General features: G+C 50.9%; 2 protein-coding genes and 1 non-coding gene across 9 annotated transcripts in view; 1 reads left to right on the top strand and 2 right to left on the bottom strand.

Annotated features, from left to right (window-relative positions):
- Window positions 1-48,348: 48,348 nt before the first annotated feature.
- On the bottom strand, window positions 48,349-101,080 carry ST8SIA5 (ST8 alpha-N-acetyl-neuraminide alpha-2,8-sialyltransferase 5). Of its 2 annotated transcripts, XM_028524617.2 has the most exons (8): window positions 100,950-101,080; window positions 90,776-90,883; window positions 77,988-78,080; window positions 68,223-68,309; window positions 64,683-64,827; window positions 61,607-61,719; window positions 60,732-60,824; window positions 48,349-59,609 (listed from the first exon to the last, which is right to left on the bottom strand). In XM_028524617.2, the coding sequence occupies exons 1-8, from the start codon at window positions 101,078-101,080 to the stop codon at window positions 59,141-59,143; spliced, it is 1,239 nt and encodes a 412-aa protein (XP_028380418.1). In that variant the 3' UTR covers window positions 48,349-59,140. The 2 variants fall into 2 exon arrangements, with proteins under 2 accessions (XP_028380418.1, XP_028380419.1); XM_028524618.2 differs by lacking the exon at window positions 90,776-90,883 and having other exon boundaries at window positions 59,141-59,609.
- Window positions 101,081-129,218: 28,138 nt separating this feature from the next.
- Window positions 129,219-129,409, top strand: LOC114507204. Its single transcript, XR_003685467.1, has one exon. It is a non-coding gene; the product is annotated as a U2 spliceosomal RNA (small nuclear RNA).
- Window positions 129,410-130,219: 810 nt separating this feature from the next.
- The window catches only part of PIAS2 (protein inhibitor of activated STAT 2), a 76,831-nt gene continuing 63,929 nt past the window's right edge, over window positions 130,220-143,121 (bottom strand). For 3 of the 6 annotated variants that reach the window (XM_036010244.1, XM_036010245.1, XM_036010246.1), the window contains exons 13-14: window positions 140,159-140,196; window positions 130,220-137,310 (exon numbers count right to left, since the gene is read on the bottom strand). In XM_036010244.1, the coding sequence (XP_035866137.1) occupies window positions 137,128-137,310; window positions 140,159-140,196 (221 nt within the window). In that variant the 3' untranslated portion in view covers window positions 130,220-137,127. Of the gene's footprint in view, window positions 137,311-140,158; window positions 140,197-141,996 lie in introns of those variants that run through there. The other 3 variants (XM_028523768.2, XM_036010247.1, XM_036010248.1) reach the window with 3 other exon arrangements.

The following is a 143,121-nucleotide window of genomic DNA, read 5'->3' as shown; positions in this document are numbered from 1 at the left end:
TGGCAGCCATTGTGGGGTCACAAGGCAACAAGTTGGAGGATGAAAGCCACAGGGCTGAGAATGGCAATGCAGCTAGAGAGCAGGTGTCTCAGAAAGACAGCAGCTGTACCAGCCCTGAGCTGACCACACCTGGTTTCATGTGAGATGACAGAAATAAGCCCCGAATTGTTTAACACTGTACTTTAATTTTCTGATACTTGCTACCAAATACATTCCTAACTGATACGAGGAGGTAAATCAAGTTAAAAATAACAAAACCTCAACTATCAAACAGCTTCATTCTCTATAGAACAAACTGCTACAAGTCTGAGGGTTTTCTGTTTCAAGCAATAAGATCTTTTTCAAAACATTTTTTAAAAAATATATTCTATATTAACCTTTTCCTATCATTCTGTGATGAGCTGAAATATATTGATAGTCTCACGACTATGGGAAATATATGCAAAGGGCTCGTAGTCCGTTTTCCAAATGACTTCAAACTCCCATCAATTTTTAATATTCTTTTGCCTTTTAACGTCTTCCATGACTCCTCATTACAATTCTCCATAGTCCCACCTATTATGGTGCTTCTTTCTGCCTCTAATTTTCTGCTATAGGTTTACACCTGCAGGTAGCGAGCCTTCCGGGCACAACTGTAAGTAAGCACTAGACTGTGAGTGAGAGTCAGAGGAGCCTTTCCTTCAAAATGAGGGCAGAGCAATGTAGAGCCAGGGGCATGAGCTTTCCTTACAAACTTTGGACCAGTTACGTTTTAGCTTCTCAGAAACCTTTGCCCCATCTTCTTGCTGTGTGACTTTGTCCTGGGTAGGTGAAGTTATGAAGGACCTGAGATTCAGAAGTTTGAGGTGTATGGCAATAGCCCCAAATAAGCTACAAGGAAACCTATGATTAGGGTCAAATGAATGCTCTAAGCAGGCAGGGTTATAAACATTGGTGGGAGGGAGAGGTCCTGGTGGGCCACAGTCGGGGAAAGAGGCGTGGCAGAGCCATGAAGGATGGTCAGGCTTCGGACGAGAGAACTGGGTGTTTTAGAAAAGTGGTAACATGGGCAAAGTCTGGGAGGTATGAGGCGAGCAGGAGGGTTGGTCAACGGGCACAGGCAGAAGAGTGGAGGCAGATAGACTATGGGAGGGAAGTTAGGGCTGAAACGCAACCCTATGAGGAGCCGGATGTCCTCCCTCGCAGGGCGCAGGGGCTGCAGACAGGCAGCTGGACCCACCTTGGACAGCAGCCAGCCCGGAGACTTCCCCTTATTGTTGTGGCCAACAGTGATCTTTATCAGCTGCCCCAGATCGGGGGCGTCCAGTGTGAACCTGTCTTCTGCTCCCTTTTCAAAGTTGTTCTTCCCGCTCTCCAGCCTGCGCTCCCCTGTGGGCACAGATACGCATGCACATTACACAGGAGACCAGGGGAGGAGAGAGAACCAGCTCTATGCCTTCATGGTCTGTCTGCTGAAGGGTGGTCTCCAAAGTCAGTGGGGGGAGGAGGTTTTGTAGTGGGGGATGGGTGGTATGTGGGCATTTTCTGTACTCCCATTCAATGTTGCCATGAATCTAAAACTGCTCTAAAAATAAAGTTAAAAAAATTTTTTTTTTAAATATTTTATTTATTTATTTTTTAGAGAGGGAAGGGAGGGAGATAGAGAGAGAGAAACATCAATGTACGGTTGCTGGGGGTTATGGCCTGCAACCCAAGAATGTACCCTGGCTGGGAATCGAACCTGGGACACTTTGGTTCCCAGCCCGCGCTCAATCCACTGAGCTACGCCAGCCAGGGCTAAAGTTAAAATTTTAAAAAAGTTAACAAGGGGGTCCTTAAAGCCATCCAGCTTCGAGGCTTGCCTTGTGCATGGCTTGTGCCCAGGGTCTATCACTGCATTTCTGATTTCTGCCTTAGTCTGGAGTCCCCATGCCGGGAAACCAGTCCGCATCCCACCCCTAGACCTGAGGCCCTGCCTTGCATGTACCTGAATTGGGAGCCTGCCATGGTAGTTGGTACATAGGTGCTGTGGCTGGGACCCAGCCAGCAGACTGACTTCCTTAGGTCTGACTCCTTTTCTGGAAAACAGCCATGAGAGCTATAATCACAGATTTTCTTTGTTTATTTGTTTGTCTGTTTGTTTGTTTAACATGGATACTGAACCCACATTCCGGGGCTGTGCCCAACAGGGAGCTGAACTGGTAACCCTCCACTTTGCGGCACGACATCTAACCAACTGAGCCACACTGGTCAGGGCTGTTCAACATGGATTTTTTCTCATTTATCCCTTGCTACAATCCAAGAAGGAGGTATTACTAACTCTTTCTTGTAGATGAAGAAACCAAGACTTACAGAAGTCACATGGGTCAGTCAGGATTCATTCTAACTTGTTCTTTCTATTTGGCAATTTTCCATGATTATGTTCCAAGTTGAAGGTCAGGTGAACCCTCCCAGCCCCATCTAAGCACTCACTCTTTGCTTTTGCCATCACGTTTTTCCTCCTTTCTAAAATTTAATTCTTTACATTTTTCTATATTTTCAGTTGCAACAATTCAAACAGATAGAAAATAATGTGACATCCATGTACCTGCCACTCAGGTTAAAGAGTTAATGCAGATGTTAGCACTCTAATGTCCTTTTTTGGGGGAGGTTCCTTTTTTAAAAATTTTATTTATTTATTTTTAGAGAGGGAAGGAAGGGAGAAAGAGAGAGAGAGAAACATCAATGTGCAGTTGCTGGGAGTCATGGCCTGCAACCCAGGCATGTACCCTGATTGGGAATCGAACCTGAGACACTTTGGTTCTCAGCCCGCGCTCAATCCACTGAGCTATGCCAGCCAGGGCTTTAATGTCCTTTTTAAAAGACATAAATCATGCCAGAGAGGTGGACAGTCTCACCGTTCATCCCCATCCCCAACTCCCTCCCTCAAATAAACACTATCTTCACTTGCTATGTATTGTTCCCATAAATTGTTGCTTGCACAAGTGCATATTCATAAAGAAGATATTCTATTTTTTCATGGTTTAGAATTTTACATAAATACACTATAGTGCACAGCTCTGTCTCAAGTTGCTCATCTGTGCAGTGCGGGTGATGATAGCACGGCCCACAGGGTCACTAAGTGGATTGACCTACTTAATACAGACAAGGCGCTTCTAGTAAGTGCTCTGTTACTAACTGGGGTTGTTGCTAGTGCTCCTGCTTTCATCCTCAAATACCCTTGTGCGACTCACTTTCGTTCTGTTCATATTGTACTTTTGAGACCTCGCTGATGCTGTAAACTTTGGTTCATCAGTCCAACTGCTAGTGCTTGGGTGAAGCCAACACTCTTATGTAGGCATGCTTATACTGATGGACGCTGAAGTCATTTCTAGTGTTTTGCTGTTGTAGCAGCATTGAAATGGACTCTTTTGTCCCTGCCTTCAGCTGCACATTTGTAAAAACGGCTCTGAGTAGACACCTGCGAAAAAAGTTTCTGGGTGCTGGGTGTACTCATCTTCAGTGGATTAGGAACTGCAAAACTGTCCTTCAAGATGCTTGTACTACCCCCGTTCCCACCAGCGGTCCATGAGGGTTCCCGTTGTCCATGGCCATTAACACATAGGTTTTCCAATTTTGTTTTAGTGTGTGTACAGTGGTATATCATTGTAGTCTTCATTTGCATTCCCTTGATTATTCTGAGACTGAACATGTGTATGTTTCATCTATATGTACCATATATATTTGATTTATATATATAATTTAGACCTTGTTCTTCTGTAACTTCTTGTTCATGTGCTTTCTTATCTTTCTGTTGTCTTTCCTTCGTCTACTATGCCTTTTATCATGGAAACATTTTTCTTGTTTTAGTGGACTCTAGCAATAGTTTTCTTTGTTGTTCGTGTTTTTAGTGACTAGTTCAAGAAACTGCATCCTGAATTGAGATTTTAAAAAAGACACTCTCAAAGTTTCTTCTAAAAATTTCATGGAGTTGTTCACATTTAAGTCTCTAGCCCACCTGGAAGTTATTTTTGTGTATGGTGAAGGGTAAAAAGTTGTAATTATGTCTTTTCTCACGTGGTGAATTGACTGTTCACACCCCAGCCCCTGGCTACTCCATCCTGGCCCCTCCGGCTGAGATGCTGCCTCTGTGTGTGTTTCCAGGCTCTCCATTCTGCTCCACTAGTTTGTTTAACCTCTGTCCCAGCAATTTGCAGCCGGTGTGCTGCAAGAATTTTTAAAACATGCTATACCTGAGTATTTAGTGAGGGACACTAGCCTTTTGCCCCTTAGATTGTGAAATTTAAAAAACGACAACAGTCAACACAACAATAGCTGTCTGGTGTGAATGAATCAAAACTATACCTATTTTTGTCAGATCAGCAAAAAATACATAATTTTTGATGTGCCACAGAATTTCAGTAATTAGTTCATCTGTGCCATGAGATGAAGAAGGTTGAAAATCGCTGTTCTATCCATATCACCCTGCTCCAGTTTTTAGAGATCTGCATTGTCTTAATATCTGCCAGGGTAACTATCCCCGTATTGTTAACGTGGTGGATACACTTTTCAACATTCAAAATTGTCTTGGCGAAACATAGCCCTTTATGAACATGAATTTTATTTTCAGCTTAAGCTATAGGATATTGATTGCCCTTGGGAAGAGTGACTAAAATTGCGTTTCGTGTAGAGAATAAGCTGAGCAAATTTGACTTCTTAATGAATTTGAGTCTTTTCTCATGCACACACATAATAGATTATTCCATTTGTGTAAGTATTTTTGTATATCCTTAAATAAAATTTTATGTTTTTTCCAGAAAACTCTTTTGTTAGGGTTATTCTTAGGTACCTTATAATTGCTATTGTAGATTACATATTTTTAAATGTTTCCTTGTTGTTTTTTATTAATTTTTGTACATTAATCTTATATCCAGCATCTTTATTAAACTTTCCCCCTCATTGGTTCTAGTGATCTATAAATTCTCCTGGATTTTGTAAATGATGATTATTTTTTGTAAAAACTAAAGCTTGTTTCTAAATGGAATGAGAAGTTGGGGTTTCTTCTAATTTTATTAACATAATCAAAGAATGTTGTCTCTATGATGTTGGTTTGAGTTTAAGACTTACTTTGTGGATTAGTATGTAATCAGCATGTGCTTGAAAAAGATGTGTGTTTTCTGCCAGTTGGATGCAGGAATCTACAAACTTCTGATAAATCAAGTTATTAACTGTACAGTTAAAATCTTCTGTATCCATACTGAATTTTTATCCATTTGACTTATTGATTATTGTGTTGTATTAAATTCTTCCACTATCATTATTTACTTACCAAGTTTCTCCAACAACATTGTTAATTTTTGTTTCACTATATTTTTGAAATACGTTAAATTTATACAAGTTCAGAATCATTGTATCCTCCAGGTTTATTGTTCTTTCTGACACTGCCTAATATACTTTTATGTTTCACAAAGTGTTTTTCCTTAAAGATTAATCTGATACCTATTAATATAGCCACACACCCTTCTTTCCTGCTGTTGATATGCTCCTGAAATAGCTTACTCCATCTTATTTATCTTCAGCCCTCCCGTAGCATATATTCAAGCTGGGTTTTATTTATTTTCATTTAATATGAGAACATATATCCTTTAACCGGTAAGTTTAGTTGATTTCTATTATTGTGGTTATTTATACATTTATCTCAATTTTTGCTTTTAGTCATGCTTTTTCTTTATTTCTCTTTTCTCATTTCCTTCCTCCTATTGGATGGGTTGAGTTTTTATTCCTTTTACTCCTTCTATTGGTTTAGAAATTATCCATTTCTATGTTGTGGTGGTTAATTTATAATTGTAATATGTGTTCTTGACATTAAAGTCTAAAGCTAATATCTCTGCTCTCCTAGGGATGGGAGAATGGGCTGGGACCAAGAACCTTATTATGCTTTAACTCTCATTATCTACTTTCCTTCTCAAAGAGTATTGCTTTTTAGTGTTTGGGGTCTGCATTTTCTTGTGTCCTAATGACAGTCATTACTGATATTGCTTTGTATAGTAAATACTTGCTTAGATTTGTCACATAATTATCAATTCTTGGCTCACTTTTGTTTCTTGCATCCCAATCTTTCTTTTGGGTACAAATTTTCTTTTTCTTAAAATATTTTCTTTAGTGGTTAAGTACAGGTCTATGAGTGGTAAAGCTTATTTCTCTTTGTTTGCGTGGAAATTCATTAATTATGCCCTCACTCTGGAATTATAACCTAACTGGGTACAGAATTCTAGGTTGATGTATATTCTTGCTCGGAACATTGAAGATATTATTCATGAATTTATGACCTCTATAGATTGATGATAGGAATTTGCTGTAAGTCTAATTCTTATATAATCTGCCAAGCCTGGTTATTTTTAAGATCTTTTCCTATGCCTTTAATTTCACCACAATGCATCTAAGTGTGGATGCTTTTATTTATTTTGTTTAATGACTCATATTCTTACTTTAATCTGAAGTAATTCATATCTTTACTTTAATCTTAAAATTCATATCTTTGCACAATTTTGAAAAAGTTTCAACCATTCTCTCTTCAAACATGTCCTCTCACTACTGCCTGCGTCCTGGGTCTGGAACTCTGCACCACGTCTGTCGTAACTTCCTCTCCTCCAGGTCTCATGAACCCTCATTTGTGCTTTCCAATGCTTTGTCTCTCTGCTACAGCTGAGCATTCTGCTCATGTGTGTCTTAGAGTTTACAAATTCTCTATTCAGTGGTTCCCAAGTGTGTTCATTAAGCCATTCATTAAGTATTTATATTCAGTAACTATATATTTATTTTCTGTATTTCTTCGCTATATTTTTCTTGGTGCCTACTATTTTCTTCAATTGTATCTAGCATGGAACCAATTTTCTGTATTTGGGGGAGAGGAGGTCCTTAAATCACACTTACAGTGTGAAATCAAACCTCAAGCTCACATGAGGCATAAGCCTAAGGTATCAATTTCTCAGCAACTGTTTTTTAACCTAGAGCTCATGCACAGGTAAGTTCACTGCACTAATGAGCACATTTTTTCCTGGCCTGTTTTTTTTTTTTTTACTGAAGATACTCCTGTGAACTTTCAAGACTCCTAGCTTTCTGTGTGGTTCTAGTTTTTCATATTTTGCCTCACAAAGGGCCAATATCTCATTTTCTGACCTCAAGTGGATATAAACCCATCCTATAGCTTGTTGAACGTGAAAGCTCCCTCCTTCCAAGAGCCACTGCATCAACTCATAGCTAATAATTTAGTTTTGAGTTCCTTCTTCATTTCTGGCATCTGGAGACTTCTCTTTTTTTCCTTATATGCTCAGCAATGCATTTTGAATTTTTTTTATATACTGTGTCCAGATTTTACACATCTCAGCAGCTTTACTGACCCTTATATTCTTCCATTAAATTGGCAGAAGCAGCAGAGAACCACCCGTCTCCGTCCCGCTGGCCTGAATTTCCTTCCAACACCTGGACCTCTCTACCTGTGTCCTCAGCTCCTGCTCCATCTATGACACCAAGTCCGATTTGATGCCTTGCCCCATTCTGGCCTGCCCCAAACCGCTGCGTTGAATCAAACCATGCAACATCCCATATGTAATTCAAGATGGACATGGAGTTTAGGGAGACAAAGAGTATAACTGAGAGTGAGTTCCTTGGTGATGTGGAGCTTGGACCTGTTCTAGGATGCAGGACAATTTTAAATCATGCCCAAACCCAAGCACACCTTCTTCTGAAAACACATCACACACACAAATTTTACGAGATGCGCACCTTGTTGTGCAGAGAAGCTCATGACAAAGCACATGGCAAGAAGAAAGATACTGAACGGAGGAACTGGGAGAAGATGGGGTTGCTTTCCTCTGTGAGGAAGGCAGGAAACAGCCCACCTAAGAAGCAATTCTGGGCAAGGTGTGTGAAGGAAGGACTTCAAACCCGTTACCTGTGTCTCCATATTCTCCGAAGATATTGAGGAAGACATCAGCATCGGTTCCTGCACCAAGGACATCACCAGTGCACACCTTAACTTCGTACTTGTTACCTGAGAACGAGGACAGAGAAAGCCTCAGCTCACCAGGATCCTGAGAAGAACAGAGGCCCCAAAGGAGCTACCACACCATACACCCTCCCCTCCAGTCATGCATGAATCCTCACGATCACGGTCAATAACTGAGCAGGAAACAAATTGCCTGACATTGGTTCCAAATGGTCATTGTTAATATACGAGGATATCAAATCAACACATTGTACACTTTAAAGTTATACAATGTGCTATGCCAATGACGTCTCAATAAAGCTGAGAGAAAGTCCAATGGTCATTGTGAACCCGATTGCATTGCATAAATCGGAGGTGGGGGGGGCTTCTGTTTCTGTCTACTAACTTGTTGCCTAGGGACGCATGAATCAGCCCAAGTCCACCGAGCCACCCCGGCATATCTCCCTTGGGCATTAAAATGCCTCAAACTGGGCCCCTGGCATCTACTCTGTCTTCTATGATCAGAACTCTATACTTCACCACAGGGTAAACATTCATTGGGGAAAATGGATTCTGTGAATGGAAATTGTCAAGGCCATAACCAATGCAAAGACTAGAGACACCAATAGTAGCCAGCAGATGCACACTTAGGGGTTACCTCATTTAAAGACTGATATCTGCTTCTTATATCTTCACTCCATTCATTGAACCCCCAAATACCTCAGCCTTGGCCTTGGCCTCAAGCAGGGATGGAGGTCAATGCAAATTTGACCACATGCTGAGCCCTGCCCAGATCTCCCCAGCTGGCCTCTGCCTTGGGTGGTTGGTGGGGGGCAAAGAGCAGGGGTTGCTTTCTGGTGTGAGAAGCAACACTCCTCTAGCTTTTCTTTGAGTGCCAAGAATTCCAAGGCCTGAGGCAACTTTCCCTTCCCCTTTCTCTTCCTGCAATGGCTTTCTACCTTTAACAGAGCAGAAACTATTGTTCAGATATCTTCAGCCCAGTATATGAAGTTGATGAAAATAAGAGCTATTTTAATTGAGGCCCAGAGTCCTGGTCCCACCACTCACCTCCCTAGAGCCTTCCTGACCTCCCAGTGCCCAGGGTCTTTCTCCTCCGCACTCCTCGGCTCTGACACATCATCTGTGTCAATGATTTCCAAGTCCACCATCTACCACCTTCTGCTATTTGCTGTTCCCCTCACATAAGGCTTCTAAGTCTCTCAGCAATACCTCAGGGGACCCACAGAGGACACACACACACCACCCACACTGCCCTGAAGGCTGGGTTCTGACCCGCTGAGAACCCTGAGCCAGGAGGCAGCAATGTCCTCTCTTTCTCTTCTCAGGCCTCACTCAGCAAGACCCATCATGGGGGAGGGAAGACCCTCCAATGCTTGCCCCCACCTGGAGGTTCCAGAAGGTTAGTCCCTCTCAGATTCCCAGCCCCTCTTGAGTCACCACAAAGACCCCTCTGAAATAGGAGACAAAACCAGGGCCTTGAGGAGAGGCCAGACCCAGGCAACCCTGAGGTCAGTGGCTTGAAACTTGGGCCACGTTCTGACTACCTGGGGAGCGTGTTAAAAAAGCAGATTTCCAGGCCCCTTCCTAGAGATCATGGGACATGGGGCTGTAAGGGACTAAGAAGACCCTGACTACAACCAGATGATTCTGCTCTCCATCGTTTTTGAAGTTGCAGAGCCCTCCCACTGGGTCATGGGAGAGAGATCAACACTTCCCTGCCCTTGCTGGCAGGGCCTCTGAGAACCATTCATTTTGGTTCACATCCTTGCTCAGGTCCAGTCCAGGGCTCACTCCACACAGAGGCCAGCCCCCCTGCAGGGTGGCACGATGCCCAGGGCTCCGTGGCCAGTGATGCCTCAGTGGGGTGGGGACCAAGGGAGTCTCTGAAGGCCACTGCTGAACATCAGTCAGGGGGGCAACAGGACTCCAGAGGGCACTGGGCACAGGGAAGCAGGAGGAAGGATGAGGGGCTAGAAGCATTTGTGGGAAGAGTAGCAGACATTCGGAATCATTCCAAAAGGCAGAATTCGAATCAGCAGGTTGAATTATAAAGAAGGCTGTTTTAGCTCACTAAAAGCTCATTTCTAGTGGCCAAGGCTACCCAACAAGGAATGGGATGCCCTTGGGGCAGTGAATTTCCCATCCCTAGAGACACGCCAGCAGTCACTATGTGCCAGGACGCTGTGGAGAAAACACCAGAGGCAAGACTAGGGGTTCTTTTCAATCTGCAGTTCCATGCCATTTGACCTGGAAAGGCATCCCTGCAGACCCTGGAGGGAAGGTAGGACATGAAGGAGGCCTCTCAGAAGAAGATGGGGGAGGTACCCAAGGCCCGTGCAGGCAAGGCCGAGGGCTTTGGGAACACACGGCATCCCTGTGCTGGGAAAGTGCAGAGAAGCAGAGCATCGGGGCTGAAGGAAGGCAATGTGGAGTCAGCCAAGGGTCAGGGGTCAAGAGGCCAGACGGAGCTGGAGTGAAAGGAGATTCTAGGCCTTTCTGGCTGAGGCCATGCCAGGGAGTAGGTGAACACAGTGCAGGAGGAAGTCAAGTCTGGCACAACGGCAGATGGCCTTCTAACCTCTGAGAACTTTCTATGGCAAAATATGGCCCTGGGTCCCCATGTAGCGGGCTGGGTAAGAGCAGGATCCCCGAGTGTCAGATGACCTTCAATCACACTGCGGGAGGGGCACACCTCACAACTGCTTTTTAAAAAGTCCAGTAGAGTGACAATGAGGCTGATTAAACTACTGCTCTCCTTCTTCCTTTCTTTTTTTTTTAAACACTTCGTCTTCAAGCAGAACCACAGTCTATCTAACTTGCCATTTTCCAAACAAGGACAAGGGCCCCTTGCCAACCCTCAATTGCAATTAAATGCACATATCAATGAAAGAGCAAGCTGAATAAAAGCACGGCTTCCTTCTCTCCCAGCTGGCCAACTGTCAGCCCAGTGCCTCAAACCTCCCTCCCCAGGAGTCACGTGAAAGCCCCGAGATTTCCCTCAACCAGGATTTCAGGGAGCGCAAACCTGTGATTTGGGTTGCATGTGGATTTTGATAGGCTGAATCTACCCCTTAGGTCTGGTGATCACAGGGGAGAAAGTCAAACGCCCACCGATGACACATGGCTGCCCTCCTGGTCACGGGAACTTGGCAATGACAGAGGGAGAGGTGAAGGGCCGGTAAAAATCCCTGCCCGGCCCCGAGGCCAGAAGGGATAAAGATGATGAGAAAAAAAAAAAATGGTCGAAAGAGGATGACCAGGGCTGACCCACCTTTGAGGGCAAATACTACTAAACACTCACACCGGCCTTGCAGCTCACAGGGCACTAGCCTGTCCTTGAAGTCCTCTGACTCACACCATGGCCGCCGGACACAGGCAGGGAAGGGGCTGTTGTACTCTCATTTACAGGTGAGGGAACCAAGGCCCAGACTGCTAACGGGTACAAGAGGGGCTCAGGGCCCGGTCTCTTGTCCCCAAATCCAGGGATCTTTCCAGAATACCACATGGCCTTGCATGCTCCATGCCAGGGGTCAGCACACTGTTTTTGTAAGGTGACAGATAGTAAATATTTTAGGCTGCACAGGGCACTTGGTCTCTGTCTCAACTACTCAACTCTACCAAATGTATCACCAAAGCAGCCAAACACCATCTATATATAAACACATGGGCATCACTGTGTTGCAATAAAACTTTATGAACACAGACATTTAAATTACATATAACTTTCCTATGTCATGAATTATTATTCCTGTTTTGATTTTTTTCAACCTTTTAAAAATGGAATAACGTTTTTTAGCTCCAAGTGCACAGCGAGACAGGTGGCAGGCGGTGTTTGGCCCACAGGCCATCGTTGGCCACCCCCTGCCCTATGCTCTCTCGTGCTCTCCGCCACTGTTTTGTGTATGCTTCTGGGCTGAGGACTCTGGGCAATCAGCACTCAGCGGCCTGGTGCAGGGGTGCTCAACTGCTGGTTGCAGGAAGATCACAGCACTTCCTAACCACTAGCCAAGCAGTTCAAGGCTCCAGAGACTGGGGAACGATCACCCTTTCTCTGAGCAGAGGTGGGGAGAAGGAGCATGTCCCGTGCCTAGTGTGGACGGGCAGGGCCAGCCTTCCCCACCTCCCTGATGCTGTGCACTTGAGCTGGGCCTGAAGTTCCTGAGTCCAGGGAAGGCAGGGACAGATGGCAGCACCAGTTCCTCAGCTTCCAGCATTATGCCTTCAACTCACTGCCTCACTGGGAGCAGGCGAGGAGCAGAGACAGGAAGAAGGGGGAAGTCAAGCTGGAGGAGGAGCGAGGCAGGAGTTCAGCACCCTGCCTGAGCAGGCATGGAGGGACACGGCCGCGTAAAGGATCCCAGGAATTGTTGCACAGGCCAAGGCTGGCCTACAGTTTGCCCATCTGGCACATGATCTGTTATGAAACTCTCCCCAGAACTGAATTTTCTCTGGCCTTTCCGCAGGATTAACATCAGCCCACACAACGTCCCTGAGCACACTAGAAAAAAGGATCCTTTCTTCAAGACACTTCACTTCCATCTGTGGAATAATTGTCATAATAGATGTAAAAACCTACAGCCTCTGTGATACGCAAGCTGTCTCCTTACACAGACGTGCTTGTGCGGTGCACAACTTGTACAGCGGAACCCAGCAACTCAAGCTTCCGGGCAGCGGCCTTCTCCTACTCAAGGTCAGTGTGAGCTCTGAGAGGCCAGGCTAACTCGAGCATTGATCTGAAAGGTATACAATAAAGGATACAGACCGGGAATTAAGTTAATCACACGGTGACTTCCAACAACAGAAGTGGGCTGAAGTCCTGTGCGGGCGGAGTGAGTTGCAGCTCAAGATGCATTGCCTGTCTCAGGGCCCAAGCGCAGGGTAGTCTGTGTCCTTCTTGCCCTGCCCAGGAGAGATACAAGCCCAGCTTTGCCCCCTTTTTTTTCCTCTCTGCCAGCCCCATGGCAGGGGCACAGGCTGCTCCCGCCAAACAGGAAATCTGTCCCCTGCAGGCCAGACGGAAGCTGCCTGCGTGGGCTTCCAGAAAAGGCAGGCAACGGGAGGCCTCAGCTGCCTTCTGCGTCTGGTGCGCCAGCCACCCCCGCAGCCTCCCCACACTGTCTGGAACAGTCAGCTCACGGCAGCGACAAGACATGTCTCCACAGAGCCAAGCTGGGGGCGGGGGGAAGGCGCAGCCATGAGGGGGCTGCAACCCCCAAATCCTGGCACCGCATGCACGGCTGAGCCAGGCTGAGCAGCTCCCCTCGCCCGTGACAACACAAGTCAAGCGAACACTCTGTCACCAAGCCCCCATCTCGCTTGCTGAGGAAGGGACCACCCCACACCCACCATCACTTGAGCCTCAGAGAAAGAAGCTCACGTGGTCCAGGCTTTTTTAGGAAGCAGAGAATCATGAATGAACTGGTGGCAAACCGACTTACGGAGTTTCTTTCCCTTGCCTTTCACCCAATCTCAGCTCCTGTGTAATTAGATGGTGGCTCTATTTGTTTTGGCAGGTGGGGGGAGAGGGGGTTGGAAGGAGGCTGACTGGACTGGATCTTACACTGCGCCCACACCTGCAGTGGCTCACACCCTGACGCCCACCACTTCCGCTCACGGGGAGCCAGATGCAGAGAAGTGAGATGTCATGGGCGCTACGTGGGAAGAGAGAAATTCAGTGGGGCTGCCCTGGGGGGGTGGGAGATGAGAGGAAATGTTCTCCCCCAGCCAGGGGCTGACTACCCAAGCCTGCCCAGGTATGGGCAGGTGGTGGTCAGAGGAACCCAAGGATGAACAGCAATGCTATACGCCAGGAACTGGGTCACGGCCACTGACCGATGACCCCCAAATATTTCCTCTTTCTTCCCTCTGGCTGCCCTTTCACACATATCCACTTATCAGAAGAATAAGAGCCTCTGATGGTTACTGAGGACCTACTGTGGGTCAGTCACACCTATTAGCTCATTTAATCCTCAGTATAACAGACCCTATTGCTACTGATGTCACCACCCACTGATGAGGCAGTGGAAGCAGGAGGTTGGGAGAGTTTACCAAGTCCCCACAGTTCGAAAGTGTGAAGCCCGGATCTGGACTCAAGGACCTAGACAAGAAGGTTCTCTCTTAGCTGTCATTTCGCTCACTCTGCCATGGTCTGGGTCTAGCTTAAACCTCACCTCCCAAGCCTGCAGGGCTCTACTCCAGAACTCCTGGGGCCTGTGTCACTTACTTGACACTTAACGTGTGCTCCAACAGGCCATGGGTGAACCTCGGCTGAGCCTGGTCACACAATGACATTAAAGCGTCACTTAGTCATTAAATAGTTGCCCATGGAAGGTAATCAAGAAAAACCGCTCTACCCCTTAATGACCCCCCAATAAATATACAGCTGGTATATTTTCCTAAGGACAAGTTCACGGTAAGCCCAATGCTCTCAGGTGCTGATGCATAGTATGGCATGGAGCAGCTTTCACTCCTTTCCCTCTGCCATGCTCAACCTCCTCCTCCAATTCGTTGCCAAGTCCAAGAGCTATTTCCGCAGGCCCCTCGGTCACTCTCCTCGGCTCCCACACCTGCTGCTCTGCAGAAGAGCCTTCCCCTCCCCCTGCACCCCAGCCTCCTTGACTCCATTTCTTCCCTTTCCAGCCCAGACCCCAGTCCACGGCTGGAGTTTATCCTGCCATAGCGCTGCGAAGCCAACGCTTCTCGTGAGTGCATGGGAGAACCAGAGTGCCATGCGGCCTCCCTGGAAGCAGGCCAGGGATATTTGTCAAAGGTCTTCACATCCTGCAAACCCCCTGAACCAACAATTCAATTGACTGGGAAATAATTGTGTTTATAGATTACCGATAAAAATGTCTATCACAGTACTGTCAACAAAAAAATAAGAGCAACCTAAAACTATCCAAAACGGGGAATTGCTGGGGCGAATCATGATTATCCACCCATTTATGGACTACCATGCAGTCATTTAAAATAATGGTCTAAAAGATTATTCAATGATAAAATACAGCATTAAGTGAAAAAACCTGGTCACAAAATCGATTATAATATACCATTTAAGTTAATATGTAGTGTTTAATACATTCATGCACAAAAAAAGAACAAGAAGGAAATTCACCAAAATGTTATCAAGAGTGTCTCCAAGGTTAGCTTACACTGCGCTTAAGTACAAGGCTCTGGGTTTACTCTTGGCTCCATCATTCATATGCAAATTACTTAACCTCTCTGTGTTTGTCTCTTTTATTTATACAATGCAAATAATAATAACACCTCCCTCCTGGAGGTGTTGTGAAGATTAGATAGATGCTGGATAGACAGATAGGTAGATAGATAGATGGTAGATAGATGATAGATAGATGATTGATAGATAGATAGAAAGAAATGGTACCCAATAAAAATTAGCTGTTATCTTTGGGTGATGATATTACAGAAGTTTTTATTATTCTTTGTCTTGCTTATTTGTACTTTAGAATTCTTTTTACAACAGCTGTATTTTTCCCTTATAATTGAAAACTAAAGATTGAAGTCACCCAGAGTCAGTGCTTGAATAAATCAAGCGCTCTGCAGTCCAGAAGGAGCTGTTGAGCACTGTGGCTGGTCTGTAAACCAGACACACCTAGAAAAAACCCATGCACACAGTAGACAGACACTCTTACACCCTCAGGCTGGCTTTGGCACCAGGAACCTCTGAGCGGGTCAAAGTGGCTGTAAGGCTGGAGGGAATGTTGAGGTTGGGTGGAAGAAGAAAACAACAGACACAGTGGCTGTCAGGTGCACATCCAGCCCCAGACAGGTGGGAACCCCATCGCGACTCTCAATGGGCTCACTCTGACCCGTGCTTAAAACTCGGGGGAAGGGTTAAGTAAGAGACCACAGGTGGCTAGAGTGGATACCAACAGCCGGATCAAGACCGACGCGATGTCTATATCATAAATTCAGACTTTCATGCGTGCAAAAGCAGCACTGGGAAAGTGCTGTTTCCACAACCAGAAGAAGACAAAGGTTATTATAAACACCAACTTAAAAATCGAAATAACCAAGTATAGGCCAAATATACTATTTCATGCATTCCCCAAAGGTCCTGGCTGCTGGGTTAAAGGACAGAGTGACTGGCAGTGGTCCCAGGGGGATGGGGTTGGGGGGCAGGAAACCCGAGGCCACAGCGAAGCCGTGAGTCGGAGGACCTATTTCCAGCTGTGTGAATCAGATACCGTGCCATCGGAGCCCAGCAGGTCTGCAAGTGCCCTCATTCTATTTGAAAGCCTAGCAAACTCCTTCTCAATTCTGAAGTCTTAGCTTGGATATCACCTCCTTTACGAAGCCCTCCTGAGTCACCTTCCTCCGTGCTCCCATTGAATTCCATTAGTCATCCTCACTTAGAACATTCTATCCCTTTGCACTGTGATTACCTATTGGCCTGATTCTCTCCTTTATAATCTAGGTCCCTGCATATTTACCCTGGGCACAGACAGGGTCTGGTACATAGAAGACTCCCAACAAATACCCACGGGATCACTGAATGACACTGGAGGAGCATGAGCTGGTATCGTGAGTCCAGGTGACCAAGAGCGGGTCACTTAATTCCTCTGAACTTCCATTTTCTCCTCCACAAAATGGAGGTGGAGTAGAGAAGGTCCCTTTTGGTCCTGAAATTCCCTGATGCTCTTCATTGGGGCCTCATTCAAAGCAGTTCTCTTCTTCCCACTCTTTCCGGAGATGATTTTCTGCAGTGCTACGTGGGAACAGATGGGGTGGGCGGGAAGCTGCTGTGAAGTTCAGAGGAGGAGAGCGCTGCAGGGCTGGCCCAGCTTTTCCCACCCTGAAGTCCTCACCCAGAGCTGCGAGTCTGTGGGCCCAGGACCACCTCGTAGGCTTCTAAGAAACAACAACTCCTAGCAACACCTGTAGCAGCTACAGCGAGACCCTGGATAACATTGAGCTGGTGGGTTAAGGGGAAATATCAGGGAGAGGGAAGAAGATGCTTCCTGCAGACTTCAACTGCAGTCAAGGTCATGAGCCTATTTCCAGTTGTCTAGACGAGCCTGCCAGATTCTAGAGGCAGATCCTGGCACTCAGTGGCTCCAAAGTCCTTTCTGATGCTGAGAGGCCAGATTCCTGAGTCTGTGCATCTCAGCAACAGACCAAGCCTGAGTGCAGGGGAAGAAGACGGGGAAACATCACAATATCAATAACTGCAACAACCGCCACGATTCTTGCGTCATCTACTGAGCATTTACTACGTGCCTGGCACTGCAGTGAGTCCTTGATGTTTACTGCCCCCATTAATCAGTTCAACCACTAGATGAATGAGAATTAATGTTGTTCCCTATTTTACAGATGAGGAAATAGAGGCAAAGCGCTTAAAGCATCAGCTCATGCTTGCCTGACTGGTAGAGTGATCAGGTTTTGATCACAGAAAATAAGGTCCAGAGACCGAGCTCATAGGGAGGAGTTGGGCACTACACAGAAGAATAGAAAGTAAGGGATTGGGGGGGGGTAGAAATTAAATGGGAAAGGTGTATCCACAGCATAAGGGACAGCAAGCACCAAAAGCCAATCTCCTTTTGCCCTGTGGAGGAGGGCTATCCCAAAGGGTCATGAAGGTCAACATTCAACTAATCCTAAAAAGACCCAAGAGGCTAGCTAGTGTGCCCGCGCCACAGAGACAGACACTGGAGCTGGGAGAGGAACTGAGACCTGAGAACTCGGGGTATATACACTCCTAGGTGCTTTGTGACACCAAGAGCCATATTTTTAAGTCAATGGTTTAGTTATTCTCTGGCATGATCCAGTAGAATCTGGGAACAAGTCAGGCCCGTTGGTTTATTTGGCAGAGCCCTCATGATGGGAGTTTTTTGCATCAATCACCCAAGATGCTTTCAATTTGCATTTGCTTTTGTGCCACGCAGTCCTCTGGCAGGTCCGCAATCCACTGCAGGTAGCGCCATTTGCACATGCCCCTCATACACATTAATCACAATCCCCTTTTTTGTCCTGTCCTTTCTTCAAACGCACTCTGGGCACCATGCCCAACATGGTCTTGCTAAGACCGGCCACACATCTGGAGCTGTGTGATAATCCTTGTGTAGCACCGCATGGGCGGCAAAGAAAGTGCCACCCAGTCACCTGATGAAATAACCGGGAGCGGAAACAGTGACTGTGTGGGACAAACACAGTCCCCCTTCCACCTCTTCTCACAAGACTCCCGGCAGCTTGTGGCCCCAGCGCTAGCTTTCTCATTTGGTACAGTTCTTTTTTCTCCGGCAACCAGCCCATCGGTCTCTTTGGAGCATAACATAAAACGGCTGCAGCCGTATTTATTATTAATCCTCCAAAGGAGATAAATGCTTCCTAGGAGAATGCTTATCCCTAAGGAGGCCTGAGGAGCAGGTCCCAGCTGAGAGCAGGGGAGGAAACAGGACCCACAGCGAACTGGGCCCTTCCGAGAGCAAGGGCCCTCTCCGCCGTTGGCAGAGTCTGGGTCTGAATCATCGATGAGCTGTTGTGCCTGGGAAGTGACAGCCCTGGGGTGTGAACAGCCCCCAGGCCAGCTGGAATTCAGCTCTTGGCTTCGGAGGCCTGTCTCTTTGCCAAGTTGGCAGAGCTTTCCCAGAGCAATGCGGTGTGGGCTCAGTACTAATTTAAGCCACGTGACCATCTCAGTGCTTTTCAAGGTGGGAGGGTTTGTGGGTTGGTGCTGGGATGGGACAATTACTTGGCCAGAAGGCAGGAAATGACATCATACCGGCAGTGAGAAGGGCAGGCAGGGTCTTCCCTAAACAGATCTAACTCATACCTCCCTACCAGGTGACTGCCCCTGGCCCAAGCTCCTTCAAGATCCAATACTGGGTCATTTCAAATCTACCAGAGAGATCACACCATCATCTTATCCTGGCTTGTCTGACTCATATATCACCCCTACCTTCTCCCTCCCATCCCCTCATCCTTCAAAGTGGCACCCCCCCACCCTAGCCTCAAGAGTGTGCTCTGAGCCTCCCTGGGGCCAGAGAGGAGTGAGTCGACCCGTGCTCTCAGCCTGTGCAACCTACAGAGTGCTCATCAGTTGCACCTGGGCGCCTTGCCCTGTGAATGTCACACCAAAAGTGACAGCATCAAGGTCGGGGGGAGTGAAATCAGCGGAGCCAGGGAGGAGAGATGAGGAGACGCTTAGCTAGCAGAATACCAGAGAAAGCCAGTGTGATGAGGGGCTTCAGAGCACAGCCCTGCAACCTTCTGGCAAGATGAGGAGCAATCCGGAGAGGACGGATAACTCGCCTAAGACACACAGCAATCGAGGGGCAGTGCTGGAGCAGCTCCCCTCCCCCCAGTAGAGCCTGCTCCATCCAGCTCTGCGCTGGTCCTCATGAGTGGGTGCATCTACACGTGACCCCCACCACACCCACATGACCTGTTTCTTATGAATTTTCACCCAAGTCCCTAAGTCTCAGTGACCACATTGGCAGGTACCAGTGGAAGTGCCACTCTCAGAGGAACCCGCACTTGGCTGGGGAGACCAGACAGACACGTATGAAGTAGTTAGCACCCAAAAAGGCAAACAGCAGTCCCTAAGATCTGGAGTTTCTCAGCTGCGCCCCACCCCATCAGCCACGGTGGCTCATTCTGGTGGTGATTCAACCAGAGCAAGTCTGAATCTCAGGGAGCAGGATGAAAGGTTCCTCCTCTCTGCCCAGGAGATTCCTTGCCCATCCCTGACTACAGTTAGGGCCATGGGGACCACACGGAGAGTCACTCTGCTACAGTGAATGGTGTAGACTTCAGTTTCTCTGGAGTTTGCTGGGACAGCAGAAGCCGAGGTCCAGGGCCAGGTGATGCTTTCCGGAGAGGCTGGGGCCTTCAACCGGATGGGTTCTTGTGGCTGGAGAGAACGGACGGGAAGGATAAAAGAGAGCAGATGAGGGGAACAGGCGCTGGCCCTGACGTTCCCTCAGGCCCTGGCGTATGTATTAATGGAGGTTTTCTCTCTAAGTGACTTGAGACAGAAGTCTGGAGCAAAGGGAACCCACCCAGGCAGTGGCCAGGCAAGCCCTGGGGGCTCCAGGGACAGAGCCCTGCCGGGTCCCTGCTAGGCTTTATGGGACGAGGCCTGAACCCCCAGAAACTGCCACCAGCCATCTGGCGTCTGCTGCACAGTCTGGGAGCAGGTGGCAGAGGGTGTCTTATCCTGTCCCTCATTCCTCAGCCCCGTTTCCCATGGGTCCCTTGAAACCTCCTCGTGGGAGAACAGCACTCAGAGCTGCCACCTGCCAGACACTAGAGCCCACACAATCTGAGCAAACAGGTGCAGAAAAGGGAGCTGCTAGCCCGAGACGAGGCAACAGGAGGGAGAGAGGTGGTCTCTGTGTGCTCCCCTCAATCTTCATAGCTGGTGCAAAGTGGGGATACTAATAGGCCTTACCTCCTGGGGGTGCTCTGGATTTTACAAAAGGTACCAATTACGAAGTGCGTGCACACCAAGACACAGGCTACAGGAGTATTTTGTTCAAAAGTCATGTAGCTAGTAGATGGCATTGTTGGGATTTGAACCTGGGGCTCTGTGACTTCAGAGATGGAGCTCTGAACCATGATGACCTCTACCTTCTTTATGGGGGCCTAGTATTGTGGAGATCTGTGTCCTCCACTGGGCTGCGGGCACCTTTCAGATAAGAAACATCCTTATCCCAGACCCAGCATCTAGGAGCACCTCGGGGGGAGGGCATCACGAATGGCAGCTGTTCGTGCTGATGGGTCAATTCGGGGCCTGGAGACAGTGCTTAGAGTCTGGGCAGGGGCTGCCATTCATGTGCAGATGTCAGTGTAGCTGCTCTGCTCCGCTGGGTTCGGGGTTGTCGAGAGGTGGGCCGTTCCAGATGGGATGGAAGAAATCCTCCAGGAAGGAAGTCAGGCACTCGTGGTAATGGGGGAAATGCCAAGAGGCAGATGGCAAGAGAGAAAATCCACTACACTTCTGGTGCAGTTTGGTAGCCAAGACTGTGCTCCCAGGGATAACAGATGAGGTTACACTGAAAAAGCGGCTACCAACCTTCCCCAGGCCCCAGAAGGTGCCAGGACCCCTGATACCCACTCTAAGAGGGAGACAGGCGTAGAGACAGCTGCTAACTCCTGTTAATGGGCATGTATGTCTGAGATTCTTAATCATGAAGTGTGGCGTTTGCCTGGACCAGCCCCCTGAGATGTGGGGAGGGAGCCAGCCAGTCAGGACTGGGGCACCCACTCCTGCACACTCGAGTGGGGATGAGTCAGGGGGAACCAGGAGGTTCTGCCAGCAGCCTGAAGTCCTTGGCAGCAACTGAGGACCGGGGCTGCAAGCTGCATTTTCACCTTTGCTTCCAGGTGAATAAGAGCCCTTTGACTGCAAAGTCAATATGGCGTACTATCACCGTTAAAAATAGTTCATGAGTGTTTAGGATGCACCAAAAGAAGCATGACATCAGGAAGCCCTGAATAACCAAAGCAGTCTTTAAAAAGAACAAAGTTGAAAGTCTCACACATCCTGATTTCAAACCTTCCTGCAAAGCTACTATAATCAAACACTGTGGCACTGGCGTCAGGGCAGACATGTAGACCAAGGGAGCAAAATACAGAGCCCAGGAATAAACCCTCATATACACGGTCAAACGACTTTCTACAAGAGTGCTGAGGCCATTCAATGAGTGAAAGACAGTCTTTTCAACAAACGATTCCGGGAAAACTGGATATCTACATGCAAAAGAATTAGATTGAAACTTATTTTACATCATATAAAAATTATCTCAAAATGGACCCATGATCTAGACATAAAAGCTAAAACTAAAACACTGGAGAAGAACTCTTATCATGGGACAAAAGCTTTGTGACCCTGGACTTGGCCATGATTTCTTGGATATGATAAGGCAGTAAAAGAAGAATTAGATGAACTAGATTTCATAAAAAATAAAAACTTTTCTGCATCAACACAAACCATCAACAGAGTGAAACGGCAGCCCATGGGATAGTAGAAAATATTTGTAAATCATATATGTGATAAAGGGTTAATATCCATAAATATATTCTGGATACATGCCTACAACTTGTCAACAATGATAACGAATGATTAAAAGGGACTTGGATGCCCGGCCAGGTAGCTCACTTGGTTAGAGCATTGCCCTGATACACCACGGTGGCAGGTTCCATCCCTGGGCAGGGCACATACAAGAATCAACCAATGAATGCATAACCAAGTGAAACCACAAATCTCTTTCTCTTGCTCTCGCTCTCTCTCATCAATACATTTTTAAGTAAATTTTAAAAAGGACTTGGATGGACAATCTCCGAACACAAATGACCAATGAGCACATGAAGAGATGCTCAGCATCACTACTCATTGTGGAAACGCACATCAAAACCACAAGGAGATGCCACTTCGCACCCATTAGGAGGGCTGTCATTTTAACAAAATAGAAAATCACAAGTATTGATGAGTAAGGAGAGAAATTGGAACCTTTGCGCATTGCCAGTGGGAATACGAAATGATGCAGCTGCTACAGAAAACAGTGCGGCAGCTCCTCAGAAAGTGAAACACAGAATTACCGCATGACCCAGTAGTTCCACGTTTGGGTATACACTCAAAAAAACCTGAAAGCAGGAACCCAAACAGATATTTTACACCAATTTTAATAGCAGCATTATTCCCAATAGCTAAAAGGTGGAAACAACCCAAACGTCCTTTGACGGATGAGTGAATTAATAAAATATGGCATGTGTATATATATGCCACATTTTATTACATATATATGTAAAACACTAGAACATTATTTAGCCTTACAAAAAAATGAAGTTCTGAAACACACTGTAATGGGGATTTCCCTTGAAAACAGGAGGCAGAGTGAAATAAGCCAGTCAGGACAGGGTATACACTGTGTGATCCCACCGGCACGTGATCCCACCAGCACGTGCTTCCTGAGCAGCCACGCGCACAGAGATCTGACGTGGGGTAAAGGTTAGCAGGAGCCGAGAGGAAGAGGGATGCCACGTTGCTGTTTAATAGGTAAGAGCTCCATTTGGGGAAGATGAAAAAGTTCCAGAGACGGATGGTGGTGATGGCTGCCCAACAGTGTGAATTTACTTAGTGTCACTGAATTGTACACTGAAAAATGTTAAGATGGTCGCCCCAGCTGGTGTGGCTCCGTGGACTGAGTGCCAGCCTGCGAAGCCGAAGGTCACTGGTTTGATTCCCAGTCAGGGCATGTGCCTGGGTTGTGGGTCAGGTCCCCACTTGGGGACACGTGAGAGGCAACCAAGTACCTCTCATACACTAATGCTTCGCTCCTTCTCTTTACTCTCTCTAAAAGAAGTAAATAATTAAACTCTTTTAAAAAATGTTAAGACTCTGACCTACACAGTCCTTAGGTGTAACCCCTCAGGCCCTGACCTCTAGGTGCCGAACTGTTTGCCCTTGGTCTGGCCCTGCCCACAGGGCCGGTAAAAAGCACAGTCCACCAAGGGTTAGGAGACTTGCGTTCTAGTCCTAGCTCTACTGGCGACTGGCTGTTTGACGTTGGCTGAGTGCCCACCTCCCTGGACCGCAGTTGACTTACCTGTGTAATAAACACCCGCCTGCCCTTCCTCACCCCCTCAATAGGGGAGGGTTATCTGTGTACTGATAAACCTGATATTTATAGCAAGTGATAATAGTCTTTTATGATAGTTATATCAACATTCTTAAACTTACAAGTTAATATAAATCGCAAAAACTGAGTTAAGAGTAAGTTAATAATAAGGGAAGTGATACTTAAATAACATAAAAATCTTGAAGGTGGAACGTGAGTGGTTGGGGTTTGGGAACCCCCCATGGACTTAAGGGACACACCAGCCTGGCTCCCTGGGGCCCTGAGATGGATCCCCAAGGCCAGGCAGTCAGCCCAAAGAAAGCCCAAAGGCCACGTGTCTGAGTTGATCCTGGTGCCAGAGGCGGTGACCCTACCAGCCAGGTGAGAACAGCTAAGAAATAGAACTTGGTTCCGGGACTCTCCATCCCCACAACAGGGAGCTCATGAACTTCTCGCTCCTTTATTTGGAAACTCTGCTCATGCCTAGCTTCTTCCCCGGGAGCTCCGTGAAGGGGCCCTGACCAGGCCCTTAGCCCCAAGACACTAGGAATATGTTGGGTGCCTCTCCCGAAAACTGCGTTTAAAGAGAAGCCCGGAGCGGGAAAAGTCATCTCCACGGCCAGGGTGAGGCGCAGCGGCGTGAGCGAGGCGATGCCTTGTCCAGGGAGCGGTCCTGGTGCCCCAGAGCTCACCTCCTACACCAAGTAGGGCACGTTCCCCACACGGCCGAGTCTTTAAGCAGGACATGCGAGATCCCCTGTGGATAAACCATCTAGAAACCTGATCGAGGTCTAGTCCCCCCCCCCCCACTGCTATCTGCTGACCCGTCAAAGGGTCACTGGGTCAGCCTTGAACACCTATCTACCTTCCCTGCAGAGCAGGTAGGAAAGAAAGTTCCAGCTGACTTCAGCCGGAACTTCGGGGGATGACCCTTGGGGGTTGGGGGGAGGGAACAAGGCCACCTAAGGATCCACCTTCCTTTAGGGGGCCAGGAAGGTGGTGGGCTGAACGATGGAATGTCCCTTTTCCCCTCCTCTCTCTGGCCCATAGCCCGTACTTTGAAATAGTTTTACCTATCAAACTGCATGAATAAAAACATAATTATCTTCCCCATTTTGATCCTCCAAGATCTCTGATAGCAATCAAAAACTAAGTTCATATAATTCCAGCTGAAAAGCAAAGAAATTTAACCTTTTGTTCACTAATGCGGTCATTTGAATTCTTCAAGATCCCATTTTCCATTCCTGTTTCCAGAGTCCAGCCCGGAAACACCAAAAACTCAGGGCCCACCAGCCTGCGAAGGGGCGGGAGTCCTGGTCAACCAGCAGGGGTCTCTGTCTTCCCTTCAAAGGCAAGAAAACACAACCCTGAATGACGACGCTTGTGGAGAACGAAGAACCACTGAGTTACATCCATTCCTTCTCAGTGGCCGTTTTTCAGAAGTCCTCCTCCCGACAGCCCGTTCGTTCCAACTACGTGCACAAACGCAGAGAGAAGACTGGAAACGAGCGCACAAGAATGTCACCAGTGATGTCTTTCCAGGTGACGGAATTATAGGCATTCTTTTTTTATGTTTGTGTGTCTCTATTTTCTAATTTTCTGCAGCGATCAAATCTGGCTTTTATAATAAGAGAAAGGATCAATAACCTATCTTTTTTTTTTTAAAGAACCACATTTGCAAGTTATTATGATGGGGATCAAGGGGAACAAAGCAAGCGTTCAAGGTCGGCTGGGAGGTGGGAGGTCAGAGGCGGACAGAGGCGCTGAGGGCCGAAGCCCATTGGGACACACGGTACGTCTGCTTCTGCCCAGGTGGGTTATAGCAGAGGGTGGCCTTGGAGACCCAGGGTGCATGCTGGATGGCAGGATCCAAGGAGAGTGTCAGCCCTCCGCTGTGACCACAGGGAAGTCACTTCTCCTGGCTGTCAAGGGCCTTCCCCTCCGCTGGCCCGTGGCTCCCTGGGATGGCGTTACAATGATGGCACCCACTTGCGGTATTCTCTTTTTGGACAAGCATATTCAGTAACAGGGTGAGGGGAGGTCAGAGCTTTAAGGGACAAAGATGAGATAAAATAGGACATGGCATACAGTGTGTGTTTTCACAGGCTTTGTTCCCCCATCTCCTATTGAGCTAATGAGACTAAATTTAAGACCTTTGGCCAGACATGCACTTGAAACAAGCCGTTTCCCTCATAAAATCCAGGAGTCGGGGGCAGCAGGACAGAGCCCTGGAAGCGGCGATCCCCACCCACCACACCCTGGCTGTGACTCAGCTCCCTTGGGCGCCAGGAGGAAGGTAACAGAATAGGAAGGAGGGGACGCTGGTGTTGAACGCAGAGCAACAAGAGTTACTGAAAACACAGGATGGGTTCAGGGCTGCTCCCATCCCTTTGCCGTGCCTCTAGGTCCTTCCATTTCCCATGTGAGCTTGCCCGTGGGAAGGCCACAGGGAAGAGATAGGGCTTCGCGTGGGCCCTGGTCAACAGGAAGACCCTGCAGGGCGGCGAGGGGAGCTGGGACTGCCCAGCCCAACAGCGAGGGACGGCGGGCAAACCAGCCCGGCACTGACCTCGGGGTATGTCCATGGGGTTGAAGCTAGCCAGCAGGTCACGGCACCACTGGCGGTCGCCTTCCACCTTGCTCAGCCAGCTGTTGCAGTTGAAGAAGTAACGGAGGTGCGGCCGCTTCGTGTCGGTCACAATCACGCGGTCTAGGTACCAGCTGGCGTGCTTGCCGGTGTTGTCATGCTCTATCCTGGGGCAGAAGCAGACCCCACGCTGTCATCAGCAGAACGAAGATGACTCCCCTCCCCGGCTGCAACACGCGCATGTTCAGTCCAAAGAAAGGCTCAGTCCTTTTGTTGTTGCTACTCTGCCTCTTGAACCCCAGTTCTACCAAATGCCTTACAAGGTGGATGTGCTTATTAATCAATGTTCCACTGTTACATCGCATGCAAGGAAGTGTTGCCTTCCGCAGAAAATCCAGGATTGCCAAGGCTTCCCGCAGGACCATCTTCAGCTTCCCCTCTCTCCCTGACTCTCAGACGGCCCCCAGATGCCCTCCTTAGTCCCTCCACCCCGAGGATCCCCGACAGCCATCCAGACTGGTGGAGTCCCACAGAAATATCACATAGTCACGTGTGCTCGCCACCTATGTAATGTTGTGTGTTCTAGTAGTCACACTGGAAAAGAAACCAGTGAAATTAATTTTAATAATATATTCTAATCCACATACCGTTTCAACATGTAATCATGTAAAGCTTTATGAGTGAGATGTTTTACATTCCTTTCCTTATACTACGTTTGAAAAGATTTGGTGGCTTTTTTATACACAGCATCTGTGGCCTCGCCACCTTTCAGGTGCTCGGCAGCCACCGGGGCCCGAGACTGCTGTATAGAACAGCACACACCCAGACTCTTGTAACAGGCCCCCCAGTAACTTCCCCCTCATCCTTGCCAGCCCCCCTTTCCTCTCTGAGGTCAGTTTCTGCCCCAGAACTTGACTCCAGGATGACCTTCCTTTGCACCAAGCGTCTCATCCCTGCCCAGCACAGTGAAACCGTATCCTTACAGGTCTCAGTGGGACCAGCACAGCTTGAGCCAGCACCACCCCAACAGTGAATGGCACGCGTGACCTGCTCAGGATGCGTGCCTCTGCCCGGCACAGAGGAGGACCTCAGCGTAGTGGTCTCCTGCCCCACACACGACACCCTCTCCCTGACCCACCCCTGTAAGGGCCCCGTTCCCCACACAACTAGTGCCAGTGGCCTCACGTGCCCCTTACTTCCCCAGTAGAGGGGTGCACGGTCCTACATTTTCCAGTGGGAGGAACGAAAGTCAGGGCTGAACTGAGGCAGCATCTGACTCCTCTTCAGGCCCCAGTCTGGGTGCAACAGACCACAGATGATCTTGACATCCAGACAAATGGGCGTGAACTTGAATGGGGGTGGGTACACGGAGCAGGAGGGTAAAAATGGGCACTGAAGGCTCTTCCTCTGCAACCAGGCTGAGGGGGTTATCCTTCCCGTCGCATTCACAAGACAAGTTGGGGGGGAGGGGTGCTCTCTGCCAGCAGGCACCCTGCTGTGTCTTGAATCTTCCTGCTAACACTCTACCTTCCGGGCATCTCTGCACATGCTGAGTGCTCACAGCGCACCAGTTACTGTTCTAAGGGCCACTCACGGGGTCCTCAGCATTTCTACGGACGAGGAAACTGAGGCTTGGAGAGGAAACCTGTCCAACTCCCAGAGCTAGGAAATGGCGGGGCAGCAATCTGAGCCACGGCCACCTAGACTCGGCCTGCTCCCAACCCCTGGGCTGGGGTCTCCTGGAGCATATTTCCCGAGTTTGTGGAAAACCACCTCAAATTGTCTGAACTCAGAGAACTGAATCTCTAATGGGGAAATTTGGAAAACTGTGACTCACGCAGTGGAAGGAAAAGATTTGGGCCTTTGGTCACCCCTCAGATGACACGAGGAGAGAAATCAACACCCAGAAAGTGACAATAACAAAGTCAGTTCCTAATCGACCTGCCTCCGCCTGGTCCCCGCCGGGACGGGCGGGGGTCAATCCTCACCTGATTTTGTAGAGGAGGCCCACGTTGTTGGTCCTCACCCGGAACACGTCGGTGTTGGCTTTCCCGAAGGCGGACTTGCTCCTGCAAAGAACATGCGCACACACAGCTCGGCCAGCGCCGGGCTCACAGGCCGGCAGGAAAGCCGAGGGCTGCCAGCCCCTTTCTCCCTCCGCCGTCCCACTCCTGGGAAGCGCTGTGAGCCAGCAGTCCCGTTCAGGGATGCCTTTCTGATGTGATTTCGAGAGGCAGGGGGCGAGGGCGGTTGGCATTCACCCTTCGCCTTCACACCCAGGATCTTGCGATCCCTGTAGTGCGCTGCGAAGGCAAGCATAGGGGGCGCTATTAGCCCCACGTTACAAACAAGTGAGCTGCTCGCTGATTGCGGAGTTGGGACCGGAGCCTGGCTCTCCAAAGTCACGAACTGACGCCCTCTGGTCGCTCTGGGTGGGGACGGTGGAGGAGGAAGGCAGCGCGATGAAAGCCAAGGTGCTCTCCGGGCTGCAGGCCTGTCCCTCCAGGCCTTGCTCTTGCTGGGGAGAGTTGCAATGGCAGCCCCAAGTGGATGCAGACCTTGGGTGGGGGTCCACGGCCCTGCCATTCCAGCAAGAAAGGAAATACTCAACCCAAATCAGCAACCAGGGAAGTGGGGCGGCGAGGAGGTGCGTATCCAGCACCCTGCAGATGGTGCGAATGGACGCTTGTGCACCTGAGACGGTCCACAGTGAGGTGCCCAGGCCTGTGCAGACGCGGGAGCATCCGAGAGTCGATCAGCTTAGACACGGGAGTCCTCCAGGAGCGAGAGCCTGACTCTCACACGGACATCGGCTCCAGCTTCCATGTGGGCCAGGACCCCTGCCATCCCAGCCCAGCCTGCTTGCAGCTCTGCCTGCCCCCCCACCCCCGCTCCCGCTGTGAGGCCTCCTCGGGGCTGAGAGCTGCAGACCCCGCCCCGTGCTCCCAGCAGGGCTGCACCAGCGCATCCCGTTGGGAAAGAGAAGCGCAGAGATGTGTGCCTGCTTGTTGGTCATCCCTGTGTTTCCAAAGAAAGAGGGAGGTTGAGGGTCTTTTCCCCAGGGGAATAAAGCTCAGACTCTCTCAGCAACAGAAGGCTTTTTAGGTTCTACAGACTCAGAAGCCATGACTCAGAAAACAGACCCACTTTGGCAAACAGTCTGCCCTGGGGAGAAGCTCCTCACGGTGGCGGTGGGCGCTTCACGAGGCCTGGGCCAAGGGCCCACCTAAGGCAGTGCAGCCCCGTGAAATCGGGTGAAAATGTACCCTGCGGCGACTTTGTCAAAGGGAGAGAGGCCCTGGAGGTGCGGTCAGTTTTGCGTGAGGGCAAGGGCCCACTCCCAAGCTAGCTGAATGCACCTGTCAGAATCTCACCTCCAAGGGCAATAATAACACACCACACTTGGTTTCGGAGCCAAGCGGTTGTTAAATGACTCGGAAAACATGTGAACATCAATCCTGTGCGTCAGAGGCTCAGAGTTATGTGACTAGGAAACAAAGAAACGAATAGGAGGTATTTTCCGTTTCAATATAGGAGACAAGAAGATTGACTTTTAGAATAAATAGACAAGAATCTTTGGCCGCAAATCAATACCCTAAGAAACAGGCACCCCGGGAAGCTAAATGATGGAATATTATGCAGCCATTAAAATCCTGTTATTAAGAAAAAGATTTCACGAAAGAAACAAGTTTATGATATAGGCTTAAAAGAAAAGGCAGGTTAAAAATAGAACATACAAGCAGAACAACCAACAAAAACTGGGCAATTTCTACAAAAACATCACATCTGCGCAGTAAGACTGTTACAAAGTGTCGGCTATTTACTCTGGCCTATGTGGGAGCTGTCTTGTTTGTGTGATTATGAACAAAGCACAGCCCCGGCCTCAGTGGCCCCCTCCTCCCGGCCCGCAGCCGCCCCTGGCAAAGTCTTTGGACTAAGCCTGAGGGTCGCTGGCTGTGTCCTCTCAGGGTGCGTGGAATTTGGGGAACAGCCAGTGCCGATGATTAGGGGAAGAGGAGGCTGACGTGGAAGGGGAAAGATAAGGTGTGGGTTTGGAAGGAAAGCAGCCAGCTCTCTAGGCACCCCTGACCGCTGCCCTCAGGGAGGGCCCTGGGCACTGACCGGGGAGTAGGCATTCACAGACCCCACTGTGTCTGGGAGACGGGCGGCCACAGGGCTTTTGAGTCACTCAGAAAACAGACTCCAGGGAGCAAGCCGGAAGAAGGGAGGCCAGGAGAAAAAGGTGCAGGGTTGGCCACAGGGGCACTCCGCACTGTCCCAGGACCACACCACAGCCATCGGGGGGGTCACAGGGGACAAAGCAGTCGTCCACCGTGTTTACAGCCCGGCCACCAGTGCAGCCTGGGCAGACAGAGGAAGGCCTTCCGCATCGCCGGGGGCTCGTCTTTCGAGGGGGGAGAAGGACGGACTCAGGGGCGACTCTCCTCTCTCCAGGGGAGGGGCCAGAACAATTCCAAACGAGGCCCAACCTCAGCGCACTGGGGGTCAGGTTCCAAAACCCCCACTTCTGGTCCCCACTTCTGGTGAGTCAGAACACAGGCGCCCATGGGTTTCAGGGAAACGACTGGGGGTGCAGAGGAAAGAGCAAAGGACAGAGGCTCCCTGGTCACAAGAAACCTTCGAAATAAGACTTTTTCACACCTCCTGCTGGGAGGCAGCTGCTTCTCCGTGGCTCCTGGTCGATCTGCAAAGGAAGGCTAGTGCAGAAGAACACAGCCCCCCCCCCCCCCCCCCCCCCCCGCCCAGGGTGCTCCCCCCCGAGGAGAGCCTTCAGCACACACAGGGCATTTCAGCCACCGACCGGGCAGAGCCGGCGGGCTAAAGTGCCAGGCACTCTCCAACACTCAGACAGCGAGCTCTCCGCAGGAGAGCCGTGTCCCAGAAGATACATGAGACCTCATCCTTTTGCCGCATTCTGAACATGTGACCCAGTGCTGGGGTGGTCCTGGACGATGGGAAAGGGAACCCCCAAGCTGTGGCTGTTAGCATTAACTGGTGTGGGGGCTGGGGTGCAGGTCAGTAATTTATTGGGGAATCAAAATGAACATCACACCCTTTGCCACCAACAGCCACCGAAGTCCTTCTTGCAATAGGAATTATTTTGTGTTGGTAAGAAAAAAAATCCTGATAAGCCATATGGGAGTGGAAGGTGATAAATCCTGGAGCCTAGAAGAAAAGACACAAGAGCGACAGGAACTGAAGGGAGAGAGAGAAAGGATCGTGGGAGAAGCTGGAGAGAAAGACAGGGTGAGGGGTGCCGGAGGCTGCAGAGAAAGGGGTCAGGGAGAAACTCCAGGACGGATGGTGGCTTAATTGTAAGACTACAGGTCCTGCCTAACATTCCACTTTAAGTTGATATGAACCCTCTTGGATGCCCCGAGCTATCAGTGAAACCTGATCATCCCCAAACTGCCTTGCAGCCTGGGTGTGTAAGCTCTGCTCCAGCTGACGCAGGGCTTTGTTCTGAGATGGCACCGTAAAGTAAGGAGGGAAGAGCAGTGGACAGTGAGATTAGGGATTTTGGGACCACTGGGAATTCTGAGCAGTCCCCAGGGACTGGAAGGGGTGACACTGGGCTGAGCTGCCTGCATCTACATCTCACAGAGCACGGTGACCTCCCCAGCCAGCCAGGGTTACACGGGCCACCTGGGATCCCCGGGAAAGCAGCGCTCCCCTCCCAGACCCGAGGTCTCCATCTAGAACGGAAGGGGTCTTGGTGAGGACTGGGCCTGTGCAATCCTCTCTGTAGACATTTTCCCAGGCCTTGCAGCAGCCAGGCTCTGGTCTCCTCCTTCCCCATTTGCCTGCCCACCATGGTCAGGTTAGTCTTTGTCGGACACACAGTAAGTTGAGCCTCTACTGATCGGCTTTCACACAAGACCTTCTACAGCCCGGTCCTCCCCTGCCTTTCTGACCTTCCTCTTCTCTGCCCCTCCTGTAGGTCCGCTCCCCACCCCCGTGGGCCTGTGGTGGTCCCGAAGCCTCCATGCTTTTGAAAGCTGTTCCCCTTCTAAAGTACCCTCTTTCAGTTCCTCTCTTACCCAGTCCCTTACCCTATGCAAGGCCCAAACTACGTGGCCTCCCCTATACAGCCCTGCCCTAGCCACACTGATCCCGCATCATCCACTCAGCTCCATTGCAAAGAACGGGGAGAGCTGCTGAGGGCACAGAGTGGACCTGTCCTCAGCCTCCGCTCCACATGGCATCTCTCCACGCATCACCTTTCACCTCTCCAGGGCATCAGCCAGTCCTGCAAACCATGCCTGCATCCCTGAAACCAGCCCTCCCCATGGGCTCCTGCAGAGCTCTCAGGACCAGCCAGGTTGGAGTCCTGGCCAGACCTGCGCTCTTGCTTCCCTGCCGGGGGCATGCCACAGATAGGAGAGAGACGCCCGTCAGCCGACCTATGGGATACCAGGGGAGGGTGCTGAGTCCTATACATGGGGCTAGCCTGGACAGACTGGCTGCCTCCATGCGGTTTAGCAGACCAAGACCTCCTGGCCCTGCCGGCACATTCAGGCTTTAGACCTCTTTACCAGGATGCAGCCTCCCCACTGAGAAGACAGGCTGGAATGCAGGCTCCCGGTGACAAAGCCTCAGGCCAGGTTATACAAGGTGACCCTGAGTCCCCTCCTGAGAGGATGTTTTGACAAATGACAAAGGGGAGAGGGAAGAGTCTGAGGATACTGGATGCACGAAAGAGGGGCAGACAGTGAAGAACCACCACAAGAAAAGAGAATGGCTCTTTTGTGTAAAAGGGACAGGCTTGGCCAACTCCCCCGGGGTCTGGCAGCTTCTCCCCGGAGGAGTGCAGGCTGGGAGGTCACGTGGCAAAGAGGATGGACAGTTCATGTATTCCCTTTACCGTGCCCACACCACTGCAGGGGCAGGCTCCACACGCGAGTCACTCTGCAGCGCAAGCGGCGCGAGCAGGCAGGTACCCTGATCTGTGGGAAGGGACAAAAGAGGACGTTACGCCGGCCTCGACGCTGCGGCCCTGGCACCACCGCACACATTCAGGGTAAGAGTGGGACGCGGGGCTGGGTCAGTCTGCTGAGCACAGAAGGCAGGGATGTCCGGGCCTGTGGACCCCACTCCTCCACGGCTTCCCCTGCCACCCAGGGAGGTGCTAAGCCATAAACCCCAGTTCACAGCCTGGAGCCTCCCACACACCTACCAGGGCCACAAGGCCACGTGATCAAGGAAAAGGTCTACACTGAGAACCTGGAGTCTGAGGACCAGCTTTCCCACCAAAAAGCTCCATGACTTAGAGCTGCTCCCTGCTCCTCTCCAGGCCTCAGTTTCCCCACGAATGGTTGAATTAGACTTAGTGGTTCTCAGATTTGTCTCGGCTGTGGAGCTCTTGACACAAATAGAATCTGACTCAGAAGCGCGGTGGGTTAAATAACCATGAGTGGAGCTGCTCGGGAGGAAGGAAGGATGCGGCGGGCCCAGGCCCAGATGATCGGCCCCCCGTGCCATCCAGCACAGATTGAGCACCAGCTGCCGAGACCATCCGTGAGGCCCCTAGACATCTCTGGAATTCACTGCTTCTGCGAAGTGTTACATTGCATATCTGTGTGTGCACGTGTGTCGTGGGGGGAAGAACTGAAGGGAGAGAAAGCAGCCCCTGCTCTCTGTGGGTTACAATGAAATGGGGGGCACAGGCATGCACACGTGTGCACATCTACACAAACACACATACACAAGGAATGCATAGGCAGGCGCGAGTGGCGGGCGGGTTTACTATCACGTTGGTCCGTGCATGAGATGGAGTGCAGAGCATTTAAGCCCACGGCTCCCTTGCATGCAGAATTTTGTCTCCTCTTCCCAAAAGTCCTGTGAGTTTTATAAAAGTGGGCTGATCACTTCCAGGTGATATACAAGGAAGCCAAGGCCTTGGATACAAGAGATTTGGCCAAAGTTACAAGGCAACTAAGTGGTAAAGCTGGACCTAGACCCAGCCTTCTTGAGTCCAAGTATTCATTCGCCCACATCAAGGGACTGTGAGTATGAATTCTTGGGAATTCTAAGATCCAAAGTAGGCATTTCTGTACACAAAAAAAAATCAGGAGAGGAGCTAGGGAAGGTTGACAGGAAATCACAGGGAGACACCTGGCTGACACGTGGTCTGTCATTAGCAGAGGCCTGTACCCCTCAACAGGTGTGTGGACACACATGGCCTCCCTGCTGGGTCCCAGAACCAGGCCCCCAGGCCGAGCCGGTACTCACTTGCTGGTGAGATGGAGCTTGGGAGTGAGCCCATTCTCTCCGAACATGGTGATGAAGACATTGGCATCCGTTCCTGCGCCACGCACATCCCCCGTGGCTACAACCACCTCGTACACTGGAGGAGCAAAGGAGAGACAGGTGGCAGGCTCAGGGAAAAAACACACACACAAAAACACCCCTGAATCCTACATGGACACAGAGAAACCAAAGATCCTGCCAGCCCCACATGGGATGCCCAGCCACAAAGGACTCTATAAACTCCTGCTACGACCTGCCATCTTCTGAGCCAGCGTCAGACCCACACCAAGTCCGGTGGTAAGACCAAAGCCTCCCGCATAGTGCTGCCCACTCATTTCACAAGCAAGGCGGGGGGACAAGCCCAGGTCCCTCGTCACACAGTGTCGACGCCAGAGTCCAGCCCAAGCCCTCTGGAGGCCCAGTCTGTGATCTGTCCAGCACAGCACCCGGATGCCCTTCCAGACATGACCTTCAGAGCCTACACCTCAGTCTCCTCTACACCTCTTCCTCTTTGTCCTCTGCATAATGCAGTTGCCTTGCCAGCCCTCACCTCCCATGACGTCCTGGGCACAGTCATTAATCTCAGGGTACTCCATCCTGGGGCCAGGTGGTATGGAGCTCTGCCAAGGGGGTCTCTCTCTGGCAGGGGCACTGCTTTCCCCTCGCATTGTCCTCTCGAAGCTTATTCTGTTTGCTGTGGGCGCCTTTTCTTTGAATGCCCTGAGTTCTAACGGAGGTCCCCATCAAGGCACCGTGAGGGGGAGGGAGGAAGTAGGATGTTTGTGTGACTCTCCGTCTTGTGATAACCAAAGCCTTAATCTTCGCAGTCTACACCACAGGGGTACCTGGCCTGCAAACAACTCCTGGAGCCTTCCCTGGGGCAGCTCTGGGGCCTGCAGTGCGGCCCAAACGGCTCCCATACACTCAAGGGCATTTCCAAAGCAAGCGTCCACAAACGGTGTCCAGCATAGTAGAAATTCTAGACCCACGTTACACTAGAGAAGATGGCGATGCTTGGTTTGGAGAAGAGGAGAGTCTGGGGTGCAGAAGAAGGATGAAGAAACGATAGTCGATTTAAGGGTACACAGCTTCTTCTTAAACAGGACACTAACCATTAAAAAAAAACCCAATAAACTGGCTTCCTCTAAAATTAAGACCATCCCATGAATATGAGAAGACAAGTCACAGAGTGGAGGGTACTTGGCATACATCCAACAGGGACTCATACTTGGAAGATATAAAGAAATCACACGCATCTATAAGGAAAAAAGAACTACACAGTTTTTTAATGGGCAACAATTTGTTTAAAAAATAAACATACCATGTGATCCAGAAGTGCCACTTTCAGGGCTTTCCCCAAGAGAAATGAAAACATGTCCACACAAAGCCCTGCACAGAAATGTTCGCGGCAGCTTTACCTGGAAGCCCTAAACTGGAAACGGCCTACATGCCATCAGCAGGCGAACGAGTAAACTAACTGTGGCCCCGGCCGCACCACACAGTCTACTCAGCAGTGGAAAAGGGCGGACCACGGCACACGCATAGGGACGAGTCTCAAGGGGGTTATGTGAGCAAGAGGAGGCAGACGCATAACAATGCACACTCTGATGCCCTTTACATGAAACTAGAAAAGACAAATTGGCTCTATTTAGCAGAAAAAGCAGAATATGGCTTCCTGGGGTTGGGAGTAGGAGAACTGACTGAGAAGAGGCCCAGGGAAGTCTGGGGGGGGCAATTTAAATGCTCTCTAAGTAGACGGTGCTGACGGCTGCACAGGTGTAGACGTGTGCCAACACTCTGCAAACAGCACACTTAGAATAGATGCATTTCCTGTTGGGCATATTGGACCCCGTGTTTCCCATGAAGACCTGACTCAAGAACGTCCTTCCTGCTCTTCGTTAACTGTGTGAGGAAAAGACACAGAAGCACTATCGCTGTTCTCCAAGGGCAGGCGGTTTTACGTCATATTATGTTACAAAAATGCTTAACAAATTGTCATTTACTTGAAAAAACACAGTCAGGGCACATGCCTGGGTTGCAGGCCACAGCCCCCAGCAACCGCACATTGATGTTTCTCTCTCTCTTTCTCCCTCCCTTCCCTCTCTAAAAATAAATAAATAAAATCTTTAAAAAAAACAAACAGATGCATTTCCCCTGGCCAGGTTGCTCAGTTGGTTAGAGCGTCATCCCATATGTCCAAGTTTGCAGGATTGATTCCTGGTCAGGGAGCGTACAAGAAGCAATCAATGAATGCACAAATAAGTGAAACAACAAATCGATGTTTATTTCTCTCTCTTTCTAATTTCAAAAAATAAAAAAATTTAAATAAATAGTCCTAACTGGTGTGGCTTAGTGGATCGAGTGCTGGCCTGCAAACCAAAGGGTCACCGGTTCAATTCCCAGTCAGGGCACAAGCCTGGGTTGCAAGCCAGGTCCCCAGTAGGGGACACGCAAGAGGCAACCAAACATTGATGTTTCTCTCCCTCTCTTTTTCTCTCTTTCCCCCCTCTCTAAAAAATAAATAAATAAAATCTCTTTTAAAAAATTAAGTAACATAGATGCATTTCATTGTTAAGTAAATTTATTCCAATAAAGTTGGGAAATGGACAAAAGACTTAAACAAGTATGTCATAAAAGAGGAAATGGCCAATGAACATATGGAAAGGTGCTGGGCATCATTATTCACTAGGGAAATGCAAATTAGAATTACAATGAGATGTTGCAATACGCCCACCAGAATGGCTAAAATTAAAAAGGTTGACAATACCAAGTACTGACAAGGACATGAAGCCGTGGTCACTCATACATTGCTGGAGAGAATGTCAATTGTCAAAGCCCTGCTAGCTAAGCACAACGCCCACCCTATGACCCAGTAATTCTTCTTCCAACTATAAATCCAAGAGAAAGGAGAGCACATGTCCGTCAAAGATGCGTACGAGATCTGCAGCAGCTTTGTTCCTAGTAGCTAAACACTGGAGTTAACCCGAGAGTCCATCAAACAACGCAGTGGTTGAATCCAAGGTGATGTGTTCACAAAATGCGATGGTACACGACAAAAAAAGAACAAACTATATAACGTGTCACAACACGGATAAACCTCTCAGATATAATGTGGAATGAAAGAGAGGCTAGAACGAAAAAGTGTACTGCCTGATTCCATTTGCATGAAGTTCAAGGACAGCAAAAACTAATCCGCGGTGACAGACTCAGGAAGGCTGTCGCCGCTGGGAAGGAGAGAGAAGGCGTTTTCCGGAGGTCGGACACGTTCTGTGTCCTGTTCTGAACGGTGGTCACACTGTAAAAATTCATCACGGTGCACCCCGATGAGTTTTGTGCTACGTATGTATTGTTTCTTAATTTTTTAATTTAATTTAAAAATTAAAAATGTGGGTAGCAGAAGAACTATCTTGTGGAAGACAAACAGATGGTGGAAAACACAAGCTTCTGTTGGACCCAGAGGGACGCCCCCAACCCAGAATGTCCCCCCATCCACACAAAGAGCTGTCAGCAGCAACAGAGAGTGAGCGGCTCTTGCACAGAGCCTGGTACTCGGGGGACGTGAACAGGTAATCACCTGGATGAATGAGTGAACAAGTGAATGAGTGAACGAAACAATCCATGAAAAGAATGTGAACTACGGAACTGAAGGGACCCATATTTAAATCCCAGTTCTGCTGTTACTGGCTATGTGGTTCCAACCAAATTTCTCACTGCGTTCAATGTCCTCCTCTCTGAAATGGGGATCACTTCCTCCTTGAAGGACTGTGGTAAGGGTTAAATCAAATAAAACAAAGTCTGCAACGGTCATATTCATTGACTTGGCATGTCTATCTCTGGGAGCTTCTCTTGCAGACACTGCTCCACGGCTGGATGAACGATGTGCCTGCCACGGGTAGGAGACCCACCATCGTCACCACCACCACCACTGCCATTGCTGCCATCGTCAACATCAACACCCTCCTCGCCATCACTGCATCTTCTCCATTAACAGCCTTTCCGAGGAGGCTGCCTGGGGAAAGTGTGTCCCAACATATGCTGGGCGACCCCCGTCTGGGGTGCAGGACAGGAGAGAGCCCTGGGGCTGGAAGCTTGTGCAGGACGGCCTCTGAGGTCCCTTTGGAGCTCAGATTCTGGCAGGGATCATTCTCTTCCCCTCACGGGCTCTGTCTCAGTCAGGAGGTGGACGGATGCACCTTCTCTGGTTCACCTGGCAAGAAGGTGCATTCCAAAGCAGCTCCCATGCACCCCAGGAGATTAAAAGGACAGGGCCCTGGGGTCCAGAGCAACTGCTTCTCAACATGGGCTCCAGCTTCTCCTTGCTGAGGCCCCCATCTCCATCGGCCATGGTGGGCAGAAGCCTCCGACCCCCACTGGGCACATGATGAGGGGTCAGGCCTCCCCCAAAAAATACCCCACCACAGCCTGGTCGGATCAGGCTCTGGCTGAAACAGGCCACACCGTGGAGAACAGGCTGGAACACGGCTCTTGGGGTGTGCAGGACCCGGAGAGTATGGGCCCTGTGGTTCTAGAGTATTCTGTGCCACCAAGGCTGTGATGAGGGGCAGTTGCCGTGCCTCTTGTACAGTGGGGGCCCAGCACAATGCCTGCGTCGCCCACTCCAAGGCTCCTAGCATGGGCGCAATGGGGTAATGCGAGAGAAAGGGGCAGTTTGGACCTCCAACTCCCCCATAGAAGCACAGGCCAAGCTCCCAGGCTCCACGCTGCCCTGCCCCGCCCCCCCCTCAGCCCCGACCCCCGCACCTTTGGCCTTGTAGTACTCGTGCTCCAGCTCATCCTCGTCACCCTCCGAGTCATAGTTCAGCAGCTCCTCCTCGTACAGGCCGATGAAGTCGATGTCTTTCTTCCTCCGCTTTTTCTTCTGGGGCATCATTTTGCCGGCTCCCCTTCCCTGGCACTCGCTGGCTCACTGAGACCACCTTCTCACACCTCCTGGGACCCTCAGCTCTCTGCCCCTGAGCTCCCACACCCACGTCTGGCTGGACCAGAGCCCACACTTGGTCGCCTGTGCCCACGGAGCCCTTTGCTTCTCTGGCCTCTGAGCTGAACCTCCGTGCTGTTCTCTGCCCCTCCTCTCCCTGGCCCGGCTCTCTGCCACCCTGCTGCTGGCCACCTCCCCCTGCCCCTGCCCTGGTGTTGCTCCTTGGGCCTCATCACTTATTTATGGAGACCAAGGGCAGGCTATCCTCCTTCCCCCCAGCCCCTCCCACCGGCCGCCTCTCCCCCTTCACGGAGAATCAGGTGACATCAAGCCCTTGGCATCAGTTTCCCACCTGGCCTCCCAGCCAGGGGCCCCCTGGAACCGCCCCCCCAGCCCCCCCCCACCACCAAGGGCAGGTGGTGGCCTCCTCCCGTGGAGAGTCCCCCAGCCTCACAGGCTTTGAGGCTTGTGAACAGCGTCCCAGGCCTGGGACTGGCCTGAGGAGGGCAGGACCCTAGAGCAGCCAAGCTGCCAGGGCTCAGAGGCATCCGTTTCTCTCCATTATTCACGACCGCGATCGTCTTACAGAGCAGGCGGGGTTCTCACCTGTTTCTTCTTGTTCTTTCTCGCTGCTTCCCTCTCAAGACTGTGGCCTCGGGAAGTGGCCATTCAGCCAGCGGACAGCCGCTTCAGAGACGCCGCTCTGACCAGGGTCAGGGTCACCCGCAAAGCCCACACTGGGCTGTGAGGTGTGGTGCCACCAGATCAGAGCCCAGGACACTGGGGAAGCCCCCCCGCACCCAGGCGACCCCACAAGGCCCCGACGGGCGGGCCGGTTTAACCAGCGTCTGTTTTAACACGAGCTCGCCGTCTGTGGCAGTGCCTTCTGCACCCTCCCGGGAGCAGGTGGATGCCCCCAGCGCCCACTGGGGATGCCAACCCTGCTAGGCCCCCTGATCTTCTCCTCCTGCAGCCCCATTTGGGGGATTCGGGGTCAGAACAGGACAACCGGAGCCCAGCACCCCCCCCCCACCCCCGCCCCACTCTCAGTCAGCAAGGAGAATTTCCCTCAGGGTCACTAGGCTCCTCTTCCTCGCTTCTTTTACTTTATTTAAAGATTTTATTAGGGCACTTAATTGGGATTTTATTCAGATTCCTTACAACCCAAGTTGTAAGATTTCCAAGTAAAGCCTGAAATACTAGAAATTGTCAATCCACTTGCAACTCTCGTCCCCGTCCTGGCTGTGTCAGGTGGTGGCGAGCACTGGGCCAGACCGCCACCCATCGGCTGTGTGGCCTGGGCAAGGCCTGTCTCCCACCCATGAAGGGGGATACTGATGACCCACTAAAGCACAGTGAGCACTTGAAAAAAGTGTTCAGGACGTGGAAGCCCCTAGGCACAGTAAGGAAGTAAGGAAGTGCCTAGAGCACCCGAGCCAGCAAGACAGTCTAACGGAACAAAAAGACCAGGGTGGACAGCACCCAAGTAAGCGGTCAGGACAGGACAGCCCCAGGAACTAGAAAGCCGCAGGAACAAGTTCCAGGACCGAGAGAGCTGCGGGACAGAAACACCCAATAGGAGAAGGAAGAAGTAACCAAGTACAAGGCTCCTTCCCCACAGTGCGTGGGGGTTTTCTGTAAACACCCTGCACAGAACCACCTGGATGGGAACTGGTCTGAGCTGGGAACTGGCCTCAGCTCGACCGCTTCCCCTCCCTTGCCCCCGGGGGACCCCGCTTTCAGTAAACGCCTCGCTTTGCTGTTAGCTCGCTGTCTCCTCGATGGGGGTTCCTCAGTGCTCCTATCTCACACATATGAACGATTGCTCCGTAGGGTGAACACCAGACCAGCCTGTGTGGCTGAAAGGGCATTCTTGTGATCGCGGAATGGAAGGTTTCCATGCAACCCAGGAAGAAGGATGGGGCAGTGCACGCTGCCTGGGGACAGTGGCTGTGGGGTGACAGTGTGGAGGCTGCATGGCGTCCCTTGTCGGCCTGCAGCAGGGGAACTCCAGCGGTCCTTTGTGTTTGGACTTGACAGCCCTCCGCTGGCAGCTGGGAATTCCTCAGGTGCTGAACGGCAGGTGCAGGGGGACAGTAAAGCAGCCTTGACAGGTCACCCAGCCAGGGGCCACCGTGAGTGATGAGGCAGCTCCAGGCTCTGCTGCAAAACCCAAACCAGAGAGAAGGGCTCTGTCCCCAAACCGCTGGGGACAGAGGGGAGGGGGCAGGAGAGCTTCTGCTAGCTGGCCTGGGGCCCTCAGCTGCAGGCAGAGGCAGAAAGGAGGAGGGAGCTGGTCTGCCACAACCACAGGGATTTCCACATTTCTCCCTTGTCACTCCTTGTGCCACCACCTCTCTGCTGGGAGCCGAGGCCACCCACTGCACCCTTAGCCCCAAGCTCCAGCACCTAGGACTCCTGGCCACACCTTCCCTTCCCTGTCCTGGGTCTCCTCTCCTCACGGAGGCTCTCTGTCAAGGTCAGTGCTTCCTAAAATGGGGTTCTAAGACCACCTGAATTATACTCTGTGAGAGAACGCATCAAAAGGCCGATTTCTGTTGTCCTTCCCCTTCTAGGCCTGCTGAAGGTGAAACTTGGAATCCACGTTTTCAACAGCCCTTCTCCCCCAGTGGGGGGTGTTATATGGACTAAACTGGGAAACCACAGTAGCCCATACCCTGGCATGTGAACTTGCTCATTTGATCGACCCACCTGGACTACGGGGAGAGGACTAGCCAGCTGCCACCCCAGGGCTGCACACTGCAGTCCCCGGGAGAGTTTCTAAATGCTGATATGTGGGAGCGCCCAAGAAGGCCGCAGCCGAGGAAGGCGCTGAACAAGCCCCCTCCCATGAGCGGAAGCAGATATACGTGTATACAGGTAGCAAATAGTCCTTCCGGACAACCAAGGCTGAACGAACAGCGCTGACGACAAACAAGAGCAGGAGACCAGAGAAGAGAAAGAAGGCTGGGGAGCCGGGAGCTGCAGGAACCCTCCAGGGTGCGAGCACAGCACCCTAGGAGTCCACTTCTAGGTTCCTCCATTTCCCTCCACATTGACCCGGCTGGTGGGACCTCCATTCAGGCGCTTGGCCTACCTGCAGGATCATCCCTGAGCTGCCCCAGCGACAGTGCCCTGAGCCTTTTGCCTCCCAGCAAAGAGAGCAAGCAGGAACAACAGGGCGCCCCACAGCCACCTGCCTCTCTGCTGAGGCTGCTGCTGCCCGCTGGGCGGGCCAGTGCCCCAGGCCCGTGTGCGCATGCTCAGCTCCAAGCGGCTTCCCAAACCTACCCAGCGCGGCGCGCACACGGAGGTCCCTTCTTCACACGGCTCTAATGGGGAGCGCATACTCTATGCTTATAAAAATCTACCCGTATTAATCTCAGTAAATATTAAACCCAGTTTATTACTCTGATCTGATTTTTCTCTCAAAGCTAGAGTTTACATGTTAACTCTGCGTATACTTGACTAGAATCAACAGGCTCAGTTCTTGTGCAAACCTAAGGAACGGTCTGACCTGGGATTGTAAATTAGTGCAGCCACTGTTCAAAATAGTGTGGAGAGTCCTCAAAAAGTTAAGAATAGAGCTGCCATATGATCCAGCAATTCCACATCTGGGTATTTATCCAAAGGAAACACAAACACAGTTCAAAAAGATATATGCACCCCTATGTTCATTGCAGCATTACCAGTAATAGATAAAATATGGAAGCAACCCAGACGTCCATCAATAAATGAATGGATAAAGAAGATGTGGTACATCTATGCAGTGGAATATTATTCAGCAATGAAGAAGAATGCATTCTTGCCATCTGTGATGATATAGATGGACCCAGACAATATAATGCTAAGTAAAATAAGCCAGAAAGAAAGACAAATACTGTATGATTTCACTTACATGTGAATCTAAAAAGAACCAAATAAATGAATAAACAAACCAAACAAACCGAACTGACACATAGATACAGAGAACAAGCTGATGGTTGCCAAAGGGGAGGTGGTAGGAAATGGGAATTAAAAATTTTTTCACTTCAAAACATAAAAAGTGTATATAAAATGTATTGAAATTAGCTAGGTTAAAAGTTTACATGATGTAAAAAAGTAGAAGAAATAAATGTTCAGACTAATGAGAAACTATCCCCCCCCCAAAAAAAAATGCTGATGCCCGGTCTGACCCCTGGGTCCCTTATTCACTGGGTCTGGGGTCCAGCGAGTTGCAAAGCTCCCAGCGGATGCGACACACCTGAGCAGCAGTCAGCACTCACATCCTGGGGCAGCCTTGGTTTTTGGATTCACCCAGGTTCCCACGGGGGGGAGGGGGGCAGGCATCTCTTACCTCAGACATCCTCACCCAGAAAAGAGCAACTTCACCTCCTCCCCCCAGTCCGCTGTGGCACAACCTTCAAGTCTGCTCAAAGACGGAATGAGAAGCAGGAGTGAGGTTTAATTGTGGGTGACGCACGCCCCCTGCTGGCAGCCTGTGGTTTGACCTCTGTTGTTAAAGATTTATGTTCTTCAGGAGACTTTAATTACTGGGGAATACTAAGGAAAAGTAACCATTTTGCATGAGGATCCATTCAGAGAAAAAAATAAAATGAAGTGTTCAGTTTTCAAAAGGGTCCATTCAGAGAAAAAAACAATAAAATGTTTGTTGGAATGTTTTTTTCAAAAAATGGAAATCAAAATATTTTCAGCCACCCCGATGGCACGAGAACATGATGACTGAGAGGACACGGTGACTGTCTGAAACGATGCCAAGTGTGACGAGCACCTGGGGCGGCTGGACCTCTCATGCTGGGGCGGGGTAACATGGTCCTGCCACTTTGGAAGAGAGTTGGGCACTTTCTCATAAGCAACCTGGGCACCCCCCACACAACCCAGAAACTCCACTCCTGGGTACTGACCCAGGAGAAAGGAAAGCGTACGCCCACACAAAATGTGCGCGAGGACGCTCAGCGGAGCTTTGTGCATAGCAGGCAAACACCAGAAATGACTCAACTGCCCCTCGCCGGGCCAACGGCACTCAGCCAGGAAAGGAACGAAGTCGTGGTAACGTGCCACGACACACAGGAATGACGCAGACACCATTCCCTTGTCACCCATCTCCTGAAGGACAAACTACCGATTCCTTAGCCCCACTCCCAAGGCCCCCCGAACCTGGTGCTGTCTACTGCTCCGGCCCCTGGGTCTCAGGCCCCTGCACCCCAACCCCACCGCACCTGACCACACTCACCCAACGCTTGCATTTCCTGCTGACCCTCACATTCAGGTCCGTGCCCCCTTCTCTGACCGGCAAACTCCAATGAGTCATCCAAGGTCTGGTCACTGGTCTCCGGCCACACCTGTGACACCCACTTGCCATTTGCTGTGGCACACAGCTCGCTGTTTCATAATCCCTCCTGCACCTGGGACAGCCAACAGGCAGGACTTGTGACTGATGAAAAGCGCCTTTATGTTTGCTTGTCTGGACAAGCCCCTGCCCCCCGCCCCCAACACTGGCGGAAATCTCTCACAGACCCTTGATGTTTCCGATCACTCTAAGGTCCCTCTAATTGACAAACACTGTCTCACGTCGGTAGCTAGGACCGCCCGGTCTGCCGTGGTGGCCCACGTTCGGTCTTGGTGAAACTCTCCCAGCCAGGCTGACTGGCTGCTTTAGGCAGAGGGACTGTCACCTCTGTCTTGCTTACCTCCCCCGACTCTTAGGAACTGAGGTCTGGCCCAGCCCCCCTGCAAGGTTGGGTCGCATGGAAGTGTAAGACCCAATCTTCTACGGGAACCTTTGTAGGGTTGCCCCCAGGCTTCCCTGTGTCCCCTCGCCCTGGACAGGGCCATGGCCCTCCTTTGGATGGACAGTCCCTAATCCCACCTCACCTTCTGCCCCAGCAGTACACCCCACAGACCCCCACCGCCAAGGTTCCCTCACCCTGGCAGGCTACCCTCACCAAAGGAAACCCCTTTTTAAATGACCTCTGGCTGGCACATCCTACCGCCAGGACTCAGCTGGCTTTGTACAGGGGGCCGGTTGGGCTTCCCCAGGCAAGATTGGGGCGCCAGTGCTCGTGCCCCAGCTGCCGCTCACTGGGGGGTCCCATGGAAGCCCCTCCCACTAAGCCAGTGTCCAGACCACCCACCCCCACCCCTCCACCTTGAGGCTGGGGCTCACAGGTCTCTCCACTGGAAATCCTTTTAAAAACATCAACTATTCTATGAAGTCTCTGCCACTTTATCTTTGATCTGCACGAAGGGCGCAAGAACGATTTGACCGGTTTTTAGCTAATGTGTCTGGAAACTTTGCCCACAGTCCACCGCCTTCGGGAAGCAGCATCCACGGCAGCTTTGTGCCTGGACTGAAGCTCCCAGTGTGGCATGCTGTGGCCTCTCCCACTGAGCCACCCCCTCCTCGGGGCTGGCATCTCAGCCTCTGCGTCTCTGCTGAGAAGGCGCCCTCTGGCGCCTCCCTCACTCCCTGGCAGCCACTCTGTGTCTGCCCCTTGGCCCACCTGCTCTATTTATCTCTGGGGGGCTCTCCACTCTGTCCCCTCCGCTCCTTCCCCAGCAAGCCCGCTGCACCTGTCCAGCCCTGCAGACTTTTTCCCATCCTGTTCTTCCTCTGGGGTCCCAAGCTCACTCCCCACCCAGCGCCCTCTGGCGGGACTGGTTTCCTTACAACTCCACCCCTGCCCGGCACCCGGTTAACTCTTCCTGACCCTGCAGCTGTCATCTGCACTGTCCCCTCCCCAGGGGATGCTCTTCAGGCTCAGCCCCAGGTCAGCCACACTGGTACGCTCCTTTGTAGCACAGCCTCTGAGTGAACACTGAGCCGTGAACATTTCTGGTTTCCTCCGTTGCTCTGGCCAGACCCTGTCCCGTCAACGTGGAGAAGGCGTGTGCCATGCACATCCTGGTATTCCCAAATCCCCGAGCAGCCTGGCCTGAAGTAGGGGCTCAAGCAATCCTTGCAGAGAGGAGGACATATATGCCATGGAAAATATTACACAGCGATAAAAAAGAATAAAATCTTGGCATTTGCAACAACATGATGGACCTAGAGGGTATTATGCTGAGTGAAATAAGTCAAAGAATAATAAATGCCATGTAGTTTCACTTCAGTGTGGGACCTAAAAACAAAACAAACCAACAAAACAAAACAAATTCATAGAAACACCAAAGGAATGGTTACCCCAAGGGGGGGCAGGGGGAGGGCAACTTGGTCAATAATATTGGGATAAATTTACGTGATGACAGGAGATGACTAGAGTTAGTGAGGTGATCACATCGTGAGTTGTAACAGTGTCAAATCACTACATTATACACCTGAAACTAACATAACTAATATGTTGTATAGTCACTATAGTTAAATTAAAAATCAATGAAAATAAAAAAGAAACACTTATTGAATAAAGTGACAACTGGTGTGTCTCTGATAAGTGTTTGTTCAATAAACAGACTGTTCCCCTGCTCATTGATTCATTATTCAAAACCACGGCTTGAAGTCCTACTTCCCTGACCCTCGGCTCTTTTTCTCGCCACGGCGGACTAGAACACAGAGCCCGGGTCTCAGGGCAGACCTCAGAACAGCTCCTTGAGGTCCACAGTGGCTGGCTCAGTTGTTTGGCATTCTAGCATCGGAACAAGGAAATGTGTGAACACCTTGCAGCTGGCACTGCCGTTCCTGCAGGCAGAGGGGGAGCTGCGATCCAGGCTCAGCAGGGGCCCGAGTGCACGAACGCCTGACGCTCCGAAGAGGAAAGACAGGAATGTGTTCTCCTCTGAAAGGGAGCCAGGGAGATAGAACTGGAGGCCAAGAAGGGAGAGGAGGCAGCGACAGAGAGATGCCCGAGGCTGGGGCCCATGGAGTGTCCATGCTGGGAGGTTGGCCAGTGGACGGTCAGCCCAAGGACGCTGACCCGGGGACTGCTAGCACTGCATTTGGGGTTGCCTGTTTGGAAGTGGTTTCCATCTCTTTCCCATCTCCTCTCACGTTCCCCGGCCTGCACTCCGTGACCATTCACATCAGAAAGGGCTGTGCTGCCCTGGCTGGTGTGGTGCAGTGGATGGGGTGCTAGCCTGCAAACCAAAGGGTCGCCAGTTCGATTCCCACTCAGGGCACATGCCTGGGTTGCAGGCCAGGTCCCCAGTAGGGGGTGCACGAGAGGAAACCGATTGATGAATCTCTCCTTCTCATTCTCCCTCCCTTCCCCTCTCTAAAAATAAATAAATAAAATATTTAAAAAGAAAAAAGAAAGGGCTGGGCTAAATATCTGGTTGCTCAACAGAAATGTGCTCAGAGGCAGGAGTCTGAGGCAGCGAGGCCGTGAAGCCGTCCCTGGGAATCTGCAGAGCTCGCAGGGCAGGGTTCAGACTCCCCGAGGTGCAGGAGGAAGGGCTCCCAGCCCTCTTATCTGCAGCTCACGGGATGGGCGGGCCCCAGCCGGAGGCTGTGTACGAGTGAATTCAAAACCAGACGTCTTTAAAAATGCAATCCTATTTTAAACAGGAGACTGGCATTGAGGGAACTTTTTAAAAAATAAATAAGAGGATAGTTAGTGCTCAGACGCCTTCCACGTGACTTGACCTTGACAGAGCTCCTTTGCTTGGAGAGAGTCAGGACTGCGCAGTGGGGCGGGGTGGGGTGGGGTGGGGTGGGGTGGGGTGGGGGCTGTTTCCAGGTGGGAGCACCTCTCCGGCCCCTTCTGCTCTGCAGCCCCCCAGCCCTCAGGGACCAGGGACTCTCTCTCCTCCCACAGCAGCCCGTGTCCTCTGTCCTGCTCCCCATGGACTGATAGTCCAGTGGTCCCCCCAGCTTGGCCAAGTCCTTGTCTCTGAGCCCCGCTGTGAGCCCACGAGCACCCCTGCCGAGACCACCGCTCCTGCCCAAAGTAGCCGTGCGCTGTTCGGAAGGCCTGGCTGCCTCCCGCACTGGGCCGGGCCGCCTGGTGGGGCCTGTCCAGACCCGTCCCCGAACACGTCCGCGCACACGGCCAGGCCGAAGAGTGTTTGCTACATGAATCATTTGACTGGTTTTATTGGGTGTAAACTGGGGGCCTTTCAAACACAGCGACAGACACAAAGTACCCTGATTGTGTGCTGAGCATAAGTCGCAGACATCACTGCAGAACCACTCACACGCAGGCTGGGGATACGCGGCGGGCCAGAGTCGGTAGGAACCCCTGTTGCTGGAACGACATTTGTGTGGAAACCAGACAACGGCTGCAGCCCCTCCCCGACTCCTCGGAAGGGCACAGAGCATCGTCCCCAGGGCCGGGGGAAGGAGCAAATCTGCAGGGCAAGAGGGGCTCCCGAAGCCAAGCTGCAGCTCCGGGCGCAGAGGGAGTGTCTTCACATCCAGCCCACGGCGGCATCTGTCTTTCCCCTCCACTCCAGCGGGAAAGGCTCCCGGGAGCGCAGCGCAGTGCAGTTCGGGGAGGGAGGGGGCTGAGAGCACATGAAGATGTGAAGGTCACGGCCACGTGGCCACGTTGTCTTCACACACAGGAGGCTCCTTGGAGCTGAGCTGGTTCCACCAAGCGCCGCTGGCTGCCTTCACATGAGCTCCTGGGCAGGGCACGGACATCAACCTGGCAGAGCCATGACGGATCGGGGCAGTGGGCACGTGGCTGCAGGGCAGAGTGGCCGCTGTTCCTCTGCTGACCCCATCGCCGTCCCAGCTTCATTTGGGGGATGAGGTGGCAGGGCTTTGACTCCAGATGTGCCACTGAACAACCATTGTGTGCTCGTTGAGTTAAAGTGTTAGCTTTGAAATAAACACACACACATATTTCACAGTTCAAACAACACAGCTTTGACGAAGAGTTAGGGCTTGCTGCAGGGGTGTAGTGAGGTCCAGAAAGGGAGCCTGTAACCTGGCCGCATTCCTAAAATGTGTGTGCAGGGTGTGGGAGTCCAGGGAGGAACCACTGCACGCTCCCCCGCCCCTGACAACCTTAAGTGGAGGAGCTTGCTTAGAAGCCGGTCGTGGCAGGGCCAAGGGTCCTGCTCCAGAGGGTCCAGGACAGCTAGCTCCTGGGTGGGCTCCCAGGAGCTGCCACTGCGGGCCCCACCAGCCTCCTCCCACACGGCCACAGCACCAGGGAGCTGGTGTAGGAAGCCTGATGCCAGCTCCTTCCACATTCCCGCACTGCCCAGGCCTGAGGCCTTTGGTGACTCTCACCAGGTATAACTGCCACCCCACCAGGAAAGGCCACCCCATGTTGCTGGCTCCGAGTGCCCAGGGCTTAGGTCCTAGAAAGAAGTGAGTAAGTACCAAACAAGGCCCTCCACACAGATGCCGGGCAATGCGTGAGGCCTGGGCCAGGCTCCGGGCCAGCCTGACAGCCCACAGGGAGGAAAGCAGAGGGGTCTCGGGAGCTGCAGCAGGACATGGCCACTGGCCCCGCCCTCGGAAGCTTGAACACCCAACACCACAGCTCCAACCAACCCCGAGTGACCTGGGGCACCCCACAGTCATGTTTCTGGGCCAAGGTCAAGCAGGAACACCACCATCTGCCCCACCTTCCTCTCAGGAGTACAGGGAGGCCCAGTGAGAACGGGATGGTAAAGGTGTTTAGAAAGCAGGAGTGTTCATTTGTGGGGGGAAAAATGTTCTATTCTTCAAATTCACAAACACACCCAGGCCTGAGAGACTGCAAAGCTGGCGCCCACCCAGCTGAGATCCTGATCCCCCTCCGACGGGCAACGAGGACCCCGCAGGTGCACAAAGAGGCTGCCTGGGCCACAGCCATGACCGTGGACCGTGGACCACACTGCAAGTTCCCCTTCAGATGGGAAGCTGGAAGAGGCGTGTTTCCCCCTCCTCCTCTGCTTTTGTCTTGGGGGAGGAGCAGCAGGAGAGCATCACCTGGGGAAAACGATGTCACGGGGAAACAGGGGAGTCCCAAAGAGTCCGCCCATGCCATGTCTCCTGGACCATCAGATGACGAACTGGTTCAGCTGCCTGAACTTCGGGATAACAGAGGGCCAAGCTTCTAAGCACTGAGATCGCTATGAATGTCTTCTGAGTGTTTTGGGGATGGAAATAATAATATTACTTGGGGATGGAAATAAGTGGACAGGACACCTGTCTTCCTTCTTACCCGCAGGGTGCTGAATGGCGTTTGAGGGTTTTTGTACCTCGGCTTGGCGTGGGCACCTCAGGGTGAGCTCACCTGAAATGCTTTGCTGCCCTGGGGGTCATTATGACATACCTGCCCCCCACTAAACTATTTGCTTCTGCACTAAATAGCCTCGAATCCCTTGGTATTTTCCGAGACACATAGTTTTGGCCTTTTCAATGCCGTCACTCTCAGGCCATTAGCTGACGCTTCTGCTCTGTCTGGCACCCGGTACCCTTCTCTCAGTTTGCTTGATGACAGAAGACCAAAACCAAGTCTGCTGGAACTGAGGTTAGAATGAAAGCAAAGGCCGTGCGGGATTTGCTGTTAGCAACACGTTCGGTCTTTGACGCTGAGGTTTACAGCCAGGATTGCTGGGTCGCAAGATTGACTTTCCTTCACTGGGTCCCTGGCTCCCTGGGGCTGGAGCAAACACACTGCCTACGTGGACCCGGGAAGGGAGGGGCGCACCCACTGCCTCCTCTAACTAGTCACAGTGTCCAGGGGTCTCATCAACTTCGAGGCTGAATGAGGAATTCTGAGCTGCCCCAGGCATAGAGTGAGGGTTCTCGCTGGGACCACACTGCTCGGGCAACTTCAGCGGGGAGGGGGAGGGGCTGCCTCCAGTTGGAGGGAGAAGAGATTGAGGCAGAGACTCGGAACCTTTTCCAAAGGAAGGAGGTGAGGGAGGGAAGAGCGTGACGCCCAGTTCTGTGGGACCCAGGTCTCCTCTTCAGCACCTGCTGAGTTTGTTTGCCATGGGTGGTTGGCAGAGTGCAGGGCCCAGCTTTGGCGCCCAATGGGCCAGGGCCCCCAGTTGATTCTAATGGGCACACGAGGCTGAGAACCCCAATTCTAGGGGGACTAGAACTTCCATCCCAAAGCTGAACGAGTCACTTAGCGGAACGAAATGACTTATTTGGTTGACAAGGGAGCCCTCTCCCTCCCCCACTGATTTCCGGCTTCCTGCCAAGAGCCAGGTCACAGTGGCATATATTTCTTTTTCTTTTCTTCTTTCTTCTTTTTCTCTTTTATTTAGTGTTAAATGAAGATACCGCGCAGGGGAAATGCCTAAAGACTTAGAAGAGATGGGCAAGGCTGCTGCCTCTTGGGTCACTGGCTGGCCCGACGCTGAGCCCACACTACACAGAGAGACCCGGTCTGCGCTGACCCTCAGCCAAGTGCTGAGGTGCCGGAAGCCGGGGACCAGCTGAGAACCCAGGACAACCGCTCCAGGCAAAGGCAAAATCAGAATTCTATTACAGAGACACCGAAAACAGCTCATGTCCTTTGAGAACAGCTCCTATCGACGTGATTCTGTGTGAGACAGGCCAGCCAGAAAAACACAGAGCTGTGTGATTCCACTTCCGTGGGGCACAGGGAGGGGTCAGAGTCACAGAGACAGAGAGCAAAACGGTGGTTGTTGGGGGCTGGGGGAGGGGTAATGGGGACTTGTCTTTTAATAGGCATAGAGTTTAGTTTTGCAAGATGAAAAGCATTCTGGAGGTTGAATGCACATCAGCCTGAACACTTAGAAATGGTTAAGATGGTGCATTTATGTTATATGTGTTTTACCACAATTAAAAATGAAAAAAAAGCAAAAATCTCTGATAGTGTCAAGGCCCGAACAGATTTCGTGAATGTTACAGGTTCCGGGGCAGTTAACCTCTGTTGCTAGTTTAACAGCGGGCCGTGCACTCTGCTTGTATTTACAGAAAACGCCGGTGGGACTGTGAGCCAGGTTCTCGTCTGTGCTCTTTTCTCACTTGAGACTCCGGTCTGAACGTGTGCTCTCCGGAACCGCCTGGGGTGTCACGCAACCTGATTCTCTGACACCACCCCCACCTCCACAGGCTCTGAGTCCAGATGGGAGCGTTTAACAAGCACCCAGGGGATTCCGCACAGGTGACCTACATGCAGGCCACCCTTTGAAGGACACACTGCTTTAGCAGGATGCCTGGTAGGGTGTGATCCACCTCCACACACTGGCCTGGCACGGCCAGACCTCCGGAGAACAGCAGAGGCACACGCGAGCCACAGGCACACCCTCAGCTGGGCCTCACCTGACCTTGAACTGCAAGCAGCCCCTTTGAGCAGGGGTGCCCTGGCTGTGGGGAGAGGCTGGGTGTGCGCTGAACTCAGAGCGGCACCATCCCCTCCCCCCGGGGGAAGGGCCCCAGGCCCCTGGGCTCCCACTGGGCCCCTGCAACCATCTGCAAAGCTCAGCTCATCTGTCTCTGAGTGAATAACACATTTTCCACTTGTTTTGGTGACACTGTTGAAAATCCCTCATTACCAGCTTGCACCTCATACAAGATCCTGACAAATCTGTATGGTTTTGAGGGAAGAAAAAGAAAAAAAATGTCTTTCCCTTCTTTAGTTTAATCTAGAGAAATAGGGTTGGTTAGCAGGCAAGAGGCAGATGAGCAAGATTGCAACGGGGAGAGACAAAGAGGGTAGCAGATGGAGCCAGCAAGCCACCACAACACAGACAGCCCGGCCTTCTGGGTCCCAAGCTCCCCAAGGACAGGTGGGGGCGTCCTCACAGCTCGGCGCTTCCCACAGAGACGGTGCTGGGCAAAAAATAAATAAATAAACAGGGGACTCTTTTAAGCCAACAATTCTGCAGGATGTCACTCAGTTTATCATGAGGGTCTCCTGAACTAGGTAGGTAACCGGAGCCCCTCGTTGCTATGAACGCCTGGTTCTGTGCCAGTGCTGGGGGTGCGAAGATGAGTTGGTCTAGGGGGCTTCCATTAGGGAAAAATGGGCCCTCGGCCAAGGACGCAGGATGCCCGTGCCACACGCTATAAGGACATCCTAATTGAAGTTGGAGAGGGTCAGGGCAGAAGCAAGGGGGAGAGAGTGCCCAGCCCACAGAGGGGAGGATGCAGGGACCACAACCTAACACCTGCAAAAGCGACAGAGTAAAGGGGAGGAGAACGGGAGGTGGGGGTGTGAAGCCAATTCAGGCATTTCCAACAGCTTGTACAAAGGCACAGCGCCTGGAGGGGTGCGAGGGTGGGGTGGGGTGGGGAGGGGACGTGGCAGGAAGGTCTCTGGGGAGTGAGTGAGCCAGCTTGGTGCAAGCCCTGCCTGTCTGGATAAGGAATCTGGACTGCCTGGGACAGGCAGGCAATGGACTCCACGGAAGGTACTTCCTGAAGGTAACTCTCTGGAAGCAGCTCAGTCAGAAGGGCCTGAGTTTAGGGCAGGAGGGACACAGGTAGGGAATAAATTCAAGGGATATTCATGAATCAGAACTGACATGATTTGGAGAACACACAGACCCAGAAGGTGAAGGAGAAGGACAAGCAAAGGGTGACCCAGGTTTGGGGCTGAGTGCAGTGGTCTGGGAGAGCCATTCACTGAGGGATGACTGATGGTGGGGGAGGGGGACGTGGGTACAGGGAAGCTGCGTTCACTGGGTGTCTCCTTTGTGCCCGGCGCTGGGCTAGACATCGAGCAGCACTGTCTCACCCAGCCTGACTGTAGCTAGGGGAGCTGCTGACCTGGCCTCCCTCATCTGAGCTTCCAGGGGATTCCGCTGCTCCTCCGAGGTCGCCAGCTAGTAAGTGGCCAGTGAGGTGGAGCCCAGATCTGAGGACATGTGGAGGTTTGACACGCCATGCAGGCAGAGACACTCTTAAGACCACAGTGAGCATGGTTCCAATGTTCCGAGAGAGGGCCAGCCTGCAGGGGAGGGGTCTAAGATGCAAGGACAGAAGAGACTGGGGCTGTGAATCCATGAGATTTCTGAAGGAAAGTTCCTGAAAAGGGAGGAGAACCCTGAGGTAGCTTCCAGAGGCCACCCCTGTCACATGTCACATGGGTGTCAAGGATGAGGCCTGAGAAGTATCCGCTGCTTCAGCAATTACCATCATTCTCCTGCCAACTTTCAAAATTCGGGACTGACTCGGGCTGTAGGACCCTCCGTGTAGAGTCTGTGCACGCCCACCGGACCTTCTGTCCAGTGGGCAGGGGCTCCGTGCTGCGCATCACTCACTACTGCAGCCCCCGGCACCCGGCCTGATGCCTGGTGCAAAATAAGGCTCAGTAACCACTGGCTGAACACCTGGCCGAAGCCAGTTCTGTGCTCTCCCTCAAATGTCAGAAAGTATAACGGGGTGCAGAGCGAAAATAGAAACCCCCACAATCCTTGGTTGGAGGAAGGGGGAAGTGGCTGACAGGGCCTTTAAGATACTTTGCACAACAATGGCAAGCTAATAGCTGTGTCTTTCTTGAAGGGCTGCGCTCCCGCTCCCGGGGTGAAAGGTTCATGTGACTCAGAGCATTCAGGGACTCACCACAGAGCTGCAGGAGCTCACACAATGCCTGTGTGAGAGGGAGGGGGCAGACGCCCACCCCGGACGTTGCTGGGAACTCTTGCTTGACTACAGATGGCAGCCAAAAGAAGGTGAAAGATGCAGGAGTGGGGAGGGATTGGCAAAAATGGTACCTCATGTATGAGGTCACATAGGAAGTTCGGGCGGAGCACTTAAATAAGGGCGGGCTGAGAAAGAAAGAGGAGGCCCTGCCATCTGAAAGGCTGTGGACGGGAGTCCCCTACGCAGTCTGGTGTGCAAGGGGGAAGCCACATGGTTTGGAGTAAGAGCACACCCGGAGGTCTGGAGTGAGGAGAGGACAGCAGCAGAGCTGATGGAGCTGCGCAGGGACCCGCCTGACCAAGCACGGGTTTGTGGGAGATGCTTGGAGCTGAACTGGGACTGGGAATGCTGAGCTACCTCTGCTTCTCTGAAGGACGTACGGAGAAGGCACTCTAGGGACATGCGCCTGCCCGGACCCCCCCATGACCCAGTGTAACACGGCGCAGGTTTTCCTGGACTGCTGCATGGAGGCTGAGGACAACGTACCCCGGATCCTGAAGGAGAGAGCTACTGCGAGAGGATGGAGACTCTGAAACCCACATGTGTGCGTTCCAGAGGGGATGGAGACCTGTCTGCACAGCTGGCTTAAGAACACATGAGGACATGGGGAACTTCTGGGCATGTTTTTGGCTTGTAGCCTTTTGGGGAGCAAGGGAAATGCTGGGTCTTGTTGGAGAGGAGGGCTCAGAGCAGGAGTGCTCTCAGCACCCCCAAGTTGTAACCCTGTTAATAAAAACCTATTCCCTCAACACAAATCATTGGGTCATGTGTGAAGGTGCCACGTGGCCAAGCCCCGGTTTGCTTGGTTACAAAAGCACTGCCCCTGCCTCCTCCCCATGTTCATCCAAGTCAAGGACAACAGCCTCTCTGCAGCCCCAGGAGATGCGCGGGCAGAGGTGCCGCGCCAGCACTGCTGACCCGTCTCAGAGGCCACGTCTGACCTTGAGCCACCTTCCTTTTTGCTTGGTTCAGCACCAAGTCATTTCCTTGTTTTTGCTGCCTTTCAGCCCTGGGGCTGTGGGTTTAGCACAAAGGAAGAAGTGACTTTTTGTTTGTGGAGCATCAATTTCCCCTAAATAAGAATTTAATTGGTAGTCTGCACCCCAGGGTGCAGGGCCGGTGAGGAGAGGAACACCCTCGGTGGGGGCTCCTGAGTCGATGCCTGGGTTTCTCTCGCCTTCGGGAAATGTTTTCCCAACAGACACTAGCAGCCGGAGCAAGAGCATGGACTGCAAGTCAGGAGGCTGGGCGGGTCCCAGCTGAGGCCCTAGCCGGCCGTGTTGGCTTTGGGCAAGTCACTCGCCATGTTGTCTTGTAATGTGTACCCTTCCTGGGCATTTCTCCTCACCTGCAAAATGTGGAGATGGCCTCAGCTCCCCTCCAATGACACAGGGAGAGATAGAGGAGGGGGACACCCTCAGGCTGAGACTGTCTTCTGGACTCCTGATAGCCTTCCAGAGCGCTTGTCCCTAGGGCAGGGCCCAGTGCCTGCAGTGGCATCTCCATCTGGATCCCTTTTGTTCCAGCCCAGCCGACACCGGCTGGGATGCAGCTCAGCCAGAGGTTTGGAGCCCAGACTTTGGGGTTCTGCAGACCCGGGTGCAGTTTCCTCCACTGAGTGCCTGGCCATGGGCAAGTCACCGAATCGCCCTGAGCCTCAGTCTCCTGGCCTTTCTGATGGGAGCCTTCCTCCTACTGGGGTCCTGTGACGACAGCAGGAGACGATGCAAAGGAAGTGCTCAGCCTTGGGCCTGAGGCAGAATGGCGGCACGGTGAATCTTCGCCGTCACAACCACCCACGTGTATGGCTTAGACCCATGATCACGAACGCCTCAAAAAAGAGTTAGAGATGACAGAGACCCCAGAGATCTAAGCCCTTGGTTGTAGATGCGGAAACTGAGACCCTGAGGGAGAGGAGGAGACCTGCCCTGAGACCTACGCGCAGAAACGGGACCATGAGCCATGAAACCCAGCACCTACAGGGGCCCTGGCTAGGCAGACCCCAGCCCACCACACCCTCGGCTGTGAGAACCCCAATGTGTGACTCTCCAGAACCCCAGCTTCCACACACTGGGCAAGCTTCTGTTCACAGCGGGCACTCAGTAGAGCCCTGGCATGACCCGACCCGGGTCACCTCCCCGTTCTAGGCCTGTTTCCTGAAGTGCGACAAATAGTCTTTAAGAGCCTTCTAGTTCTACCATTCCATCGTTTTGAGAACTGGGCTCAGTTAACCACGAGCAAGTGGCTGGAGACCTCAGTTAACCAGAATCTTTCCCAGAAGCTCCTTCCTTGAGGGACACAGGCAGAACCTCAGAAAGCACAGCCATATGTGGTCCTGCTGCAGTTTTCCCCCGTTTACCAAGGATTCGGGCCTACTTTGCCTCCTTGGTTCCTTTCCTGCTGTGCAGAAAAGCAGATGGAGGCTCAGAGCGGCCTGGAGTTTTTTCCCAGTTGGGACCAGAGCTCAAAACAAAGGAGGAAGGCCAGCATCTAGAGCAGCGCTGTGCAGAGTAAGCACATGGCTTGCAACAACCCAGGACTGCACCCTCATTCTCCTCGCTCCCCTTGCTCTCACTGGCTGGCTGAGCCTATGGCTCTGCCCGTAAAACAAGGAAATCAGGAGAAAGGTCCTGCTCCCTGCTGTGCTTTCAGTTCCTCCTCTGAGCACCGGATGTGCAGGGCTGGAGTCTGCTTATGGTCTGCCCTCCAGCCCCAGAAGACCGAGATACCGCCTACAAAGGCATACCTCAGAGATACCTCGGGTTTGGCTCCAGACCACGGCAATAAAGTGAGTCAGGATCTTTTTGCTGGGGGAGGGTCTTGCCTTTAACTTGTTTTAAAAAACACAACATCTGTGAAGTACAATAAGACAAGATGTGTCCATATCTGTCATCATGTACGAGCCCAACCCCAGATCAAAGCAGAACAAGCTATGGAAATGATTACGGGGGTTGGGAGGGAAGAAAGGAGGGGGGAGGGAGAGAGGAAAGGAGCTGAAGTCCCTCCCGGGACTGACAGTCTATGATTGCACAAAGCTAAGTTCTAAGGCAATGAATGTACCAATGGCGTCTATGAGGCACAACCGCATTAATGGTGGGAACACCACGGGGGAAGCCAAGGGAATGGATTTCAGATGTGAAATGGCATGTTAACCTCTTTCAGCCTTGACACAGCTAACTTCCCAAAGTGCAGGCCCTGGGGGCCCGAGTGCATGGAGGTTGCCAAGCTGGGCCATGTGGGAAGTCCCACCTGTGCAGCGGGTCCCTCAGCGATGCTGGTGTCAGAGGCCACGACGCGCTTCCGGCCACTAAGCTCACCGGTTACTTGGTTCGGCCTGGAGCCTGATGGCTCCTGTTCAGGATTGGGATATAGCAGGATTCTGCAGTACTCAGGAACATAAATAGGAACAGGTCTTATAAATAACTCTGGTTAAAACTGAGCTGAAAATAAGGAGGCAAAAGAGGAAGCGAATCACTGAGCACTTATGAGTCGATAACGTTGGCTTGAAAACCTTAGTGCAAATGGCTGGGCTGGTTTACTTCCTTCTCATCAAAAGAGCAAACGCAGGTTTGCACCTGGAGGCACCGAGACTGTGTGTGTCTGAGGACGTGTTTGAAATGGCGTGGCTCTCCTCAGCGGACAGCGTCTCTGCGAAGACCCTGACTCACAGGCCTTGCATTAGCTCTCACGACGTCACTTAAAGGATTCAGATGGTGGAACCTTGGCTGATAAATCTCTGGACTTCTCTGGGCCACTCTGTCTTCACAGGAAGGTCTGGTGGCTGGGTTGGCCTCTAAGCTCTGAGATTCTAGACAGCAAATCAGGGCTGAGGCCTCGAAATAAAACTCAAGAACCCAAAAGTCTGCATTAAATCTTGCCCTTGCTCACGTGTCCTACCTCCAATCTCCCTGGTTTCCATTCTCTGTAGGGCCTTCCTTAGCTGTGACAAGGCCGCTACAGTTTGTGCTGTCTTTCTTCGTTGCTGAAATTGAGTGGAAATGTGCTTTATTCACTGGCAGCCCCCAGGGCCCGGACCCTGAGGTGGGCCCCAGCGGCATGCTACGGGAGGCAAGGCAGAGACCCGGGGCCCCCACTGGAGCCCAGGATGCCTAGTACAGAGCCGATTCTGCCCGGTACCCCATCCCTGCCTCCAGGCCCACAGGTCCCAAGCATGAAGCCGAACTACCGAGGGAGTAACAGCCTTTCAGCCAGGCTTCCCACTGCCTGCCCGGCACAGGAGGGAGAAGAGGAGCCAGGTTCTGGGGGCCGGGCACGGCAGGCAGCCAGGGCTCCCTCAGCAGCAGCTGCAGGTGCCCGTGTGCACACGGAGGATGCCTCGGCTGTGCAGGTGCAGGAAGTTGAAGATCTCGGAGGGCATGGCGTGAAAGCCTGGACGGGGCTTGACGTTGTCATAATAGTGGTGAGTGATGTAGAGGCCCGAAGGGTTCATGGGGAAGGCCCAGAAGCCGAACAGGTGCACCTCCTCGCAGAGCTCCAGCGCCGCGGTGGCCAGGATGAGGCCGGTGCTGATGCGCTTGGCGCGCACGCCCAGGCTGAGCCAGTAGCGCGACACGTTGACCAGGTACTGCGGGTGGAAGTAGTAGACGGCCTGCGGCGACTGGAAGTCGTCCAGCACGTACTTGACGCGGATGGATACGTCGGTGTTGCGCGTGTTGTAGAAGGCCGGCAGCAGCACCGACGCGTTCTCGTACACCTGCAGCACGCGGTAGAAGGGCCGCCGCCACTTCTCCAGCTTGTGGAACCTAAGAGAGGGGTGCAGAGGGAGAGTATCAGCCACTCACTCCCCGCCCCCGGGGCCCAGCACCCAGCGCCCTTCCTTCCCCACCCTTGCACCCTGGGGTCTTTTTAAAGGACACACGGGACTGACAGTCACCTCAGCAGATGAATGTCCAGCCTTCCTTGGGGACAGTTATATTTTTGTAAGTCGGTGCAAAAGAAGACAGTCTGGACCCAAAGGGGCAAATATCTAGTGTGTGGCTGCAAGGGAGGGCAATGCTGACCTTCTCGGGTTGAGGCCGGCCTGGGACGGCTCAGTAGGAAACGGTGAGGGGGTGGGAGCTCTCCGCAGAGCCTCCGGGCATTCACCTGTGCTGTCTTCCCTAAGGCTCCCAGGGGACCTCAGACCAGCTGCCGGTCCTCTCATCCTTCTCCCCCTACCCAGCCCCCCGCACTTTTTGCATTAGACAGCCTGCGAGGTCAGCTCATCTCGCACCTGTCTAACGCTTCTCCGCTCTGCTGACTGTCGTGTTCCCGGGCCACTGACCCGACTTAATAACTCCCCCTCCTCTTACCCTTCATCTGACCCGGATGGGGTGACTACCCCACATTGGAGTTTCAACACATTAACCCACTGCCCCGAGACCCCCCAGACAGCCAGGTCCCAGCGGGGAGCCAGGTGGGGGGCTGAGATGTTTGCGTGCGGCTTCTCCCCGGTGTCGCCTGGACGTGCTGCAGAGGGAGCTGCCCTCCCCGGTCACGCGCTGGAAGCTCTCTGACCCAGCACTAGGTGAAGACAGTCTAGACCAGCACGGTCCAAAAGAAATATAATGCAGGCCACGTACATGATGCCGAATGTGCTCGTAAGCCCATGTAAGTAGAAAAATGGATGCAATTAATTTTTATAATATATTTTATTTAAATGGATATACTCAAAGTGCTATCATTTCAACATATGCTCAATGTAAAAATTTCATGACATACGATCCATTCTCTTTTTCATATTATGTCTTGGAAATCGGGTGTGTGTTTCATATGCACAGATGGCACATCTCAGTCTAGTCTGGCCACGTTTCAGTGCCCAGTTGCCACAGCTGGCTAGTGACAACCGTATTGGACAGCACAGGTCTGGAAAGAGGGCCACTGACCTGTCTGTAATGATGCTGGGGTTCACAGTGACCACGTCCGTCTTCACCCCCACATCCACGGTGTACTTCTCTGAGATGGGGGGCAGGTTGCACCTGTAGGAGAGATGACGCAGCCTGATGACACATGGCCAGTCATTCCAGACGGAGCTGGGAGGGGGCGAGGGCAAGGGGAAGGATGACGATCGCCTGAGAGAGGGATGCAGAGGCAGCCGGCGGGGTGGAGTCTTTGTGCCCTGGGCATGGAGGGGCCAATTCCACCCCTTGCCCCCTGGCCCTGAACAGCCCAATATCTATGAATCTACAGCCCATGAGAACCTGCGGTTGCCTCAACTTATGTCTCTTTGCTTTAAGCTCTTATCTTCAACCCATCTTCTTCATCCAGACTAAAGACATAAGTGAGGATCCCCAGAGGTAAGAGGGGGCTCTACATAGGGAAGAAGAAATACAAGGGCCAGTCTCGAGCTTAGGCAAAGCAAAGGCAGAGTTCAAACCGGTGTCCACTGCAAGGCTACCCTGTTCCGAGCACCACCTCTGGAAGAGCAGAGCCCAGCCAGGAAGTGGCCGCCCAGACGGCCTCGCCAGCAGATCTGCAGGGGCCCAGTGAGTCCTCAGTGTCTTCAGCTCTGTTATAGCCACTTGCTCCCATTCTGCAGATGTGGAGACTGAGGACCTGGGGGGTTCAACCGTGTGCCCAAGGGGACAGCGCTGGGGAGGAGAAGGGACAACCCAGAGCAGGAGGGGCTGCAAGGGTGGGGAGTGGGGGATTAACTGCGTAAAGGGCATCGCCGAGGGGCTGGGGCACACGGGGCAGGTGCACACAGGCAGAGGGCTGTGGGGGCAGAAGCGGCAGGTGCAGAGCAGAGCGGCTCTTTTACCGGAAGACGAAGTCTGCGCTGTTAATCTCCCTCCCACAGCGGCTGTTCTTCAGGATGCCTCCGTTGCCCACCACCGCGCACTTCTTAAACTGCGATCGGTTGTAGGGCATGTCCTGGGGAGACAGGGCCACAGCCTTCAGCGGGTGCTCTCCCCTCCTCACCCACACCCACCGCCACTCCTCATGGCCCCGCGCATCAGCCTCGTAGGGCACCTTGGAGAGAAGTGGTTATTCCATTTTGCAGATGAGAAAAGGGGTCAAAAGTCTTGTTTTCACTTCTACAGACCCACATAGGCTCCCTGGACATGCTTTCCAGGGGACCGCAGGCAAATTGGCAGGAAGAAGTAAATACTAGCCTGAGACTTAGGAAACCTGCTCCTGTCATGCCCCAACTCAAGGCCATAATTCCCTCAGGGGCCACCTGAGGCAGGGTCACTGGACAGGCACAGGACAGGAGCACTGACCTGCAGTCAAGGGTAGGGTGACCAAACATCCAGCTGCCCAGGACTGGTGGGCTTTGCTCGGATGCAGGACTTCATTTGGCCAAACCAGAAAAGTCTGGGCAAGCCAGGACTGGGTGCCCTCATCATAAGCCCCAAGTTCAGTCTTGGTTTTGCCCCGTAATGAGGTGAGAGAAACACGGACAAGTTTCTGAGCAGCCAGCGACTCCGTGTTATAAAGCGTGTGAGACTGGGAGGGTAACGTGTGTTCCACGCAACTGAGTGAGATAATGTGCATCAGCACGCTCCGCTTGTCCTGCTAACACTCCTCGCTGCTGGGCTGCCCTGTGCCCTGCGGCATCCTGGCCTCTCCCCACCAGATGCCAGGAGCACCCTGCAGTCACCACAACCAAAAATGTCTCCAGGCATCGCCAAATGTCCCCAAACTGCTCCTCTCCCCATTAGAACCACTGGTGTCGACGTGAAGCCTGCCCAGTGAGGGCTCGGCCCGCTCCGCAAGGGGACGGGTTGTCATTACTGGATGGCTCCGAAGGACCCTGCTGTCTCTGACACCAGGAGGCCGCTGGACGGCTGTCCTCCCAGCATGCACCAGCCGGCCGGCCCGCAGGAGCGTAGCCCCGTTAGCACCTTGGGCTTCTGTTGGGACTGACATCCAGGCGGGTGTCAAGGAAAATCACACCACACCAGGATCATCGGGAAAGAGGCTGAACCTAAAGGGGGTGTGGCATCCTCTCTGGGAGACTGTCCCTCCTTGTGGTCCATCTTCCCTGGAGGGACAGGCCCAGGGGGCCACGGTGGGGCAACAAGGGTGTCTCATGACCAGTGTGGGAAGCCAGACTGCTTGATTTTTATTAGAGAGACAGAAAAAACAAAGTTGTCTTTGGAGAGACCCCGAAGGCTCTTTATGTCCTCTGTCCGTTTCCCAAACTGTAAGTCCAAAACTGCCTGGGGGAGGGGGGTCTTTCTCAAAATACAGGCGTCTGGGCCTCATCCCGGAACCACAGAATCAGAGCCTTCAGGCTGGGGGGTAGGACACCGAGAAGCCTGCTTTTTAGAGACTCAAAGAGACACATGCTTTAGGGAAGTTCGGGAAATACTTCTGTGCCCCGTGCTCTGGTTCGGGGATTTTCAAATTACGGCCCCGTGAACAACTGACCGATCACCTACTGCTGCACAGCCTGCACGCTAAGGGTGGATTTTGTATTCTGTGATCGTTGGGGAAAATCTGAAGAACAATGTCCTGTGACATGTAAAAGCACACGGACAAGTTCCGTGTCGAGGGGCAACACAGTGTGGCCGGCACACAGCCGCACTCATTCGTGTCCACGGCTGCCTCACGCAAGGATGACCAAGGAGGGGCGTCGTGCCACGGGACGCATGGCCTGCAGGGCCTGCAACGCTTACTCTCTGACCCTTTCCCATGAGTCAGCTCTTCCCTCGCTCCCTGGGCCTCAGCCGCCCACACCCACGCCCTCCTTGGGCCCCCCCGTGTGTCACCCACGGGCACTACCTGCGGTCAACCTCGTGCTCCAGGCCTGGCAAGACCCGCCTCGTCCAGATGGCTCACACCCCATCGTCCTCCAGCGCGGTGACGTGGGAGGGTACGTCTGACACCTTCAGCTCCCCCTGGCGCCCCCCAAGGCCCGCCTTACCGGGACACTCTGCCCGAGTGTCAGAACGCAGAGTGGCCCAGGGCTCTGTTTCATTACCGCCCCCACGAGGAGCAGGGCAGCCGGGCCCTCGGGTCTCGTCCAGGAAGACCCGAGCACACCACCAATCAGCATTTCTGCGGATTGGACTCTCGGTGTCCCGCCCCGAGCCCGGCACTCTCCAGGAGGTGGTAATGAGCGGTCCGTGGAACCTTCCTCCTCCTCCGGTGGTAACCGTCAGAATCGGCTGAAAGTGCAGCCTCGGATGCCCCTCCTCTGAGAGTTGGAGGCAGCGATCGGGCCAGAGTGAGTGCACGTACTCAAGCCTCAGGGGTCTGAGCAGTTCGCACCCACACACTGCTCAGGGCGTGGTCCCCGTGACCAGAGGGCCTCTGCATTGCTGTGCATGGGCAGCTCCCTCCCGATTTCTCTTATGTGGAAGGAAAAAATAAATGCCTATCTTCTTTAAGTCTCTGATATTTCAGACTTTCTGTTATAAGCAGCCGAACCTATTCCTAATCTAAGCCCCTGTGTTGCAGATGGGCACCCAAGGTCTTCCAACACCAGAGCAACCTTGCAGTGCCTTGCTTTGTATTGGCTGGTGATTCCTCGTGCACACACATCATCTTCATGGATGTTTTTGCTCTGTGCCTCCCGCGGGTGGAGGATGAATGTGTATCACTCTCCCAGACATCTTCAGGATGTCCTCTATGAGCAAGGCAACAACCAAACTTTTACAACCACTTTCTTGCCAAAAGTCACCCAACTAATAGCCAGCTGGCATTCACTGTGCCAGACCAAACTCCCAGGTGACATTCTACTGAGCCTAAGAGAATGGCCGACCAGGGCCAGGACAATAGGTGCAGCAGGCACAGCAGAGTCGTGCCAAACCACGTGGACACAGCTACAGAGGGCCGTGCTGGGCTGGCTCCTCCCCGCACCCAGACCGCCCTGCCCAAAGCAGCACCTTGGGAAACATGCGAAAGATCTCCTGGTTGATGTGGTAGATGCCACTGGTGTCCACCTCATACTTGAGCTTTGTCCCCAGGGGGGTGTTCTTCTGGGTGGTGAAGAGGAAGGAGGGGGCGTTGCAGCACCTGGACAGAGTGGACCTGCCGGATAGGAGACAGACGGGAGAGGCTGGTGACCACGGGGCGAAGCAGAGCCTCTCGAACAGCAGAGGGGCCACAGAACTGAGTCCCCTTGGGGAGCCCAGGGCGCACCACTTTCTCCTGCCTCCCCCTTCCCACCCACACCGCTGCTCCTGCGGGCCCCTCCCCTGGCGATCCCCCTCCCAGTGCCCGGGCCTTTCAGGTGGCAGCCAGGTTTCCCTCCGTTGCCCTGTCCCCACGGACCCTGCTGGCCTCCAAAGCGTCCCACCTGCTTCATTGTCTGCCAACCCCCTCCCTACTTGAATGAAAGCCCCGTGGTGGCAGGACCCCTGCCTCTCCAGATCCTGCGTCATGCCCGTCACACAGGTGTTTGACGACCAGGTGCCTGCCAATTGCGGGACAAATCACTGCTCATTTGAGCTTTCATCGAGACCCGCTAGGTGTTCCACTGCTTCCCGGACACATGCTCGTAGGAAGCGGCAATGAGCCCCAACAGAAACCCAGGGACACAGAGCTGTTGCTTCGGCTCCTGGCCCCCACACCAGACTCCAGGCAAGGCGTGCGCCCTGTGGGATGGGGTCAGAAAGCCAGGACACCCACGGTCAGCAGCAGCAGCAGAATGTGCTGTTTCGAGAAACTGTTTTAGGAAGAAGGGAGGGTCCGAAATTTGGGGTGGTGGGTTGATACTGGATGACTTCCTGAAGAAATGGAACCTGGCTGCCAAAAGATGTTTTCAGGAGTTCGTCATTTTGTTTTAGAAAAAGAACTCTGTGGCTTTCACTCACAAAAACACTCAACTAGGAGCTCCCAGAAAGGTGAAAGCTGAGATGATGTAAGCAGGCTTAAAACAAACACTCTCCCAGGGAGAGTGTAGCTGACGAGGCCGGCCAGCTTGAGCCTGGGTTTCTCTTCCCTGTGGCTGAGGCTTGGTGATGGGGTCAGATCCTGGGCGAGTCTTGCTCCCCCGACCTGGCTGCAGAGGGTCTGGGCTTCACAAAGGATGCAAATTGCCCCCCACTCATGCTGGGGACTTTGGGACCACGAGGACACATGTTCTCCTAAAACAGTAGTGGGGGGCTGAGTACACCCTCACCACCTTCCTCTGATACTGGCTCCAGGCCTGGCCACCTCCAGTGTCCACACGGCCGTGGGATGAAGGGACACCTTCTCCACGAAGCCCAGATAGACGGTGAACTCAAGTTGAGAAGGAGCTGCCTGGAACACTCACACCGCAGTCCTGGACGGACACTCAGCTGCCGACCAGGTGTCAGGAAGCCCGGGTTCTACTTTCTGCTCTGCACCCACCAGCTGTGGGGCTTTGGGCACGTCTCTTCCCCTCCCTGGGCCTCAGTTTCCTCATCCAGAGAATACAGGGCTGCCTCTTCTGACCCTCTGTAATTCTGTGACTCTAGGCTGCTATGGCCAGGAAAGTTATAAAAATATTTTTTATGACTTTATCACTTGCAAGGACTTCAGCAGGGAGCTCAGCTGGCTGCTGGTTAGGGAGAGCACTCTTCCCTGTCGAGGGCTGGGTTTCATAATGTGACTGAGGCTGGCCCAAGGGAAGGCCAGAAGCCTAGCCAGGCAGGGGCCATGGGTCAGCCTGACACACCAGCACCTGGCCTGTTTATCTTTGCTGATCTTGTCAGTCCTCTGGAGAGTACCCCATTGCAGGAGACTGACCCATACCAACCAAATTCACAAGTGATTGATATATAAACCGGAATGCCAATGGGTCCCCTTTGACCGGGTTCCTCTCCTGTAACCGCAGTGCTCACACCTGTCTCCTAGCACACTCTCCCAACCCCACCCCATATTATTGCACCAGAGTCCCGTAAACCCGAAGGAAGAATCTCATTATTGTTCCGTGGGCTTGTAAAAAGAGCACAGGGAAGTGATAACTGGCCAGAAGGTGTTTCCTTTTAGAACATGGCCAGACCTGAGGTCACCTCCCTCTCCCACACCCGAAACCTTTCCCCCGCCCCCACCCAGAAGGGTCTCGGTTTCCCAGAGCCTCTCCCCTGGAGACTGCTGGCCAATCCCTGCCCAAGGGTCCCACGCTTCTCTCTGCTTTTCTCTTGCCAGATGATCTTCCTGTTGCTGATTATTGTTATTATTATTATTTCCTTAGATATGTGAATCCTACAGATGAGGCTTCTGCCGGCTCTCAGCCTGGACAGCGTCCTTTTGCGTCTCGCTGACCTCGGCCTGCCACTCCCTCGGTGCTCTCAGGCCCCACCCACAGTGGGGTGGGTGGGCAGGGGCTCTGCCTGTGTGGTCCCCACAGTAACACTTCCTTCTAAGGGGTGGATCTGGAACGGCACCTGCAGCCCAGACCTTGGACCTGCTCCCTGCTCTTCCTGTACTTGGCTCAAGCTCACGTTCCACTTCTACAAGAGGCGGGTCTCTGCAAACTGCTCTCAGGCCTTAGCTGGGTTCCACAGCCTCATAGAGGCCACTGGTTCGGGCTTTGGGCACCTGCTCTTCAAGGGTGATGGCTTCCAACAACCACATTTCTCAAAACGTGCTGCCTCAAACTATTGCTCGGTCTCCAGGTGACCTGGAATCGCAGCGAACAGGAACACGTGTCGTGTAAAGAAAATACAAAATACCTAGTGTTATTTGCTTCTCCCAGCCTCCCGTGTAGGGATCCTCCCTGCTGACAGCTCCTCAGTACGTTCAAACTACGACCTGAGTTGCCCAAATCCGGTTAATGCACACATTTCCATGATCCTATCAATTCTATTTAATAAGTTCTACCTGCATTAAAGTAATACCATAAACTCACAGACTTTAGGGGTGCAAAGGACACCTGTATTAACCACTAATCAACACGAGTGCATGGGCTTTACTAGCTGCTTAGCTCTGAGAGACAGGAGAACTTTAAGGTACAGCTCGTGCCTCTCTGGAAGCTTGTGACCGGGCGGTCTGGCTAGAGAGCAGAGAGAAAACAATCTGTAGCAGCACTCAAGCGTTGGCTGCAAGAACCCAAGAGCTCGGAGAAGGAGGGGGCTGCTGAGTTGCAGCAGCAGCCCCAGGGGTAAGGGGGGTGATGGGGTGAGACCATGGAAGGTGTTTAATGTGCCTTAACACACAGGCCTGCTGGAGGCCACCTCCTGTAAATTGCTTCACCTGTGTGAGTCTCAGTTAACCTCGGCTTTACTGGCAACGGCACCACTGACCTTGCAGGGATGCTGCAAGGGCCAGAAAGGAGGACACACCCAGTAGCTGAGTCAGAACCACCCCCCACCCCCACCCCTACTGCCCAGGCTCCAAAGCCCTGCCAGGGCTAGCTCCAGGGAGATGCCCCTGGGTCCGGGCCTTGCGGGACAAAGGGGATCTGAAGAGGTAGCAGGAACAGAACCCCCGGGGCAGGACAGACGAGGCATAGGTACTTGAACTGGTTGGCTTCGGAGATGTTCATCGCCCATTTGCACATCTGCAGGCTCCTCCACCTGTCGAACAGCTCCGACTGCTTCACCCTTGGAGAACGGAGGACGAAGAGTCTGTGAAAGGGCCAGGCTGGACAAAGCGTCGTCCTTCCCACACATGCTCCCTTCCTGCTCCCCTGCCTGCCGAATCCTGGGCTGCTCCATGGTATTAACTGTATTTTCCTAGTTTCTGTATTCTTGACGCTCTGGCACCGGGGGTCTAGCTAACTCCTAGAGGTGGCAAACAACCCTCCTGCAGGCACACCTTTCATAGTGGAGCAACCAGTCCAGAGCTCGTACCTGCAACCACCTCCTTTATCAAGCCAACTGCTAGCTCCCTGTCCTAATCATCCCAGGGCCAGGTATCAGACCCCTGGGGGCAGCCCATGTGCTGCAGAGGGCATTGAAATTACTCAAACTAGCCAATCTATCTGTCTACCCCACCTCTACCATTCCTTCCCGTGAGAACCACAATGAAGACTGTAACTGCAGCTTCCCCTCACCTCTTCGCCTCCTACCAACACTGGCGAGCTGTGCCTCCTTTTCTAGGGACTTGGGAGTATAAGAACTTCTTCCTTCATGATACAATTTATTTTAAAGATTTATTTAGCCCTGGCTGGTGTGGCTCGGTGGATTGAGTGCTGGCCTGCGAACCAAAGGGTCACCAGTTCAAGTCTCATTCAGGGCAAGTGCCTGGGTTGCAGGCCAGGTCCCCAGGGTGGGGCGTGCAAGAGGCAACCACACACTGATGTTTCTCTCCCTCTCTTTCTCCCTCCCTTCCCCTCTCTAAAAGTAAATAGATAAAATCTTTAAATCTTTAGTGAGGGGGGAGGGAGGAAGAGAAATATCAGTGTGAGAGAGAAACATTGATTAGTTGCCTTTCATGTGCACCCCAATTGGGGACCAAACTAGCAACCCAGGCATATGCCCTGACTGGGAATCGAAATGGTAACCTTTTAGTCTACAGGAGGACACTGCAACCAACTGAGACACACTGGCCAGGGCATGATATCATTTCTGTGCCTGTGTGTCTTACATATCTGATTAAAATAAATCCAGGGTACATTTTATTTTATATTTAATTTTTTAAATTGATTCTAGAGAGAGAGAAGAAGGAGAGAAAAAAAAAACATCGATTTGTTGTTCCACTTACTCATGCATTCATTGGTTGCTTTTTGTATGTGCCCTGACCAGGGATCGAACCTGCAACCTTGGCATATGAGGACAACGCTCCAACCAACTGAGCTACCCAGCCAGGGCTCCAGGCTATATTTTAAAACATTCTCCCTCATGTGCCCACCCCCATGGACCTGCCCAGATGTCCCGGGAACATCGATCTGTAAAGGGCAAGGTACTGTCCCTAAGGGAATGGCTGTACGTCACTCACACTGTGCTAAGCACACAGTAGGACTCATGACAGGGCATGCCCTTCTCTTTCTCATTTTCCCTTTCCAAGGGCAGATCACAATTTCCAGATGACACAAAAAAAGAGATGAGAAACCTGAGTTGTGTTCCTTTTGTCTGAACAACCACCTGCAAGGCTGGCTGGTTTTTTAACATCTCAGCTTGTGATATGCTAAGGCCCCCTCTGGAAAGGGAATGTGTCTAAATCACGTGGGATTCTCCCTTTGACTGAAACCAGCAAAAAGCATTAGATCATAGAACCCTATTTCCACTGAGCAGTGCATCAGATTGGAGTTTCCCTGGTAATAGAAAAAAACATAATAAAAAAATACTGTAATTAAAAAAAGGCAAACACTCATGTAACTGTAAGATTAAATAAACAAGTTCATTACAGAGCTGTTACCCTGTGTTTAACTGCAAGGGAAATAGTTGCTCGCAAACAGGGCAAGCCCTCCCCTACAGAGGGGATACGGGACAGGTGGGGGTAGGGGCGACTGCAGGAAAAGTCACATAGGAGAGCAACGAGTGCGTGAATTGGGAAGCAGAGGGGGCCTTGGGCCTCAGACCCAGTTCAGACACCTCCTATGGCATGTGCTGGGCAGCTTTAAAGAGCTAGGAGGAGCCCCTCCCCTCATCCTGACTGTTCCCCCTTCTGGCTTTCCCAAACCCCCCACAGCAGCTCAGGTGACACCAGAGGAGAAGAGCCACTATACAGCTGCACCCTGCCTCACACACTGCTTCCCTCCCCCACTTCCTGCAACCCACAGGCCCCAGAGCAGGCCCTGTGCTCCACCAGCGCCTCAAACAGCCAGGGCCACACTGCAGGCCGGGGTCCCAGGTTCAACTGTCACCAATGTCCGAGCACCATTCTCTGTGCCTCCAACGCCCTTGTCACACCCTGGACCAAGGTCAGGGCCTGAACACCTAGCCTGGGATCCTCGCTCCATCCACAACTTGCAGTATGGCCTCGGATCAGCCACTTAACCCGTCTGAGTCTCAGCTGCTTTACCTGTGAGAGGGAGGCAGTCAGCTCCGCCCTGCCCACCTCAAAGGCCGCCAGAAAGGTCCAATGAGAAAACACTTGTGAAAAAATGTTACAAATTGCTTTACAGATGCCCAGATCATCTTTAAAGATGAAGGGCTGATCCCAGGCACGTGTCTCCTCTCTCCCAAGGTACCAACCATTAATACTCTAGAAGAATGAAAAAGGTATAAGCCGACCGGATGCATGAAATAAATGGAGTCGGGTGGGGGGTCTCGGTGGAAGAGAGATTTCAGCCAGTGTGTGGCAGGAGAAGGGGTGACATAGGGAGGAACAGCACAGCCCAGAGACAGAGCGGATTTGCACAGCAAATGTTAAAGGGGGTGGAAGGCGGGGAGGGACACGGTGTGAAAACGAGGCTCAGTTAAAGTGATCCCATATCCAGAACTATAGAGTCCCCCACCTCCGCAGTAGCCAGGGATTGAATGTCCGGCAGAGGGGAGGAGAAGGATTGAATCAGACTGTCCATTTCTGCCTTTAAAACAAATTACCATTCCTGGTGAAAACCTCTGCATGTTCTAACTGCAGGCAAAGGGGCCAGCAGCCATCTGCAACTCCTACCCTCCACGAAAGCTGCCCGCAGACTCTGAGTTCCTACCAGCTTTGCGTTGTTTAAATACGAGTAAGCAACCAAGGGTCACCTGGTCAACCTGAAGGACACAGACCAAGACAGACCATCTGATAAAGTGACCAGAGAGTCTATTTTGAAGAAATCCAAAACATTAATTCCAAACGATGCATGTCGCCCGATGCTTACTGCAGCGTTATTTACAACAGCCAAGACACAGACGCGACCTGGGTGGCCGACCACAGACGAACGTGTAAAGAAGACGTGGCACATACACTCACCGGGATGGTTATCACTCGGCCACCACGAAGAACGGAAGCGTACTGTGTGCCACCACAGCGTGGATGGACCTCGAGGACATGATGCTGAGTGAAATAAGGCAGCCAGAGAAAGACAAACACCATATGATTTCACTCATATGTGAAATCTACAATACAAAATGAATGAACAAGGGAAACAGAAACAAACACAGATCCAGAGAACAGACTGGTGGTACGCAGATGGGAGGGGGGTTGGGAGAGTGGGTTAACAGGTGAAAGGGATGAAGAAGCACAAACTGCCAGTTGTTAAAATAGTCCCAGGGATGTAAAGTACAGCTCAAGGAACCCAGTCAGCAACAGTGTAACCACTGCTCGAGGTGTCATACGGAGGTCACAGTCACATCAGAAGGGCGTGAGGCTTATTGGGCTTAGAAGTTCATACGGTGTGTAAGTGCCTAGTCACTATGTTTAACACCTGAAACTAATATGATACTGTATTTCAACTGTAATTGAAAAATAAATTTTCAAAAAGAAAATATTTGATTTTTTGGTATGTTATAATTATAGGTGTTATTTTTCTATTTTTTGTTTTCATTATTTTTCTTATACTGCTTTTTTTGCATAAATCTCTTCAAAATATTAGCCTGTATATCTAGTGAACTACTTCATATTAATTATTATTTGTGCCTACACACAGAGAAATAAATTAAATTAAAATACTGGTAAAAAAAAAAACAAACCACAGAGAGAACTATGGGAGGAACAAAATAGAACTTTAAAATATTCTACTAGTGTCCCCAGAGATACTCAAGAAGTATGATGTCCTTAAAGTAAGAACAGACTTCTATGAGCACAAAGCAAGAGCTCTTGGGGGAAAAAAAAGTTTAAATGAGCTAGAGGATGAAGTCAAGAAATTTTCTCAGAAAGTAGAAGCAAAGGACAAAGAGATAATAAAAAATGAGCCCTGGCTGGCATAGCTCAGTGGATTGCGTGCAGGCTGCAAACCAAAGCATCACAGGTTCAATTCCCAGTCAGGGTACATGCCTGAGTTGCAGACCACAGCCCCCAGCAACCACACATTGATGTTTCTCTCTCTTTCTCCCTCCCTTCTCTCTCTAAAAATAAATAAATAAAATCTTTTAAAAATTAGATTAAAATATATGAGTGCTAGAGAAGCTATAGAGAAAAGCCAGCATCCAATTCTTAGATGCAGTAAAAAGAGGAAACAGAGAAAAATAAAGAAAACATAAAGAGATCTAAGAGACAGTGTAAGAGTGTGGACAGGAGCCCCAGTTTACCAGGTCCCTGTGTGTGTGCACCCTGGGCACACTGTCAGGACACCTCAGAATTGCCTGACCGGTCCCCTCCAAAGGAACAACTGACATCACACCCAGGTGGCCTGGGCACTAGGAGACGACAGAGAAGCTCTTCAGCCTGCTGGGGGGAAATGACTTTCACCCAACACACCAAACCCCACCAAACCAACTATGAAGGGCAAGGGGGAAATTAAGTCATTTAGGCACAGAAGGAATCAAAAGTTTACTTCCTGCCCAGTATTTTGGAGAGTTTGCTTAAAAGGGGGTAGAAGCAAAACAAAGGAGTGAACCAAGAAAGAAGCAGCGATTGGTCCTAAGCCAAGGTGAATCTGCCCTATGGAGGCAGGAAGGGAGACCTGGGGAAATGATGGGCAACCTGTCAGGAGGGCAGCCGATCGGGGTTGGAGCGAGAGGGTGAAGGAAACCTGGGGGATACCTGGATACCTGGTTGATGGAGAGGCGGGGTGGGGGGGGGGCAGAAGTAGGACACAGCAGAGACAAGAGTTCGAGGGGGAAACAATGACTAGAAGCCTCAGAAAAGGAGGCGGAAGTGTACAAGAAAGGAGATGGAATCACTATTGTCTGATCTCACATTCTAGAAACACAGTACAGGATCATGATACACTGCCAACGTTTAGTAGAATAAGAAATAGGTTACTTAAGCCCTGGCTGGCGTAGCTCAGTGGACTGAGCGTGGGCTGCGAATCAAAGTGTCTCAGGTTCGATTCCCAGTCAGGGTACATGCCTGGGTTGCAGGCCATGACCCCCAGCAACTGCACATTGATGTTTCTCTCTCTCTCTTTCTCCCTCCATTCCCTTTCTAAAAATAAATAAAATCTTTAAAAAAAAGGAAATAGGTTACTTAGGCGATCTATAGACAGAAGAACTAAAAAGGGCAATGGTCCACAACCTGGAAAAGTGGGGAAGGGCTTGGGTGGGGGCTAGGGGAGCCGAGTCCTTGCCCACCAACACGGGACGTCAGTGGACACGGCGCGGATGGGGTGTGGACGCCGTCACCAGCAGGAACAGCCAAGAGCTCAAGCAGCTGGGCTGGGGCACCGGGTGTAGGGCAGGGCACTGTCGCTTTCTATCATTACAAGCTTTCATAGTCTGCTTAATTTTTCTAGCCGTGTGCCAGAGATGGTAATAATAACGAGAAGATAATAGTCGCCTCAGTGTCCTTCTTTCTTCTCCCCTTTTCTTCCAGGGCCTCCTCTGTTTCCGGCCTTGTGGCATCCACTCCTCCACCCACCCACTCACTTAGCAAACGCATCCGATCCACGCAGGGTCAGACCCCAGGACTCAGAGACTCCGGAGAACCCTGCCCCAGCCTGGCCCCCAGCCTGGCCCCCAGCCTGGCCCCCAGCCTCTCTCCTGTCTCAGGGAGGCCTCCCCACCCCAGAACAGCGGGGATGGGGCAGCAGGGGGGCCAGCAGGTGGGGTGAGGCCATCTGGGTGTGAGCACAGGCAGCAGCGAATTTAAACAAAAAGAGGCTCTAGAATGACTAAATTCAAACGTAAATAATTTTTACAAGCATAGGGACCATGCGTTTTCATAACAAATCGTCAGAGCGCAGTTCCTCGTGCAGCTGGCATCGCCAGGAAAGGGGGCCTTGTCCATGTGGGGACTTTCTGGCCGACTGACTTGCACTGTCCACGGGAGCCACGTTGGATGGGAATCGTTCCCAGACAAACGACACGCAGTCCTGACTCCTCACACACGCCAGCTGACACTCGCGCGCCCGGAGGGCCTCCGAGTGCATCCGTCCAAACCCCACTGTGCACAGACGAGGGTCTGACCTTTCCCCAGTGACTCAGTCTCCGCCCCGAGCAGGGCTCCTGGCTCTGGGCTCGGCTGCCAGTGCCCAGTGGTGTCAGAGCCACTCAGATCAGGGGCGGGGCTCTGAGCTCTGATTTCAGCCCTGCAGGGCCCACTGACCCTCAGCTGGAGGACTCAGAAAAGGAGGCACGGGGCCTGCTGCTCCCGGATGTCCCACTGGGCTCACATGCCGATGCTCCAAGACAGCCCTCCCCTCCTGTCTCCTCTCCTCTCCGGCCCCCAGTACCACCAGTGCCGACACTCCTGCGGCCCAGGGGCCAGAGAGAGGGCAACTGCCATGGAGAGACAGGGTGGTTGCTCAGTTCAGGGACCAGGGCAGGTGTCCCAAAGGCAGAGATGAGAACTAGAGCCAAACACGCAGAGGATACGATGCCACCGACATGAGCCATGACAAGAGACACAGCGTGGGCACAGATCACGGGGCAATGTCAGGCTCCCCATCGTACCCCACCGCGTTCAGGCTGAAAACAACGGGCCCCGGTAATTTCCAGTGTGCTCCCTAAACGGAAAGTGTGAGGGGGACTGTTATGAGCTGAGTAGTGTCTCCCCGTAAATTCATATGTTGAAGCCCTAACCTGCAACACCTCAGAATGTGACTCTACTTGGAGCCGAGTCTTTAAAGAGGCAGTTAAGCTGCAAGGACATCACCAGGGTGGGCCCTAGTCCGCTGTGACTGATGGCCGCAGAAGAGGAAATCAGGACAGTCACACAGAAGGACAACCGTGTGAAGACAGAGAGGGAAGGCAGCCATCTAAAAGCCAAAGAGAGAGATGCAGAAGACACCGGCCCTGCTGACCTTGACCTCACAGAACTGTGAGAAACTTAAGTTCTGTCGTTTAAGTCACCCAGCCTGCAGTCCCTGGCGACGGAGCCCCAGCAAACTGGAACAGGGACGAACACCAACCGGCGTACGAGACACCCTTGGGCAGGGAAGTGGAGGTGACACAGAAGGAGGCCCGGTCTACGGGGGCTCTCGGGTCTGCCTGTGCAGACCTGGAAGGAACCATGGAGAAACTGTCCGTGCTTTAGAGTTTACAAAATTAACAAGTGACCCTTTGAAGACTCACAGGCGCGCTCTCAAGGAGAGCTGCTCTGGCTTTCCGCCGGCCGACCCTGAAGGGCCTGCAATCCCTGAATTTTGAGAGAAGGAGAATGCTCCCTGCTTAGGAGCTTGTGGCTCTGGCTCCTGACTGAGGTCCGGGCACCCGTCTTTGCCACTAAATCCCAACTCCCGTGGAGTGTATGGAGCACCAATCACATCGTACCCCCTACCACCTGCTTAAAACCCTTCCCGGATAAAGATGAAATCTAAATCCGCCCCACAAGGTCCGGCCCCTGCCTGCCCGCCCCTCTGACAACAATGCCTCCCTTTCCCTCTCATGCTGGCACTCAAGCTGCCCTGACCCTGCAGAGCCCGGGACACGGCGGGCTCCTTCCTGGCACAGGGCCTTTGCACAAGCTGCTGCCTCGGTCGGGAGTCCTCCTGGCCTACTTAACTCCCATGGCCCTGCAGACCAGAGCACCGGCGTCGCTTCCTCAGACAGGCCCTGCCTGACAACCCCTCCCCGCCAGCCCAGGTCAAGTTCCCTGTCTCCCCCTTGTCTCCCTAAGGTGATCGGTTGGTAATGTCCGCTGCCCCTGCTGGGCGGTGAGCTCCGTGAGGCCGGGTGGGACTGACGGGAGGATGAGCTCCCCCACGGTTCTCTCTCGAGAGGGCACACAGCCCCGTGGTTAGTACGGAGACCATAAACAACGCAGCCAAGCCCGGAAATTTGGCTTTCTCTTGGAAATTTCCTGCAGCGACTGAGCTCGTGGAGTCTGAACGACAGCCCGGAAAAGCTGTTGCCACTGCCCGTGGTGGTTCCAGAAAGTGCGGAATGGGGAGGGGAGGGGAGGGAAGGGGCACACGAATGCTTACTGAGCACCCACTGCGTGGCTACTGTGAATGTGGGCTGCTAGGCTACTACTTTCACATACGTTATTTCAGCTAACCCTTCATGGCCACCCTCAAAAGCGAGGTGAGAGTGTCCCCACTTTTGTAGGGAAGAGAAGGCTCAGAGAAGTTCAGTCGTTTGTTTACAGATGCAGAGCTGATAAGGCCTCACAATGGCTTTGGATCCCAGGTGTGCCTGAGTCCGACACCTGTGTTCTTGCTACCACCCACACTACCTGCAAACCGTGTCAAACGGCTGGAGGGGCCCCCGCTCCTGCCTGCGGGCCGTGGTCCTGGGGCCCAGGAGTCCACTGCCTGACTCGGAGTAAACCACATTTCTTCCATACCCAGACATGACTGTTTCCAAATAAATACACACCCTGTCACGAGAAACACAACACAAACCCCCGTAAATGAGCTTGCCGGATCCACGGCAGCCCGAGGAGGGAGGGAGGGCTGGGGCAGGCGCGCACACACACACTCCAGCGTTCAGCACGGAATGCACTTCCTCTCGCACAGGTTGGAAAACGACCATTGGTGATACTCTGTTGAATAGGGAGAGGAGAGCACAGCTCTTTTGCCATTTGTGTTTTAGAAAGAAAGAAAGAGTGGACACTGTCTACACGTGGGTGCTGCTTTTGCAGACCTTCTGGGAGGATGCCCAAGGACAGGCAGGGGCTGCCTCTGAGGAGGGCTGGGGGCCGTGGGCAGGGGGCGCTTCACTGCACACCTTTCTCTGCCTCCTGAATGCTCTATCGTTTAGGTAAAAAAATGTGATGAGTATAAAAATGTTTTAGACACGAGAGCAAGAAGGCGGAAGGACTAATTTCAGGCAAGACGCTCCCATGCCCTCTTCTATTTCTGTCCATGAGGAGCCGGTGATGAGAATCTCGGAGACTGGTGACTGAGCCGGGGGCTGAAAGGCCAGAGTCACCAGAGGTGACCTTGCAAACTTGGATTTTTTTCATAAAACGCAGTCACCCCCATGCAGCCCTCCAGGGCTCTCCACAAGCCAGGGCGCTGGGAAGTAGGCCTAATTCTTGCTCTATTTGGATCCACTGCGGTTCCTATCTCCTTCTGCCCAAAACCCACCCTGCTCCACCCACCCACACACCATGCACCCACTCCACCCCCCACCCCTGCCCCACCCACCCACAAACCATGCACCCACCCCACACCCCCCACCCCAGCCCCACCCACCCTCCCCTTGGCCCTGCCCCACCCACCCACACACCATGCACCCACCCCACACCTCACACCCCAGCCCCACCCACCCTGCCCCTTGACCCTGCCCCACCCACCCTGCACCATGAACCTAGCACCCACCCTGCACCATGCACCCAGCACCCACCCCAGCCACACTTACATGGACAGCACCTTCACCTCCAAGATTTCGTTCCTCAGCTCCAGGCATCTTGTGGAGTTATATTCTAAAGGGCCCTCGTAAAATTCAAAGTACCTGGGAACCAACAGGGACGGACCTGGGTTAGTATGCAGAGAAGCCGGCCTGACTTTCAGGAGCCTCGCTTTTGGGCACCCTTGTTGTGGGGGAGTCTGTTCTGGTCAAATAAATAGAGCACACCAGCCCCACCCACCAGATGACCCGGTGGGAGGCCCCAGGGCCGCAGGGGCCTCCAGTTCCATCACTGGGTGGGTAGTGACTCACAGCACCCGCACGCCCCCAAGAGTGCAAGCCTTTGTAGGAGCATGACCCCATTTCAGTGAATCATGACATTCGGAAGCATCTTTGGTTCTGAGTTGCAAAGGGAAAGGAGAGGAGGAGGACACTCTGTGCCCATTCCGGCTTTGGCTCTTCCTGTGGTCAGTCACTGCAGGAGGCAGCACAAGGCTGCCACCTTCAGCCAGTCCCACCTGCCCCTGCTCCTTTGTCCTCCTCCTGGGAAAGTTACTCACTGACAGCCATGAGCATCGCTGAGCCCTACGGCTCTCCCTGCTGTACCAGCATCTCCATTTCCGTCAGCTCACCTGATCCTCGTACTCACGCTATAACTAGCTGAGACTGACATTTCTCTCTCCCCATTTGACAGCTGGGAAAACTGAGGCTAAACAGCTGGAGCTCAGGTCCCACCGTCATCATAAGGCACAGCCAGGTTTGGTCCAGACCCCACTGCAGAGGAGCCCAGTCTCCTGCCAACACCAGCTAGCTCCAGGCATTCCTGAGCCACCTCAGGGTCCTTGCAGCAGCTTCGTGCAAAGGAACAAATCCACTTCCCACCAGGGCTTGCCAAGCCCTCACCACAGGCTAAGTGCTGGGCCCAGCATTCGACAAGGAGGCATCCACACTTGACCTTTATAACTAGCCTACAAGGAAAGGGAGCGTCATAAGCACCAGAAGTTCACTCACTTGCTCAGAGTCAGGCACATGGCAGGCGGCAGTTCTGCAACATGGGCCTGCATGCTGACTCAAGACCGCTCGTCTGTGCATCCACAAGGACAGCTGGTGGCCCCTGGGAAGGGCCCTCTGGCCTCCCACGTCCACCGGGCAAGGAAACCTTTCAGGCCTCCCCTTCCCACACCCAGGAAGGAAGAACATCACCCAACTGGGGGTCAGAGGGCAGGGAAGAGTCGAGGGCGAAGGTTCCCTCGAAGATAAAACACAGCAGCTCCCTGCTGGGCCCGGCCGAGGTGGGGCCTCCCAGGGCAGAGTGAGCTGGGAGACCGGACCCGGGACAGCCCCACCACCACGGGATCCCGAGGCCGCCGCGGGGTGAAGCCATGCAAAGTGTGGGGTCAGTGACCTCGCAGTGGGTAGCTCTGGGGAAGCAGACGTGGGAGCGGTGCCGCGGGCCGCTCCTGCCCCCTGCACCCCACGCGCAAGGATATAAAATGAAGTCATTCCTCGGGCGATTCCCAGACACCTCCCCACTGCGCACGCCCTCTCACTGTGCGCGCCCTCACACGGACGCCTGACCTGTGCCAGCTTAGGCACGGGCCGCCTCGGGGACACCGAACCGCTTCCCCGCTAAACTGGCTTCTTTTAAAAATACATGTATGCTAGACAACTTAACTTCATATTGAATACTTTAAAAAAGTTCTGTTTATAAATATTTATTTTTTAATTTAATAAAATTTAATAGTTCATTTTAAAGTATAACTATGGACTTAAATAATTAAAAATATTTTTAAGTAGTAGAACAAAATATTTGTGTTTTAAATAATTTAAAGATAATTTCACCGTTAATACTTTTAAAAATATATTATAGATGTGTTCTTTCATAATTGTAATATAACTTAATAGATTATTTTAAAGTAACTTTAAAGTAATTTAAAATACTACTTTAAAATATTAAAACATTTTATACAACAAACTGGCTCCTATTCACAAAGTAGGTCGGCTCCTTGTTCTCTTGTCACAGAAGAACTGAAGCAGAGTTCAGAAGAATTCGGCATTTTCCCTGTTTCCCTTGTGGTTTTCGAACTCCTTCCTCTGTTGTTCCTCCCCAGCAAACTCATACTGACCCTTCCGTGCCCAGTTCAAATGCTCCCACTTATGGGAAGTCGTCTTGCCCCTCGCCTCCAGGGTCCCTCGGCTCACTGTCTTTTAATTAGAGCAAATAACATTGCATTAAAATAGTCTGTTTATATATCCACTTCCCCCTCCAAAACGCTTGGGAACTTTGTCTTCGTTACATCTGCACCTTCGGGACGGCAGAGGCAGGAAAGCTAAGAGCTACATTTCCTAGACTCCTGTTCGGCCAGGCTCCAGATGAAGTTCAGGTTCAACCAATCAGAAGCACTTGTGTGAGACGTTACTGGAGAAGAATGACGAGACTCGGAGCATTGTGTTGCTGGTGCAGAGCGTGGCAGAGGTGGCATGGCTCTTGGAAACTGTCGTGGTGGCAGCACCTTCACGATTACATCGGAGGCAGCGCCTTTCATGGTGGCCTCATTTCACACTGTCACTTGGCGTGGCATTTCTGGAAGCTCTGCCTGGCGTCTTTCTGCAGGCTGTACCCTTGACAAATCCCAGTCTGCCTGAATTAGTTCAAATGGATTCTGTTGTCTGCAACTAGGAACAAGAGGTCAGCCTGAGGCCGCAGAGAGAGTCCATGACCTTGGCTCTGACTCACGCCGTTTTCCAGTCGCACAGCAGCAAGTGAGGTCTAGCGTCCTATCACAGAGATCATCATTTGCAACCAGAGCCAGTGGCACTGAGCCCTTTGGAATCCCCTGGGTCATCTGAAGCCATCAAGTCAGGCTGCTACCAGAAAAGCTGCAGGTTCAGACGCTGCAAGGGATCATTAGGAGGAGGCCTGTCCCAGAGTGCTCGGGGAGCTGGGAGACTGCGGACACAGCTTGGATATGCCTCCAAACCAGCTCTGTGACTTTGGGTAAATCACACACCCTCTCTGGGCCTCTGCTCTCTCCTCCTGGAAACAATTCGTTTGAACTAGGTGACAGTGGCAGGCCCACCCCACACTAAAATTCGGTATCAAGGTTCCACTCAGCATATCCCACTCACTGGCAGAGGCAGATCGATACTATGAAGCGATGGTCCACAAACAGGAGGAAGGTAAAACCGACCAGCACCGCCCTTCAACCGGCAAGCCCTGCGCTGCTCCACAAGCATCTCTGTCTTCCCTCCGCCGCCTCCACTCGGTTTTCCTCTCTCCCGAGTCTCCGACATCCCTCAGGCAAAGAACAAGGCAGTACAATGGTCCCGGACGGCCTTGTGCCGCGTGTTTAGTGACGGTCAGGGGAGAGGCTTTCAGACCTGGGTTCCTGGGTTCACATCCCTTCTCTGCCCCTCGTTGGCCACCATAGGCCCCCCACTTTCCTGAGCCTGTTTCCTCGCCTATAAAATCAGCATTACAAATGTGGCACCTGTGCAACAGGGTTGAGGTAAGATTTTGATGACAATTTCAGGGAAAACAGCAGCACGGTGCCAGGAAGGAGAACAGGAAGTGCCCAAGAAACGTTCACTCCCCCTCCCCGCTTTTCCTGCTGCTGAAGGGCGAGAGTGGGCACCAGGGGAGGCAGACGCTTGCCTCCAGTCCCCCAGCGGGCTGGTGGCAGCGCTGCGTCAGGGATGAATGACTCAGGAAGTGGCTCCACCGTCTGGATCCTCCTTCTGCTGTTATTGGTAAACCTCTCTCCTGCCACCCTGCGAATAAAGCCCGAGCTGAGCTCCGCGTGGACGTGGGGATGCCCTTGAGCACCTGTCTCCGCTGCAGATTCCATAGATTAACTGTGCTCCTGATGCTTTGACGTCTGGGGACTTGCTGACTCTGGAGACAGTGCCCGCCCACCCCAGGACCAGCACAGAGATTTCTGGGTGTAGAGTAAAGGCCTAACTCCCCCAAGGGGCTGTGAACACACCTTTCGTATGCAAACCAACCAATACAGAGCTCACACCCTGACCTCACCGACTTCTCTGACACACTGGGGGCTACCATCCCAGGTGCCCAGAAAACACTCCAGGTGGTGCCTACTTCAAAGTCATCAAAACTGCTCCACGGCTGGGTGTAAAGCCTCAGTTTTCCCATCTGGAAAATGGGACCAATAGCCCTTGCTTCCTTCTCCATTCTCCTCGGGCTTTGCTGGGGGCGGGGCGGGCTTGCACGGCTCCCTCAGTCTCTAAGGATGACTGACGTAAGGGAATCAATTGCTAGTCAGCTCTAGAGTCTGCTTCCTACAGGATGCCCCAGGACTGCACTGGGGGTGGGGGGTCAGGCACGTGGAATCCCTGTTCGGTCTGGATGGAGACCGTCAGACAGACATCAAAAATGAGGCTTTGTTTTTTGTGTAATGACATAGGAAGAGGCCCACACGATAATATTAAGTGGAAAATGCAAGTTACAAAACAGTGCATGGGAAAAGGGAGGGACAGTTAACAGAATACCAATGCTGGCTTTCTCCGAGTGAATTTAAAAATCATGAATGATTTTAAAAATACTTTTCTGGAGTGGGGTTATGACTCTTTTATTGCTGGGAATCACTAGTAAAGGCCCCTTCAAGTTCTAGGTCTCCCTCCAAATGGCTCTAGCCTCCTCTTAACCTGCTGGAAGTCTGCGAGAAGCAGTTTCTCCAAACTTCTTAACTCCATTAGCCTCTCAAGGTGAGTTAGTCACTGTCTCTTCTTTCAATTCTGGAAAAACGATCTCTATGCAGCTTGAAGGGGAGGGCACCCTGGCATCACACTTGGGCACCTCGCTGGTATAAATAGTCCCAGCCAGTGAGATCGGGAGCCCAGCTCATCTCGGATGCCACTGGGCTTCCGGCAGCCAAGTCTGAGGCTGGTGCCAGGCTGCATCCGTCCTGCCCCGTCTCTGTGCCCTCAGCACTGCGGTGGGCAAGGCGAGACAGGCCCCACTGCCCGAGCAGCGGGCGATGGCCTCCACTGAGTGAGCAGACAGATGCAGAAGGCCAAAGGCAGAGAGGGGTGGCCTCGGTGACCCCAAACGTGATTTCCCTGCTCCCACCCAGACGCGGGCTCCAGCTTCACAGGCTACGTACGGAAGCCTCATTTCAGCAGACCCGGGGTGGCTCTGTCATTCTGCCAGCCGTTCTCCGCAAGCCTGTCCCAGACGGGGCTCCCCTGTTGGCCTGATACCCGCTCCAGAGGTTCTTCAGGACCACGGGGTCTTCCTTAGGGGCCACAGTACATTAAGCCCCAGCAACTACTGCCTGGTATAGGACGAGTCCCCTGCATCCGACTTCCTACCTAGCACTCCCCTTCCTCCCCAGACGCTGACAGTGTTCAGAAAAACAAAGGCTCAGGGGGGTCGCTGTGTCACACAAGAGCACACCACCTGGGTGACGCCTCCACCAGCCCCAGGAGCAGGGCAGCTGCCCCAGCTCTGCAATCTAAACCCCTGGGCTCCTGACAAGCCTGGCACAGCCTCCAAGAACCACAGAGTCGTTTGTTTATTCTGCACTGGGTAGGGAACCCGTGTGGTCCTGGTCAGGAAAAGCCACCTTCTTCTCCAGGTGAATTAAGCCGTGTGCCAGGCACGTGGCTCATCAAGTGGGAGTGAGCTGGATTTTGGCCCCACTTGACCCCTTGGCTGGGTGCCTGTGCGCAAGGCCCACCCTGCACAACCGTGTGTGGCAGACTGACTCTAGACTCTAATTTTGTCTCATTTAATCCTCCCAGTTGCCCTGCGAGGCAGGCCTGATCCCCCCATTCTACACCCAAGACTCAGACTGCAAGCGGGAAGGTCACTTGCCCACGGTTATTTGGCTAGTAAATGGTGGCACTAGAGAGGGAACCTTGGGCTTCCGAGAGCCCAGAACCTAAGTTCTGACTCTGACAAGCCCCGGCCAGGTCACTGGGGTTCCCTCAGTGAGCAGCACCCCCTCTCCCGAGGCCCACAGGCCCCATCAGGGAGCTCAGTGCTATTTCTAGAGCCAGAACAGCTGCTGCCGTCTGGAGACGGCACACTACCCATCAGAGCAAACGCGCAGAAACCCGAGTCTGAAAATTGCAGCCTGACAACACAGGGAACTGGAGTGTCTTCGCCAAAGAGGTACAGAGAGAGGCAAGCAGGGCGCGGTGCTGGCAACTGCAGGTCGCGGCTGCCAGGAGGAGACCTGATGGTGGACAGACCTGGCTCGGACCCCGGCCTGGACCGTGGCCCCCTCTGAGCCACGGTTGCCTCATCTGCCCACAGGAGTCCCCTGAGCTGTTTTGAGGTATCAGACCGGAAAGCTAAAGAGGCTGGTGTTCTGAGCACACCCCTTGATGGTCTTGTAACCAATCTGCTCCCGGTGTGGGCCTGGCGAAGTGCCATCTCTGGCATGGGGTGGGGGCCAGGGGGTCGGGGCAAAGCCTAATGTGGCATTCCTCCTCCCCTAACCTGCACTTCTGCAGGGGGCCAGGTCACGTGCCTAGCACATTCCTGCAAGAACACACATCCAGTGGCCTTCTTCTGGGGGGCCTGCCCAGGGAGCCCTGCAAAGCTCCCCGTGTAAAATCCACTCACCAGCCAGGAGCCTCCAGGTGGCTAAACTCCTCGGGTCGACCTCCCCCACGCACACCGCCCTGCTGCCCCTGGGGGTCTTCGCCACCATCCCCCAGCTGCCCATGCCGAGAGTCGCACCCTAGTGGCCTCTTCCTAGTTCGTGTCCCGCCCAGTTTGACTGCTTCGACTTCCATAGCAGGCCTGCTCTCCCTCCAGTGCTCCAGTGCCAGGGCTGCCATTGGGTCTTCTTCTCCCTGGATTAGTCTCTTGGTCCAGAACACCCTTCCCTGAGGTGTGTCTTCTGGGCTACTACAGACCAGAGGTCAGCCTCCTTTGGCAGCCTTCCCTGCCCTCCACCACGGCCACTGCTGAAGGGGGCACAGGCTACGATGCACAGCTACGTGGAGTGGAAAACTGGGAGGGCCTCAGGCGCCCTACCTTCCGAGCGGCCCCTAACCCCTGGGTCTCAGGTGGATGCTTGGGCCCCCCAGCCTGACCCAGGCCCTTTTCCTTTCCATTCTCCACCCCTTCCCATTCTCACTCCGTTCTGGGGCCTCCTGCCTTTGCGAAGTGACTGGTACCAGATTCTTACGGACGGCCTAGGAGGCCAGAAGCATGGGGGCCATGAAGAAGGAGACGAGGGGGAATGCGCGATGATGGCCGCTGAAGGGAGTAACGGACAGACAGTTCGGGGGGAGCTGACGTGGGGTGAGGAAGGGGTGCGGCCCCGCCAGGCACCCGCGCTCCTTGATCTGGAAACATGGTCCCCAGGAGGGAGCATCTCCTACGCAGCTGTGAGTGTGGGGCAAAGCTGGGGCCAGACTCTACCTGGGAGATCCACTCAGCGGACCCCACCAAAAAGATGAGCAAAAGATGAGGAAACTGAGGCACAGAGAAGTTCCTGGAAGTGGTTATTTGCCCAGGAGCCTCCGTTCAGACCCAGTGAAGGGGCACCACACTCAGGGGCTCAGGGAGCTCACAGAACAATGGCCCCCGAGCAGCCGCAGGGCGCCACCACCCCTGCCCTCGCCGGCAGCCTCCCCTGGGTCTCGGCCCCGGAGGTGCACGTCCGGTGCTCGGGCGGAAAGGGGGAAGCCATGACGTCTTCGTTTGGTTTCTCCAGCACCCAGCCCAGAACGCTCTGCCCAACCCAATCCTCCAAATTCTTCCCAGCTGGCTGGAGCCCAGGAGCTCTGACCCTTTATTTACGAGTTTATTTTTGTCCTTTTCTGCAGATGTGAAAATTGACCAGAAAGGCTTATGCTGAGCCAGCCTGCACCCACAAGGCGGGCATGCAGGCCCACGGCCGCCTGGCGCCCAGCGCCTCTCATCACATCTGCAAGTCCTCTGTGGAAAGTTCTTTCCCTTGGGGTCACCCTGCCACCGAGGGCTCCTCTTTGAAAGGTAGAATTCCCAGGAGCAGGGGGAAGGAGGCGTTTTTTAGGGATACTAATCAGGAAATACTAAGCACAGGGACCAGGGAAGGGGTGACACAGAAGACAAAAAGTGGGGAAGAGTAGTGGGGAGGTGAGAGACCCTACAGATCCTCTTGCCTGTGGCGCTAATGACAGCAGTCGTCATAGGAAGGGGACATGTGCATAACCACCTGCTGGAGTCAACACGGCCACTGCACTGCAGTCCAACGGCCAGGGGCCGAGGGCGGGACCAGGCAGGGTGAGAGGACTTGGGGAGGAGCGCTGAGGGGACCCACCGCAGCCCTGGGGGACCTGTCCACAGCCCAGAAGGAAGAGTCCCTCCGTCCAGCATGGCCCATTAGTGCTGAGACCCCGAAGTCACCCTGGATGGGGTGTGTTCCAGCTCCCCCACCTGCCACCTGGAAGGGGCAGGGCAGTTTCCTCATCTGTAAATGGGGCCATCACAGTAGCCAAACCAAAGGTTTGAGGACGAGGCACAAACGCAGCAAGAGCCTGGCACACAGCCCCCAGCAGCGATGCCTGCGGAGGTCCGAGCCAAGCCCCACCCCTCCACGGAAGCGCCTCTGATTTCTGCACGGAGCTCTGGAGCGCTCACCATCTGGCCCACACAATTTATTACCTAATTATGCACTGTCTTGAAACAATTAGGGAACAATTCAATACAGCGTAATAAAGTGCTGAACTGAATTACATCAGGTTCCTTCCTGCTCTGAAGCACCACAGTTCCAAGCCCCACACTGTGCAGTGCACGCCAGACACACGCATGGGCTCGCCCCGGAGAGCAGGGCTCTGGCCCAGGCCCCAGACATGCAGCTGGGGGTTTGCTCTGTTCTCCCGTGGCCAGTGCCACCCTCCCCCTATGAAGCCCCCACACCCCAAATCGAAGCCCAGCCGCACAGGGGAGTGCTGTCCCAGGAGCAGGTAGCTTAGGTGGGCAGCAGCCTGGCCATTGCTGCTCCAGAACTCAGAGAGAAGTCACCTCTGCACACCACCTCCCGCCATCCTGTCCCAGACCAGGAGGACCAAGGCGGTGCAGAGTCTGGGAGAAGGGGCCAGCTGGGCCAGCCAGCCAGGCCCCCTGTGGGCTGTGTCTGAAGTTAGAGGGTCCACAAGATCCTACTTGCACAGGGGTCCAGCTCAGACCTCCAGGGCAAGAGGAGACGTCACGTGCACTGGCCGAAGAGTTCTCTGTGGGCTTAATGACAGAAATAGCCCTCTGTGCAGACACATCTCCCAGAACACAGAGTTAAACAGGCTATCAGGGAAGGCTTCAGGGAGGTGGTGGGGAGGGAGCAGATAATGGCGGGAGGACAAGGGCTTGGATGTGGAGCAGGGTGCAGCTGGCAGAAGCTGAGTGAAGCCCTTTGTGCTGCGGCTGTGGGCCAGTCTGATATCAGGGCCTGGGGGCTCCCGCCTTAGCTGCCCTTACCCCGTGACCAGGGACCCTTTCCCTGGGATGTCCTGGGGCAGTGGGTGCAACACTGCCCACCCTGCGGGACCAAGACCACGAAGGGCACTGCTGCCCTCGATCACTGAGTGATGGATCACTGGGCAGGCAGGCAACTGGCCAAGCCAGAGGGGTCAAGGCACTCAGCTGGCCAGGGAGGACGATGCTCTCCCTCCCTGCTCCTCGCCCTCCCCACCTACCTTTCCCAGAACCGTGAAGCTGTGTGTGGAGTGCAGGGGAGGCTTTCTCAGTCAGTTATTGCAGACGTACATAATCTGCTTTCATGCCTTCCCTCTCCTCCCGCAACAGCCCCTCCCCCACCTCAGTCCCCCTTTTCCCACCCTGCCACGCAGGGCTCTCAGACCACCCTACCACCTACTCTTTTCAGGAGGAAATCCTCTGATCATCCCAAACTATGAGTGGGCTTATGATTCCAAAGTGTATTCTCTTTCTGGGGATTAATTTTCAAAGACAGAGGACAAGGTTTAATCCGAAGGAATAAATCTCTAAGGGAGAATTCAGGGAGCGTGACATTGAGGTTTGCTTTCTTACCAATAGCTTTTATTATGTTCCTGCCTAATTCCTTCTTTTATTCAAGTGACATTTATTGAGCGCCTGCTCCACGCAGGTGCCACACTGGGGGCTGAGAACTCGAAGATGGAGAGGCACAGTCGCTGTCTAGTCGGGGAGACGGAAACATTAACACATAATTCGAACATGAGAGGAACCGTGAAAGAACTTCCTGCTGCTTCAAAGCACCCACTTACATCGAAGCATTTGCTGCTGGAAAATTATTCCTATCTGCTCATTAAAGCGGCTCCCCTAAGATGCTTATTGGACACCACTTTTACACCCAGGCTTGAAATGAATAAAGCTCTATGTCCATGTATGTTTTATAACTCACTCACTTTCCATTTTGGCCTGGACTCCCTCTGGCTCGGCCCAGCGAGGACAGCTGGCCACAGCCTTCAGCAGCCCTGTCTGGCCTGCATGTTCTTTGTGGTCCTGCTGGGCATGCTCCAGACGGATCGTTTGGGCCTGCTCCCTCTGCTTGTGGCTCCTGGTTGAGTATACGGCTCACGAGTCATTTGCTTTTCTGCCCCCTCTTTACCCTCTGGTTATATACATGGTACCCCCCGATATCCCTTCCAACTCTGTTAATAACGAGTGATAACAGGCTGCACCACACTTCAACACACCACACAACTATATGTAGCAAAGCATGGCACACGCTGAATTATTCAGCAGGTGAACAATACCCCCACCCAGAGGCATGGGAGGTGTGCGTGGGGATGTTGTTCTTCACTCTGAGGAGCACTTCCCATGCCTCCCAGCTGCATCCCAACCACAAACCCCCGAGCCTTCCAAATCTGCTGCAGGAGCGGACCTGCCCATTTTGAAGAAGGCAGAAGCTGCTCCTACTTTGAGGTAAAAAAAAATCCCACACATACAGGTCAGTTATAATTATGCTCATAATTATTTCCCACATGTTACGGTTTCTCATCCAAAAATGGGGATCTGACATTGGAAAAACTTGGGACATGGAGTCATCATATCTCTTGGGAAGTCCTTGGTCAAATGGTGGCTCTCCAGAAGGAAATCGGCTCAGCTGGTGACAACGTTGAATAAAGGGGCCCTTAATTCCAAAAGCAGACTGACACTGCCAGCGGTCTCTGACCCCGCGGGACCCCAGCTGACGGGGAGGGGAGGCTGACCCAGCCACGGAGACAGGAGGAGACAGTAAGGGGAGGGACATGAGGCAGGCTGTGGAAAGACTGGAAGTGGAGGAGGGAAGCAGGAAACAGGGACAGGGAAAGACAAGTGGACCACGAGAGGGTGGCAGAAAGGAAGGGAGAGAACAGGTGGGGCGAGAGAGGCGGAGAAAGTACAGACAGCGTTGCAGAGAGCGGGAGGACAGAGAAACGCTGCTGGCCGCGGCCGGGAGAGTTAGAAGCGGTCCTTGTGCCATGCTCTCGCCACTGCCCAGGGACACCTGCCAGAAGACCCCCCGGGAGCCTTCCTGTCTTACTCAGCTGATTAACATTTTCTAGCCAAAACCTCCCCGTGAGCTCTTCGCTGAGCCCTTCCCAGGGAGGCTGAGGCTGGCTCATTTGTCTAGACTGCCCCCCCATCCAGGTGGGTGGGTCGCACACAGAAGGGCCGACACCGAAGGCTCAACATCTGGAAGGGAGAACTCTGGACCCCTCACTCTCCCCAGGTGACACCCAGAGGCCAGGAGGGTGGCCAGGGCCCCCAGCACACCCTTGTGGAAGGGACTGAGCTCTTAAAAGGCCAGGATAAGGCCCTGGTGCCAGTTCACGGTCTGCAGCCGCCTGAACAGCCTAAGGCTTGTGTGTGGACACTGCCCCCCACAACTGATTTTTGACATTGGAGCCATCTTTTCTTTTCCAAAGCATTGAACACAATCATTAGTATTGAAGGTCCCTGAAAAACATACTATTTCTCTGCAAGTCCAGTTTAATGTTTTGGGGTCAATATTAACAGCAAAAACACTCAGGCCTCTTTCTCAGGAAAACAGATTGAAAGTTAGCTTGTACTTAGAAATGCAAAAATGAAGAAACAAAACAATTTAACCAGCCCCGGGAAACCCTTTGCCTGTGGGTGCTGTCCACACCCAGCTCCAAGCACAGACGGCATCCTGCCTTGTCGGAAAAGGTCCCCACAATGCCCTCCCTGCAATGAGTGTGTTATGCCTGAGAATATTCCATTTCCAATCATCCAACGAACAACTACTGAACTCCCACTGCTGGGTATGCAGAGTGCCCTGGATCACTGGTTTTAGCTCCCACACATGACAGCAGATCGAGAAGAAATAACCACGGGATGGTGTGAATGCCAGATCTCAGAGCCCTCTGGATGGAAACGGGACTTCCCCAGCCAAGGTCAGCCCTGTCTGGGGAAGGGGAGGGAGGAACTGCCTTCACAGTGGGATTTCAGAGGGGAGGGAGCCAACGCTGACACCCACCCCCGATGCCACTCCCACACACACCTATCCACACAAGCAGGCTGGTGTCCCAAATCCTTGCAGCATGTACAAAGCTGATGCCCCAACTTCAAATGGAGGCTTGAGGCCCAGGCTACCCCCCAGCCCACCTCCCAACAGAGGGGTAGGCCAGTGAGTCCCTACTCAGTTGTGGTTGGTCCTAGCCCTCACCCCACCTGCCAGAGGAGACAAGGCAGGATCCCAAAATGCAATGAGCTTTGAGCCACTGTGCCCAGCAGGCTTCTCCCCAGAGGACAGCTCCGGGGCTGGGCCATGGGGTGGGGGCTCAGGGTCACCCCAGGGCAGGCTTCCCCCTCCCCTGTTATTCGCCCGGGTCTGTACCTGGAGCTGGAGTCACTGCCGCTGGGTGACTCTGGGACGTCCGTGACATTTAAGAGTCCCGTCCAATTGGCCAGCTGGTCGCCACTCTGCCAACCAAACTGGAGGCCTCTGGCAAGAGAACGAGGCAGTCGGTACTCGCGCTCAGGTGCTGGGTTAAGCCTGTCTGTCTACCAGAGAGCCACACACTGTCCTGTGCCAAGTGACACATGGCCTTGATCACACACTCAGAGGAGCCCGGGGTGAAGTCCGACCATGAGGATGAGGATGATAAACCTTCACGGCGTTCTCTGCTCGTCTCCATCCACCCCCTCATCGCCCCTTTCTCGGCACACGCTGTTCACACAGGGAAACCGAGGCTTAGCCGGACCAAGGCCGCAGTGCCTGCCTTCCTCCCAGGTGGCATGTCCCACCTCCCCCCACCCCGTTCCCACCTCTAGAGACTTACACCAGAAGAACCCTCGAGGGATGGCCAGCACTGTCCTCAGAGGCCAGACACCCCACAAAGCTCTTAATGAAATCTGGTTTGGGGTCACAGAAGGACACTCCTCTGGTGTAAGGCCATGGGCTCAAACCACGCGGTCATCTTCGCTCCCTCCCCAGGCCTCGCTGAAGTGATAGCAAAGGAATAAGTGAGGGCAGGAGCTCGGAGACAGGGGTGGAAGGGGGCTTGCGACCACACTGGGGAAGAGGGAAAGCCGGTGGGTCTTCGCCTTCCACCAGAGGGAGTGGAACCCTGACTCCCCAGAAGCAAATCTACTCACCTGCACCCCTCAGGAAGCTGGGGGTGGTCCCATAATGCCCTCACTTCCCCTGAACAACTCCTCATCTCCGCTCTCCTTGGACCATTAAGACTGTAACACAGCCTGGCTAAAATCCAACCGTATATTAATACTTCATGTTGCCACAAACGCTACACTTCCTCCAGGGAGCGAAGTCGGGCCTCCGGGGCTCAGACGGGGAACGAGGGGAGCGGAAGAGGGGAGGGTGTGTGTCCTCCCCGCTGGGTAGGAACCCTGAGCTCCAGCCCCCTTCGGCCTCGGCGCGGTGGGGACAGACAGGCCCTACCACAAAACCCCACTCCATTCAGTCTTCCAAGAGATGCTAGAAATCCCAGCTTTTGACACCCCAAATGTTAAATGCTGATTGTGCAAACTTAAAACACACTGCAGGCCTGCGACCCGCCCTGGCAGGCCCCTGCTTATATAATCTTGTTTGACCCCGACCTCAGTCTGAAGAGGGAGACAGACTGGGCCTCACCCATCACAGCTGAGGAAACTGAGGCAGGCAGTGGGAAGTGACCTCTCAGCCCGCTCCAGGCCTGACTCCCAGTTCAGCTCTCTGGCCACCGAAGGTCAGGCTCCTCTCCCAGGGGCCAGCCGCACACAGCGTGCCTTGGGGTCTTCCAGCCTGGGGGCTGGGCCGGCGGCCCTTAGCCTTCTGCCTTCGGCGCAACAGACGGGCTCGCCATCTTCAAAGGCGCCCACGGAAGAAGCCCAGGTGCACGCCTTCGCCGGAGCGCGGCCTGTGACCACCCCTTTCCTGCCACTCCACAGAGCACATGCTAGAAACGAGCTACTATTATTACCAGGATAGCCTTGAATCGGCTGTATTTGAAAAAAATAATAAAAGAAGAAAAGCATTCACAAGACATCAGTACCTAACTTTCCTGGGAGGATAATCCATTGCATTATTCCTGTGGATTTTCCCTCTCCCATTCCCAGAAGGGAGCTTGGCTGTGTTTCCCTCTCATTCTAGGGCCCTGTGGGGTGTGGGGGCGGACAGAAATGGCGCCAGGCCGCCCCACGGGGAAGTGGGAGGACCTTCGTGCCGGGGGAGGGCGGGGTGCAGGTGGTGGGCCCACGGCTGAGCAGAAAGCTCCTTGGCCCGGGAAGCCCCCTCTGCTCTGGTGGCTTGGGGCTCTTCCCCTAGTCCTGCCTGTAAATGGAGGCAAGATCCCGAAAGATCGCCGTTCAGGGGCCTCAGGGGGCTGGACTCAGGGCTCCAGAGGCCTCCGGGGAGCACAGGGCAGGTCGGCTGAGGTTGGGGCAGCCTGGGAAGTCCCCCCAATCTTTGTTGCTCAGAAGCCTCCCTGACCTTCACATGACCCTGAGGGAGGACAGAGGGAGGGCCCTTCCATAACGACAGACTAATTTTCCCACCGGCTGGTGGGTGAGGTTTAGTCTTTCTCTTAATCAAAAGAAAAAAAGAGGCAATGAGCCATTTCTTTCACATCAAGCTTGTGAAATAAAATGTATAAACACCCTCGTATTATTAATCAGCAAATCATTATACCTTACAGCTGACTGGGGATAACTTTCCTTTATCCACTTATGCTATCTTCATTTTACGTATGTGTATATATAAAATATTTGTTTGTGTTGCACGATTCTGTAGTTGTCACACAGCCAGGTCAGGCGGGTGCTGGGGTGCAACGGTGAACACCATAAGAAAGCCCTGTCCCCTGGCAACTTCTGGCGGAGGGAGACGGATGCGTCGGCAATAAGGCGATAGGCCACACAATATGTGACAGGTCAGACGGTGGAAAAGGCCGCGGAAAAAACCAAAGGGAGGCAAGGGGGCAGGCGTCCGGGGTGGGTGAGGGGTGCTGCTCCATGTGGGTGCTCTTCTTCCTGAGAAGGTGGCGTTGCGGCAGGACCCGAAGTGGCCGGGAGGAAGGGAGCAGGTGGGTCCTGGGAGGAAGCCCCGGAAGGGAACCAGCGCCTGCAGCCACCCCGGGGTGCGAGTGTGTGGCCCACTCTGGGGCTGGCAAGGTGGTCCGTGCAGCTGGGGCTCAGCGAGGTAGGGGCAGGCGGCAGGTGACGTGGCATCAGTTCGCAGAAGCAGCACCACCCTTGTGGTCCCTCCAAGCCATCTAGGAGGGAGGCAGGCCCTGTGGTCTGAGGAGCAGGGGACCCAGCCGGGGCACCCGGTGTCTGGGAGTGCTGGGCCCGGCTTGCTCTCCCCGCCCCCGCAGCCCTCTGCCCTCCCAGGTCCACAGGCGGAGCTGGGCGGGTGGTCGGGAGAGACCTCTAGGAGCAGGTGCTGGGACCTTCCTGCTCAGATCTAAGCGGAAACGCCTGCCAGCTGGGAAGCCTTTCCAGCGGGATGAACGGGCATAATGACCAGCTTCCTGGTCCCCCTCGCCTGTCCTGGCTCCTGACTCACTCGCTAGTGACTCAGATATCTCCCCGGGAAGCACTCAATGCTAACACTCCCCCAGGAGAACCTGGATCAGTGTGGGGGGTGGGGGGAGTGAGTTCATCCCAGGGTCACCTGCGGGGCCCCTCATCTGGAGAAACAGAAAGGAGGCTGCTGGTGAGAGCGTCCTGAGGGGGGAGGGCAGTGGGGGCATTCCTCAGGCTGGTCCCCCATGCCCTTCACCCCCAGAGGGGGAAGGACAGGCAGAGCAGCAGCAGGCACTGGGGTGGGCTGGCCTCCTGGAGAGTCCCTAGGCCTGGGGCCCAGGGAGCCGCTAAGCAGACGGAGTCCACTGGATTCTAAGGCCGTCCACGGTTCTGCAGAGGCCTCTGGCTGAGAAGTGGCTGGGGCAGGGTCCAGGCAGGGGCAGGGGCACACGGGACACTCAGCCACAGGAGGGGTCCACAGACAGAGACCCGACAAGCTCCAGGCACAGCTGTGGGACCACCCTGCCACCCCCAGCCTTTGCACCAGTGAGGAGCCTGCCCTCCCGCCACCAGGCCAGCCTCCAAACAGTCCTGCCCCCTGGCCCCACGTTCCAGACCTCCTCTGCCTGCCCAAGCTCCCCTGGGGGCCAGAGCCACCCGGGAGGGCACCCCAGGCCGCCCAGTCATGAGGGGCCCTTTCCAGCTCCTCTTTGGTCAGTATTTGGTCCACAGGGACTTCAGGGAGGGGCACACGCCAGCCTCCCAGCTCTGCTCTGATGCTCAGGCCCCACCCTGTGATGTCGCCTGCCCAGTGAGCGCCCTGGTCACTGTCTCCTCCGGAAGCTACAAGGTTGAGTCTACGCCACACAATCATGAACGTATTTTACACTCTCTTACACATTTTTCCTGTTTGTCTCTTTTGCTGCTCTGGAAGTTCCTTAAGGACTCACATATTTCCCTGTGAAATCATACCGAATAATTCTTTAGTAACAACCCCTCTCCCCCAACACAAAGCTGAATGGATGTTTAAGGGGTGGTCCGTGATGGTGAGAGAGAAAGTTTGGGGCTCCCTTTGCAAGCCTCCACTCAGCCACCAACTAACGTCAGGCACCGTGCTAGGTCCTGGGGATTCGGAGACGAATCAAACACCTCGTACAAGTGTCTTACCAGCTCGGGGACCTCACACGAGGCACTCACCCTCTCCAAGGAAGTGCTGAATGAGGGTGCGTGCATCTGTGTAACAGCACTATTGTGAAGGTTACATAAAACAATCCTCATTCAGAATTGTCTACTTAGATCAGAGCCTGGTCCGTGAGCCCTTGGTGAGTGTTAATAATTAGTTAACATTATTACATGATGAATCCATCACCTGTGTGTGTGCGCGTGCGTGGTGGTGATGGGGGCGGTCCCTACACACAGGGTTAGGGACTAAATTAGAGAATTACTGGGTGAAAGAGCATCAGGTGGGAAGTGAAGGGGCCTGGGTAAGTCAAAGAGAAGAAGCTAGATCCTCTGAGAGGCAAACATTTCCGGAAAGTACAAACATCAAAAAGAAAAAAGACTAGAGAGAGACGGGCAAGGGAGCGGGGTGAGAGGGGATGCCTCCCATGTCCCTGGGGGGCATCTGGGGAAGGGACAGGAAGCTGCCGCCCACGGCCCAGTGCAGGCCGGGCACACAGCAGGCCAGGACCAGGGCCAAGGCGAGAGCGAGGCAAGCAAAGCGCCCAGGGCACACAATTGAGGGCGGCCTGATGCTGAGACTTGTGTAAGAACAGGGTCAACACCCGAGAGGGAGCCTCTTCACCTGCACCCCTGGGTGCCTTGCCTGCCTCACCCGAGCCCCGGCCCTGCGGCAGGCACTCAGGAGAACTCGCTCCGACCCGCGGAACTGTAGCTGTCGGCCAGCTTAGGACAGAGTCCAGGCGGTGGTCAGCTCCGCTCTTTCCTCCTCTCTGGAACACTCTGCACCTCCCCCTCGTCCCCACTAGGCACCCTTCCTCTGCAGAGCCACCCCTCGCTTCAACCCCCTGTCCCATGGTCCCCACTTCCTGGGACCCCACTGTCCCTGGGTGGGGGGACAGTTGGCTCAGCAATGGCAGCACTTGGAATATACACTTTGGATACAGCGCAAAGTCAGGCAGTACTTTTCCTTGACCCAGTTTCTTATCCTCAAGTCTCAGGCCTGCACCAGCCACATGCAGGCAGCTCAGATCGACACCCTCGAGGCGCAGGAGAGAGGCAGGCAGGGCGAAGACAGAGGGTAGGAGAGAGTCCTCTCTGCCCGAGGCAGCACAAAGCAGGCCCAACCTCAGCTGCTGGCCCGACCTCAGCTGCTGGCCCCTGTGCAGTCCTGCGGAGAGCAACAGGACGGCGCTGGGAGAATCTGCCGAGTCCAGACAGCGCAAGCACGATTAAGTCAGAGCCGGGGAAGAACACCGTGGGCTGGGACCCGAAGGACAAGGAGTGTTGGCCTGGCAGGGAGGCAGCTGGGAAGGCACGGTAGTGGGGCACCAGGCGGGAAAAGGCACAGAGTCAGGACACACGTGATGTGGATAAGGGACCCCCAGCCGACAGGAGCGACGCTCTGCTTTACGAGTGGGACTCCAGCGCCCTGGTCCGGTGGCTCGGTTGGTTGGTGCATCCTCCCAAACACACACGGTTGCCCGTTGTCGATGTGGGGTTTCTCTCTCACATCGATGTTTCTCTCCCTCTCTCTCTCCCTCTCTCTCTCTCTTCCCCCACCTCTGTCTCATCTCCCTCCTCCCTTACTCTCTCTCTCAAATCAATAAAGAAAAATATTCTTGGACGAGGATTTTGAAAAACAATAAATAAAAATATTTTTTGAAAAAGAGTGGGGCTGAAGGCACAGACTAATCAATCGGAGGGGGTGAGACCTGTTTGGGGACGGGGAGGAGACGGAGACCTTCAACGACTTCCATCTCCGGCAAGAGGCAGAGGGAACACCCTCTGTGACCATCGCCCTTTCAGAACACGCCCCTTTAGGGATGAAGGATTTCTTCCTCACTTGCTGGGGGTGCCCTCACCTGCTGGGGGTGCCGGGAGCTGGCAGCCCCGGCTCTCGGCCCCTCTGGGAGCTGTCTCCTGTGAGGAGAGTCAACTCGACCAAGATGACTCCCTCTTCCAGAGGTGGCCCACACCCAGTGACGGAGCTCTCCACACAGAGGCAGGAAGGCCGGCCTCCTCACTGCTGGGCAACTCTCTAGGGCTCCCTGTGGGGGTGGCCAGGGCATTTACTTTGTTTTAATCCTCACCCATGATTTTAGAGAGAGAGAGGAAGCAGGAGGGAGAGGTTGAAACATTGACTGGTTGCCACTTCCCATATGCACCCGGACTGGGGATCGAACCCACGGCCTAGTATGGGCCCTGACTGGGGATCAAACCCGAAACCTTTTGGTGACAGGATGACGCTCCAAGCAACTGAGCCACCTGGCCAGGACCGACTACAGCCCTCTCTGGGACTGCACCGCAGCTGTTCCTCCCTCGCCTCAGTCTCCCGTCTTCACGCATGGATACCAAGAACACACCTTACTAAGCATGCCGCACTCTAATCTCTGGCTGACAGTCTGCTTTCCAGGGAACCACTCTGCAACATCTCCCACTAAAAAACACTAAAATAATGATTAAAATGTGTAAAAATGCCTCTTTAAATGGATGAATAATCTGGCAAGGGAAGAAATAGTAGATGAGTTTTAAAGCCAGTAGCTGCCTCAGGGGCGTCTGCCAATCCCAATAATTCATGCATCCCCTGTAATGGCCATTATATTACTGTAACAAGCAAGTATTAACCAAATGGAAGCTGTCTCGCTATATTAGACAAAATGCACGTTAAGACTCAAAGTATTACTAGAAATAAAAAAATCACTGCATTACAATAAAAGATTCAGTTCATTAGGAAGACAATACAGCTAAATTAGTACATTTCTAATAATATCACTTCAATAGGCATAAGGTAAAAGTTGATAAGGAGAAACTGATAAATCACCTATCACGGAGGAAGAGTTCCTCACACATCTTAGAAATTGATAGATCAAATAGAACAAAAAATATCAGTAAGAATACAAAAGACTGAAAAGTACAAAACCACTTGATTGAACAGACATGTAAGAATACTGCACTTAATAATGAGAGCATCACATTTTGTCAAGCGCACACAGAGTACTTGACAAATCGACCACATACTAGACCACAAAGCAAATCTCAACAAATTTCAAGGAATCAGCATCATAAATACCATGTGTTCCCACGAGAATGCATTTGAGTTCAAAATTTTAAAGATAAGTTAAAAACGAGTATTTGGAAATTTTAGAACATTTCTAAGTTTGTGAGTGAAAAAACGATAATAGAAAACAGAAAATACTTGGAATTCAAAATGATGAAAGTGCCTCTGGTAGTTATTATGTGTATGACCTTGAACAATTACTTAACCTCACTGTGCCTAGTTTCCTCATCTATAAAATGAAAACAGTAATAGTATCTATTGCTAGAATTCGGTATGATGATACACAAAGCATTTGAACCAGACCTGGCACATGTAATGCAATACAGTTTTGAGTTATCATCATCATCATCATCATCATCCCAAAACTTAAGGGATATAACTAGAAAAGTACTTAGAGGAAACTGTATAACCTTAAAAGTTTACATTAGAAAATAATAGCCCTGGCTGGCGTAGCTCAGTGGATTGAGCATGGGCTGGGAACCAAAGTGTCCCAGGTTCGATTCCCAGCCAGGGTACATTCCTGGGTTGCAGGCCATAACCCCCAGCAACCGCACATTGATCTCTCTCTCTCTCTCTCTCTCTCCCTCCCTCCCTTCCCTCTCTAAAAAAAAATAAATAAATAAAATCTTTTAACAAATGTATCAAATATTAAAAAAAAGAAAATAATAAAGACTAGAAATTAAGGAGATAAACATCAACTTAAGAAGTTAGAAAAAGAACCCGGTTCAGGGGCAGGGCAGCTCCACGAAGAACTAACCAATGTTAGCCCCAGTGCTGTCGTGTGGGTCAGGTCAGACCCGGGAGAGGAAAGAGGAGGCGGTGCCACATCCCTGCACCTTTGCTGCTGCCTGCTTTAGTTGTGGCTGTGCCCTTCCCCTCTACCTACCCAAAGCTTATCCTCCTTCAAGGACCCACTCAGCTTCCACCTCCTCCAGGAAGACTTCCCTAACTACTTCAGCTCAGTGGTAACTCCCTCCCCAAATATTTTAATATTTACTTCACAACTATCTCATTTGTGGCCATTCTGTTTCCCTAAACAATTCAATCCCTCTGAACATCAGGACCACATCATTCGGGCACCTTTCCAGAATCAGGAACATACAAATTTTGCTTGCTTGATTAACCAAGTCCCTGGAGTAAGTAAGGCCTGGGCAAGGTGGCATCTGAGATTTAGGGTCCCAGGTCTCTGTGAGGGAGGATGGGGAGCAACTGGTATGCCTGCTGAACTCCAGGGAGCTAGCCCATCCACCCAGGACCAGGGTGGGGCGGGGCGGGGGTGGGGGGGGCGGGCTTGCAGAGGCTGAGCTGGCATCAGCCGCAGCCACTGATATTCTCCCACTTTTGACGAGGCAGCAGGGATCCCTGCAGCCCCTGCTGTTCTGGGTAGGTGCCAACAGGGGCAGGAACCCAGAGCCACCACTCTGAGGAACAAGTGCAGCAAAAGGGGGCTTCAGCAGGCCCTTTGGGGCCCAGCTATCCTTGCATAGGGGTATGGGGGAGGGGCGCAGTAACCAAAAGAGGAAGCAGGCCCAATGGGCTCCAGCAAGCCAGGAGATTCTCTGAAAATGCCCTTTAAAGCCAGCAGCACCATGCTCATCAGCTGCCTTCTACCAGGGAAGAACGCTGTAGGATCGTCCCGAGCAGGAGCTGTCTGGAAGCAAATGTTCAGGACGAAGGGCCTCATATTCCCCAGCCCTGGGACATGGAAGGGGGAGACGCCCTACTGGCTTTCCTGCTGAGAGTGCCGGCCGGACCCAGCAGCAAACCTCACTCTCCCATCCCCACGAGCAGCCCAGATTGCGGGGCTTGGAGGGAGCACCAATGACCGACGTGGAACCCAAAGGATGAAAACAGAACAACTGTGTTATTATTTGGAAGTTTAGAGATGAGATTGTCATGTAGCTAGAAAGGCGTTTTATTTCTATCGGCCCGGGGGAGGGGCAGTGAGAATAACGAGACGCTGGCAGCAAAGAAAAAACCTCCAGCAGAAAGGAGAGGTGGCCTCTTGGCAAAAGAGGTTCTGATAAAGGTGGATCCTATCCTACGGCCGCGCTCTTCCCAGGCCCTGAAACCAGGCGGAGTAACCCGAAGCGCTTCTCCTCAGCCAGCAGAGCGGGCAGAAGGGGTTGAGTCTGGGCCCGAGTTTCCGAGTGGGGTTGGAGCAGAGCCCAACAAAGGGAAGGTTAACTCCGGCTGCAGCTCTGACCTTCCGCGAAGGGATGAGAAAGGACCATCCGTTTCCGAAGATCAGGTTGTGAGTTTCACAGGTCCAGAGGTTTGTAAGTTCACGCTCCCTGTCGATATGCCTTGGCCTACCATCACCCCCCGCCTAACCTGACGTTCCTGGGGGATGGAGGGATATGCTTTTTCTCCCAAGGCCCCCCACAAGTTCTGTGCTCACAAGGATCTGGTTTGAGCCTCCCACTCCCGGGAGCCCCACCTCCAACCCAATGACCACGGCAGTGCACATTTGGGGGACACCAATCTGGCCCCTGTGGCCGTTCTGGACATTCAGTGGATTCATCGTCAGCTTGGCCACTCAGCATTCCAAACCAACCCCCATTTTTCACAACACAACTAAGTTGTTGGGCCCCTCCGGCCAGCACTGGGCAGGCGCTGCCTTCTCTCGCTGGGAGGAGAGAGACGCTTCGGAGCACTTCCGTGACCTAAACCTAACGCAGCGGTGCTCGGGGCTAAGGGCAGACCCCACGCTCGCTCACCCCGGGGACGCCCGGGTGGTCGCTGCAGACGCCACCTGGGGCTCGGCCACAAGCTCCGCTCACTCCCACCCGCACTTGGACTTTCTCACCTCTTAATGTAGTTCCTGCCATACAAGATCTGTTGCAGCAAAGTCACCAAGGCAAAGGCGCAGATGAAGATGAAGAGCAAAGTTCGGTTCCCCAACAAATCCCTGTTCGCCGAGGGGTCCGAGTAGCGCATTCTTGCAGCCGCTCGCGCGCGGCGGGGCGCGGCAGGCGCCAGGCGCCAGGGGTCCCCGCAATCACGCGCGGGGCTCCGGGGCCCCGCGGGGCACACGGCCGACTAGGCGCCTCTCGGCGCGGTCGGAAGGATGGGGACTTCTTGGGGCAAAGTTTCCGGCTGGCGCGGCAGGCGTAGGGGGCATCCGAGCGTCGCCGGCGCCGGGGCCGCGAGCAGGGGAGGGCTGGCTGCAAGGGAGCTCGCCTGCGGCCCGGGCCTTCCCTCCGAATGCCTTCACCTCAGGCGCCAGTGCCCGGCATCCGCCGATTTCCCAGCGGAGGGGCAACGCCAGGTGCCCCAAGCGCCGGGCGGCCCCTCCCGCGGAGGTGGCGGCCAATGGGGAGCGGGGCCTGAGCGCCGTCCGCGGGTGCGCCCAGAAGCGCCGTGCACCGCCCCCTTCGGTCGGGCTCCCGCTCGCGGTCGCCCCGCGCTGTGCCCTGCGCCCACGGGCCACGTCCGATCCTGGGCCCGCAGCGAAGGAGCGCGAAGGTTGGCCTTCGGTTCTGCGGATGGGAGGTGGGGAACAAAACACCCGGACGGTCTGGCTAACGACTAGCGGGCGGTGGAGAGGGGGAGGGGTGGAGCGGAAAACGCCGGGTTTGAATTGTGGAATTTAAAAAGGGGGCAGGAAAGGGAAGCCGCGGCTGCAGAGCTGGACTTGCTGGAGGAGAACATTTGCATGCGGCGCGCTGGGCACTGAGTCACCGCCGTGGCCGCGTCCTCACGCTCTCCCGGAGATTTCTCCGGAGAATGCAGAGCAAGGTCAGCCGGGCAGCCCTTCAAGGACGGCGCGCTTGGCTCCTGCATGCTGATGGCCCCAGGCGCCTAACTCCTTCGAAGAGGAAAATCAGGGGCTCCCGGCCCCTGCCACAGGCCTCCTGTCCCTCCCTAACTGCAGCTCTCGGCTGTTCGTCAAAGACCTTGTTGTCACCGAGACACTGGGAGCTTGTCTCATCCCAGGAACCACCGTAAATCTTAAGTGAGGCAGCTGGCCGCCTTCGAGTACCACAGTCCCCGAAGCTTAAGTCACTAAATCTACAAAGGCTTGCGTTTCAAGAGTGCACACCCGGGAAAATAAACATAGAAATACAATGCCGAGTCGTGCCTCTTCAGAAATCCTAACCTCTTAATGCGCTCCCCTTTCTTCCCACACCCCACCCCGCTTGCCAAGCGACAGCCCTGTCATCCTCACACCGCAGTCTCCAGGCGCCCGGGGGGTCACGTGCCCGCGGCATTCGCCACAGAGCCCTAGCTGGATGATCCTAGGGCGCCCCTTCCCAGGGCTTTCCAGCCCCTGGGGAGGATCTAGAGTCAGGTCAGGGATTCAACTTGCCGGAAACCCCAACAGCGGCAAGAAAAAGAACTTCGGTGGGGAAGTGCCCAGACTCCAGTGCTCTGGCCTTGGCGATTAATAGTTTCCTTTTTGAACTGGAAAGACCAAAAACGCATGGTAAGATCTCATGATTAGTGTTCCACCCATAACTTGCAATTTGTGTGAATTCACAAGGTGGACATGGACCCTGTGCTACTACCTATGAAGAGTTTATGCATAAATAAATATTACGTGTGAGCTCACAGGTATGCTTTTTAACCGGTTAAGGAAATAACACATAAACATTTAGATGGCCCATTATTATAATAAACCTGATATTTGGTTTCTTACACATCAGAAAGTGCTTGCTGTTGCATATATAAATTAATTAGCGCCTCCTCGCCTCTGGCCGACCTATTTTACAGAGGGAAGGATCACAGCTCCAGTTGCCCAGAGTAGCTCACCGACCAAGAAGTCTTTGGAGTCTGAGACGTGGCTCTTTCTCCCATGCCCGCAGGCAGGGCTGGCTTCCCCAGAGTGGGACCAGTGCGGACTCTCAAGCCCCACTCTTGGCGTAGTGTTCCCCTCGTGCCGGCTTCCAATTCATAGTAAGTTTTGAACAAGGAGGCCGTGCACTTCACTTTGCACTGGGCCACACAAATCATGTGGCAGGTCCCACACACAGGTCCAAGTTGACAGAGTTCCACTTTCTGATCTAGTTGGCCCTCCCCCACGGAGCTCATGAGGTGCCATCATCACCCCTCCAGGCAAAGTGCTGTTTCTTCTTTTCTTTTCCTCCTTATTCTCCGCCCCCATTAGGGACCCACTCTGATAGTTGTCTTTGGGGTGCATACTTCCTTTAAACAATTCACTTTAAAGTAATAAATCCCGATTATTCTAAAAATGCACATCTTGCTGAGTTTTCACAAGCTGAACACACCCATGTAACCAGGACAAAGACCAAGAAACAAAAACATTATCAGCCCCTCAGACCACCCTCCTTTCCTTTTCGAGTTACCACGTACTCAAGAGTAACCACGCCCTGGCTGGGGTGTCTCGGTTGGAGAGTGTGCTCTCTCGACCAAAAGGTCGCAGGTTCAATTCCCAGGCAGAGTACATACCCAGGTTGCCGGCTGGATCCTTGCCTGTGAGAAGGCAACCAACTGATGTCTCTCCCTCCATCTCTCTCTCTATCCCCACCCCCACCCATGCTTCCTTTTCTCTCTCCAGAAGCAATGAAAAAATGTCCTCAGGTAAGAATAAAAAAATAAAAATAAAAAAAGAGTAACCACTTTTTGACTTCTAACACCAAAGTTCAGTGCTTCCTGTTCCTGTGTCTCATACAAAAGGAATTGGACGTTACACGCACCTTCGTGTCTGACTTCTTTTGTTCACCATCGACTGTGCGATTCATCCGCACGTTGTGCATGGTAGGTGGCATTCTAAGACAGCCCCCAAGATTCCATCAGCCTCCCTAACTCTTCTCGAAGTTAGTCAACTGAACGTTAATCTAGGTGCCGCTGTAAAGGCATTTTGCGGATGTAATTAAGGCTCAAATCAGTTTTTAGTGAGATTGTTCTCAATGGATCTGATCACATGAGCCCTTAAAAGGGACTGGGCTCTTCCTGGAGGAAGAGATTTGAGGTATGAGAGGGATAGACACACGGGAAGTTCTCCACTGTTGACTCCAAAGACAGTGGCGTCCACATGGCAAGAGATGCCGCCAGCTTCCAGGAGTGGATATTGGCCGCGGCTCATGGCCAGCAGGGAAACGGGAGCCGACCTCCAGCCACAGGAAGCCCCAGCATTCTGCCACACACTGAACCTGACAAGCTCAGGGGAGTCCTGCATAGTGGGCGTTACAAACTCAGAGACCTGGAGTAACCACGTAGGATGGTCTGTACATAAAACTCCTGACTGAAAGCACATCATGGCAGTAGTCACGTCTTGGACTGGTAGCTTCTTCCTTCACAAAAGTCAATGTGTGTTTAAAGTAAGCCTGTCCGTTGTCTTTTTGCATCTCAGGTAACACAGCTCGGGGGGTCAGAGTAATCTCCTCTTTTAGACCCTCAGGGTACACCCACCGTGTGAGCACCAGACACAGAATCGCTCCTTGTTATCATGTTCCCACAATACCATCTCTGTGTGCTGTGAATGTTATGAATTCTCCTTGACCCACCAATGTAAAATTAGCATTTGTCTCTCCATTTTACTCCATGTCCAGTCTCAGAGATTTCCCCACTTTGCTTTCTCCCACCTCCTTAATCTACCACCAGTGGATTTTATGTAGCAACCCCCCATGTCTCCCCCTCTTTGATTCTGGTGTATAAAATAAGCTGTAAAACTGCCGTTCTCCAGAGTATTTTCTCAATCCATTGAGATTTTGCTTCCCAACCATTGTCAGTTCAGCTCAAATAACCTCACAAAACTTCTGTATAGGCTTAGACGTTTCTTACTTTGACGGGATCCTAAGCTCCAGCCTCCTACACCTTCAGCCTGTGAGGCCGCCAGCAGAGAACCCAGCTACTTCGGGCCCAGACGTAGGGCCTACTCACCTGCGAGCTGTTTTATTTTCAGCCCCAAGTTTGTAGTTGGCGGGAGTTTGTTTCACTGAGATAGAACACTAGTAGCCCATGTGTTATTTATAGTTCGTGGATAAAGTCAGAGTCCGTTCGATCTCGTTGTTGTATGGTGTGCCACTGTCGGCCCACACATAACTCATCTGTCCATTCCACTGTTGACAGCATTGGGCAGCTGCCACCGTGGACCTTCTAGCGCGTGTCTTTTGGTGAATATATATGCACACATCTCTGCTGGGTACCGGTATTTAGAAGCGAAGTTTCTGGGTCACAGGATGTGCATATGTTCTGCTTTAATGACTACATCAAACAGTTTTCCAAAGTATATTTTTTCAGACTTGCCCTGACCTAATACGAACTGGTCCCCCCGCCCTTCGCCGACACTATCATTAACAGGTTAATCTGATAACAAAAAAGCCAAGAGCTAAACTCCCTCACTCGAGGGAAAGGAACCGTTTAAAACCCCGGCACGTACTCCCTCCTCAGTGGCACAGGTCACCCGCCTGAAGGAGCGGTGAAAAGATGGATGCCGACACTCGCCACAGACAGGGCTTGGTGGCAGCATTCTGTGTGGGACGGACCTGGATCCCTCGCTACTCGGCAAAGGGTCAGCACTTCCAGCGCGCCTGTGCTGACCCTGCTCTTCCAGCCCTGACGCTATTTTAACCGGACTGCCTTCACAGCAGGTCAGAGAAGCATCTCTGACACACAGGCGGACACAAGCATCCGTGCTGGGCCAGGCACCGAAGATCTTGCAGCATGGAGGTCTGCGGTCGCCGTTGGTGCTATTAATATGGATCTGGGTTCCATTTTAAGCTGAATGCATGTTCTGATTGTAGAATCGTAGCAAACACTCAGAAAGCCTGGCACACAAAAGCGTAAACACATGCAGAAGCAATCACATGCCAGAGTCAGCCGAACACCAGTTTTACATCCTGATTGCTGGGAATGGGGACAGCTGCGTCATTGTTTCAGACGCACACTCGCGCACAATTCAGCCAAGAACCAGTGTCAACACTGGCACAAATCTGCTGAAATGCTGATAACTGGCAGCATCGCTCATGCTGCGAGCGTCGTCCCCGGCGTAAAATGGAAAGGGTCCTCTTTAGCAGAGACCTTGAGCTCCTCCTGGTTTAAGAAAGCCAGGTTTTGTGTCAGATGGCCAGATTATGTAAGTGACATTCCACCCACGTGTTCAAGGAGTTTGTGATAAGTACATGCTGTTCCTGTGTCTCTCTATATTTGTGTTAACAAGGCAAGCTTCCAGAGGCTGATGTCTGGTTTGGGGACACTTTGTGACAAGAGGGTCTTGCGGCCACTAAACAGAAATGCCCACTGATAGGCCTGGAATCCAGAAAGCCAGGGTTTGCCGTGGCAGGGCAACTACAGGCACTGGGCTCTGCTTCCTCAGCTGTGTTTCAATAAATTATTGTTACAGAACAGAACTATGAATTCAGTCCCTGCTCAGTCCCCTTAGGAAGTGCGAGTGGCGTTCTAAATAACTTATCAAATCATCTTGAACATGGGTATGAAGTCACCTTCTGGCTTTCACGTCTCCAACCTGAGAAACATCTTCCTCTGTCTTTTTTTCTCCTTTAAAATAATTTCTGTATATTTTTAATTTTTTTTTAAATTTTCTTTTTTATAATTTTATTCTTCAGTTACAGGTGCCAATCAGTATTATTTAATATTATTTTCACATCCTCCTCTGTCTTAGCACCACCTCCCAGATACTCCTCTCCAGCATTGTCCCCGATTTATCCAGTCTGCTCCAAATGGTGGGGACACTAGCATTATTGCTATTATCAATCCATGAGGGTTTGTGCATCCAATGCCCTGCAGTGCCGAAAGACTCGTTTGCACCGAGGGTATGTCAGATTCCCACAGGTAGCCAGAAACATTGACACTGTTTATAATAAGGTCACTCAGAACATATTTAGATGACATGGTGGCCAAAACGGACCTGGAATGTCCTTTGCTAACTTGAAAGGCTGAGCCCTGAGTGACAAACCCCGGAGTCAGGTTTTGCCCTTTGAGGATAAAGAGTGACGATTCAGCCAAGAGAATGTTTGTCATCTCCGACCCAGTGCGGGCCCCTGGACGTGACCTGTCGGGGGTCTGCATGATGCTAGCGTTTCGAAAGAATGCCCTGACACAGAGCTGCTTAGAGACGCTTAACACTCCTTGGGTGCCTGAGAAGAGCGAGGGGAGGAGTGCTCCTCTGTGATCACCCACTTCTAAAGCCCCAGGGGAGAGCCCCAACACCGATGCCACGGCCACGGCCACGGCAAAGCATGTGTCATTTCACTGGAAGGACCCACTGTCGTAGGTTCTAAATAAAAGCTCCAGGTACTCAGTAGACACGGTGGGAGTGTCACCTGTGTGCTCGGTATTGAGTGACATGCCAAGGAAATGAGGATCAGCGATTCACTGTCTGTGCCCTTAGAGGAGTTCGTGGCGAAGCGAAGAAGGCAGACAGACAACACCCCACGGCAGGGCGAGTGTCCCTCCAGCCCAAGCTGGGGGTGGCAGGTGGGGGCGTGAGCAGGGGGCAGAATGGTAAGGAAGGTGACCTGAACCGTGACGGGCAAGGCCAGCCAGCCAGCTGAAGAAGAGGGGTGAGGGGTGCTGGGCAGAGGGGCCCTGTGGGCAGAGGTTGGCTGTGGGAGACGAAGGGCGGTCAGCTCAGTGTGGCTGGAGGGGTGAGGCGGGGTGGGCGGGCAGGAGCCGGAGTGGGGGGGGGGGGGGGGGGATTTCCCCATGGAACCCCTGCAGGGTTTTAATTGGGGAGATGACAGGGTCGGATCTGCACTTTAGATCAGCTACCCTGCAGGCTGGTGGGGAGCAGTTCGGGAAGAAGTGGCTGTGACAGGTCATCTTCCATTTATTTCCCTGACAGCAGACCCCTCCCTGCCGCCTCGGCCGCCCACCACCACCCCAGGGATGTCTCAGCTTGCACCAGCTTGAGAGTGAACTCTCTGCCTCCTGCCCGGGCGCAGGCGGGGAAGAGAGGCCTAGGATCACTGCCTGATGAAGTGCCTCATCCTCCAATTCATTTAATATTCATGGAAATGAGTTAAGCGTGGTCCCGCAGGGCTGGTCCACTGCACACTGGTACAGTGTCGGAGCTTGTCTCTGGCACACTTTTTTTTTTGCCACTTTCTGGGGTTCTCTCTGCTCCACAGGTTCCTGGCGCAAAAACACTCTCTTCTCCCTCCCTTTGAAAACCCTGCTGTTGGGAAAGGCTCTGATAGCTTTCACGTATGTTCTAGTGCTTCTGGTGGAAATGTAACCAGAAGTATCATCTGTGCCTGCAAGAAAGGTCATATCCCGTTAGAACGGCCCTCAGAGCACTGTAGAGACACCTCCAGGGGACCGTCACCTGAGCCACATCCTCACGCCTTTTCAATGCAACCTAATGGGGAGCGGTTTTCTGGAGGATCATGTGCCTGATGGTATAATAGGAATTAGTGGGGAAAAGATTATTATTATTTTTTAAACACAATTTTTTTAAGATTTTATTTATTTTTAGAGAGGGAAGGGAGGGAGAAAGAGAGAGAGGGAAACATCAATGTGCAATTGCTGGGGGCAGTGGCCTGCAACCCAGGCATGTGCCCTGACTGGGAATCGAACCTGTGATGCTTTGGTTGGCAGCCCGCACTCAATCCACTGAGCTACGCCAGCCAGGGGGAAAAAATTATTTTAAAGAAAATTTCCTGTCATCCAACATTGTCAATACTCATATATGAAAAGTAAGGGACGTATTCTGCCCGAACGCCCTAAAAACAGACCACTGGCCACAAGTGCAGTGACCAGGGTGCCCGCCTGGCTTGCTGTGCAGCGGGTTCGCCCACATTATCAAAACCAACAGGCCGAGGAGACAGTGCTGGGCCGCAGGGGCCGGCACCCTTCCTGGGAAAGGGCCAGAGTGTGAATTCTGCAGGCTTTTGGAGCCATGCAGTTTCTGTCTCATGCGACTCTGCTGTCGCAGTGTGAAAGTGTAAATAATACAGAGGTGCGTGGGCATGAGCCAAGGGGGCCCCGAGGCTGCACTTTGCTGTCCCTGGGCCATACCACGTGACATGCAGAGCTCCGTGCCAAGAGTCCCATCCCACCGGCCTGAACAGTCACGGTAAAAGTTATTCCCCTGGGGCCAGGCCTTATATTTACAAAGGCCCGATAAGTTATCACATGCTAATCCATTTCCCACCAGCGACGTGTCAACATAGATTGGTTTATCTTGGAGGCACAGCCTGGAGATCGCCGGATGACATTTCCATGCATGAAGTGTCCTCCGTGTTTGACCAGCTGTCCCACAAATACTTGCCCCCCCATCACCAGGGACTGCTGAGCATACATATGGGCTGTGTTCCTTGTGTCCAGATTTCTTGTGTCCTGAAGATCAGTGCGTCAATTAAAATCTTTTGACTAAAGTGACAGGAACCATTGAGAAATTTATTTTACTCACATATCAGAAAAACTAGAGGTGGGGTGGGCTCCACAATTAGCTACTCAGGATTTCTAGAACCCAGGCTGTTACCATCCTCTCCTCTGCCATCTAAAGTATAGGCTTCCAACGGCCCTCCGGGCACAGTGGGCAGAGCCTCAGCCTCATAATCTGAAGGTCCTGAGTTAAAATGTGGGCTTCGAAGAGTGGGTGTCCTCATGGTCACGTGATGAATGCCCACAGGAACTGGGGCAACAGCAGGAGGAGGGAAGGGGGACAGTACAGGGGGAGAAAGAGAGAGACTGACTCTCCCCCCACCTGGCACCAATAATAATCAGGAGAGGGATGCCAGGCACTGATTGGCTTATACCTGGAACCCCTGCACCAATCACTGACAAGAGAATGATGGGATTATCATTGTTGGCTTAGTCAGCTAGGACCCCGTCCCAGGAGCTGGGTCATTTTCAGAAACCACATTGCTGCTACACAGTTGGGGATGGAAGGGATGTTGGAGAGTCAACCCCCATGTCCACCATCACCAAGAGGAGCACTTTTTTCACTTATGTTTCCCTGTCCTTCTTTTGATGGATCATGGATGCTGTGACTGGGTAGTGCCAATGAGAGAGAAATGAGACAGTGGAGAGATGTGCCCATCAACATCCCAGAAACATTTCAGAACCGTGTACAAGGTCACCAAGGTCACTCCTGTCCACCCCGCAAACACACACACACACACACACACACACACACACACACCCCAACCTCTTAAGAAGCCAGGCAACAGGTCAGCCAAGTTACAAGTGTGGAAACAGATTGTGTTTGCTGTCTGAAAGCCTCGGTGGTTGGCTGCAAAGGCCTCTCACAGGCTGGAGAGAGCGGCCGACAGTGCCTGGTGTGGGGGCGGCGCTACAGAATGGCAGCAAAGATCTCGGACCAGGAGCCAAGAGGAGACGCACTTTAGGACTCGGCTCTGGGAGCCCTGGAAAGACCCTCGCTTACTCCCTGACGTCCTCACATGTACACTGGAAAATATGATGCCAGCCTCCCAAAGTAGGAGTTCATGACGGTTAAATGTGAAAATGGAAGAGCACCTTGTGAGCCATAAAGTTATCCGTGTCTAAGGTGAACACGTTTACTGTGGCCTGGGACAGAGGGAGTGATTTCACCAAGGGTGAGTCTCAACAAGTGCGTGACGAGGCTCGGGCACCCTCTGCGGCCCCCCTCGACCCCCCAAGTCACTTGGTGGACTCCTGCATGTGCCCAGCACTGTCTGCCAGCCAAGGCTCCCCAGCACCCCCACAGAAGCCCAGACCTGGGTCTGCGCCTTCTCCATCCTCCCACCGAAACTACGTGCCTTCAGTCTCACTCATCTCCTTCATACGCGGCAGAGGCCAGCCTCCCGGAAGGGTTAACCGTCTGCAGGTGACCTGGTAGTGTGACGGCGACCAAAGGAAGCATGGAGGGACAGTGGGGACAGCACAGTCCTGAGAGTCGGAAACCCGCACCCCAGGTCTGGCTCTGCCCCTCGCTGGCCATCGGAGTCCAGGCTCAATTAACCTGCTGGCAACCTCGGGCTTGTTTTCAGCCCACAAAATAAAGGAGAGACGTGGTTTTTACAACTTTTCCCAGCACAGAAAGTTGGCTTCAAACCCAAAGGGAGCCCTGTGTCCTCTGTCCTCCCCTCGTGCCCCTTATTGCCCCAAATGGCAGCCCTCCAGGCGCCGTCTCAGACCGTGAGGGCTTGGAAACCACTGGGCCAGACGACCCCCAGGTCCCGTTCATCTTCAGAATTCTCCAACTCAGCCTCTCCTTCTGAGATGACGACTTCATGCCAATAGGAGGCACTGCTCTCCAGAAGCATTTGTATGTGACGAGGAATTCTTATAACTATATAACCTCTTGAAGATGGAATTTCAGGCACCGTGTACGTGAGAGAGGTAGCTGGGAGACGCCTTGGGGCCCATAAGGTCATTCCACTTGGGTGATCCTCTCAGCTTCCACATGGGGCCTTCGTGTCAAGCGGTGGTCAATGGCACTTTTCACGGAGGTGAAAGACCTCTTGTCTTTGGGACTTGGAGCCTGTTGAAGGCTGGGTTCCCATCAGATCCTGGGTTAGCCATTAGGCCCAAGGACAAGGGAAGGCCGCTGTGTCTTTCATGGGGGGAGTATGAATTATTTTTTAATATATTTTATTGAGCCCTGGCTGGCGTAGCTCAGTGAATTGAGCACGGGCTGGGAACCAAAGTGTCCCAGGTTCGATTCCCAGCTAGGGTACATTCCTGGGTCGCAGGCCAGAACCCCCAGCAACCACACATTGATGTTTCTCTCTCTCTCTCCCCCCCTTCCCTCTCTAAAAATAAATAAATAAAATCTTTAAAATATATATATATATATTTTATTGATAATGCTATTACAGTTGTCCCATTTTTTCTCTCCTTTACTCCCCTCCGCCTTGTACTCCCTCACCATCATTCCCACACCTTTGTTCGGGGAGTATGAATTATAATTGAGTTCAGCTCTGAGGGACAGAAATCCCCTAAATGACAAGATTTAATACAGATACACATTTTTTCTCTGTTATATAGTAGGTAATCTAAGGGAAGCCATCCAAGGCTAGGGGAGTGGGTCCATTTGAAAAAGTCTTTGATAATCTGGGCTCCTTCCAGCTCACCACTCTACTGTCCCAAGGATGTAGCTCTTGTCCTCACAGTCCAAGGCAGAAACCAGAGCTCCAGCCATCACATCTAAGGTCCAGTGAACAAGATGGAGGAAGAGATAAAGGAAGGTGGGTCTTTCTCCATTCAAGGACATTCCCCGTAGTCTCACCTAACTCTCCTGCTCACATCTCCCTGGCTAACCTGAGTCATGCAGTTGCTCTAGGTTCAAGGGGGCTGAAGGGAACAGTGGTGTAGCTGGGCAGGAGGAGGAGGGCCCATGGCCAAGGTGGGTTCCATGTCAGGGGCTGGTCAGCAGTTCTCAGAATTTCAGTTCCGGGATCTGTACATTGACCCAGACTCAGGAATTTTACCTGGATATCTTCAGATTTTTAAAGATAACTTTTAATGTCATTTGAATAGATGCAGATGAGAGCTGCATATGTAATAGTATGAGTATGAACTTTAAAAATACATTTGGACTCCAGAACTGTAGGCTACAAAGTTCCTTGTTAACCTTTTTAAAAAGTCTAACATATGTACAGAAAAGTACGCAAGTCACGGTGTGCAGCTCCGTGAATTATCACAAAGTGAAGACACCCATGTTGCCAAGAGAAAAGAAACCACCAGCCCCCGGAACCTGCCTGCTGCTCATTCCAAGCCCATGTGCCCTCTACATCCCCTCCTTCTCTCCACTTTCCTCCCCAGCTCCGCCCAAGCTCCACCTTCTCTCCTGCTCACCTCACTACCCAGGGCCCCAGACACCCTGGGGTGGGGGCTGGGAGGTGGTCATGTCTTCAGGCTGTTCTGCCTCCTGGCTCAGAGAAAATAGTATGACCTTTGGAGGTAGACCTACCAAGATCTAGATCTCAGCTCTTCTGCTCACCAGCTTTGTGAACCTGGGCAAGAGACATAGCCTTTCTGACCGTGACCCAAGCGCTGTCCCAAAGGTTAAATCTGCTGGTTCTTGCCCTTCCCCCAAGAATCCACAGCATGCTGGGCACTCCATGCATGGTGGCCCATATGTCACTGCATTTTCAATTTAATTCTTGTGCTTGGGCCTCTTAAAAGCCCTGGGAAGCAATGCTCATTCTTTCCACTTCACAGACTGACACCATGGTGCCCACGGAGATGAAATGACTCACCCAGCATCACACAGCATGTCGGCAGCAGAGCACAGAACTAGACCCTGGGCTCCGAGGCTGGGCCGGCGCAGGACCTGGGGCTGCACCTCCTGACCCAGAGGTGCTGAGACCGGGGAGGGCCCCGGGGCCTGCCCATGGTCCTGTGGCCACCCAGATGTTTGTTTGGCCCAGGGGCACCTGGTTCTGTAACAGCTCCCCTGTCATCCTCACTAATACTTGTCTCAGCCTCGGCAGAGGTTTTCCTAAACAGACACACAGATGCCAACCTTATGACACTTGCAAATAAAAACAACTCCCTCAGCAGGGTTGGGTTCCTATGGTGTCTAATAATAACTGCAGACCCTGAGGAGTAAATAGCTGGCCACGCGCACAGTGGGTGGGACCTCCAGGAGCAGACAGAATGCGGAGCAGTCACAGCCAAGGCGGCAGCACCAGGGCAGGGACAGGGCCCGGAGCTGGCGAACAGGGTGCCGGGTGGGACGAGGAGGACAGTGAACACAGTCGCACCCCGTCCTGGCCACGCTGGCACAGCTGGGGCAGTTCATGCCATCATCCAACAAACACCATTAGACAGCGACCTGGGTGCAGGTGCTGGGTGATAGGTGGGCATGTGCGGTTTGGGAGCTCAGAGGAAAACTCCCCTTCCCAAGATGCTCAGACATTCAATTAGAAGGGGTTGAGTCTTTTCTTGTATTAGAAATGTAGCAGTGACAAGCTAGCAACCTGAGGAGAGGAGGCCTAAGGGCATGTTCAGAGTGATGGGAGGGGGGGCGGGGCAGGGTGACAACCTTCCCTGGGAGGTGGTTTGGCCCAGCCCAGTGGTTTCTCCTTGACCTTTCTGGAAGCCCTCCTCATCCTGCTCCACCCTGATATAGGTCCTTACCTTCTCCATGGAGCTCTGACACAGCAGCATGGACAGGACCGAGTGCTCACCATGTGCTGGGCACTGCGAAAAGTGTTCCCTCGTCTCATCTTCCCGGCCTTGTGAGGAAGAAGCTATCACTATGCCCATACACACCGGACACAGGCACAGAAGGTTGTGGAGATGGGATCCAAACCCAGAGCATCTGGCTCTAGAGCCCACCCTTCTCCTGCATCGGCAGCAATCTAACTCACGCTGTGGGGTGCTGGTTCCCTAGACTCCTGTGCTGTCGTGCGAGCCCCTGAACTCCAGGGGCAGGGTCGGTGTGCTACAGGGCGGCCGGATCTCAGCTCCTTCACACCCTCTTCGGGATCCCGTGGCCACTGTCCCACCTGGTCCTCACCCTGGTCTGTAAACTCAGTGTCTGGTACTGTGGCTCACGGCCTTCCCCACAGCTCGTGTCGGGCCGTGACGCTGTGGGGTTTGAACGTCCATGTAGAAGGTGCGGCCACCAGCCACATCACAGGCCTTCACCTCTGCGTGCACCCTTGCTTGTTCGCTTTCTGGCACAGTGCCAGGCAGAAGAGTGGGCGTGGCTAAGAGCTTGGGCCCCAGAGTCACAGGCCTGGACTCTGATGCCAACCCAGCCAGTTACCAGTTTTGTCCCCTCAGTTAAGTTTCTTGACCTCTCTGAAGCTCAACTTCTTTATTTATGAAATAGGCTAATAAAAGAAGCTACCTTCCAAAGTTTGGGTGAGGAGTGCGGTCAGGCGCGCCTATGACGTCAAAGGGAGCGGGCTGCGCAGGAAGCACGTGGGAAATGGGAGCACTTTCTGCGGCCGCATCTGGTCCAGTCGACTGTGAGACGTAAAATCAGAATCATGAGACCTTCTGCGCCTGCCCAGGCTGCCCTGCTGTTCGTGCCCCGAGGGTGCACCCCCATTCTCCGGTGGATTGGTCGCCTCCTGGCTTCTCCTCCTTTCTTATTTTGCTAAGACTCCCTGGTCGATCACTTTACTGAAATTCTTATACTTACCCACAATTTCCCCATACTTGGTCTGTTTCTGTGAGGATTAGGTTCAGTGGCATAACATAGAAAACCCAAAGAACAGTCCTTAAAATCGTAAGGTTTATTTCTCTCACTCATAAAAAAAAGTGGGATGGTGACTGTCAGTGCATCAGGGACCCATCTCCCCTTCTCTTCTCTTGCTGCTTATTCATTTTTAGCACATTGTCTCATAGCTCAAGATAGCTGCCTAAGCTCCAGCCATGCTATCTACCTTCCAGACAGCACTATGGAGAAAGGAAGAGGAGGGAATAATGAAAAGGGGAGCCCCACCAGTCTACCCCCGACTCTAGAGCCATTCCATCCAATCATCAGCCAAACTCCATATAGCCACACCTAGTCCCTGCTTACTTCCCCTGCTTACGCCCCAAATAAAAGGGAGAAGGGGGTAGGATGTTCTACTGCTATTCCCGCCTGGCCCATCCACAGCTACGGGTGATTTCACCATCCACTTCTACTTCCAGGCTGTCCCCACTGCTGGAGAAAATGACACAACCCCGCTGACAGGCAGCCCTGCAGACACGAGGCTTCCAGCCCAGGCGCCCCCACACTCCTGCACAGGCCCTTTTCCTCTCTCTTGCAACGCCTCGTGGCAATTACTCCAAGTGTTCCTTCCGTCACTCTCCTGACGCACTCCTCCCACCCTTGTTCCCAGCGGGTCTTGCCTCTGTCCTCCCTTTCACCTGTCATCACACTCCTCTGTCACTCCTCCGAAGCTGTGCCGGCTCCAACCGGGGGTGACGGCCGCCCTGGCAAGAGCAGGCTGCCTCTTCCCCCGAGTCCCCAACAAATCCTCGCACGGAGTTGAGTGCACATCAACAGAAATGAACGGTTGAGAGCCAGGGCGCTAGTAGCCAACAGCTCAGTCTGCACACTCTTGAGTGATGGTTTGTTTTCAGCCAGAGCCTCCAACGGCTCACTCCAGAGGAGGCTCCTACGGGGAAGTCGGCCCCTCCAGAGGAGGCCCAAGGGGCTGCCTGGGGACTGTTTCAGGGACTGTGGGGCCCCCCGCAGCCCTTCAGCCCTTCCTCACTGCAGCAGATGGGCCTCGGACTGGGGACCGGTTCCCCTGCAAAAGGCTCAGAACCATTTGGCTCCGTCAGCCCCACCTCCCTGCCACACTTCCGCCAGTCCCCAGGCTCAGCCCCCACCGGCACGTGGTCGCTGGGCACACCATCCACCTCCAAAAAGAGGAAAAATGACTGGAGAGAGAATGCCAGTATTTCTCCATGTGAAGGTGTCCATATTCTTATGAAAATGTCTGTTTTGCCTTCCTGGTTGCTTGTGAGGAACAATCTGGGTGTGGATGTGCCTAGGATTGGGGGTGACTGGGGTAGGCCACCCCATTCTTCAACAGAGAGGAAGCGAGAGAAGGGTCAGCATTCAAAGCCCACCCCCTGCCCCCTGCACAAGGCTGGGTGGTGGGGGCGCTGCTTGGAGTGATCACACTGGTTCTGGCCACCGCCACCCCCTGCCCACCTTCCTGCACTCCCATGGGGCTGGGCGGGGCTTGGGCTAGGAGATCACTCAGGAGCTAAGGGGTCCCTACTGCGGGTGAAAAGCCTGACTTAGAGGTTGCTATAAAAAGGAGCACAAATAACAGATGTGCCTCTTCTTCAGTCTTTATGTTCCGTTTCCTTTATCACATACGTCTTGCAAGAACTACTCATTTTCACATTTTCCTCAGTCACTTCCTCCCTCCAACGTGAATTACTTAAAATAACAAGCGCCACTCCGGGTCAGCCTCACGCCACACAGAGCAGGCTTGCTCCACAACAAGGACTGTGCCCAGAAGAAGCCGCAGGTGACCCCTGTCCCCATCGCCGTCCCCACACACTGCAGCCCATCAGCGGCACCGCTGCCTTTCCTTCTGCAGCCAAAGGGGGTGCCGAGTGCCAAGGCCTGGCAGCTCGCCTCCCACAGTGGAGGCTGGAAGGGCTTTGGAAACTTGCCCCAGGGCAAGGCTGGCTAGAGAGCGAGAGAAGGAACACAGGCCATCTGGCCTTGGAAGAGCACCTGACCAGAGGTAGGACCTGGGTTCTGGTCCCACGTGTGCTGTCGGGGGGCTGTGTGGCCAGGAGCAAGCTGCTTTCCTCTTCCAGGTCTGAGCCCTCATCCCTAAAACAAGGGTGTGTGAGGGCCCTTCCCATGCAGGTCCATGCCTGGAGCCTCTTCGATGTTCAGTCCTGCCTCCTAAATCTCTCTCCTCTTCATCTCTCGCTGGTCAGGCTTGTCAGTGGCTTAGTGAGCTGCCTGCTTATGTCACGCCTGGCCAGATGTAGTAGACACAGGCTGTTCTTCCAGCCTCCCATCAGCCCCCACAGTCTGCACACTGCCGACAGACTTCCCAATGCTGATCCCATGCGTGGTTTAAAATCGATAGTCCTTAGCAAGGACTATCACTGTCTTCCTCCACCTTTCTGTTTGTAGCTCCCAACTTCCTTCAGAGATTTATGGAGCACTTGCTACGTGCCAAGCGAGGTTCTAGGAGCTCAGAATGCAGCAATAAGCCTTCCAGACTCGGTTCAACTGTTACCTGCCCTGAGAAGCCGCCCCCCCAACCCCACCCCACTCCCCGATGCCCACCTGCAGGGTGAACTCTGCCGCCTCCTGTGTGTGCAAGTTGCTGTACCTGACCTGACCGTGAGGTAGCTGAGAACAGGAACCTTTCTCCCTTTCATCACTGTATCAGGGATGTTACAGTCAGCGAACGTTTGCTGAGTGTGGTGGTTAATTTCATGTGTCAATTTGGCTAAGCCATAGTATCCAGATATTTAGTCAAATGCCATTCTAGATGTTTCAGTGAAGGGCTTTTTTAAGGATGAGACTGACACTTACATCAGTAGACTCTGAATAAAGCAGATTACTCTTCATAACATGGGTGGGCCTCATCCAATCAGTTGAAGGCCCTAAGAGAAAAAAGATCGCCCCCCCTCCATCCCGGAGGGAAAGGAAATCCTGTCCCCGGAATGCCTTCATCCTGGAGCTGCAACGTGAACTCTTGCCGGGGTCTCCAGCCTGGCAGCCTACCTGCAGATCTTGAACTTGCCAGAGCCAGTACCTTTAATTCTCTCCCTTTCCCCCAACAGACACCCACCCACCCACCCACACACACACCCCTTAGACCAGTCAAGGCAACACATAAAATTAACCATCACATTTACATACACTACAATTTACCCTTTTAGATGTACAGTTCTATGAGACTTAACAAAACTGGAGCTGTGTAGCCACCATGAAAATTTCAATAAAGTTCTCCAATGTCCAAATGGCCCTCTGTCGTCCATCCTTTCTGCCTTCCCCGTTGCCTGGAGATTACTGGACTGTTTTCTTCCCCTGCAGTTTTGCCCTTTGTAGAGTGTCACATAAATGGCATCATACATTATACAACCTTTTGAGTTCAGTTTCTTGCACTTGACAATGCATTTGGTATTCATCCATAGTATGTGTGTATCAGCAGTACGCCCTTTTTATTGCTAAGCATTCACTCCCTTGTACAGATGAACCACAGTTCATCCGTTCCCCAGTGCAGAGTCATTTCTATTGTTTCAAGTTTAGGACAATGACGAATAAAAATGCTGTGACTTTGAGCATAGGTTTCAGTGGGAATACAAACGTTCATTTCTCTTATATACCTAGGAGTGGGATTGCTCGATCATCTCTTAAGTGTATGGTTAATCTTACAAGAAACTCCCACACTGCTCTCCAAGGTGGCCGTGCCAGTTTTGCATTACCCCGCAGTGGATGAGCGCTGGGCCTGACAGCGCGGTGTTTTCGTTCCTTCTTCTGGCTACTCTAACGCATGTATAATGTCTCACTGTAGCGTTAGCTTGCCTTGTTAACGACTAATGGTGTTGCGCATCTTTTCATGTGGTCATTTGCCATCTACAGATTCTTCGGTGACATTTCTATTCAAATTAATTTGCCCACTTAATAACTGAGTGGTTTGTGTTCTTATTCTTGGTTACACACACACACTGATATTTTTTCTGGATCTGTGTTATGTCTTTTGAAAATATTTTTTCTCAGTCTGTAACTCATCTTCTCATTTTTTCAACAGTGTGTTTTAAAAACAGAACTTTATATTAGTGAAACTCAGTGTATCTTTTTTCTTAATGAATGTCGACGGTGTTGAGCTAAGAAATCTTTGCTTAACACAGATCATAAAAAATTTCCCATTTTCTTCTGTTTTATAGTTTTAGGTATTACATTTAGGTCTGTGATTTCTCTCATCCAATATTCTGTTCTTTAGAGGCAACTATTGATAGTTGGCATATCTCCATGCAATTTTTTAAGCTAATGAGTTTAAACTATTTGCTTATGTACACTGCCTTTCAAAAAATACTATTTTCCCAAACAGGTTCAGGGTCACAGCAAAATTGAGCAGAAAGCACAGAAGCTTCCTACACACCCTCTGCCCACGCCCCCCCCCAACACACACACACACAACACACAAACTGTCCCCCACCATCAACATGCCCCACCAGGGTGACCCACGCATCACACCCGGTGAACCCACGCTGACCCACCATGACCACCCAAATCCTGTGGTCCCCAGTGGGGCTCACTCCTCATGCCACAGGGACCATATACAACAGTGGCCATTTGACCAGGTTGCTTCGCAACTCCATAATGACATCTGACATGGAAAATCTTCTCATATGCTTATTTGACATCTGTGTATGTTCTTGGTGAGATGACTGTTTAGGCCTTTTGCCCATTTTTTAAATTAGTTGTTTTCTTATTGTAGAGTTTTTAAGAGTTCCTTGTGATTTAGAATAACAATCCTTTATCTGCTATTTCTTTCAGCAAATAAAGGATTTTCTCCCAGTCTGTGTCCTGTCTTCCCATTTTCTTGGCAGTGGCTTTCACAGAGCAGAGGTGTTTAATTTTAATGAAATCCAGTTGATCAATTACTTCTTTCATGGATTATACCTTTGGTGTTTTATGTTAAAAGTCATCATCATACCCAAGGTCTTTCAGATTTTCACCAATGTGATCTTCTAGTGAACTTATCATTCATTCTCATCCTTGTTTGTGCTATTTCTCCAAGAAATCATAAAAATCTCAAGGAGAGCATCCTTTTGTAAAAACCTTTGTCCTCCCCACAGCACCCCTGCACACAGTAGATGCTCAATAACATAATAGCTGAACAGGCCAACATACCTCAGATAAAAACGAAGCTTCCATACCGTAGACTACATCACGTCTCCCTGGCCCCGGCACACACCAGCCCGCAGTTCTGTGCATGCTCAGGGAGAACATGGTGCTCTTAGGACACTGCTCCAACCCTGTGGCATCCCCATGCCTGCTGCATACCTCCCCTCCTTTTCCTGTGACGCGACCCCCTCAGTGGCCGCCATGGTTTCCTTATCTTTTTCCTTGGTGGCTGTCCAAAGAAGAAGGCATTCATGTATGCTTGGAGTAAAGCTTAGTCGCACTAACAATGCTTGCCAGTTTCTTTCATGTCATGTAATTTTTCTCTTGTAACAAAGAAATGAGAGGCATCGATAAATGAATGAAGATGGTCTTAAAGGGGCTCTTGGTCTGAAATCATGCCATGCCTACCACTGGTCCTGAGAGAGTGTGGAACAAGGTCTGGCTCTGTGCCCTGAGAGATGGGGGGCGGGGAGATGGGGGGAGAGGGGGAGAGGGAAAGAGAGAAGGAGAGAGGGAGAGAGAAGGGGGGGGGATGTGTGTGGCGGGGAAAAGAAACAAGGGAGACATAAGGCAACAGAATACTATCAACAGTCACTAATTAAGAGTGTTTACAGAGAAAAAGCGTTAATGTTAGCTGTCAATATAAAAATAATATTAATTGCACATATTGAGAAGAACTGCTTGCCATTTCTGGCAAATTGTCACACAGTATGATAACAGGTGTGTGAGTCAGTGATTTTCAGACCCTCTTTAGAACCATGGGTTTTAAAGGCCCCAGCGCCCAGCACGTTTCCTCTGTACCACTCCTCTTCATTGACTTCTCAGGTTCAATTTGAAAGAAATTTCACCGAAGATGAAGAAAAGAGAATAGGGCCAGGGGCAAGGCGGGGAAGAATTTGCAACCCCTGGACTTGACAAATTAAGTCTAGGTTAGATAAACTTGTGACTGATTAAACCTCTCTCTCCAACTCTGAAAAAGCAGCACAGTAAGAGGGAAATAGCTTGACCAGAGAGTAAAACGCATTGTAAAGTCCCAATCATTAAAACAGTATGGCAGTGACACTTGAATGGAGAAATTACTAATGCCAAGTACAGAAATAGACCAAAACAGGTACAGAAATTTGGCAATCAGTGAAGGTGGCTTAGAACATAAAAGAAAAACAGCTGTTCTGAATTCTACAATGCTCCTTAAGAGGGAGACAAACGAGAAATCGCCTGAATTCTTGAAGGAGGTAGGCTCTGAATGGGGACTCCACTGTCTCTCCTTCTACCCATGATTTTGGGTCTGCTTGCACCAAAATAAAACATAGCACTCACTGTAATTGTGTGTTCCTTTCTGAATTCAGATAATTTGGGGCAGCTGGACAGCAGGCTGAGCTCCTGCTCCATGAAGCCTCTGTGTTGCTGTGCCTGGCTCCTGGCCCCCGAATTCTGATTGGCCTGGGAAGTGGCTGGAGTACCCTGATTTTTAAAACTCCCCTGGTGTGTCCAGTGTGCAGCTAAGGGTGAGCATGGCCACTTTAAATTGCCTCTTTCCTTCCATAAACTCTGGTAACAATCAGCGTCTGATGATGGGTGAGTAAATTAAAAGCATATTAGAGTACTTTTAAGCTAGGATGGTGCCTAAATGTTACCCGTTGGTGTCGTCAGAACCTTCAGGGTGGCGACAGCAGGGTGAATGCCGTCTCTGTCTCTGGGGATGCTCACAACTGTGCTGGGGAGCAGGTGAGACCTTCGGTGGCAAATGCCAACTTTGGACTGACCTACCTCCTCCAGGTTTTTATTGAACAGCTCTGCTGCTGCAGAATACCTAAGCCACTGGTCTTTCCCGGGTGTTCTTAGGTGAGCAGGCTGCATGAGCAGAGAAGCACCCCCGCTGCCAGCCTGGCCTGAAGCTGGTGCCTTCCCTGCGCCCCGCTCCACAGCCTTCTCTCCCAGGCAGGCGCGGGGAGGCAGTTTGCAAACTGCCATCGATCCCACGGCAAACCTTAATGCTCAACACGCTGCTTAGCTGTTTACGTCGTCTTGTGAGTCACCTTTCAAAAACATTTTTTTGTAGACAGCTTTGTAATAGGTTGAAATTTTCTACACTAACTTTTATTAGTTTAAACCTGGTTTATTTGAAAACATAAGCACTTCATTTTTATTCATTAGTTCACATATCAGTTTATTTTAGCTTTATCATAAGACCTTTAGTAGTCATACTTTTTACCCATTAAATACAAATGAATTAGCGCAATTATACACTGAATTCTGTAACTTTCAATCTTAATAATTTTTTAAAAGATTTTATTTATTTATTTTTAGAGAGGGAAGGGAGGGAGGGAGAAAGAGAGAGAGAGAGAGAGAGAGAGACATCAATGTGCAGTTGCTGGGGGTTATGGCCTGCAACCCAGGAATGTACCCTGGCTGGAAATCAAACCTGGAACACTTTGGTTCCCAGCCCGCACTCAATCCACTGAGCTACGCCAGCCAGGGCTTAATAATTTTTATTTAAAAACCCTATATATGCTCAATGAAATAGGAATTTAAATTTTATAAAACTCATTCTTAGTAATAAGTTTCCTCGTTTGTCACTTTATCAGCTGCCCCCCAATTTCCCCTCTGATCCTAAGTGAGCCAGGGTCATAGCTAAATCTGAAGACTCAGCTCCAGGGGTAGGGTGGGGGTCTTAAGGAGAGACCTGCCACTATGGACTGAATTTTTGTCCCCCTACCAAAAAGAATTCATGTTGAAACCTGAATCCCCAATGTAATGGCACTGGGAGGTGGGGCCTTTGGGCGTGATTAGGTCAAGGGAGGAGCCCCATGAATGGGGCCAGCACCCCATTTTCACCAGGAGGACAGAATGAGAAGTCTGCAGTATGCAGCCCAAGAGCGGTGCGCCGCGCAGCCTGACCACGCCGCACCCTGATCTCAGCCCTCCAGCCTCCAGAACCGTGAGAAATGCGTTTCTGCTGTTCCAGCCGCCAGGCTGCGGTCCTTTGTCATATTCGCCCGAACCCACTGAGCCACCTTCAACGTTCTCTCAGGTCCCGAATGTCAGTTGTGAGGTTGCGTCTGTGCTCCTTATTTGTGCCATTTTATATTTTCTTCTCCCCAATAGGACCGTGTAACCTGATGAGCAGGGGTCAGTGCAGTTCCTCCTTAGATGCTTCCGTGAAAACTCAGCACTGTGCTGAGTCCAGGGCAGGAGGGCAGTAACTCTTCAGCTCAGAGGGGGCTTCACCACGAAGTCGAAGAAGCGGAAGCTCGGGGACCCCTGTTCACCTGGTCATGTGTATTTGTAAAAATTAGCAGCTAATGCAACACAGGCGAGTATAAATGCACCGTGATTTTTTGAAATCGGGATTGTGAAAAACACAATGTGTCAGAATCCCTGTGCTTCTCCAGCACGAACCTGCAGCGGCCCACAGACAGTGCGTGGGAACATCCGTCGGCGAAGCTGCGTGCTCAACGCTTCCCGACCATCGGCAGCACCAGATTCTGATCACCTCTCAAACACTGAGCTGGCTTCCTGCTCTCTGCAGAGGATGTCACAGAACAGTGAAGAGCGTGTGATAAATATATAAATCCTTTGTCGAATGGCACTCTTTGAATTTTCTGGCATATGGAGGTCAATTTGCTAACAGGCAGGTTATGGCTGTATGTTTGCATATTCTATCAATACAGTTTGCGGCCAGTCAAGCCAAGTGCATGGAAATACGATCCCACTGTTGGTGAGCATGTCAATGCTCTGACGGGTTCAGCTATGATGAGCTTGTCTTTCAGGAAGAATATTATTGAAGGCAGCACTTTTCAAGTCAAAAAGAAGACTTGGAAAGTTATCACTGTCATACTGCCTAACACTGTTGGCGATGTGGATGTTTTTACAACAGTGGTCTGGATGAAGTACAGCTAGAATGTGAACATTGCCACCTGACTCCCCACCAAAATGAAATGCCTTTAAGGCACTGATCATGCTGCGAGGGCTTTGAGACATAGGTGCGAGGACTCTGAGTTGAGCCCTCCTTTGATGACATAAAGGGGTTGACTCTTAGTTAAGGGCAGGTGAGAGGAAAGGTGTGTGGGCTCTCGCAGCCTGGGCAGGAGGGGGCAGAACAGTGAGGAGAGAGTTTAGACGGGGAGACTGGGATAACCAAAGATAACCGTAGCCAAACTTGGCCCATGCAACGGCTCCGCTGGGGAGGGAAAGTGGTGCTTTCTTTTCTTCTGATCTTATGCACTTAAAATACTCAACATGTCCAAGAAATACAGCTAGGAATAGTGTTTGGGAGGAAAACTGGCATTAAATATTATTGAAAATAAAAGCTGCTGCTTCTGCTTCAGACTAAGGTGGAATAACAGGAGTCAGATTTGATCTTGTACTTGAAACAATGAACAACCAAAGACAATATGAAATAACAGTTCCTGAGATACGGGACATTTGACAGTGAAGGAAAGCAATGCCAAGAAATGAAACAAGCAGATGAGCCAAATGATTTGGCCCATCTTTCCTCCTCAAGAGATTTCAGGCCACAGGACAAGGAGTGGGGACATGGGAGGAGGTCAACAGTCTCCTTCAAGAGCTGTAGAAAGCTCTGGCTTATGTGGCTCAGTGGACTGAGCACCAGACTGCGAACCAAAGCGTCGCTGGTTCAATTCCCAGAGAGGGCACATGCCTGGGTTGTGGTCCAGGTTGCCAGCAGAGGGCACTTGAGAGGCAACCGCACATTGATATTTCTCTTCCTCTCCCCTTCCCTTCTCTCTAAAAATAAATAAAATCTTTTAAAAGAAGAGTTGGGGAAAGTCCAGTCCTTCACAAAAGGAGCTGGGAAGCTGTCATTTCCACTCTAATTATAAACACTAAACAAAATGAAAAACCAACAACTCTTCTTAGGTCCAGCAGATAAATGATAACACAGTGCAAAGCACTGCAACCAATACTGGGGAGGGGAACAGGTGGAAACCTTCAAAGGAACTAGTGCTGGGTTCCTTCTGCCTAGTGCATGCTGTCTGGCTTTCAACCAAAAATTACAAGGCATGCTAAAACACAAAACACAGTTTGAGGAGATGGGTAAACATCAGAACCAGACTCACATACAGCAGAGATGGTGAAATTTTCAGACCGAGACTTAAAACAACTACGATCAGTTAGGTAAGGGCTCTAATGGAAAAAAGTGGACAATCTACAAGAACAGGCGGGCAATGTAAACAGAAATATAAAAACTCTAAGAATCAGAAAGAAATGCTGGAAATCAAAAACACTGTCACAAAGTGAACAATGCCTTTTATGGGCTCATCAATAGATGAGACGTGGTTGAAGACAGAATCAGTGAGCCTGAAGAAATATTCAACAAAAAATCTCCAAAACTAAAATGTAAAGAGAAAGAGAATGAAAAAACAAACAAAACAAAACAAAACCACAAGACAGAAAATCCAAGAACTGTGGGACAGGTACAAAAGGTATTACATACTCATAATGGGAACACCAGAGAGAGGGTTCAGAAAGAGGGAAGATGTAAAAGAAATATTTGAAACAATAATCACAGAGAATTTCCCAAAATTAATGACCAAATCACATACTTGGGAAGCTCTGAGAACACCAAACAGGAGAAATAGTAAAAATATGCACACCTAGGCATATTGTATTCAAATTTAGAAAATCTTGAAAGAAACCGAAGATAGAAAACACCTTATCACCCTGGCTGGCATAGCTCAGTGGATTGAGCATGAGCTGCGAACCAAAGTGTCGCAGGTTCGATTCCCAGTTAGGGTACATGCCTGGGTTGCAGGGCATGACACCCAGCAACTGCACATTGATGTTTCTCTCTCTCTCTTTCTCCCTCCATTCCCTCTCCAAAAATAAATAAATAAATAAATCTAAAAAGAAAAAGAAAAAGAAAACACCTTATCTACAAAGGAAGCAAGGTAAGAATTACACTGCACTTTTCTTCAGAAACTATGTAAAGCAAAAACAGAGGGGAGTGCAAGTGCTATAATAAAAACCACCAACTAGAATTATGTATCTAGCAAAGCTATCCTTCAAAAGTGAGTAAGAAACAAAAACTTTCTCAACATAGAAAGTTAAGGGGAATTCATTAAACACAGACCTGCCCAGCAAGAAATAGAAGAAATTCTTCAGAAAAAAGGGAAAATGCTGTACAGGTCAGAAATGTGGGTCTGCATAAAGAAAGGGCATTAGAGAAGGAATACGTGAAAGTACTTGTAAACTACTTTGTTCTTATTTGAACAGTTTCTTCAAAATCATAGCGGCAACAAAATGTTCAGTGATTACAGCTATGGACAAGTTAAACAACTGCTATACCATGGGAGAAGAAAGGAGGACTTGGGGATATTCTAAGATACAATGTTATTTGAAAGAAGACAAGGATTGTAAACTCAAGGGCAATCACTAAAAAACACTTTTAAAAAGCATAATTGATAAGCTGATAATAAAATATTAAATCACATAAAATGCTCCATCAAAGAGAGGCCCCTGGCTGGTGTGGCTCAGTGGATCGAGTACTGGCCTGTGAACCAAAACACTGCCTGTTTGATTACCAGTCAGGGCACATGCCGGGGTTGCAGGCCAGGTCCCCAGTTGGGGGGCCGTGAGAGGCAACCACACATTGATGTTTCTCTCCCTCTTTTTCTCCCTCCCTTCCCCTCTCTCTGAAAAATAAATAAAATCTTAAAAAAAAAACTAGAGAAGGAAGAAAAAAAGTAGAAGAAAAACAGAGAACATGGGAAACAAATAGAAAACAGGAAAAAATATGGCATGTACTAATTAACCCACCTGTGTCAATCATCACTTTAAATGTCAATGGTATAAATATACCAATTAAATGACAGCAACTTGTCGGATTGGATCAAACACAACAGGACCAAGCCATACGTTGTCTGGAAGAACCCCACTTTAAATACAGTCACAGATGATGAAAAGGATGGAGAAAGATGCTAACACTAATTGAAGAAAGTTGGAATCACCATATGCATTTCAGACAAAGCTAGAAAAATTATCAGGGATAAGGAGAAGCCTGATTAAGGGGTCAATTTTCCAAGAAGACATAACAGCCCTAAACGTGTGTGCACCTAACGGTGAGGCGGGCCCTAATCTAGCCCGACTAAGATCCCTACAGAGAGGGGAAGTCTGAACACTGAGATGCAGATACAGACAAGACATGAGGGGACACTGGGCGAAGATGACCATCTATCAGCCAAAAAGAGAGGCCTGGAACAGGCCCTTCCCTCGGAGCCCTTAGAAGGAACCGCTCTTGATTTCAGACCTGCAGCCTCCAAACAGGAGAAACACATTTCTGTGATTGTGCCCAATCTGTGGAACATTTTACAGAGGCCCTAGCAAACTAAAACAATATGTAACTTATATCTCAATAAAGGTGCTACCAAAAACCAAAACAAAACTATGTGCTGCCTACAAGGAACTGACTTCAAATACAGTGACAGGTTGAACATAAAGACTCTTCTAGATGTTTGCCATAGTTTGGTCAACAGAAACCCCTGGCCTTCCTGGGTGTTTGGGAGCACGGGCTGTGTGTACCACGGACCCTGGGTCAAGAGGCTGGGGGAAGGCAGCCAGCCAAGCAAGGTGACATCTACGTTTACATTTCCAGGGAGAAATAAGAGAAAAGGAACTCCTGACAAGTCAGGAAAAAAAGCGTCAGAAAAACCAAGAAATGGAAGTGAGTGTAGCTAACGCAGATTTCCAAGTTAGTAAAAGTCAAATCCGTGGAACTCGACAATTACGTGTGCCTTTTCACTCCAGCCAGAACACTTTCAGGAGTGTGATTCCGTCACGTCAACTGCTTGCCAGCATCCCCAAGATGTTATTCCTGTCACTCTTCTGCTCGCCCGCCTGACAAAGCCCCAACCCTGAATAAAAAGGCTTTAACATCGGGCAGTGCTGAAGGAAAGTCCCCCAGATACACAGATGCCACCGGAAGGCTACAGTGTCCAACTCACTGCTGTCCTTGTCTTGTCCACCTTCCTCCCCGTCCTCTAGGGCCACTATTTCCCACTAACCCTGCTGTCTCTGCACCTCCCTCCTCACAGTGCCCCGCTTCTGGAACGGGCCACATCACTCAGTTCACGTCCCTTCATTCTCCGACATGGAACTAAACCATTAGACGAGAACTTTCCACTCGCCACCCAGACAACACACACGCCTGTGTCCACACCCATCGCTTCCTCTGCCTCCGACACGGACCTGAGCGTCTCCCTCCCGCCGGGGAACGTAAGTGTACCGGTGATCTCGGCCAACCCCGCCCACACGCCCTGCGTTTTCACCTCTCCCACTGGTTCCATCCCACCACCCAATTAGCATTTGAACATGAGGCTCAAGATGTTCCCGTCCTTAAAATTTCTGTCAGGCAGTTCCCTCGCTGCAGCCTCGCCCTCCATCACAGCCAGTTCTGGAGTCCTTCGGATCTGCCCACTCCATCATCACTTTGCAGCCCTCATCCCACTGCAGCCTGGAGGCAACCTCCGTCACTCCACTGAAACCGTCCTGCAGGGAGTTACTGGCTATGGCCTGGGTGGGGGAGCCAAAGGAAGATCTCGATGACCACAATTCTTTTTTTTAACTTTTAAAATAAATTCTATTCATTTATTTTTAGAGAGGGGAAAGGAAAGAGAAAGGAGAGAAACATGAATGTGTAGTTGCCTCCTGCGTGCTCCCCACAGGGGACCTGGCTCCAACCCAGGCACGTGCCCCAACTGGGAATCAAAGTGGCGATCCTGGGGCTCATAGACCAGCACTCAGTCCACTGGGCCACACCTGCCAGGGCCAATTCTTGAGTTCTAAGACAGATTCACTCCTCTCCTACATCTTAATGGGCTACATCTTTACAATCAATGGGGCTGAAAGCAATGGGTCATTGCTTCTCGGCCATTTGGCAAAGATCAAGTGTAGTTACCTGTTTGTATCAATTTTAGTATCTGATACATCCTCTACGTGAGGACAATTTATTAAGTGCATTTCTGGAGCAGTGAGATGGAAGGAGTGTCCTCTGCCCACTCCGTGCAATGACCCGGTACCGCAGTACTTCGGGGGATGGTGCATACACACCAAAACGTGGGTCCTAGTTTGTTTATGTAAGGACTTAATAATCAGGTAGATTCAATGAAATGGTGTTTCTGAAATCTTTTTAAAACTTTTATATCAAAAGCCTTTTAACTTCACTCTTCCTCAAATACTTGACTCTTTTGCTCTGATACCACACCCTTCTATCTCAGTTGTTCCTGCTGTCTTCGTTGTGATCCTTTTCCAGCTTGTTTCCTCACTGGCTTCTCTGGATGCACTGCTGCGCTTTCATGGTTTGGGGACCACCTGTGTGCTGTAGGACAAGCCTACAGCTCATCTAACGGCATGTGGCCATGACTCCCAGAGACTTCAGATCACACAGTTCCCAAGTACTGAGTCCAGTAATGACTTGGGTCAGGTTGTTAGCCGTGAGACTGATGATAAATTAGAATGTTTACATGCACAACTGTATGGTGTAACTCGGTGTAATGTACCTGAGCCAGACGAGTGGTCCTCAGTATATGATGTAGATTACATGAATTTCCCCAGCCTTATACATATACAGGCTGGATCTAAAAGGGGTCACTGAGACTTTCAGGTTTAATACAAGACCTGCTCACACATTACCCCACTGTGTGCGTGCCCTACCACTCCTCCGTTCCCAGCCCTTGCCCCAGATCTTGGACTCTAGGTCTGTGCACTGACTTCCTCCCAACTCCCCAGCGCCTTTCACCACTATCATCTGCCCCAGTCATGTACTTCCTTGCTTTCCTCTCTGGGTGAACGAACACCTGCTACACAGGTGTTAAATGATTTCCACGGACAGCGTAAGTCAAAACACAGTTACCCACCAGTTTTTCATTCACAAATATTTATTGAGCACCTACTGTGCACCACACCATGTCAGGCTCTGGGATGCAAGTGAAATAAGGTATCACCCCTGCCCTTGTGGAGCTTACAATCTAGTCAGGGAAATTGACAGTACACGATGAACTAATACATAAAATAGGTACAGGCTGTAATAAGTGCCACGTAAGATATAACCTGAATGATGTGATAAGGATAGTTAGGAAACACCTCCTTCTTAGAAAGAACAATCAGGAAAGGCTTCTCTTGTGGTTAAAAGCTGGGTTTGAAACGTGGTTCCCCACTTACAAGCTGCATGACCTCAGGCAAGTAACTTACCCACAGAATCTGTTTCCACGTTTGTGACATGGAGACAATCACACCAAACTCAACAAATGCTCGTTACTGTAATGACTCATTGTGAGAACTCTTCATTGCCTTCTCACTGCTTTACAAGGCCCTTCATTTCTTACACACTTCTCTTAATATTCCTGAACAAATGTCCAGCCATTGTGAACATTTCAGCCCTCTATCTGACACACTTCCAATCGACTCCCCTGCTCCTTGGATGTTACCCCCATAAACCAATTAGTTGTCTCACCTACGTGCTGCTGTAGCACCCTCCAGAGTTGCATTTTAATCTCCCTATTTCACTATTTTGCATATTCTACTGGAGTACAACTTTGGTGCTGGCAGGGACCTAGCCATCTCGGGTTCCAAGTGCCTGATACAATGCCTGGCATGTGCAGATGTCAAGCACTTGACGAATGACACTTTTGTAAGGCAAAAGCTGTGCAGATGAAAGGCATAGAGGGAAAGCCTGATGGAGAAAGGTCCTGAAGACGACAGGAAGGAAAGGGTCAAAGGCCTACATCATCTGAAACTGGAACAAGCAAGCAAGGGTGAAGCACTCATGCTGAGGTACTGGCACTGGGTCTTCTGATGGAGGGGGTGATTATAATAATTGGTGAGAAGGGGCTAAAGAACCATGCAGAGCCAAGTTAAGGGGTAACTGACTGAGAGGGAGGGGTGCAAGGATATGTTCAAGGCTGTGATGATGGAGAAGTCAAAGCTGAACTAGTAGAGAAAACAAGAGGTAAAATGGCCATAGGGAGTTTCTTGGAAGATAATGTTGTAGATGAGATAACCAACCGTCTCACAAGCCACGCTGCAGGGTGGACCATCCATAAGAATGAGGATACCAAGAATACCACCATCACTCAGGAAGTGAAGCCTTCGATAAGCCGAATGGAGTGATCGGGGTGCATGGTAACAGCAGCTGATAGAACCTCTTGGCATGGGCTGCAAAGGGGCAGATTTTTGTCAGAGGCCTTGGGAGAAGTTTAGAAATTATGATAGAAAGGGCAGCAACCACCACCTCGAGATCCGTGGAATACGAGCACAGACCACACTGGAGAGAGCAAGACGTGGCCACACTTCAGGCAACAACAAAATTTGTCCTGAAAAGGTTGAGATGCAGCCGAGCATGGGTTAGGGAGGAGAGGATGGGCAACTGGGCATGACTAGAATACATGCAGAATGAAGACGAGTAAAGGTAAAAATGGAAGACATGGAAAATTTGCACTTCTTTAGACTGCAACAAAGATGAGTTTGTTATCCAACTTACCCTTGTCCCCCCAGAAGACTAATGGCCATTTCAGCTGCCTCCTGTCTCTGCAAACAGCACCATTATCCTGGTTGTTCAGGCCTGAGAAATGGACTCAGCTTTTACACCTATACCCACTCAGTCGCTGAATCTCGAGTATTCCTTTGACCCCAGTACCCACTCCCTTCCTTTTTCCTGTGCCCACGTCTGAAGTGAGTTCTCATAATTTATGTCTAGGTTCTCTTATCTGTCTCCTAAATGGCGCACCTAATTAATGCCACTCCGGTTTAGTTAGAGGGCTTTTTAGACCCCCAAGTCCACTGTGACACTCACCTACATGTTTCTTCATTTGTAAAATGGGGACACCACCACTCTCCTTTGAAGTGCTACTGTAAGGACCGAGGCGTTTTTGTAAAGTTCTTAGCACATTTTGTGTTAGATAAGGACCTTGATTTTTGATAACTTGATTATAAACCCTTTGAAGTCTGGGACCAGATCATTTATACTACGGAATCCCACATACACTTACAAAACATGCTGAATAAGTATTTGTTGAGTAGTCTGATGAAGGCCGAAACAAGAGGATATTCTATTTTATAACACCATACTTCACTGTCCTTCACTTAAAAAAGGTATGCTTTGAGAATTCAAAATAAGCTTTAAAAGCCACTCAGAAATAAAAAGCAGCTGGGAAATGATCCATGTGGTATGCTAATCAAGAAGTGAACAAACACCTGAAGAGGGCGATCTGCTCTCCCTTCCCCACAGCTGCCCGTAGAACGAACACCAAGGTCTGCCTGGGCACGCCCAAGAACACGAAGTGAACTAAGCCAAGCTCGGCCCAGCTCTATTGTTCCCGCCTCACCACATTTCAAGTTTGGGTTGGACTGCCTTTGGCTCAGGGGGTCCTACTGGCTTTGGGGAGCTCAGAAAGGCCAAAATGGAGCCTACGGGAAGAGCAAAAGAGAGAGCTGGCTACTAAGGCCCGGCCCTAGGCACAAACGATATTTTTGTGTCAGTATTTTCTAACTAAGACTGGAAAATGTAGTCTGGCAAGGGGCTACTTCACAGTGCAAATAAAACTACAAGAAATCACTGGGACATCTACACATGGGTGTTTGTGGAACACGTCAGATACACGTGAAACTGAGAAAGCCCAGGAAAACCGTAGCTGACCACCTACCTCCAAGTCAGTTAGCCCAGCCCAGCAGGGTCAGAAGGGCAGAGGGCTTAGTTCAGACACCTACAGAGAGGTTAAGTCATGCACGTTCCCGGAATACAATCAGACAGCTCTTCTTATACCACGTATTTGGAGTATAAACTAGTGTATCCACTTGCAAAGGTGACATGAAGCAAGAACTACAAAATGTTCATATCCTTGACCCAGAGACGCACCTCTAGGAATTTTTCCTAAAGAGTTATGCAAAAAGACACTCAACTGTAACATGAGATGCAACCTAAACTGTCCAACAGGGAAAAGCACTGTGAACCGTGGCACACTCCATGGAGTATCATGCAACTAATCAAGGCTGACAGTTTTTAATGACATGGAATTGTGTCTTCAGATTGAGAATCAAACCAAGACACAAATTATACCAAGAATCAGTAAAACTATGTAAAAACAAGCAAAGTAGCAGAGAAGCTAGCAAGAAATATGCAAAAATACTCAAGTGCTTTCTTCCCACCCCAGATGACAGAATTACAGGCTATTATTTTTCCTTATACTTTTCTGTGTTGTCTAAATTTTCCATAATGACAATGCATAACTGTGTTAAATGAAACAAAAACATTATGGAATCAGACAAGCATTAAAGAAGAATGGACATTTCTATATAGCTTTATTTGTTTCTGCTAGGAACTGGTGTGGTTCCTAGCAACAACAACAAAAAATGCTTACAAACCAATCATTTATTTGACAGTAGCATCAGACTCTTAAAAAAGCAGAGGAATTCTTAAGTCTTTTCCACAAGTTTCACCATATTACTGTAAAGCTGTAGCAAAAAGCTGGTCAGATTGAGCTGTTAATCGCCCATCTCCATGACTGTGAGCTCCCGAGTCTCACGGATCCAGGGCCACTACATACAGTGTTGAACCCAAGTTTAAATGGCACACTGCTCTACATTTTTCCAGATGGAAAGAGAATGAGGAAAATAAAGGTGTTTACTTAAAAAAAAAATGAAACCGTTGAATGCTTTTTGACCAACTGGGGGCTAGAAATGAATGGCCTATGAGACTTAAACTAATGCTTTGTAAAAATCAACTTTAGAAAGACGAAAGGTAACTAGTAAAGACTTTATCGGCAGAAGGAAGACAGACAACTGGTCACTAAATCCTAAGTGTCCAGGACTGGTCTGAAGGCAGAACGTCTGCAAGGTCTGAATCTCCAAGTCGGAACAGTCTCTGGGGAACACTTCACCTAAGATGCAACATCTTCCTCTTCTTCAAACTCCTGAAGATTCTACCCTAAGGGAAACTTGTTTTATACCAGGAGTTACAAATCAACTTATTCATATGCAGAATTTCTAATCATGGTATTTGCATTCTAGCTTTCCTGAAACACATCAGATGAGCGCCGTAGAACCTCAATTTACCTCTACTGCTCCATTGGGCCTTTATAACTGTCCTGGGACCAAATGCCAGGTATTTACACCTTCTGAGCAGAAATGGAAGTAGAATCCTAAAGAGGCTCACCTAAGGGTCAGAAAATTAGTGAATGTAAGCAGACCTTAGGCGTGAAGCTATATGCAGCACCAAGTACACTGTCAGGAGTTGCCAAAGCAAGAAAAGCCCTTAAGATTTCTATGAGAGTAAAGATAACAACAAAGGGTGGCAGGTGTCTGTAAGAGACTGGTGACTGCAGATCCTTTTCTTAAACAGAATACTCTACATAATCACCGGTATCTAAGCAACAGTTAAGACGACCTCCTCTGAAACTGCCTTATACCTAGTTAAACAGAAAGTCTGGGCTAGCAAAACCAACTGCTAAAAACTGAGGGTCCTGGTGAAAATACTTAGTGACCACACCGAGAAAGGGATAATGGCTTAATAACCATGCCGTTATCATAAGGCCAAAGGCATAAAGAAAAGTGCTCATCTTCCAAGATACACGGGCAAAACCCCAATTTTAAGATTATAAACTTAAATGATTTTTAAAAAATGTTAAGTCACCTGCATGACATAAATTAAAAATGTGTATGTAATTTCAGTGGGAAGCACCAAAACGAACACTAAAGCTGTTCACATAAAACATCAAAAAGGAAACAAATCACAACTACAAAAGCAGAGGTATCCATTACAAGAACCAAGAAAATAAACTAATTTCTATTAATATTTTCATTTACCTTATAAAAACTCTGTTGGTTAAATTGGGGAGGGGAGTCTGAGAATCTGAAGGGTGACAAAATGATAACAAATATACTTCATTTCTTTATTAACAAATTATATCACACAAATCAGGTTACTTTTTCTATCTGAATACAGAGTTAACAGAAATTACATCTGTATTTAAAGCAGCAACATAAAATTTTACCATGAAGAAATTCTGTATCTGGACCAAAAGACTAGAACATGGACTGGAAATCTAATGACAAGCTAGAACTGGCAACTAGGGCACAACTACTGCGAGTTTATTAGGTGAGGGGCGCTGTAGTCAAAGGGATGATACAGGAAATCACATGGACGTAAGTCAGTACAAAAGGTACACACAGGCCGTGACAACTCGAGGAGGCGCAAAACCCAAGCACTCGACAGGTCAGCTCCCTGGAGTTGCACCAACCCTGAAGTCAAGGGTCTCTGAGATTCCAACTGAAATTGATACTCTTCATCTGGGCACTTGAGCCTGAGAATCAGTTAGGTTAGTCGTTTTACAAAAAGGGCTTTATCTTTAAAATAGAGACAGATTGGGGAGAGAAAGCTAAGCACTGGGAAAGTATTAACTCCTTGAGAACTCGAAAATTATTTAGGAAGCCAAACGAAGCAAAAGAAAATATGGAAGTTAAATGAAAATGTTTCTCTAAGGGTAGAATTCAGTTTCTTGAGGGATTTAAAATCAAATGCACACTATCAGACAGTGGTTTTCAAAGTGGGGTTAAGGCTCATCCTCCTACCCACACTTCTTTATTTAAATTCAGACTTTCCTAATTCTGTTTTGTCTTTTGTGATTTCAGGAGGGTTTTCTCTTTAAAAAAGAAAAAGGAAATCTGATGCCATCCCTATCTCTTGCTATTTGCTTTTTCTTTCAATATAATCAGAGATCTAAAACATATATTCTGGTCAGTGTTATGAAAATGTGAAAAGTTTCAACAAAAACTTGAATATTATTCTATAAAGTAAATGGGCAAAAGAAGTTCTTAGAAACAAGTTAAACTTTGTTATTCCCACTTCCCCCAAATCTGTTCTTCCACTGCCTCTAAGTTCTCAATACTTTTGGATGGTATGAACACAATTCTAACACACACTCCAGCCACCTTACTCCAAAAACATTTCCTTCAATGGCTGCATAGAATTCTTTTTGAAAAGGCAAGCCCAAAATTTATAGAAATCCCTACAATGAAATGTTCAATTACCAAAAACCACACACATGGTGTCAGGGCAGAATCTGTGTAGTGTTCAACATACTCGCTAATACAGAGTAGCCGAATCCTAGAACTTCTCTCTGTATTCAGTAGCAAGCAATATCAAAGTGTAAATGACAACCAGGGAAAAAAATGTGTTAACACAAAGGCCATTTTCTTTGATGGAATCAGGAAGAAAACTGGAACTGCAGAAGAAAAGTGGAACCCAAGCTTTGGCCACTTATCAAGACTTCATCAGTTCAACGGAAGAGACCAAATCTCCACGTTAGGGACTCATTTGGCAAGCTTAATTTCTTTCCATATATTTTTCCTTCACATCAGGTTAAACAAACTTTGCTGTCATTTCAGAATCACTGATTACATCTTTTTTTTTTTAATTAGAAAAAAGTTTACTTGAACATTTACATGATTTTATTGCTGTTTATTACAACCAAAAATATGTTTAACTGATTTGCAGAATCCATCCAGTAACATGAAACTGAAATCCATCTCCCAGGAAGATACAGTTATGGCTGAACGCATCTGATGCTGAGAATACAGCATGAGTAAGAAAGTCTTGTGTGTCATTTGGTTCTTGCTGCAGTCATCTGTGTTCATCTCTCAGAAAGCAAAAGAATCCATTTGACGTTTTAATAAATATCAAAGTAACTGTTATAAAAAAAATAGCTTCCATGGACCCGAGATCCAAGAAAGAGCAGTTTTGATGAATGATTCCTAGAACTGAGTGAGTCCTCCTTTAGTCCAATGAGATGATGTCAGGAATGTTACCTCCACTGCTGGTTATGACCCCTGTCTCACTCCTGTTGCTGGATGAACTAACATGAGCACTGCTCTCATGGGGGCTGGTGGTGGTGACAGACGTACTGCTTGCTGTTAAGGGTGAGGTGAGACTATCCAAAAACATAGGAGGACAGTACTGCTTGAAACAAACAATGATGCCGATGAGGAAGAGGCTACATTGATTTTAAATAAAGAAACTAGAAATTGTTAATATGCACAAGTGAGAGCCACATTATTTAAATCCCAGTGGGATTTAAAATTTTCTCAAAACTTCACATCTTTGGATGGAAGGTGGCATGAATTTAGCTATTTCACATTACTTAGTGAATGTAGCATATTCTTGACTCTCTCAGAATTTGTAGAATTTGTTGACCAAAAGTATAGGAATAATTACAAAAATGTCAACAGCATTTAATAATAAATACAGGCTCCATAATCATGATTCGTAATTAATCTCAAAAAGATTTTGCTCACTGAATGTATTTACACCAGGTTTAAATCACACTGCACAAGGCTAGTAAATACTTAGTTTTAATGGTATTGAGCAAAAATGCCAATGCAAAATTCAAGAATTCTTTCAAAATTTAGTGTCAATCAGATCATTTAGGAACAATGTTCAGACTGATCAGCTAAATAGTGGCATCTGACTCCTTTGTACATACATGTAACAGTACCTGTATAACTCGGAGGCATCATTCATCCTAAAGTAGACGCAGGGTAGCTAACTACCACGTGATGCTCAGAACAGAGCATTATCTCACGTAATCACAAAATTTCAGAATAAATCTTAAAGTAGATCTAATCTAATCTTCTTGACACCACTCTGTAAGAGTTCGTGTTTGTTTCCTTACCAGGTTGTTTGCTGATTCCTAAACAGATTCAAACCTCAGTTTAATACTCCAGTGCTGACCAAGAGGGAGAGAGACAGACGAGAGCTAAAAGCTTTATTTTCTACAATCGCAGAATATCTTGTGTAAGAAATTGCACTGACTTTAGTCAAGTAAGTGAGGTCCAGTATATACAAGAGATACCCTAAGTTTATCTTCAGATTGTATGAAAGATCAGTAAGGAAATCTAATCAATGTTATCAATTCTATAGTCGGCTATAACTAGAAATATTAAGTTACAGAACTGGGGCTGTTCAGATTACATGATCTTCAGAAAGATATGGGAATGGCAGCCCCAGGTTTAGGCTGGTAGTCAGTGGAAGAAAAACTAAAATTCAGGCTGCCTTTCAAAAAAGTAATTTAATGTTTAAGATGAATAACTGTTTTGGTTCATCAATAAAATGAATGCCAAGGGGATATTGGTTAAGGGGAAAAATGAATAGTTCTTAAAGAGTTCTAAAAAAAAAAGCTTAACTCTTAGGTAGTAAACGGTTCTAAAACCAAATTGATTTGCTACTACTTTCCACTATAATTGCAGAAAGAAGCTGGGAAAAAAGCCAAACACTTACATTTTATTTCCCCTACTTCTCAGGCAAATGTGACTGCCCCGTAGTAAAAAGGTCCTCTACTCCATCTATAAAAATGAGTGCTAGACGTCATGGTACTGCCCTGCTGCTGCAGGCTCTGTGCCCTGCATTTCTGTAATCATCGGGTTGCAGCCCTTTTCCTCTAACTCCAAACCCTCGTGTGTGATCGACACAGCTGCGCAGGGGCAAAAGGGGGCAATATGGAGGTGAGGTATAACAAATCTAAAGATTCTAAGAAAAACTAAAGGCACGACCTCACCCTTCTATTGGCTTACAATCAAGTTAGCCTAACACTAAGCATGCCAAGTAACACTATGAATGAGCACCCTCTATGTTCCAAGATAATTTTTTAAGGGTGGTTCATATAAAAAAAAGAAATCTCAGTAACATTTTAAGCCTGAAAAATTCATTTCCTAGAATACAGAGATACTTTTTGCTGTAGACAGAATCTACTGATGTCACAAAGTCAACTCAGGGTGAAAAGAAATTCTTCATTCTATGCACGTTAACTGGGACCCAAATTTCTGGTTTTGGCCCTGGCTGGGGTGGCTCAGTGGACTGAGTGTCAGCCTGGGTACATGTACAGTCAGGGCACATGCCTGGGTTGCAGGCCAGGTCCCCCGTCAGGGGTGTGCAAGAGGTAGCCAATCTTTGTATCTCTCACACATTGATGTTTCTCTCCCTCTCTCTCTCCCTCCTTTCCCCTTGCTCTAAAAATAAATAAATAAAAATCTTAAAATAAATTCCGGTTTTGTGATCAGATACATAGTCGTCAAACAGGAGGTCATACAAGACCTGTAGTTAGTTGATTCTAAGCAGCCTAGGAAGCAGTGCTCCGTGTCCTTCCTCTGCTCCTTTCCTACTTTCATCACATCTTTCAAAGCCCCTTCCTCTGTCTCACTTTCCCCTCTGGCTTCCCCGGGCCTCTGCCTCCTCTGTCCTGACCTGCTATAAGCCTGTCAGTGGAGGGCGTGCTCACTGCAGGTCTTTGAGTTGGGACTCAGGGACACCGGGATTCGTTATCTCTGACGGAGAAAGCAGGGATAATTGGTTTGCAGCAACTTTAGGTTGGGGCGTCCCCAAAGTCTGAATCTGATTGCCTTTATAGACAAGGAAGAATAAAGATAATGATTCAAGTCAGTTTAATCAGCTTTAGCTATTTTCTCTGTATAGAACAAGTGTTTAAATTTCTGTAAAGTTTTAGCTTCTTATCATCTGGCAGTGCTTTCCCTCATTTGAACCCCTCAAATGCTTATAATTATTGCCAACTGGTTATTAAACAGAATAAAATATAATTAAAAATTCAGGTATTAAGGCCAAAACATCATAAATTGAAAAAAAGCAATTTTATTTATCCAAATAAAACTCTGAAATATTTATATAGTACTTTCTTTCCATCAATGTAAATAACTGAAAGTCAACTGTCCTGATTTTATGCAACTGGTCATTTTTAGTTAGTATGATATAAGCAACAATCAAATACAAATTAGTTGCTTAAATTCAGGATACATACCTGGGGATCAACGGGAATAAGGGAAAGAAAATCCAAACCTAAAACAAAAATGCTTTGTTAATAGTTGTCTCATATTTTGGAGACAAGAATTATTTCCCAAAATCATTTTATATTTATCATGTCATAAAACATTTGGGGCAAGTGCTTACCATTCTGCAATAAGAAGGTTCTATACCAGAAGCCGTGATATTCAATGTGTGAAAACCCCCAAAATGAACATACTGTATTATGCTGTGTATAATGCACCCTATTTTGCCCAAATTTTTGAGGGAAAATAAGGATGCGCATTTACATGGGTAGTACCTGAAATACCTTGTATCTGTTCTTGTGTTTTGTAGTTATCTGTTACATAAAATTTCTTGTACCATAATGTTAAAAAATAAATGCTAAAATTCCTTTAAAACACAAAACACAAGTATCTAAATATATATAAATAAAATATTGAATTAACTTAGAACAGAAAATTTTTTCTGCAAGTTTGGGCCAAAAATGTGGGTCCGCATTATACATGGGAAAATATGGTGTTTCCTGACAAAACATCTGGAAAAATCACCTTCCAGAGACTTAGAGGGAGGAGTCCAAAAACTTCCAGAGAAGTAGGACTAGTCAGAGCAAACATTTCTTTGCTTCATCACTTAACAGAATGAAAAGCAATAAAAATGATGAGGTAGTAATGTGAAAGTGAACCATAAAAAATAAATACTTAGGCTCTTAAGATACTTCACATTTTTTTAGAAATGTACCACAGTGAGCTTCACCTCAAACACTGCTCCTCACACAGAGGTCGGTTTCACGGAACCTCTCTGCCCCTCATCCCCACGGGAGCAGCACACAGCTCCGTGCTCTGCACGAGGCAAGCACCTGTTCGTTTCCGCTCACTAACAAGCTAATCTTATCCAGGCTTACTGGGTTAAAAGCCAATGCTATTTTCTAAACTAAAGATGGAAGAGTCTCCAATTAAGCTTCAGAAACAGGAACGTGGAAAAAGCTGCCCAGTAAAATACCATTGTGAAGCATTATAGTTATAATAATAAATAATAAAAAAACTTCATGTCTGAAGAATACACTTTCAAGAAAGTTCCCCTAGATGTCCATCTGACTAAATTTCAAAATATAAAATAAAACAAATCAAATAAAAAACATACTAAGTATAAGTCACTAAGACAGGTCAGTTGTTATTCAAGTCTATAAATTTTTATTTGTCGGCACTCAATGTCATCTTAAATAATCATACAGAGTACAAGTCTGATACTGGACTATTACTCAAAATAGAAAATATTAGTAGGAATGTTATTTAAAACACTGAATAACCAAAATGAATTATTTATAACTCAACATTTTAATTATAGTTAGCCCCTTATAAATCCCTAAGTAAGGTGTGATTAAAAATATCCAGTGACAGGAAGCTGGATAGGTAGCACCAATCATTGAAGAAAAAAAAATCATTGTTTCTAAAACATGTAAAAAAAAGGTTGATGTGATTTTTTATTTTGTCTGCCTGTCACTATACAGTCCAGCAGGGTTTGCGCCAACAATGGACAAAGGGGACCACAATGGACTGTTCCAACCACGTCCCCATTAAACTGGCCATCCGAGGTGACATTACCTCCATGAGCAGGGTTTCTTCTCACATTAATGATCTTGTTCAGTAAATCCTTTCTCTGCTTCTGCTGAACACTAATGTGTCTAACACTTATAGCTCCAAAAAGTTTTATGTATTCAACATCTCCATTATTGACTAAGTCACATAGATGCTTTACTGGCATGTCATTGAACTAATTGGCTCAATTTTATTAATTTTATTTTGCTTCTAATGGTGTAACATTTTTCTTTTTATAATAACTTCTGCTTTTACAGTTTATTTAATTTTATATGTTAAATTACTTTGAATGTTGAATCACTCAGTTCACTTGAATAACAAACTCATTTTATAAAGCTAAAAGTACTGTTTTCTCTGTTGGAGTATCTGTACTGAGGCCAAGTTCATTCAAAAATACTTATTTTCTAAATGTTTAACTATTCCCACTTCAAAACTTCAACTTATATCAAAACACAGACTTGATGTAATTTTTCAAACTGTTTTTGCAGCTCCAGCACTGAAGGTCACCCATTGAGGTGCCAAGACTTATTTTCATTTTCTCAATTCCCAGCTCTTTCGACCTACTGTAATTCTTTATTTCATGTGTGCCTTTGTGTGTGTGTGTCAATACATATATAACATTTGGATTATATACATATATTACGTATATACACACACACAGCCTATTGATTTAAGAGGTTCACTTCATCTGTCTCCTTTTGACACCTCATCCAGGGATCACTGAAAATGGTGACTCACATGATGCATAGTAAAACACCTAGACAGAGTTCTAAAATTCAGGTTGAAATTCTAGGTTATCTCCCCAGCATTACACAGATGCTGGCTATACAAAATTCAAAAATGTTCTAATGTAAATATTTCTCACTAAAACTATTTTTTCCTCAAACACCATCACTAAAATTTGATATACTGTCAGATGTTATTCTTTCTAATAAACTTTGTTATCAAAGTCCTGCATTTTACCTTTTAAGTAGACTATTAAAGCTCATATAGTTGAAGTTTCATGAATATTAATTACTGTTACTTCCTTGTCTTGTAAGTTTAGAAAAAATGTGTTTTTTTCTATTTCAACCTAAGTTTCAAATTCAACTAGTTTATACTGGTATCTATTTATTCCCTCCTAACTATTTCATGGTTGAAAATGCACTCAATTATCTTTAACTAAAAAGCAAGCCGTGTTAAAAATTCTGATGGTACATTCTAAATGTCTGTTCTATTAACACTGATAAAACTGTAGCTTTTAGATTTTAAATGTCTTTAAGTGAAACTGACTCTACATGTCTTATTAATAACAACACATTTTCCTTACTTTAGCCGGGAACTTACAAAACATGATTGCTACATGATTGAATAGGTAAATATT

Source organism: Phyllostomus discolor, chromosome 9 (assembly GCF_004126475.2).
Source record: "Phyllostomus discolor isolate MPI-MPIP mPhyDis1 chromosome 9, mPhyDis1.pri.v3, whole genome shotgun sequence".
NCBI lineage: Eukaryota > Metazoa > Chordata > Mammalia > Chiroptera > Phyllostomidae > Phyllostomus > Phyllostomus discolor.
This window is presented reverse-complemented; position numbering and strand designations above follow the sequence as displayed.

Coding starts and splice junctions, on each gene's coding strand:
- ST8SIA5 (XM_028524617.2), bottom strand. CDS start 101,080: ATGCGCTACTCGGACCCCTCGGCGAACAGGGATTTGTTGGGGAACCGA. Junction 78,081..90,775: donor GGCAGTGACTCCAGCTCCAG/GTACAGACCCGG, acceptor GTTGGTTCCCAG/GTACTTTGAATTTTACGAGG. Junction 64,828..68,222: donor TCCGAAGCCAACCAGTTCAA/GTACCTATGCCT, acceptor CCTATCCGGCAG/GTCCACTCTGTCCAGGTGCT.